The following is a 144,179-nucleotide window of genomic DNA, read 5'->3' on the forward strand; positions in this document are numbered from 1 at the left end:
GTGTATGCGGGAACATCACATTCTGCCGGGGTCTCAGCGGGAAGGTCACATTCTGCCAAAGTCTCAGCGGGAAGGTCACATTCTGGAGGAGACTCATTGTGAACATCACATTCTGGAGGAATACCATTGTGAACGTCACATTCTGGAGATGTCTCAGTGTAAATGTCACATTGTTTTGGAGTCTCAATGTGATCATCCCATTCTTCCGGAGTGTCAGCGGGAACATCACTTTCTTCCGAAGTGTATGCAGGAACATCACATTTTGCCGGAGTCTCAGCGGGAATATCAAATTCTGCCCAAGTCTCAGCGGGAACATCACATTCTGGAGGAGACTCATTGTGATGGTGAAATTCTGGAGAAGTCTCAATCTGAACGTCACATTCTTGAGAAGTCTCATTCTCAACATCACATTCTGGAGGAGTACCATTGTGAATGTCCCATTCTGGAGCTGTCTCAATGTCAATGTCATATTGTGATGAAGTTTCAACATGAACGTCTCTTTCTTCTGGAGTCTCGGGAACGTCACATTCTGTTGAAGTCACAACAGGTATGTCACATTCTGCCTGAGTCTCAGTGGGAATGCCACATTCTGCTGAAGTCTCAACAGGAACGTCACATTCTTCTGGCGTCTCAATGTGTACATCACATTTTGCTTGGCCGTCAATGTGGATGTCACGGTGTTGCTCACTGGGGCAGGCCTGTTGCATGGGCTCTGTCTGCAATAAATTTCCGCCTTCATCTGCAATAGAAAAGAAAAATCAGATTTAGCACCGTCGTCTACATTTCATATATATTTTCTCCTACAACATCAAATTATACAGAGAAAAATTCAGTGCCAGGAACAATAAATAAACCCAAAATGACAGGGACACAGGAATGACTATTGTTGGCCTTCGTATAAAAATGCTGGTTGCCTGGCAGTTATGCCAACTTTCTAAATTACAGTGACTCGGGAAGCTGGTAACAAGTATTTTTAGTGGTGTGATAATGCACTTTCATGTTTAAATGAGTCGGTGGGTAACAAAAGAAGTTGCAACAGGAGGTATTGGTGTCACTTGCTTGGCTTTGCATTGTGGCAGGGGTTTGTGAATCATAAGACCAGCTAAGCAGAGGCTTTGTTAACTGTCAGTTTTGCCCAGAAAGCTTATCATTTATCAGCCCTGAGATCAGACAGGAGACGGGTCACTCGCTAAGGGGGTCATACACCAGCCTGACATCAGCTGATATGTTTGCATTGGCCGGGAGAGAAAACAAGTGACTAATGTAGTAGGAATATTAATGTATGGTTTTCCTATATTCTTATCATTGTTTTATAGATTTTCATACTGTACCTTCAATTGCTATATGTTTGTTATGCTTAACCCCCCCCCCCCCCTTTGACAGAGTCTTACCCTGGTAGGGGGAAGGCAGGGGGGGACCAGCCAATCACAGGACTGATTCTGTCATATGAGGGGCGGTTTATGAAATCAGTGGGCCTGTGTGCAAAATCATAGGTTGGGCCGGCTGCTTAATTAAAAAAAAAAAAAAAAAAAGTGGTGTCGTTAGTGTGGCACAGTGAAGAGTTTAAGCATGGTGTTCATTGTGCAGGGGTGTTGCTAGGATTGTAAGGGACCTGGGGCACCTTTGGGCACACCAAGTAGAAGAATAATGCGGTTCACGTAGCATGCCATGGTGAACAGTGGGTGTGGACAATTATGTTAATGGTGGGAGGGACTTAAAGGGGTGGTTAAACAAAACAGAACATGCAGCATGAACATGTGAGTCCCACAGACATACAGTATCTCACAAAAGTGAGTACACCCCTCACATTTTCGTAAATATTTTATTATATCTTTTCATGTGACAACACTGAAGAAATTACACTTTGCTACAATATAAAGTAGTGAGTGTACAGCTTGTTTAACAGTGTAAATATGCGGTCCCCTGAAAATAACTCAACACACAGCCTCTAATGTCTAAACTGCTGGCAACAAAAGTGAGTATACCTCTAAGTGAACATGCCCAATTGGGCCCAAAGTGTCAATATTTTGTGTGGCCACCATTGTTTTCCAGTACTACCTTAACCCTCTTGTTGCCACTGGAGTCCTTCCACTCCTCCATGACAACATCGCAGAGCTGGTGGATTTTAGAGACCTTGCGCTCCTCCACTTTCCGCTGGAGAATGCCCCACAGATGCTTAATAGGGTTTAGGTCTGGAGACATGCTTAGCCAGTCCATCACCTTTACCCTCAGCTTCTTTAGAAAGGCAGTGGTCGTCTTGGAGGTGTGTTTGAGGTCAATATCATGTTGGAATACTGCCCTGCGGCCCAGTCCCAGAAGGGAGGGGGATCATGCTCTGCTTCAGTATGTCACAGGCAAATTTTATGCTATGGGTCACGCTGATGGGCATAATTAATGCTAAGGGTCATGCTGATGCGCATATTTTATGCTAAGGGTCACGCTGATGGGCATATTTTACGCTAAGGGTCACTCTGATGGGCATATTCTATGTTAAGCGTCACGCTGATGGGCACATTTTATGTTAAGGGGCACTCTAATGGGAATATTTTATGTTAAGAGCAACGCTGATGGACACATTTTGTTTTGCCCATCTTTCTGAGTCATAGCACAGACTTGAGATTCGGACCTCGGCCCAAAGAAAATTTTAGCGAATGGACCTAATATGAACGGGCATCACTAAATGGCGGCCCACGGTGCGCGTCCGGCCCAAGCTACTGTTCTATCTGGAGCGCTGTGACCGCGTCATTTAGCTAATGCTTTTGTTTCCCACCCTCCACCGCTGTCGTTACAGAGCAGAGGGGGACGGTGGGAGGAGGGACAATTCTGAACCGGGGGCGGGACCAGCACTGCCTGGAGAGAGCCAGCTGCCTGAATTAACTTTTCACATTAACCAGGAGATGATTGGCTGCTGTAGGGGGAATGTAAAGGGGGCGGGGGATGTGAAGAGGGCAGTGCTGTCGGGCAAATGTGAAGGGGCAGTGCTGTGTGGGGATATGAAGAGGGTTTTCCTTTGGGGGGGATGTGAAGGGGGCAGTGCTGTGGGGGCGAGGGGGTGAAGGGGGCAGTGCTGTGGGGGGATATGAAGAGGGTTTTAACTGAGTATCAGTAACGAGTCACATGACACCAGGGAGGGAAAATGGCTAATTGGGCCCAATTTAGACATTTTCACCTAGGGGGTGTACTCACTTTTGTTGCCAGCGGTTTAGACATTAATGGCTATGAGTTATTATAAGGGGACAGCAAATTTACACTGTTATACAAGCTGTACACTCACTACTTTACATTGTAGCAAGGTGTCATTTCTTCAGATTGTTTTCATCACATGAAATGATAGAATTACTGGTTTTACAAAAATGTGAGGGGTGTACTTACTTTTGTGAGATACTGTATAAAACTCATCACAATTATTTAAAATAAAAATGATAATTATTTAAAAAAAATAAATAAAACTCTTCCATTGTGTCTGATTTTGTGTACATTGAAAATAAATAGAGAGCTAACACTTAATCTGAGCCGGCCATAAAGGATTCCTTCACCTTTTAGCTAAGAATAATAAATGGCAATTTTTAGCAGTTAAAAAAATGTACATTTACTTTTTTTTTTGTTTCAGGAGCCTGTAAAGCATTGCACCTGAGATTAGCAGATCCCTGGTACCATGCAGGTCTCCTTCACACTGACAGTTTAAAAAAAAAAATCAGTTGGCAGCTAACAGGTGTAGAGAGAGAGTTGGGGGGGGGGGGGGGAGTGAAAGCTCCAAGATTTACAGTTTGTTTCTCTTGATTAATAAATCTGCAGATTGCTGTTTACAAGACAAAAGCCAGCAATGTTCATGGCAATCCCTATACAGGTGTACATATGGGGGAGGGGGGTGACCTGTCATCAATATTCATGGTAATCCCTATACAGGTGTACATATGGGGGAGGGGGGTGACCTGTCATCAATATCCATGGCAATCCCTATACAGGTGTACATATGGGGGCGGGGGGTGACCTGTCATCAATATCCATGGCAATCCCTATACAGGTGTACATATGGGGGGAGGGGGGTGACCTGTCATCAATAGGAAAGAAGGATCCAATAAAAGGGTGTCAGTTATCTTGTATCTATCAATATCCACAATACTTACCAATCCCAGTGTCTGTATTTCGGTGAGGTCCATCGGCTTTACGGCCGGAACCAATAGATCTAACAACGGCTCTGAAGCAGCCGCGCACAAAAGCCCGAGCCTTCTTCATTTTGGTGGGCTTCTTGGTTGGAGTATCTGCAGGCTGGTCACTGATAGCTCCTTCCATAGCTGCTCTTCCTATGGTGGGTTTCTCTTTGGTGTTTTTCAGAGAAACAATCTGTTTACATTTAAATTGGTTCATTATTAAGAATAATGAAACACGCTTTAAACGTACAACAATGAAATCACAATGAAATTGAATTCAAATGAAATCAAATCCAATGAAATCGCAAGAAATATCTCAGCTGAATCAGCAGAGATATAGACAGGTCTTCACTGGTCAGCAAACACTTGTCTACAGAACATTCTCTCCTGCAGCAGCTCCTTATATAGGCTGAGCTCTGAGGTCTGGTCATGTGACCTTTTTTTTTTTTTGATGACCCAGCAAAAAAATAACTGCCGATTTTTCTTAAAGGAGCCTCGTCCTTGTTTGTGAGCTGTGTGAATTCAGCCTGTAGGCTCAGTATACAGATCTAATAGGGATACGGCTCCTGTAATAACATGTTTTTCTGGAAGTGACAGTTATTTTGATTGAGATTTAACCCTTACAGTCCCATGGCTGAAATAAAGGTCTGTATTCCTATAACACAGTGAATAGAGCCTTATAAATCCTCCCTAGAATCAAAATCAAATATTCTCATTTCTTTCCCGCTTCTCTTTTATTTGATCATTCTTACAAACCAATTATTTTCCATTTTAACCCTTTACATGCCAATCCATTTTTTCCCCTTTCAGCTTTTAACCCTTTCACTACCAAACTATATATTTCATTTATTTTTTAAACCTTTAACTGTAAAACCAATGCCTTCCCCCTTTTTCGTTTATTAACCCTTTCACTGCCAAATCTTTTTTTTTTTTTTTTCCATTTCTTGCCCATATGTTAAAATATAAATAAAGGAAAATGTTTTTATTTTTAGTTTTGCATGGAGTGGAGAGGGATTAGAACACCTGTTAGGTTTTTATCGCTGTGTGTGCCCCCTTTAGGGATATTCACCCTATTTGTGTTTCATGTTTACCCTTATCACCCAAAGTGAAAGAAAATTCAAAATTCTAATATATTTGGGTTGTCACTAGAAGCAGAATTAGCTGGGAAATCTTCCAATGGGGACACTAGTTCTGGTGACACCCTGGGATTATGTAATTTTGGGGGATTTCTTATGTTTTTGGCTATGGGACAGGAAGTGAAGGGAAATCTCCCCAATGGGGACACAGATGGCAAAGTAACCCTGACAGAGGTTTTATCCCTCCCTTACACTATTTTAAATGGGAAAAAAATTGTCTTTAGTTCTATTTCAACTTTTAACTTGTATGTGGGGGATGATGAGGAGTCTGGAAGAGGGGGCTTACACATGGGGCTCAGTGGGGGTGTAGTGTCTGTAGACACGAGCATCTGCTACTTTCAGAGAGGGGGAGGGGTGAGTGCTCAGATAGTCATTTTAAGGGTCATTTTAACCCCTTCACTGTTTATGTATTTTCATTTTTTCACGTGTGTTAACTGCTCATTTCTGACTTCAAAGCATTCCATAGTTTGTGAAATGATGAAGGCCCCAGTCACACCTCTGACATACACCTGTATGGGAAACACCCATTTTTTCAAGCGTTTTTTTTTTTTTTTTTTTACCCAACAAGCATAGAGCAATCTACCGATTTCAAAGTGGCTGCCCTATGTGCGACAAACATGGCAAAGTAGCGCATGGCATGTTCCGGGTCACTTTTTTTTATTGTTCTCGATGTATTGTTCTCAGCGATACCTCACATGTGTGGTTTGAATTCTCTTCTGTGCGTGAGTACTGAGGGATCCAGGCACTAAAGGATTTTTTTCCCTTATCTATTTTATTCTTTATTTTACACTGTCCCTTTCATTTTTGTCACTTTTATTCCTATTACAAGGAATGTAGATATCGCTTGTAATAGAATACAAGGATAAATAAGGATGACAGGTCCTCTTTTTGGGGAGCTCTAGGGTCAAAAAGACCCCAAATCTCTTCTTTACCTTTAACCACTTCCCCCAAATGTACGTACCCGTACGTCCTCGGGTTTATACTGGGATGGTGGGTGCACCTACAGGCATCATCTCTGTATCATTGTTTTCAGCCAGCAAATTCTCTACAAGGTAGAAGTGATCTGAGGGGCCAATTAGCTACTTGAACCTCGATCACTTATAGGGGTGGTGGAAGGGGGTCCCACTCCTCTACCCCGCCCCCGTCTCTCCAGTCCCATTGCAGAGGCTAGGAGCGATGCGGTCGGCGGCGATGGCTGTCCTGTACAGAGAGAGAGAAACTGACGTCATGTAACCCTGGAAACCGGGAGCCACAAGTATTCATCACTTCCTGGTTCCGCCCCCTTTGTTTACCTGTCTACCAATGGCCGGAGAAGCAGCTGATCGGACCGATCTCAGTCTGATTGGCTGCATTGGGGGCCAGAGGGGAGATTTGGGGTCTAATAGATACCAAATCTCTCCATAAAGAGGACCTGTCACAGCCCATGCTGTCACAGGAGATGTTGTTCATCCCTTGTGATAGCAATGAAGTTATTACAAAAAACAAATAAATAAATAAAAAAGTGTAAAAAATATATATATTTTTAAAAATAAAATAAATAATAAAAAAATGAATAAAGCTCCAACGTCCCACCGTGCTTACACAGAAATGCGAAGTAATACGTTACTCCTGCACACATATGTAAATGGTGATTTTCGACTCCCTTGCTCCACCTCCTGCACAGGCTCATAGGTTCATAAAGCCTTCACTAACATGGTGGACCACCACAGGTCCTGGTCCTGTGAGCAGCAGTCATTGGTTGCTAGGGATGCCGGCATCCCTAGCAACCAATGACTTCACATGCATGCTGTGTGCACGTTTCTCCTGCTAGTTCCTACCTCCTTCCTGTCAGGCTATAGGGATTTCTCCTACAGTTACACTAAGCACTGTGATGGGGCAACTGATCTATGGGGGTACTTGGATGGGGGAAACTAATTCATCGGGACACAGTGATGGGGGGGCAACTCATCTATGGGGGTACTCTGATGGGCGGCAACTGATCTACAGGGACACTATGATGAAGCAACTAATCAATGGGGACACTGTGATGGGGGGCAACTAATCTATGGGGGAAACTTTGATAGGGCAACTGATCTATGGGGACATTATGATGAGGGCAACTACTCTATGGGGGCAATGTGATTGGGGCAAGTAATCTATGGGGAGACTGTGATGGGGCAACTAATGTATATATGTACTCTGATGGGGCAACAAATTGATGGGGGTACTGTGATGGGGCAACTGATTTGTCAGTACAACTTATCTTATTGGGGCACTGTGATGAGGGCAACTAATCTATATATACTATATTGTCAAACGTTTTGGGACACATGACTTTACACACATATGAATTTTAATTTCATCCCAGTCTTTGGATGACCGAGTTTGGGGTGGAGGAATTTGACTGGTCTGCAGAGTCCTGACCTCAACCCGATAGAACACCTTTTGGATGAATTGAAGCGGAAACTGGGAGCCAGGCCTTTTCATTCAACATCAGTGCCTGACCTCACAAATGCTCTTGTGGAAGAATGGTCAAACATTCCCATAGACACACTCCTAAACCCTGTGGACAGCCTTCCCAGAAGAGTTGAAGCTGTAATAGCTGCAAAGGGTGGGCCAACTCGATATTGAACCCTATGGACTAAGACTGGGATGCCATTAAATTTCATGTGCGTGTTAAGGCAGGTGTCCCAATACTTTTGACAATATAGTGTATGTACTCTGATGGATAATCTAAGGCTGCAACTAATCTAAGGGGACATTCTGATGGGATAACTGATCTATGGGAGCACTGTGATGGAGCAAGTGATTTGTGAAGGCACTCTGATGAGGGAAACTGATCTATGGGAGTATTTTGATGGGGCAACTGATCTATGGGGGTACTCTGATTGGGGTTCCTGATATAAGGGGGCACTGTGAAGAAGAACACCTGATGTAAGGGGGCACAGTGATGGGGGTAACTGATCTATGGGGATGCTCTGTTTGGGATAAACAATGTATGAAGGTATTCTGATGAGGCCCCTGCTTTACGGGTGTACATAAGATGGGAACACCTTATGTAATGAGGCAGCTAGTCTATGGGGAGGCTGTATTACGGGGGTACCTCTATGGGGTATTGATATATGGGGGCACATTGAAGGGGGCAATTGAAACATGAAGATATTTTCTGATTGGGGTATGGATTTCTAGGGGTAATTTGATGGGGACATCTGATGTAAGAGGGCACTGTTATGGGAACACTTGATGTAAGGGGGCACTGGTATGGGGACACCTGATGTGTGGGGGCACTGGTATGGGGACAACTGATGTAAGGGGGCACCAGATGTAAGTTGGCACTGTTATGGGAACACCTAATGTAAGGGGGCACTGTTATGAGGAGTCTGGAAGAGGGGGCTTACACATGGGGCTCAGTGGGGGTGTAGTGTCTGTAGACACGAGCATCTGCTACTTTCAGAGAGGGGGAGGGGTGAGTGCTCAGATAGTCATTTTAAGGGTCATTTTAACCCCTTCACTGTTTATGTATTTTCATTTTTTCACGTGTGTTAACTGCTCATTTCTGACTTCAAAGCATTCCATAGTTTGTGAAATGATGAAGGCCCCAGTCACACCTCTGACATACACCTGTATGGGAAACACCCATTTTTTCAAGCGTTTTTTTTTTTTTTTTTTTTACCCAACAAGCATAGAGCAATCTACCGATTTCAAAGTGGCTGCCCTATGTGCGACAAACATGGCAAAGTAGCGCATGGCATGTTCCGGGTCACTTTTTTTTATTGTTCTCGATGTATTGTTCTCAGCGATACCTCACATGTGTGGTTTGAATTCTCTTCTGTGCGTGAGTACTGAGGGATCCAGGCACTAAAGGATTTTTTTCCCTTATCTATTTTATTCTTTATTTTACACTGTCCCTTTCATTTTTGTCACTTTTATTCCTATTACAAGGAATGTAGATATCGCTTGTAATAGAATACAAGGATAAATAAGGATGACAGGTCCTCTTTTTGGGGAGCTCTAGGGTCAAAAAGACCCCAAATCTCTTCTTTACCTTTAACCACTTCCCCCAAATGTACGTACCCGTACGTCCTCGGGTTTATACTGGGATGGTGGGTGCACCTACAGGCATCATCTCTGTATCATTGTTTTCAGCCAGCAAATTCTCTACAAGGTAGAAGTGATCTGAGGGGCCAATTAGCTACTTGAACCTCGATCACTTATAGGGGTGGTGGAAGGGGGTCCCACTCCTCTACCCCGCCCCCGTCTCTCCAGTCCCATCGCAGAGGCTAGGAGCGATGCTGTCGGCGGCGATGGCTGTCCTGTACAGAGAGAGAGAAACTGACGTCATGTAACCCTGGAAACCGGGAGCCACAAGTATTCATCACTTCCTGGTTCCGCCCCCTTTGTTTACCTGTCTACCAATGGCCGGAGAAGCAGCTGATCGGACCGATCTCAGTCTGATTGGCTGCATTGGGGGCCAGAGGAGAGATTTGGGGTCTAATAGATACCAAATCTCTCCATAAAGAGGACCTGTCACAGCCCATGCTGTCACAGGAGATGTTGTTCATCCCTTGTGATAGCAATGAAGTTATTACAAAAAACAAATAAATAAATAAAAAAGTGTAAAAAATATATATATTTTTAAAAATAAAATAAATAATAAAAAAATGAATAAAGCTCCAACGTCCCACCGTGCTTACACAGAAATGCGAAGTAATACGTTACTCCTGCACACATATGTAAATGGTGATTTTCGACTCCCTTGCTCCACCTCCTGCACAGGCTCATAGGTTCATAAAGCCTTCACTAACATGGTGGACCACCACAGGTCCTGGTCCTGTGAGCAGCAGTCATTGGTTGCTAGGGATGCCGGCATCCCTAGCAACCAATGACTTCACATGCATGCTGTGTGCACGTTTCTCCTGCTAGTTCCTACCTCCTTCCTGTCAGGCTATAGGGATTTCTCCTACAGTTACACTAAGCACTGTGATGGGGCAACTGATCTATGGGGGTACTTGGATGGGGGAAACTAATTCATCGGGACACAGTGATGGGGGGGCAACTCATCTATGGGGGTACTCTGATGGGCGGCAACTGATCTACAGGGACACTATGATGAAGCAACTAATCAATGGGGACACTGTGATGGGGGGCAACTAATCTATGGGGGAAACTTTGATAGGGCAACTGATCTATGGGGACATTATGATGAGGGCAACTACTCTATGGGGGCAATGTGATTGGGGCAAGTAATCTATGGGGAGACTGTGATGGGGCAACTAATGTATATATGTACTCTGATGGGGCAACAAATTGATGGGGGTACTGTGATGGGGCAACTGATTTGTCAGTACAACTTATCTTATTGGGGCACTGTGATGAGGGCAACTAATCTATATATACTATATTGTCAAACGTTTTGGGACACATGACTTTACACACATATGAATTTTAATTTCATCCCAGTCTTTGGATGACCGAGTTTGGGGTGGAGGAATTTGACTGGTCTGCAGAGTCCTGACCTCAACCCGATAGAACACCTTTTGGATGAATTGAAGCGGAAACTGGGAGCCAGGCCTTTTCATTCAACATCAGTGCCTGACCTCACAAATGCTCTTGTGGAAGAATGGTCAAACATTCCCATAGACACACTCCTAAACCCTGTGGACAGCCTTCCCAGAAGAGTTGAAGCTGTAATAGCTGCAAAGGGTGGGCCAACTCGATATTGAACCCTATGGACTAAGACTGGGATGCCATTAAATTTCATGTGCGTGTTAAGGCAGGTGTCCCAATACTTTTGACAATATAGTGTATGTACTCTGATGGATAATCTAAGGCTGCAACTAATCTAAGGGGACATTCTGATGGGATAACTGATCTATGGGAGCACTGTGATGGAGCAAGTGATTTGTGAAGGCACTCTGATGAGGGAAACTGATCTATGGGAGTATTTTGATGGGGCAACTGATCTATGGGGGTACTCTGATTGGGGTTCCTGATATAAGGGGGCACTGTGAAGAAGAACACCTGATGTAAGGGGGCACAGTGATGGGGGTAACTGATCTATGGGGATGCTCTGTTTGGGATAAACAATGTATGAAGGTATTCTGATGAGGCCCCTGCTTTACGGGTGTACATAAGATGGGAACACCTTATGTAATGAGGCAGCTAGTCTATGGGGAGGCTGTATTACGGGGGTACCTCTATGGGGTATTGATATATGGGGGCACATTGAAGGGGGCAATTGAAACATGAAGATATTTTCTGATTGGGGTATGGATTTCTAGGGGTAATTTGATGGGGACATCTGATGTAAGAGGGCACTGTTATGGGAACACTTGATGTAAGGGGGCACTGGTATGGGGACACCTGATGTGTGGGGGCACTGGTATGGGGACAACTGATGTAAGGGGGCACCAGATGTAAGTTGGCACTGTTATGGGAACACCTAATGTAAGGGGGCACTGTTATGGGAACACCTCATGTAAGGGGGCACTGTTATGGGGACACCTGATGTAAGAGGGAACTGTTATGGGGACACCTGATGTAAGAGGGCACTGTTATGGGGACACCTGACTTAAGAGGGCACTGTTATGGGGACCCCTGATGTAAGGGGGCACTGTTATGGGGACACCTGATGTAAGATGGCACTGTTATGGGAACACCTGATGTAAGAGGGCACTGGTATGGGGACACCTGATGTAAAGGAAAAGGGGCACTGTTATGGGGACACCTGATGTAAGAGGGCACTGTTATGGGGACACCTGATGTAAGGGGGCACTGTTATGGGGACACCTGATGTAAAAGAAAAGAGGCACTGTTATGGAGACACCTGATGTAAGAGGGCACTGTTATGGGGACACCTCATATAAGGTAGCACTGTTATGGGGACGCTGGATGTAAGGGGACAGTCTTAAGGGGACACCTGTAATAAAGGGGTACCTTGATTGGGGTAACTGATCTAAGGTAATATTCTGATGGGGGCATCTAATATGTGGTGGCAACTGATATGTGAAGGTACTCTGATTGGGGTTCCCAATTTATGGGGAACACAAATGGAGGCACCTGATGTGAAGTGGTTCTATTTTCTTTAACTTGAAAAATGGATATGATTGGCCTACTTTTATGTTTTATAACAGAGTTATTTCTTTGTCTTACATCTTGTTTCTGGTAAGGATAGTTGTTTGTGGAAGGCCAGGATAAAAGGGCACAGCCAGTGAAGGTGCAAGAATAGGAATGATCACAGGAAGGAGAAGCGGAGTGCCCAAAAGGCAGAATCCGGGGCTCAGAAAAGACTGGTCACCATGAACAGATCCAAGGCCAAGGCACCACTGGAAGCTCTGAGGATCAATACTAATCAGCTGCACTGGTCGGAGGTAAAGTCTTATCTATTAACAATGTCTTTGCTACAAGTCAACCCCAGTTATCTGCTGATACTCCAGACCACCCCTCAATTTCGTCCATTTACACTTCAGTTCATTTTCCAGTATATATGGACAATATCACAGGTCATCCTCCATTCTACCAATACTCCAGGCCACCCTCGGGCCCAGTCTGCAAATACTACAGATCACCTGTTGTCAGGACCATCAATAGGGGGTACACGCAGTACTTCCCATTTGGTCAGCAGTGGGCGCCAACAGAGTCTGCCTGTGGATACGTGGGGCTGTCTGGTCAGCTCTCCAGTGCCCCATCATTTCTAATGGCAGCCCAGCCTAGCCCTGTCATCTGTAGTCAGCCATTTTCTCCCTTTCACATCATTGGCTCAACACAGACACCAGCCAGCTGTGCAGAGACAGCGACCTGACAACTCTGGTTGTGATAAGGATATGAGAATATCTGAATCTTTCATAGGGTGGTCCATTCCTCCTCCAAGTGGGGGGTCTGCACACCTGGAGGACTGTAGGTTACACTCATTAGTTCTGATAAGCCTACATTTCTGGATTGTGGACAGGTGGAGATTGTATTGATACAAGGGAAACATCGGACACACTTCTATAGAGATGTAGAGATGAGACCTGAATGTATCCGAACACTCGCCATTATTCCAAATCATTTGGTGGAGAGGGGATTATGCTGTGTTTTTTTTTCTCTGGGGTTGGGCTTGGCCCCTTAGTTACAGTGAAGGGAACTCTTAAAGCTTTAGCATACCTAGACATTTCAGACACTTTTTTATGCTCCCAACTTTGTGGGAACAGTTTGGGGATGGCCCCTTCCTGTTCCAACATGACTGCACACCAGTGCACACAGCAAGGTCCATAAAGACATGGATGAGCCAGTTTAGGGGGAAGGAACTTGACTGGCCTGCACAGAGTCCTGACCTCAACCTGATAGAACACCTTTAAGATGAATTAAAGCGCAGACTGCGAGCCAGGCCTTCTCTCCAACATCAGTGCCTGACCTCACAAATGCTCTTGTGGAAGAATGGTGAAACATTCCCATAGATACACTCCTAATCCTTGTGGACAGCTTTCCCAGAAATGTTGCAGCTGTTATAGCTGCAAAGGGGGGCCAACTCAATATTAAACCCTACGGACTAAGACTGGGATACCATTAAAGTTCATGTGCGTGTAAAGGCAGGCGTCCCAATGCTTTTGGCAGGATAGTGTGTGTGTGTATAGATATATACACACACACTCTCTATACCTTCCTGTACATCCATATACATCTCTTATATACCATCCTATTCATCCATATACCTCTCTTATATATCATCCTGTATATCCATATACCATCCATATAACATGTCATAAATAATTTTTCTTCTTCTCTGACGTGTGCTGATGAGGCTGCACTGATATGCTGTACTGATGGGCACTGATGAGGCTGTACTGATGGGCACTGATGAGGCTGCACGAGGGGCGCTGATGAGGCTGTACTGAGGGACGCTGATGAGGCTGCACTGAGGGGCGCTGATGGGGCTGCATAGATAATCATGGCACTGACCTTGATTCTCAGTGTAAACAATGTACTTACAGCCTTGCTGGTTATCAGGTCTCCTTTTCTAACACAGACACAGCGCGTGAGCAAAGGAGAGCTGATTACCGGTAAATCTGTTTATGTGTAATCAGCTGTGATTGGACATAACAGATCCCATGGTCCTTTACTCTGATCTGGGATGAGCTGTGTCCAAAGGACACAGCGGTCGCAGAGCGTGCCTGATGTATGCCCCAGAGGGCAGGGTTCTGGGATGACATCCATGGACCCCCTCAAAGAACCGGACATCTGCGCTATAGCCGTGTTTTGGCTGTAGCGCGGTCGGGAAGTGCTTAAACTAGATGATGATATGGTAATCCCGCGCAATTAGGAAAAATGCTAAAAGAAAGATATAATCCTGAAGTTTGCAGCCTCCTAGAATACTTCTCACCCAAGTGAGAAGTATAAAATTGAAATATTGATAGTAAAGGGTATGGGCGCTACTTCTAATATATGTTGGTATATTTAACACTGGTATGTGATGATGTATCTGTTATAGTGTTATTGGTGTGACATATGGTAAACATATAACAACACACTTATACATACACGGCATACAATATGATATAGCTGTAAAGCAGTGCCACAAAATTATGATTTGTAAATAAATTATGTGATAATAAATCCTGTGAAAAGGTGAAATCCTTCTGTGGTATAAGAATATAATGAATAAATAAATAAATAAATAAATAAATAAATAAAGTGCTGCAGTGTCAAACCTGTAAAAAGGTGAATACTTACTGTATAGGTACAAAGTATGATAAATAAATATAGTGCTACAGTATTAGCTGTGCAGAGCTTGCTACCCCTTTACAGGGTAAAGCATTGCTGTGAGTGCAATTCTTACAGGGGCACTGCATCACCGCACAGAGCACAGCCAAGTAAGAGATAAGCACAGTACCACCGTCTCACCTATTCTTTTGGCTTCTCATATACTTGGGATATCACAAACACCTAAAAAGGATCACATACTGTTAATACTTAGATTTATTCTTTGGATTGGTTTGGCACTACAGCACCTTCAAAGAGTAATGTGGCTGACAGCTCATCTCAGCACATAATATTGGGACTTTGGACATATTTGATCTGGAGATATTTATATATATGTGTATTTATTTATATATATATTTTTTACCTATAATACTGTAGCACTATATTTATTTATCATACTTTGTACCTATACAGTAGGTATTCACCTTTTTCACAGGTTTGACACTGCAGCACTTTATTTATTTATTTATTTATATATTTATTATATTCTTATACCACAGAAGAATTTCACCATTTCACAGGATTTGTTATCACATAATTTATTTACATATCATAATTTTGTGGCACTGAGCACGAGAGCACTTTATAGCTATATCATATTGTATGCCATGTATGTATAAGTGTGTTGTTATATATTTACCATATGTCACACCAATAACACTATAACAGATACATCATCACATACCAGTGTTAAATATACCAACATTTAGTGCCAGTTCACATTTGTGCGGCTTGCGAGATCGCATGCAATTCGGAGAGCACTGCTCCTTCATTACATGCGATCTCGTGCGGATGCGAGTTCAGCCATACACTTTGTATGGCTGAATTCGCACTGTATCCGCACCAAATACGCACATGAGGAATTTTTTCAGCCGCATCAGAATCGGAGTGCAGTGGTTCACACCTGTGCGATCCGATTCTGTGCAAACTGTCAGATCGCACTGCGATATGCGATCAAACTGGGGGTGTCGTTAACATTTAATTGACACCCCCTGCGTATCGCATATGGCAGTGGGAACTGCCAGATGTGCGGAAGCAATGCGGGATCACGCTGCATATTCGCAGCGTTCCCGCATCGCACAAGTGTGAACCGGCACATATTAGAAGTAGCGCCCATACCCTTTACTATCAATATTTCTTAAACTAGATGGGCCTGTTTCTCTTTCCAAACTATGTAACAAAGTTTTTGTTTTTCCCTGTTCTCCGTTTGCACTGTTGTCACCCTGTGGACAGGGTAGTCTTAGATGAACATTTAATTTTAAATGGATGGTTAGTGAGAGATAAAAGATGAAAGCCCATCTCCAGCTAAAACTTGTAGCCCTCATTTTTTTTATTTTAATGTAAGAGAAATTGATTTAGGAAATACAAACTATAGTCTTCCCTAGTCACCTTGGTAAATGTCTTAAAAACATATATAATTGCCCAAAAAAATAGACATCCAATAAATGTTAAAATGTTAACCAATAAAATTTATAATAACAGTGATGATAATAACAATCAATAAAAATTGAATAAATGTTAATCAATACCATTACTAAAGAAATAGAATTGAAAGATCGTATTGAAAACAAAGTTGCAAATAAACATCCCTCCTATTTATGTTGTGTTTTTTTGAAAGGTTCCTCAACCGCCAACCATAATCCACCAGCTTTCAAAACACTTTATCTCCCACCAGCAGGGGGGGCGCTCTGCATGCCCCTAAACTGGAGCAGGCAGAATGGTGTATATGTACTTGATTTTGCCTGCACGTGCTGCCCAGCCGCAGCACATGTACTGTGGTTGGTCAGCAAGTGGTTAAAACAGTCAATGTTGATTGAGAGAGTGCAGTTCCACTTTAATGTTTTTCTGTTGCCGGAGTTGCACCCCCTCTGATCAATTTATTACTAGCTACAAGACTGAATTCACAGCTGTTTATTCTGGAGCATTGTGTTCAATTGAACAGACTGCCAACACACACACCTAAAGAGACAAAAAATCAGAGTCGCCATTATTTCCGAGTGCAACACGCTGCTCTGCAATGCATGTGTGTCAGAGGTGCGTTGGGTTAATGTGTTGGGTTACGATAGACCAGTGGTTCTTAAGCTGGGTTTGATCGAACCCCAGGGGTCCGGTCAGTCAGTCTCTGGGGTTCGGCGGGGGGGGGACAAAGGGGCAATTGCTGCCCCCGAGAAAATATTACTGATTGTGAGGCCGAGCGCACCCCAGGAAATCAGAGCTGCGGTCGGGACAACTCACAGCCATTACACATAGACACTTGACACTCCGCCCCCTGTACCTCCCCCAGCAGGTTTCCAGCCTATCTCCTGCAGGCTGCTTGCTGCGTGAGTGGGCGGGATGGGGATGTACCTGACCACGGAGATCGCGCCCGCCTGGAAGAAGGAAGTGTGAGCAGCTGAGCAGAGGGAGCTGAGTGAATGTTCCTGGAGGTAGGCTCAGCTAGCTGTACATGGTGGATTAGTTTACAAGCACCTCTATGCTACGTCTGCTGAGTTACTGCAGCTTAGCATAGAGGTGCTGTTAGCTGACAAATGGAAATGCATGTCCTTTTCATTTAGCTCAATAAAGCATTGTGAATACCCCCTGGTGTGTGCCCTCCTGATACCCCATGGAATGCTCTCCCAACACCTCCCCCCAATGTGTGCCCTCCTAACACCCCATGGTATGCCCTCCAAACACCTCCCCAAAGTGTGTTCCCTCTTGACACCCCATGCTATGTCCTCCCAACCCCCCCAGTGTGTGCCCTCCTGATACCCCATGGTATGCCCTCCCAAACCCCCCCCCCCAGTGTATGTCCTCCTGATACCCCATAGTATGCCCTCCCAACACCTCCCCCCTCAGTGTGTTCTCTCCTGACACCCCATGGTGTGCCCTCCTGACACCCCATGTTTTAATGGTTTTGTTCTTTGTTCTTAATGGTTTTGTTTTTTGAGATACAGTCGCCAACACTTGCAGGGAGGCCCCAGCGAGATTTGAACTCGCGACCCCTGGTTTACAAGACCAGTGCTCTAACCCCTGAGCTATGGAGCCTTTTTTTTTTATGGTTTTGTTTTTTAATGGTTTTGTTCATTTTGTGCACCTATGTATAAATATATATCTAAATATATACCTATGTTTTGAATTTGAAAAAATCATATTTTATTTTTTCAATTAAGAAGGGTTCGGTGAATGCGCATATGAAACTGGTGGGGTTCAGTACCTCCAACAAGGTTAAGAACCACTGGATTACTGTATTAATGTCACTGGTCCCCAAAAAGTGTCAAAAATGTCAGTAAGGGGCCCGATCTGTCCGCTGCAATGTCGCAGTCCCGCTAAAAAACGCTGATTGCCTCCATTACTAAGAAAATCAAAAAAATAAATAAAAATTCCAAAAATCTATCCAGTAGTTTGTAAACGCTATAACTAACAAACCAATTAAAATAGACTTTTTGGGATTTGTTTTGTACCAAAAATATTTAGCAGAATACAAATTGGCCTAAACTGATAAAAATAATTAGATTTTTTAATTTTTTTTTATTGGGAATGTTTTATAGCAGAAAGTAATATGTTGTTTGTTTTCAAAATTGTTGCTTTTTTCTATTTTATAGCGCAAAATCTTAAAACCGTAGAGGTGATCAAATACCACCAAAAGAAAGCTCTATTTGTGGGGAAAAAAGGACATAATTTGTATTTGGGTACAGCGCCGCACAACCACGCAATTTTTCATCAAAGTAACGCAGTGCTGAATCGCAAAATATGGCCTGGTCATTAAGGGGGTTAAAACCTTCCAGGGCTGAAGTGGTTAAAGTAAGGTGCGCATGGGCAGCCAGCCAGCAAAATAAGAAAAACTCTAAAATGTTTCAGCAATTTGTATTGGATTTATGTTGGATACATTTGCAAATATATGTGAAGCCGCACTGCCACGTCAAGGCCCCTCTGAAAAGTGCGGTCCCTAACTCTACTCTATTGTCATTTCCAAATTGTGACATACAGAGTAACAAAAAACATTCAGAGTCTAAACTAGTTCAATCATTAAATTTAAAACAGAGGTTTTGGTTACATAGATTTGCAATCATATGTAAAATTACCTTCCATTACAGGCTGTACCAAACCCGTCTGAGAAAAATACCAGCCTCCAACCTCCCCTTATAGCTGGTCCAACACACACCTGAAAAAATACCAGCCTCCAACCTCCCCTCATAGCCGGTCCAACACACACCTGAAAAAATACCAGCCTCCAATCTCCCCTTATAGCTGGTCCAACACACACCTGAAAAAATACCAGCCTCCAACCTCCCCTTATAGCTGGTCCAACACACACCTGAAAAAAAAGTACCGACCTCCAACCTCCCCTCATAGCCGGTCCAACACACACCTGAAAAAATACCAGCCTCCAACCTCCCCTTATAGCTGGTCCAACACACACCTGAAAAAATACCAGCCTCCAACCTCCCCTTATAGCTGGTCCAACACACACCTGAAAAAATACCGGCCTCCAACCTCCCCTCATAGCCAGTCCAACACACACCTGAAAAAATACCAGCCTCCAACCTCCCCTTATAGCTGGTCCAACACACACCTGAAAAAATACCAGCCTCCAACCTCCCCTTATAGCTGGTCCAACACACACCTGAAAAAAAGTTCCGGCCTCCAACCTCCCCTTATAGCCGGTCCAACACACACCTGAAAAACCAAGGGCTTCCAACCTCCCCTCATAGCTGGTCCAACACACATTTGCAATAATAAATTATACCACACAACACACCACAAAACACACAGCACACCACTAAACTAACCACACAGCACACCACTAAACTAATCACACAGCACACCACTAAACTAATTACACAGCACACCACTAAACTAATCACACAGCACACCACTAAACTAATCACACAGCACACCACTAAACTTACCACACACACACATACATTTGCAATAGCGGTCTCCATTTTTTGAGCCAGATTATTCTGACACAATCACAGGTCAGGCTCTGAGACCAGTAGCTATAGCAGTAGTTGGACTCCCACCATACAGCAGGATAGGTATAGAAGCAGGTCACCCTGGCAGATGACATGGGTTCACCTGAGGTACGAAGTCTAAGTACTAACTGGTGTTCACCAGAGCTCCTGATGGTGGAGATGGAGTTTGCTGCATTTTAGTACCAGGTCGCTGTCCTCAGGATTGCCCCACCAGGAGGTGAGCAAGCCAGGGTCCAGTAGCATATATAGGATATATAGAAGGTAATGATCAAACAGAGCTGTAGTTGGTAAACAAGCTCAGCGAAAATAGTCGTTTTCCAGATACAACAAAGGTCCCAGGTTCAAGTTCAGGCCCTGACACCTAGTTTAAAATTTCTTCCAACGTTTTGGCCATCTTCACTCCCAAAAAAGCTGCACCCCTCACATTTAAGTGCATTCCATCGATGCCATAGAGATGGTAATTGACTGAAAAGTCAGCCCAGTTCTCCATGAAGCCAAACCCCTCCTCCCTGCACCAGTTCCTCAGCCACGTATTAAGCTCCCGAAGCTCCTGCTGCCTCTCTGGTGTGGTTCGAGGTACAGGCAGTATTTCTGAAAATACTGCCTTGGAGATCCTTTTCTTCAATATAGCTCCTAAGTCTCTGAAATCACTTGTTAGGGCGTTCCATCTTCCTCTAACTTTGTCATTAGTACCAATATGTACCATGACAGCTGGGTCCTCCCCAGCCCCATCCAACAATCTGTCCATGCAGTCTACAATGTCCCGAACTCGAGAGCCTGGTAAACAACATACTGTTCGGCGAGAACGGTCATTGTGACAGATTGCCCTCTCAGTTCCTCTAATAATTGAATCCCCTACCACCAAAATCTGCCTATTCTTTCCTGTATCCTTGCCCCCATCTTTACTGGAGGAGTTGTTCCCATGGTTCCTCTGGTATTTTGGTGGAGTCTCAACTTGAAGTTCTTCCAGCTTTTTGGTCATCTTCTCTCCCAATAGAGCAGCACCTTCCTCATTTAAGTGCAGTCCATCCCTGGTATAGAGCCAGTAACGGTATGAAAAGTCAGCCCAGTTTTCCAGAAACCCAAATCCTTCTTTCCTGCACCAGTTCCTCAGCCACTTGTTAAGTGCCCCAAGCTCTTGCTGCCTCTCTGGTGTGGCTCCAGGTACAGGCAGCATTTCTGAAAATACTGCCTTGGAGGTCCTTTTTTTCAATATAGTCCCTAAGTCTCTGAAATCATTTTGTAGGGCGTTCCATCTTCCTCTAACATTGTCGTTAGTACCAATATGTACCATGACAGCTGGGTCCTCCCCAGCCCCATCCAACAATCTGTCCATGCAATCTACAATGTCCCGAACCCTAGCGCCCGGTAAACAACATACTGTTCGGCGATAGCGGTCTTTGTGACAGATTGCCCTTTCTATCCTTCTAATGATTGAGTCCCCTACCACAAGTATCTGCCGATCCTTTATTGTAACTGTGGCCCCAACTTCACTTGAGGAGATGTTCCCCTGGCATTTTGGTGAAGTCTCAACATGAACATCACATTCTGGTGGAGTCGCAATGTGAATGTCGCATGCAGGTGGAGTCACAATGTGAACATCGGATTGTGGTAGAGTCTCATTGAGAAAGTTGCATTCTTTTGGAGTCTCAACGGGAACTTCACATTCTGTCTGCGTCTCAACAGGAACATCACAATTTGTCGTAGTCTCAGTGGGAACGTCACAATCTACCGGATTCACAGTGGGAATGTCACAATCTGATGGAGTCTTAGTGGGAACTTCACATTCTTCCGAAGTCTCAATGGGAACTTCACATTCTGACGGTGTCTGATTAGGAATGTCGCATTCTTCTGGAGTCTCAGCGGGAATGTCGCATTCTACCGGAGTCTCAGCGGTAATGTCACATACTGTTGAGGTCTCAATGGGAATGTCACATTCTGCTGGAGTCTCAACGAGATCCTCACATACTGCTGCAGTCCTAGTGGGAATGTCACAATCTGCTGGAGTGTCAGCAGGAATGTCACATTCTGCCAGAGCCTCCACGGGACTGTTATATTCTGGAAAAGTATCAACGTGAATAACACATTTTGGTGAATTCAACATTTTTTCCAACTTTTTGGCCATTTTCTTTCCTAACAGAGCTGCACCCTGTTCATTTAAGTGAAATCCGTCCCTGCTGTAGAGCAGGTAATAATTAATTGAAAAGTCAGTCCAGTTCTCCATGAAGCCAAAACCCTCCTTCTTGCACCAGTTCTTCAGCCACCTGTTAAGCTCCTTGAGCTCCTGCTGCCTCCTTGTTGTGGCTCGAGGTACAGGCAGTATTTCTGAAAATACTGCCTTGGTGGTCCTTCTCTTCAATATAGCCCCTAAGGCCCTAAAATCATTTTGTAGGACGCTCCATCTTCTAATGTTGTCGTTGGTGCCAATATGTACCATGACAGCTGGGTCCTCCCCAGCCCCATCCAACAATTTGTCCATCTGTTCTGCAATGTCCCGAACCCGTGCACCTGGGAAATAACATACTGTTCGTTGATCACGGTCTTTCTGGCAGATTGCCCTCTCTGTCCCTTTAATAACTGAATCCCCTACCACCAGTATCTGCGTATCCTTTTCTTTAAGCTTGCCCCCATCTTCACTAGGGGAGGTGATCCCATGGCTCCCCTGGTATTTTGGAGGTTTCTCAACATGAACGTCACATTGTGCTACAGCCTCAATGTGAACATGACATTCTGGTGGATTATTTTCGTGAACATCACATTCTTCCCGAGTGTCAGCGGGAACATCACATTCTTCCGCAGTGTATGCGGGAACATCACATTCTGCCGGGGTCTCAGCGGGAAGGTCACATTCTGCCAAAGTCTCAGCGGGAAGGTCACATTCTGGAGGAGACTCATTGTGAACATCACATTCTGGAGGAATACCATTGTGAACGTCACATTCTGGAGATGTCTCAGTGTAAATGTCACATTGTTTTGGAGTCTCAATGTGATCATCCCATTCTTCCGGAGTGTCAGCGGGAACATCACTTTCTTCCGAAGTGTATGCAGGAACATCACATTTTGCCGGAGTCTCAGCGGGAATATCAAATTCTGCCCAAGTCTCAGCGGGAACATCACATTCTGGAGGAGACTCATTGTGATGGTGAAATTCTGGAGAAGTCTCAATCTGAACGTCACATTCTTGAGAAGTCTCATTCTCAACATCACATTCTGGAGGAGTACCATTGTGAATGTCCCATTCTGGAGCTGTCTCAATGTCAATGTCATATTGTGATGAAGTTTCAACATGAACGTCTCTTTCTTCTGGAGTCTCGGGAACGTCACATTCTGTTGAAGTCACAACAGGTATGTCACATTCTGCCTGAGTCTCAGTGGGAATGCCACATTCTGCTGAAGTCTCAACAGGAACGTCACATTCTTCTGGCGTCTCAATGTGTACATCACATTTTGCTTGGCCGTCAATGTGGATGTCACGGTGTTGCTCACTGGGGCAGGCCTGTTGCATGGGCTCTGTCTGCAATAAATTTCCGCCTTCATCTGCAATAGAAAAGAAAAATCAGATTTAGCACCGTCGTCTACATTTCATATATATTTTCTCCTACAACATCAAATTATACAGAGAAAAATTCAGTGCCAGGAACAATAAATAAACCCAAAATGACAGGGACACAGGAATGACTATTGTTGGCCTTCGTATAAAAATGCTGGTTGCCTGGCAGTTATGCCAACTTTCTAAATTACAGTGACTCGGGAAGCTGGTAACAAGTATTTTTAGTGGTGTGATAATGCACTTTCATGTTTAAATGAGTCGGTGGGTAACAAAAGAAGTTGCAACAGGAGGTATTGGTGTCACTTGCTTGGCTTTGCATTGTGGCAGGGGTTTGTGAATCATAAGACCAGCTAAGCAGAGGCTTTGTTAACTGTCAGTTTTGCCCAGAAAGCTTATCATTTATCAGCCCTGAGATCAGACAGGAGACGGGTCACTCGCTAAGGGGGTCATACACCAGCCTGACATCAGCTGATATGTTTGCATTGGCCGGGAGAGAAAACAAGTGACTAATGTAGTAGGAATATTAATGTATGGTTTTCCTATATTCTTATCATTGTTTTATAGATTTTCATACTGTACCTTCAATTGCTATATGTTTGTTATGCTTAACCCCCCCCCCCCCCCTTTGACAGAGTCTTACCCTGGTAGGGGGAAGGCAGGGGGGGACCAGCCAATCACAGGACTGATTCTGTCATATGAGGGGCGGTTTATGAAATCAGTGGGCCTGTGTGCAAAATCATAGGTTGGGCCGGCTGCTTAATTAAAAAAAAAAAAAAAAAAAGTGGTGTCGTTAGTGTGGCACAGTGAAGAGTTTAAGCATGGTGTTCATTGTGCAGGGGTGTTGCTAGGATTGTAAGGGACCTGGGGCACCTTTGGGCACACCAAGTAGAAGAATAATGCGGTTCACGTAGCATGCCATGGTGAACAGTGGGTGTGGACAATTATGTTAATGGTGGGAGGGACTTAAAGGGGTGGTTAAACAAAACAGAACATGCAGCATGAACATGTGAGTCCCACAGACATACAGTATCTCACAAAAGTGAGTACACCCCTCACATTTTCGTAAATATTTTATTATATCTTTTCATGTGACAACACTGAAGAAATTACACTTTGCTACAATATAAAGTAGTGAGTGTACAGCTTGTTTAACAGTGTAAATATGCGGTCCCCTGAAAATAACTCAACACACAGCCTCTAATGTCTAAACTGCTGGCAACAAAAGTGAGTATACCTCTAAGTGAACATGCCCAATTGGGCCCAAAGTGTCAATATTTTGTGTGGCCACCATTGTTTTCCAGTACTACCTTAACCCTCTTGTTGCCACTGGAGTCCTTCCACTCCTCCATGACAACATCGCAGAGCTGGTGGATTTTAGAGACCTTGCGCTCCTCCACTTTCCGCTGGAGAATGCCCCACAGATGCTTAATAGGGTTTAGGTCTGGAGACATGCTTAGCCAGTCCATCACCTTTACCCTCAGCTTCTTTAGAAAGGCAGTGGTCGTCTTGGAGGTGTGTTTGAGGTCAATATCATGTTGGAATACTGCCCTGCGGCCCAGTCCCAGAAGGGAGGGGGATCATGCTCTGCTTCAGTATGTCACAGGCAAATTTTATGCTATGGGTCACGCTGATGGGCATAATTAATGCTAAGGGTCATGCTGATGCGCATATTTTATGCTAAGGGTCACGCTGATGGGCATATTTTACGCTAAGGGTCACTCTGATGGGCATATTCTATGTTAAGCGTCACGCTGATGGGCACATTTTATGTTAAGGGGCACTCTAATGGGAATATTTTATGTTAAGAGCAACGCTGATGGACACATTTTGTTTTGCCCATCTTTCTGAGTCATAGCACAGACTTGAGATTCGGACCTCGGCCCAAAGAAAATTTTAGCGAATGGACCTAATATGAACGGGCATCACTAAATGGCGGCCCACGGTGCGCGTCCGGCCCAAGCTACTGTTCTATCTGGAGCGCTGTGACCGCGTCATTTAGCTAATGCTTTTGTTTCCCACCCTCCACCGCTGTCGTTACAGAGCAGAGGGGGACGGTGGGAGGAGGGACAATTCTGAACCGGGGGCGGGACCAGCACTGCCTGGAGAGAGCCAGCTGCCTGAATTAACTTTTCACATTAACCAGGAGATGATTGGCTGCTGTAGGGGGAATGTAAAGGGGGCGGGGGATGTGAAGAGGGCAGTGCTGTCGGGCAAATGTGAAGGGGCAGTGCTGTGTGGGGATATGAAGAGGGTTTTCCTTTGGGGGGGATGTGAAGGGGGCAGTGCTGTGGGGGCGAGGGGGTGAAGGGGGCAGTGCTGTGGGGGGATATGAAGAGGGTTTTAACTGAGTATCAGTAACGAGTCACATGACACCAGGGAGGGAAAATGGCTAATTGGGCCCAATTTAGACATTTTCACCTAGGGGGTGTACTCACTTTTGTTGCCAGCGGTTTAGACATTAATGGCTATGAGTTATTATAAGGGGACAGCAAATTTACACTGTTATACAAGCTGTACACTCACTACTTTACATTGTAGCAAGGTGTCATTTCTTCAGATTGTTTTCATCACATGAAATGATAGAATTACAGGTTTTACAAAAATGTGAGGGGTGTACTTACTTTTGTGAGATACTGTATAAAACTCATCACAATTATTTAAAATAAAAATGATAATTATTTAAAAAAAATAAATAAAACTCTTCCATTGTGTCTGATTTTGTGTACATTGAAAATAAATAGAGAGCTAACACTTAATCTGAGCCGGCCATAAAGGATTCCTTCACCTTTTAGCTAAGAATAATAAATGGCAATTTTTAGCAGTTAAAAAAATGTACATTTACTTTTTTTTTTGTTTCAGGAGCCTGTAAAGCATTGCACCTGAGATTAGCAGATCCCTGGTACCATGCAGGTCTCCTTCACACTGACAGTTTAAAAAAAAAAATCAGTTGGCAGCTAACAGGTGTAGAGAGAGAGTTGGGGGGGGGGGGGAGTGAAAGCTCCAAGATTTACAGTTTGTTTCTCTTGATTAATAAATCTGCAGATTGCTGTTTACAAGACAAAAGCCAGCAATGTTCATGGCAATCCCTATACAGGTGTACATATGGGGGAGGGGGGTGACCTGTCATCAATGTTCATGGTAATCCCTATACAGGTGTACATATGGGGGAGGGGGGTGACCTGTCATCAATATTCATGGTAATCCCTATACAGGTGTACATATGGGGGAGGGGGGTGACCTGTCATCAATATCCATGGCAATCCCTATACAGGTGTACATATGGGGGCGGGGGGTGACCTGTCATCAATATCCATGGCAATCCCTATACAGGTGTACATATGGGGGGAGGGGGGTGACCTGTCATCAATAGGAAAGAAGGATCCAATAAAAGGGTGTCAGTTATCTTGTATCTATCAATATCCACAATACTTACCAATCCCAGTGTCTGTATTTCGGTGAGGTCCATCGGCTTTACGGCCGGAACCAATAGATCTAACAACGGCTCTGAAGCAGCCGCGCACAAAAGCCCGAGCCTTCTTCATTTTGGTGGGCTTCTTGGTTGGAGTATCTGCAGGCTGGTCACTGATAGCTCCTTCCATAGCTGCTCTTCCTATGGTGGGTTTCTCTTTGGTGTTTTTCAGAGAAACAATCTGTTTACATTTAAATTGGTTCATTATTAAGAATAATGAAACACGCTTTAAACGTACAACAATGAAATCACAATGAAATTGAATTCAAATGAAATCAAATCCAATGAAATCGCAAGAAATATCTCAGCTGAATCAGCAGAGATATAGACAGGTCTTCACTGGTCAGCAAACACTTGTCTACAGAACATTCTCTCCTGCAGCAGCTCCTTATATAGGCTGAGCTCTGAGGTCTGGTCATGTGACCTTTTTTTTTTTTTGATGACCCAGCAAAAAAATAACTGCCGATTTTTCTTAAAGGAGCCTCGTCCTTGTTTGTGAGCTGTGTGAATTCAGCCTGTAGGCTCAGTATACAGATCTAATAGGGATACGGCTCCTGTAATAACATGTTTTTCTGGAAGTGACAGTTATTTTGATTGAGATTTAACCCTTACAGTCCCATGGCTGAAATAAAGGTCTGTATTCCTATAACACAGTGAATAGAGCCTTATAAATCCTCCCTAGAATCAAAATCAAATATTCTCATTTCTTTCCCGCTTCTCTTTTATTTGATCATTCTTACAAACCAATTATTTTCCATTTTAACCCTTTACATGCCAATCCATTTTTTCCCCTTTCAGCTTTTAACCCTTTCACTACCAAACTATATATTTCATTTATTTTTTAAACCTTTAACTGTAAAACCAATGCCTTCCCCCTTTTTCGTTTATTAACCCTTTCACTGCCAAATCTTTTTTTTTTTTTTTCCATTTCTTGCCCATATGTTAAAATATAAATAAAGGAAAATGTTTTTATTTTTAGTTTTGCATGGAGTGGAGAGGGATTAGAACACCTGTTAGGTTTTTATCGCTGTGTGTGCCCCCTTTAGGGATATTCACCCTATTTGTGTTTCATGTTTACCCTTATCACCCAAAGTGAAAGAAAATTCAAAATTCTAATATATTTGGGTTGTCACTAGAAGCAGAATTAGCTGGGAAATCTTCCAATGGGGACACTAGTTCTGGTGACACCCTGGGATTATGTAATTTTGGGGGATTTCTTATGTTTTTGGCTATGGGACAGGAAGTGAAGGGAAATCTCCCCAATGGGGACACAGATGGCAAAGTAACCCTGACAGAGGTTTTATCCCTCCCTTACACTATTTTAAATGGGAAAAAAATTGTCTTTAGTTCTATTTCAACTTTTAACTTGTATGTGGGGGATGATGAGGAGTCTGGAAGAGGGGGCTTACACATGGGGCTCAGTGGGGGTGTAGTGTCTGTAGACACGAGCATCTGCTACTTTCAGAGAGGGGGAGGGGTGAGTGCTCAGATAGTCATTTTAAGGGTCATTTTAACCCCTTCACTGTTTATGTATTTTCATTTTTTCACGTGTGTTAACTGCTCATTTCTGACTTCAAAGCATTCCATAGTTTGTGAAATGATGAAGGCCCCAGTCACACCTCTGACATACACCTGTATGGGAAACACCCATTTTTTCAAGCGTTTTTTTTTTTTTTTTTTTACCCAACAAGCATAGAGCAATCTACCGATTTCAAAGTGGCTGCCCTATGTGCGACAAACATGGCAAAGTAGCGCATGGCATGTTCCGGGTCACTTTTTTTTATTGTTCTCGATGTATTGTTCTCAGCGATACCTCACATGTGTGGTTTGAATTCTCTTCTGTGCGTGAGTACTGAGGGATCCAGGCACTAAAGGATTTTTTTCCCTTATCTATTTTATTCTTTATTTTACACTGTCCCTTTCATTTTTGTCACTTTTATTCCTATTACAAGGAATGTAGATATCGCTTGTAATAGAATACAAGGATAAATAAGGATGACAGGTCCTCTTTTTGGGGAGCTCTAGGGTCAAAAAGACCCCAAATCTCTTCTTTACCTTTAACCACTTCCCCCAAATGTACGTACCCGTACGTCCTCGGGTTTATACTGGGATGGTGGGTGCACCTACAGGCATCATCTCTGTATCATTGTTTTCAGCCAGCAAATTCTCTACAAGGTAGAAGTGATCTGAGGGGCCAATTAGCTACTTGAACCTCGATCACTTATAGGGGTGGTGGAAGGGGGTCCCACTCCTCTACCCCGCCCCCGTCTCTCCAGTCCCATTGCAGAGGCTAGGAGCGATGCGGTCGGCGGCGATGGCTGTCCTGTACAGAGAGAGAGAAACTGACGTCATGTAACCCTGGAAACCGGGAGCCACAAGTATTCATCACTTCCTGGTTCCGCCCCCTTTGTTTACCTGTCTACCAATGGCCGGAGAAGCAGCTGATCGGACCGATCTCAGTCTGATTGGCTGCATTGGGGGCCAGAGGGGAGATTTGGGGTCTAATAGATACCAAATCTCTCCATAAAGAGGACCTGTCACAGCCCATGCTGTCACAGGAGATGTTGTTCATCCCTTGTGATAGCAATGAAGTTATTACAAAAAACAAATAAATAAATAAAAAAGTGTAAAAAATATATATATTTTTAAAAATAAAATAAATAATAAAAAAATGAATAAAGCTCCAACGTCCCACCGTGCTTACACAGAAATGCGAAGTAATACGTTACTCCTGCACACATATGTAAATGGTGATTTTCGACTCCCTTGCTCCACCTCCTGCACAGGCTCATAGGTTCATAAAGCCTTCACTAACATGGTGGACCACCACAGGTCCTGGTCCTGTGAGCAGCAGTCATTGGTTGCTAGGGATGCCGGCATCCCTAGCAACCAATGACTTCACATGCATGCTGTGTGCACGTTTCTCCTGCTAGTTCCTACCTCCTTCCTGTCAGGCTATAGGGATTTCTCCTACAGTTACACTAAGCACTGTGATGGGGCAACTGATCTATGGGGGTACTTGGATGGGGGAAACTAATTCATCGGGACACAGTGATGGGGGGGCAACTCATCTATGGGGGTACTCTGATGGGCGGCAACTGATCTACAGGGACACTATGATGAAGCAACTAATCAATGGGGACACTGTGATGGGGGGCAACTAATCTATGGGGGAAACTTTGATAGGGCAACTGATCTATGGGGACATTATGATGAGGGCAACTACTCTATGGGGGCAATGTGATTGGGGCAAGTAATCTATGGGGAGACTGTGATGGGGCAACTAATGTATATATGTACTCTGATGGGGCAACAAATTGATGGGGGTACTGTGATGGGGCAACTGATTTGTCAGTACAACTTATCTTATTGGGGCACTGTGATGAGGGCAACTAATCTATATATACTATATTGTCAAACGTTTTGGGACACATGACTTTACACACATATGAATTTTAATTTCATCCCAGTCTTTGGATGACCGAGTTTGGGGTGGAGGAATTTGACTGGTCTGCAGAGTCCTGACCTCAACCCGATAGAACACCTTTTGGATGAATTGAAGCGGAAACTGGGAGCCAGGCCTTTTCATTCAACATCAGTGCCTGACCTCACAAATGCTCTTGTGGAAGAATGGTCAAACATTCCCATAGACACACTCCTAAACCCTGTGGACAGCCTTCCCAGAAGAGTTGAAGCTGTAATAGCTGCAAAGGGTGGGCCAACTCGATATTGAACCCTATGGACTAAGACTGGGATGCCATTAAATTTCATGTGCGTGTTAAGGCAGGTGTCCCAATACTTTTGACAATATAGTGTATGTACTCTGATGGATAATCTAAGGCTGCAACTAATCTAAGGGGACATTCTGATGGGATAACTGATCTATGGGAGCACTGTGATGGAGCAAGTGATTTGTGAAGGCACTCTGATGAGGGAAACTGATCTATGGGAGTATTTTGATGGGGCAACTGATCTATGGGGGTACTCTGATTGGGGTTCCTGATATAAGGGGGCACTGTGAAGAAGAACACCTGATGTAAGGGGGCACAGTGATGGGGGTAACTGATCTATGGGGATGCTCTGTTTGGGATAAACAATGTATGAAGGTATTCTGATGAGGCCCCTGCTTTACGGGTGTACATAAGATGGGAACACCTTATGTAATGAGGCAGCTAGTCTATGGGGAGGCTGTATTACGGGGGTACCTCTATGGGGTATTGATATATGGGGGCACATTGAAGGGGGCAATTGAAACATGAAGATATTTTCTGATTGGGGTATGGATTTCTAGGGGTAATTTGATGGGGACATCTGATGTAAGAGGGCACTGTTATGGGAACACTTGATGTAAGGGGGCACTGGTATGGGGACACCTGATGTGTGGGGGCACTGGTATGGGGACAACTGATGTAAGGGGGCACCAGATGTAAGTTGGCACTGTTATGGGAACACCTAATGTAAGGGGGCACTGTTATGAGGAGTCTGGAAGAGGGGGCTTACACATGGGGCTCAGTGGGGGTGTAGTGTCTGTAGACACGAGCATCTGCTACTTTCAGAGAGGGGGAGGGGTGAGTGCTCAGATAGTCATTTTAAGGGTCATTTTAACCCCTTCACTGTTTATGTATTTTCATTTTTTCACGTGTGTTAACTGCTCATTTCTGACTTCAAAGCATTCCATAGTTTGTGAAATGATGAAGGCCCCAGTCACACCTCTGACATACACCTGTATGGGAAACACCCATTTTTTCAAGCGTTTTTTTTTTTTTTTTTTTTACCCAACAAGCATAGAGCAATCTACCGATTTCAAAGTGGCTGCCCTATGTGCGACAAACATGGCAAAGTAGCGCATGGCATGTTCCGGGTCACTTTTTTTTATTGTTCTCGATGTATTGTTCTCAGCGATACCTCACATGTGTGGTTTGAATTCTCTTCTGTGCGTGAGTACTGAGGGATCCAGGCACTAAAGGATTTTTTTCCCTTATCTATTTTATTCTTTATTTTACACTGTCCCTTTCATTTTTGTCACTTTTATTCCTATTACAAGGAATGTAGATATCGCTTGTAATAGAATACAAGGATAAATAAGGATGACAGGTCCTCTTTTTGGGGAGCTCTAGGGTCAAAAAGACCCCAAATCTCTTCTTTACCTTTAACCACTTCCCCCAAATGTACGTACCCGTACGTCCTCGGGTTTATACTGGGATGGTGGGTGCACCTACAGGCATCATCTCTGTATCATTGTTTTCAGCCAGCAAATTCTCTACAAGGTAGAAGTGATCTGAGGGGCCAATTAGCTACTTGAACCTCGATCACTTATAGGGGTGGTGGAAGGGGGTCCCACTCCTCTACCCCGCCCCCGTCTCTCCAGTCCCATCGCAGAGGCTAGGAGCGATGCTGTCGGCGGCGATGGCTGTCCTGTACAGAGAGAGAGAAACTGACGTCATGTAACCCTGGAAACCGGGAGCCACAAGTATTCATCACTTCCTGGTTCCGCCCCCTTTGTTTACCTGTCTACCAATGGCCGGAGAAGCAGCTGATCGGACCGATCTCAGTCTGATTGGCTGCATTGGGGGCCAGAGGAGAGATTTGGGGTCTAATAGATACCAAATCTCTCCATAAAGAGGACCTGTCACAGCCCATGCTGTCACAGGAGATGTTGTTCATCCCTTGTGATAGCAATGAAGTTATTACAAAAAACAAATAAATAAATAAAAAAGTGTAAAAAATATATATATTTTTAAAAATAAAATAAATAATAAAAAAATGAATAAAGCTCCAACGTCCCACCGTGCTTACACAGAAATGCGAAGTAATACGTTACTCCTGCACACATATGTAAATGGTGATTTTCGACTCCCTTGCTCCACCTCCTGCACAGGCTCATAGGTTCATAAAGCCTTCACTAACATGGTGGACCACCACAGGTCCTGGTCCTGTGAGCAGCAGTCATTGGTTGCTAGGGATGCCGGCATCCCTAGCAACCAATGACTTCACATGCATGCTGTGTGCACGTTTCTCCTGCTAGTTCCTACCTCCTTCCTGTCAGGCTATAGGGATTTCTCCTACAGTTACACTAAGCACTGTGATGGGGCAACTGATCTATGGGGGTACTTGGATGGGGGAAACTAATTCATCGGGACACAGTGATGGGGGGGCAACTCATCTATGGGGGTACTCTGATGGGCGGCAACTGATCTACAGGGACACTATGATGAAGCAACTAATCAATGGGGACACTGTGATGGGGGGCAACTAATCTATGGGGGAAACTTTGATAGGGCAACTGATCTATGGGGACATTATGATGAGGGCAACTACTCTATGGGGGCAATGTGATTGGGGCAAGTAATCTATGGGGAGACTGTGATGGGGCAACTAATGTATATATGTACTCTGATGGGGCAACAAATTGATGGGGGTACTGTGATGGGGCAACTGATTTGTCAGTACAACTTATCTTATTGGGGCACTGTGATGAGGGCAACTAATCTATATATACTATATTGTCAAACGTTTTGGGACACATGACTTTACACACATATGAATTTTAATTTCATCCCAGTCTTTGGATGACCGAGTTTGGGGTGGAGGAATTTGACTGGTCTGCAGAGTCCTGACCTCAACCCGATAGAACACCTTTTGGATGAATTGAAGCGGAAACTGGGAGCCAGGCCTTTTCATTCAACATCAGTGCCTGACCTCACAAATGCTCTTGTGGAAGAATGGTCAAACATTCCCATAGACACACTCCTAAACCCTGTGGACAGCCTTCCCAGAAGAGTTGAAGCTGTAATAGCTGCAAAGGGTGGGCCAACTCGATATTGAACCCTATGGACTAAGACTGGGATGCCATTAAATTTCATGTGCGTGTTAAGGCAGGTGTCCCAATACTTTTGACAATATAGTGTATGTACTCTGATGGATAATCTAAGGCTGCAACTAATCTAAGGGGACATTCTGATGGGATAACTGATCTATGGGAGCACTGTGATGGAGCAAGTGATTTGTGAAGGCACTCTGATGAGGGAAACTGATCTATGGGAGTATTTTGATGGGGCAACTGATCTATGGGGGTACTCTGATTGGGGTTCCTGATATAAGGGGGCACTGTGAAGAAGAACACCTGATGTAAGGGGGCACAGTGATGGGGGTAACTGATCTATGGGGATGCTCTGTTTGGGATAAACAATGTATGAAGGTATTCTGATGAGGCCCCTGCTTTACGGGTGTACATAAGATGGGAACACCTTATGTAATGAGGCAGCTAGTCTATGGGGAGGCTGTATTACGGGGGTACCTCTATGGGGTATTGATATATGGGGGCACATTGAAGGGGGCAATTGAAACATGAAGATATTTTCTGATTGGGGTATGGATTTCTAGGGGTAATTTGATGGGGACATCTGATGTAAGAGGGCACTGTTATGGGAACACTTGATGTAAGGGGGCACTGGTATGGGGACACCTGATGTGTGGGGGCACTGGTATGGGGACAACTGATGTAAGGGGGCACCAGATGTAAGTTGGCACTGTTATGGGAACACCTAATGTAAGGGGGCACTGTTATGGGAACACCTCATGTAAGGGGGCACTGTTATGGGGACACCTGATGTAAGAGGGAACTGTTATGGGGACACCTGATGTAAGAGGGCACTGTTATGGGGACACCTGACTTAAGAGGGCACTGTTATGGGGACCCCTGATGTAAGGGGGCACTGTTATGGGGACACCTGATGTAAGATGGCACTGTTATGGGAACACCTGATGTAAGAGGGCACTGGTATGGGGACACCTGATGTAAAGGAAAAGGGGCACTGTTATGGGGACACCTGATGTAAGAGGGCACTGTTATGGGGACACCTGATGTAAGGGGGCACTGTTATGGGGACACCTGATGTAAAAGAAAAGAGGCACTGTTATGGAGACACCTGATGTAAGAGGGCACTGTTATGGGGACACCTCATATAAGGTAGCACTGTTATGGGGACGCTGGATGTAAGGGGACAGTCTTAAGGGGACACCTGTAATAAAGGGGTACCTTGATTGGGGTAACTGATCTAAGGTAATATTCTGATGGGGGCATCTAATATGTGGTGGCAACTGATATGTGAAGGTACTCTGATTGGGGTTCCCAATTTATGGGGAACACAAATGGAGGCACCTGATGTGAAGTGGTTCTATTTTCTTTAACTTGAAAAATGGATATGATTGGCCTACTTTTATGTTTTATAACAGAGTTATTTCTTTGTCTTACATCTTGTTTCTGGTAAGGATAGTTGTTTGTGGAAGGCCAGGATAAAAGGGCACAGCCAGTGAAGGTGCAAGAATAGGAATGATCACAGGAAGGAGAAGCGGAGTGCCCAAAAGGCAGAATCCGGGGCTCAGAAAAGACTGGTCACCATGAACAGATCCAAGGCCAAGGCACCACTGGAAGCTCTGAGGATCAATACTAATCAGCTGCACTGGTCGGAGGTAAAGTCTTATCTATTAACAATGTCTTTGCTACAAGTCAACCCCAGTTATCTGCTGATACTCCAGACCACCCCTCAATTTCGTCCATTTACACTTCAGTTCATTTTCCAGTATATATGGACAATATCACAGGTCATCCTCCATTCTACCAATACTCCAGGCCACCCTCGGGCCCAGTCTGCAAATACTACAGATCACCTGTTGTCAGGACCATCAATAGGGGGTACACGCAGTACTTCCCATTTGGTCAGCAGTGGGCGCCAACAGAGTCTGCCTGTGGATACGTGGGGCTGTCTGGTCAGCTCTCCAGTGCCCCATCATTTCTAATGGCAGCCCAGCCTAGCCCTGTCATCTGTAGTCAGCCATTTTCTCCCTTTCACATCATTGGCTCAACACAGACACCAGCCAGCTGTGCAGAGACAGCGACCTGACAACTCTGGTTGTGATAAGGATATGAGAATATCTGAATCTTTCATAGGGTGGTCCATTCCTCCTCCAAGTGGGGGGTCTGCACACCTGGAGGACTGTAGGTTACACTCATTAGTTCTGATAAGCCTACATTTCTGGATTGTGGACAGGTGGAGATTGTATTGATACAAGGGAAACATCGGACACACTTCTATAGAGATGTAGAGATGAGACCTGAATGTATCCGAACACTCGCCATTATTCCAAATCATTTGGTGGAGAGGGGATTATGCTGTGTTTTTTTTTCTCTGGGGTTGGGCTTGGCCCCTTAGTTACAGTGAAGGGAACTCTTAAAGCTTTAGCATACCTAGACATTTCAGACACTTTTTTATGCTCCCAACTTTGTGGGAACAGTTTGGGGATGGCCCCTTCCTGTTCCAACATGACTGCACACCAGTGCACACAGCAAGGTCCATAAAGACATGGATGAGCCAGTTTAGGGGGAAGGAACTTGACTGGCCTGCACAGAGTCCTGACCTCAACCTGATAGAACACCTTTAAGATGAATTAAAGCGCAGACTGCGAGCCAGGCCTTCTCTCCAACATCAGTGCCTGACCTCACAAATGCTCTTGTGGAAGAATGGTGAAACATTCCCATAGATACACTCCTAATCCTTGTGGACAGCTTTCCCAGAAATGTTGCAGCTGTTATAGCTGCAAAGGGGGGCCAACTCAATATTAAACCCTACGGACTAAGACTGGGATACCATTAAAGTTCATGTGCGTGTAAAGGCAGGCGTCCCAATGCTTTTGGCAGGATAGTGTGTGTGTGTATAGATATATACACACACACTCTCTATACCTTCCTGTACATCCATATACATCTCTTATATACCATCCTATTCATCCATATACCTCTCTTATATATCATCCTGTATATCCATATACCATCCATATAACATGTCATAAATAATTTTTCTTCTTCTCTGACGTGTGCTGATGAGGCTGCACTGATATGCTGTACTGATGGGCACTGATGAGGCTGTACTGATGGGCACTGATGAGGCTGCACGAGGGGCGCTGATGAGGCTGTACTGAGGGACGCTGATGAGGCTGCACTGAGGGGCGCTGATGGGGCTGCATAGATAATCATGGCACTGACCTTGATTCTCAGTGTAAACAATGTACTTACAGCCTTGCTGGTTATCAGGTCTCCTTTTCTAACACAGACACAGCGCGTGAGCAAAGGAGAGCTGATTACCGGTAAATCTGTTTATGTGTAATCAGCTGTGATTGGACATAACAGATCCCATGGTCCTTTACTCTGATCTGGGATGAGCTGTGTCCAAAGGACACAGCGGTCGCAGAGCGTGCCTGATGTATGCCCCAGAGGGCAGGGTTCTGGGATGACATCCATGGACCCCCTCAAAGAACCGGACATCTGCGCTATAGCCGTGTTTTGGCTGTAGCGCGGTCGGGAAGTGCTTAAACTAGATGATGATATGGTAATCCCGCGCAATTAGGAAAAATGCTAAAAGAAAGATATAATCCTGAAGTTTGCAGCCTCCTAGAATACTTCTCACCCAAGTGAGAAGTATAAAATTGAAATATTGATAGTAAAGGGTATGGGCGCTACTTCTAATATATGTTGGTATATTTAACACTGGTATGTGATGATGTATCTGTTATAGTGTTATTGGTGTGACATATGGTAAACATATAACAACACACTTATACATACACGGCATACAATATGATATAGCTGTAAAGCAGTGCCACAAAATTATGATTTGTAAATAAATTATGTGATAATAAATCCTGTGAAAAGGTGAAATCCTTCTGTGGTATAAGAATATAATGAATAAATAAATAAATAAATAAATAAATAAATAAAGTGCTGCAGTGTCAAACCTGTAAAAAGGTGAATACTTACTGTATAGGTACAAAGTATGATAAATAAATATAGTGCTACAGTATTAGCTGTGCAGAGCTTGCTACCCCTTTACAGGGTAAAGCATTGCTGTGAGTGCAATTCTTACAGGGGCACTGCATCACCGCACAGAGCACAGCCAAGTAAGAGATAAGCACAGTACCACCGTCTCACCTATTCTTTTGGCTTCTCATATACTTGGGATATCACAAACACCTAAAAAGGATCACATACTGTTAATACTTAGATTTATTCTTTGGATTGGTTTGGCACTACAGCACCTTCAAAGAGTAATGTGGCTGACAGCTCATCTCAGCACATAATATTGGGACTTTGGACATATTTGATCTGGAGATATTTATATATATGTGTATTTATTTATATATATATTTTTTACCTATAATACTGTAGCACTATATTTATTTATCATACTTTGTACCTATACAGTAGGTATTCACCTTTTTCACAGGTTTGACACTGCAGCACTTTATTTATTTATTTATTTATATATTTATTATATTCTTATACCACAGAAGAATTTCACCATTTCACAGGATTTGTTATCACATAATTTATTTACATATCATAATTTTGTGGCACTGAGCACGAGAGCACTTTATAGCTATATCATATTGTATGCCATGTATGTATAAGTGTGTTGTTATATATTTACCATATGTCACACCAATAACACTATAACAGATACATCATCACATACCAGTGTTAAATATACCAACATTTAGTGCCAGTTCACATTTGTGCGGCTTGCGAGATCGCATGCAATTCGGAGAGCACTGCTCCTTCATTACATGCGATCTCGTGCGGATGCGAGTTCAGCCATACACTTTGTATGGCTGAATTCGCACTGTATCCGCACCAAATACGCACATGAGGAATTTTTTCAGCCGCATCAGAATCGGAGTGCAGTGGTTCACACCTGTGCGATCCGATTCTGTGCAAACTGTCAGATCGCACTGCGATATGCGATCAAACTGGGGGTGTCGTTAACATTTAATTGACACCCCCTGCGTATCGCATATGGCAGTGGGAACTGCCAGATGTGCGGAAGCAATGCGGGATCACGCTGCATATTCGCAGCGTTCCCGCATCGCACAAGTGTGAACCGGCACATATTAGAAGTAGCGCCCATACCCTTTACTATCAATATTTCTTAAACTAGATGGGCCTGTTTCTCTTTCCAAACTATGTAACAAAGTTTTTGTTTTTCCCTGTTCTCCGTTTGCACTGTTGTCACCCTGTGGACAGGGTAGTCTTAGATGAACATTTAATTTTAAATGGATGGTTAGTGAGAGATAAAAGATGAAAGCCCATCTCCAGCTAAAACTTGTAGCCCTCATTTTTTTTATTTTAATGTAAGAGAAATTGATTTAGGAAATACAAACTATAGTCTTCCCTAGTCACCTTGGTAAATGTCTTAAAAACATATATAATTGCCCAAAAAAATAGACATCCAATAAATGTTAAAATGTTAACCAATAAAATTTATAATAACAGTGATGATAATAACAATCAATAAAAATTGAATAAATGTTAATCAATACCATTACTAAAGAAATAGAATTGAAAGATCGTATTGAAAACAAAGTTGCAAATAAACATCCCTCCTATTTATGTTGTGTTTTTTTGAAAGGTTCCTCAACCGCCAACCATAATCCACCAGCTTTCAAAACACTTTATCTCCCACCAGCAGGGGGGGCGCTCTGCATGCCCCTAAACTGGAGCAGGCAGAATGGTGTATATGTACTTGATTTTGCCTGCACGTGCTGCCCAGCCGCAGCACATGTACTGTGGTTGGTCAGCAAGTGGTTAAAACAGTCAATGTTGATTGAGAGAGTGCAGTTCCACTTTAATGTTTTTCTGTTGCCGGAGTTGCACCCCCTCTGATCAATTTATTACTAGCTACAAGACTGAATTCACAGCTGTTTATTCTGGAGCATTGTGTTCAATTGAACAGACTGCCAACACACACACCTAAAGAGACAAAAAATCAGAGTCGCCATTATTTCCGAGTGCAACACGCTGCTCTGCAATGCATGTGTGTCAGAGGTGCGTTGGGTTAATGTGTTGGGTTACGATAGACCAGTGGTTCTTAAGCTGGGTTTGATCGAACCCCAGGGGTCCGGTCAGTCAGTCTCTGGGGTTCGGCGGGGGGGGGACAAAGGGGCAATTGCTGCCCCCGAGAAAATATTACTGATTGTGAGGCCGAGCGCACCCCAGGAAATCAGAGCTGCGGTCGGGACAACTCACAGCCATTACACATAGACACTTGACACTCCGCCCCCTGTACCTCCCCCAGCAGGTTTCCAGCCTATCTCCTGCAGGCTGCTTGCTGCGTGAGTGGGCGGGATGGGGATGTACCTGACCACGGAGATCGCGCCCGCCTGGAAGAAGGAAGTGTGAGCAGCTGAGCAGAGGGAGCTGAGTGAATGTTCCTGGAGGTAGGCTCAGCTAGCTGTACATGGTGGATTAGTTTACAAGCACCTCTATGCTACGTCTGCTGAGTTACTGCAGCTTAGCATAGAGGTGCTGTTAGCTGACAAATGGAAATGCATGTCCTTTTCATTTAGCTCAATAAAGCATTGTGAATACCCCCTGGTGTGTGCCCTCCTGATACCCCATGGAATGCTCTCCCAACACCTCCCCCCAATGTGTGCCCTCCTAACACCCCATGGTATGCCCTCCAAACACCTCCCCAAAGTGTGTTCCCTCTTGACACCCCATGCTATGTCCTCCCAACCCCCCCAGTGTGTGCCCTCCTGATACCCCATGGTATGCCCTCCCAAACCCCCCCCCCCAGTGTATGTCCTCCTGATACCCCATAGTATGCCCTCCCAACACCTCCCCCCTCAGTGTGTTCTCTCCTGACACCCCATGGTGTGCCCTCCTGACACCCCATGTTTTAATGGTTTTGTTCTTTGTTCTTAATGGTTTTGTTTTTTGAGATACAGTCGCCAACACTTGCAGGGAGGCCCCAGCGAGATTTGAACTCGCGACCCCTGGTTTACAAGACCAGTGCTCTAACCCCTGAGCTATGGAGCCTTTTTTTTTTATGGTTTTGTTTTTTAATGGTTTTGTTCATTTTGTGCACCTATGTATAAATATATATCTAAATATATACCTATGTTTTGAATTTGAAAAAATCATATTTTATTTTTTCAATTAAGAAGGGTTCGGTGAATGCGCATATGAAACTGGTGGGGTTCAGTACCTCCAACAAGGTTAAGAACCACTGGATTACTGTATTAATGTCACTGGTCCCCAAAAAGTGTCAAAAATGTCAGTAAGGGGCCCGATCTGTCCGCTGCAATGTCGCAGTCCCGCTAAAAAACGCTGATTGCCTCCATTACTAAGAAAATCAAAAAAATAAATAAAAATTCCAAAAATCTATCCAGTAGTTTGTAAACGCTATAACTAACAAACCAATTAAAATAGACTTTTTGGGATTTGTTTTGTACCAAAAATATTTAGCAGAATACAAATTGGCCTAAACTGATAAAAATAATTAGATTTTTTAATTTTTTTTTATTGGGAATGTTTTATAGCAGAAAGTAATATGTTGTTTGTTTTCAAAATTGTTGCTTTTTTCTATTTTATAGCGCAAAATCTTAAAACCGTAGAGGTGATCAAATACCACCAAAAGAAAGCTCTATTTGTGGGGAAAAAAGGACATAATTTGTATTTGGGTACAGCGCCGCACAACCACGCAATTTTTCATCAAAGTAACGCAGTGCTGAATCGCAAAATATGGCCTGGTCATTAAGGGGGTTAAAACCTTCCAGGGCTGAAGTGGTTAAAGTAAGGTGCGCATGGGCAGCCAGCCAGCAAAATAAGAAAAACTCTAAAATGTTTCAGCAATTTGTATTGGATTTATGTTGGATACATTTGCAAATATATGTGAAGCCGCACTGCCACGTCAAGGCCCCTCTGAAAAGTGCGGTCCCTAACTCTACTCTATTGTCATTTCCAAATTGTGACATACAGAGTAACAAAAAACATTCAGAGTCTAAACTAGTTCAATCATTAAATTTAAAACAGAGGTTTTGGTTACATAGATTTGCAATCATATGTAAAATTACCTTCCATTACAGGCTGTACCAAACCCGTCTGAGAAAAATACCAGCCTCCAACCTCCCCTTATAGCTGGTCCAACACACACCTGAAAAAATACCAGCCTCCAACCTCCCCTCATAGCCGGTCCAACACACACCTGAAAAAATACCAGCCTCCAATCTCCCCTTATAGCTGGTCCAACACACACCTGAAAAAATACCAGCCTCCAACCTCCCCTTATAGCTGGTCCAACACACACCTGAAAAAAAAGTACCGACCTCCAACCTCCCCTCATAGCCGGTCCAACACACACCTGAAAAAATACCAGCCTCCAACCTCCCCTTATAGCTGGTCCAACACACACCTGAAAAAATACCAGCCTCCAACCTCCCCTTATAGCTGGTCCAACACACACCTGAAAAAATACCGGCCTCCAACCTCCCCTCATAGCCAGTCCAACACACACCTGAAAAAATACCAGCCTCCAACCTCCCCTTATAGCTGGTCCAACACACACCTGAAAAAATACCAGCCTCCAACCTCCCCTTATAGCTGGTCCAACACACACCTGAAAAAAAGTTCCGGCCTCCAACCTCCCCTTATAGCCGGTCCAACACACACCTGAAAAACCAAGGGCTTCCAACCTCCCCTCATAGCTGGTCCAACACACATTTGCAATAATAAATTATACCACACAACACACCACAAAACACACAGCACACCACTAAACTAACCACACAGCACACCACTAAACTAATCACACAGCACACCACTAAACTAATTACACAGCACACCACTAAACTAATCACACAGCACACCACTAAACTAATCACACAGCACACCACTAAACTTACCACACACACACATACATTTGCAATAGCGGTCTCCATTTTTTGAGCCAGATTATTCTGACACAATCACAGGTCAGGCTCTGAGACCAGTAGCTATAGCAGTAGTTGGACTCCCACCATACAGCAGGATAGGTATAGAAGCAGGTCACCCTGGCAGATGACATGGGTTCACCTGAGGTACGAAGTCTAAGTACTAACTGGTGTTCACCAGAGCTCCTGATGGTGGAGATGGAGTTTGCTGCATTTTAGTACCAGGTCGCTGTCCTCAGGATTGCCCCACCAGGAGGTGAGCAAGCCAGGGTCCAGTAGCATATATAGGATATATAGAAGGTAATGATCAAACAGAGCTGTAGTTGGTAAACAAGCTCAGCGAAAATAGTCGTTTTCCAGATACAACAAAGGTCCCAGGTTCAAGTTCAGGCCCTGACACCTAGTTTAAAATTTCTTCCAACGTTTTGGCCATCTTCACTCCCAAAAAAGCTGCACCCCTCACATTTAAGTGCATTCCATCGATGCCATAGAGATGGTAATTGACTGAAAAGTCAGCCCAGTTCTCCATGAAGCCAAACCCCTCCTCCCTGCACCAGTTCCTCAGCCACGTATTAAGCTCCCGAAGCTCCTGCTGCCTCTCTGGTGTGGTTCGAGGTACAGGCAGTATTTCTGAAAATACTGCCTTGGAGATCCTTTTCTTCAATATAGCTCCTAAGTCTCTGAAATCACTTGTTAGGGCGTTCCATCTTCCTCTAACTTTGTCATTAGTACCAATATGTACCATGACAGCTGGGTCCTCCCCAGCCCCATCCAACAATCTGTCCATGCAGTCTACAATGTCCCGAACTCGAGAGCCTGGTAAACAACATACTGTTCGGCGAGAACGGTCATTGTGACAGATTGCCCTCTCAGTTCCTCTAATAATTGAATCCCCTACCACCAAAATCTGCCTATTCTTTCCTGTATCCTTGCCCCCATCTTTACTGGAGGAGTTGTTCCCATGGTTCCTCTGGTATTTTGGTGGAGTCTCAACTTGAAGTTCTTCCAGCTTTTTGGTCATCTTCTCTCCCAATAGAGCAGCACCTTCCTCATTTAAGTGCAGTCCATCCCTGGTATAGAGCCAGTAACGGTATGAAAAGTCAGCCCAGTTTTCCAGAAACCCAAATCCTTCTTTCCTGCACCAGTTCCTCAGCCACTTGTTAAGTGCCCCAAGCTCTTGCTGCCTCTCTGGTGTGGCTCCAGGTACAGGCAGCATTTCTGAAAATACTGCCTTGGAGGTCCTTTTTTTCAATATAGTCCCTAAGTCTCTGAAATCATTTTGTAGGGCGTTCCATCTTCCTCTAACATTGTCGTTAGTACCAATATGTACCATGACAGCTGGGTCCTCCCCAGCCCCATCCAACAATCTGTCCATGCAATCTACAATGTCCCGAACCCTAGCGCCCGGTAAACAACATACTGTTCGGCGATAGCGGTCTTTGTGACAGATTGCCCTTTCTATCCTTCTAATGATTGAGTCCCCTACCACAAGTATCTGCCGATCCTTTATTGTAACTGTGGCCCCAACTTCACTTGAGGAGATGTTCCCCTGGCATTTTGGTGAAGTCTCAACATGAACATCACATTCTGGTGGAGTCGCAATGTGAATGTCGCATGCAGGTGGAGTCACAATGTGAACATCGGATTGTGGTAGAGTCTCATTGAGAAAGTTGCATTCTTTTGGAGTCTCAACGGGAACTTCACATTCTGTCTGCGTCTCAACAGGAACATCACAATTTGTCGTAGTCTCAGTGGGAACGTCACAATCTACCGGATTCACAGTGGGAATGTCACAATCTGATGGAGTCTTAGTGGGAACTTCACATTCTTCCGAAGTCTCAATGGGAACTTCACATTCTGACGGTGTCTGATTAGGAATGTCGCATTCTTCTGGAGTCTCAGCGGGAATGTCGCATTCTACCGGAGTCTCAGCGGTAATGTCACATACTGTTGAGGTCTCAATGGGAATGTCACATTCTGCTGGAGTCTCAACGAGATCCTCACATACTGCTGCAGTCCTAGTGGGAATGTCACAATCTGCTGGAGTGTCAGCAGGAATGTCACATTCTGCCAGAGCCTCCACGGGACTGTTATATTCTGGAAAAGTATCAACGTGAATAACACATTTTGGTGAATTCAACATTTTTTCCAACTTTTTGGCCATTTTCTTTCCTAACAGAGCTGCACCCTGTTCATTTAAGTGAAATCCGTCCCTGCTGTAGAGCAGGTAATAATTAATTGAAAAGTCAGTCCAGTTCTCCATGAAGCCAAAACCCTCCTTCTTGCACCAGTTCTTCAGCCACCTGTTAAGCTCCTTGAGCTCCTGCTGCCTCCTTGTTGTGGCTCGAGGTACAGGCAGTATTTCTGAAAATACTGCCTTGGTGGTCCTTCTCTTCAATATAGCCCCTAAGGCCCTAAAATCATTTTGTAGGACGCTCCATCTTCTAATGTTGTCGTTGGTGCCAATATGTACCATGACAGCTGGGTCCTCCCCAGCCCCATCCAACAATTTGTCCATCTGTTCTGCAATGTCCCGAACCCGTGCACCTGGGAAATAACATACTGTTCGTTGATCACGGTCTTTCTGGCAGATTGCCCTCTCTGTCCCTTTAATAACTGAATCCCCTACCACCAGTATCTGCGTATCCTTTTCTTTAAGCTTGCCCCCATCTTCACTAGGGGAGGTGATCCCATGGCTCCCCTGGTATTTTGGAGGTTTCTCAACATGAACGTCACATTGTGCTACAGCCTCAATGTGAACATGACATTCTGGTGGATTATTTTCGTGAACATCACATTCTTCCCGAGTGTCAGCGGGAACATCACATTCTTCCGCAGTGTATGCGGGAACATCACATTCTGCCGGGGTCTCAGCGGGAAGGTCACATTCTGCCAAAGTCTCAGCGGGAAGGTCACATTCTGGAGGAGACTCATTGTGAACATCACATTCTGGAGGAATACCATTGTGAACGTCACATTCTGGAGATGTCTCAGTGTAAATGTCACATTGTTTTGGAGTCTCAATGTGATCATCCCATTCTTCCGGAGTGTCAGCGGGAACATCACTTTCTTCCGAAGTGTATGCAGGAACATCACATTTTGCCGGAGTCTCAGCGGGAATATCAAATTCTGCCCAAGTCTCAGCGGGAACATCACATTCTGGAGGAGACTCATTGTGATGGTGAAATTCTGGAGAAGTCTCAATCTGAACGTCACATTCTTGAGAAGTCTCATTCTCAACATCACATTCTGGAGGAGTACCATTGTGAATGTCCCATTCTGGAGCTGTCTCAATGTCAATGTCATATTGTGATGAAGTTTCAACATGAACGTCTCTTTCTTCTGGAGTCTCGGGAACGTCACATTCTGTTGAAGTCACAACAGGTATGTCACATTCTGCCTGAGTCTCAGTGGGAATGCCACATTCTGCTGAAGTCTCAACAGGAACGTCACATTCTTCTGGCGTCTCAATGTGTACATCACATTTTGCTTGGCCGTCAATGTGGATGTCACGGTGTTGCTCACTGGGGCAGGCCTGTTGCATGGGCTCTGTCTGCAATAAATTTCCGCCTTCATCTGCAATAGAAAAGAAAAATCAGATTTAGCACCGTCGTCTACATTTCATATATATTTTCTCCTACAACATCAAATTATACAGAGAAAAATTCAGTGCCAGGAACAATAAATAAACCCAAAATGACAGGGACACAGGAATGACTATTGTTGGCCTTCGTATAAAAATGCTGGTTGCCTGGCAGTTATGCCAACTTTCTAAATTACAGTGACTCGGGAAGCTGGTAACAAGTATTTTTAGTGGTGTGATAATGCACTTTCATGTTTAAATGAGTCGGTGGGTAACAAAAGAAGTTGCAACAGGAGGTATTGGTGTCACTTGCTTGGCTTTGCATTGTGGCAGGGGTTTGTGAATCATAAGACCAGCTAAGCAGAGGCTTTGTTAACTGTCAGTTTTGCCCAGAAAGCTTATCATTTATCAGCCCTGAGATCAGACAGGAGACGGGTCACTCGCTAAGGGGGTCATACACCAGCCTGACATCAGCTGATATGTTTGCATTGGCCGGGAGAGAAAACAAGTGACTAATGTAGTAGGAATATTAATGTATGGTTTTCCTATATTCTTATCATTGTTTTATAGATTTTCATACTGTACCTTCAATTGCTATATGTTTGTTATGCTTAACCCCCCCCCCCCCCCTTTGACAGAGTCTTACCCTGGTAGGGGGAAGGCAGGGGGGGACCAGCCAATCACAGGACTGATTCTGTCATATGAGGGGCGGTTTATGAAATCAGTGGGCCTGTGTGCAAAATCATAGGTTGGGCCGGCTGCTTAATTAAAAAAAAAAAAAAAAAAAGTGGTGTCGTTAGTGTGGCACAGTGAAGAGTTTAAGCATGGTGTTCATTGTGCAGGGGTGTTGCTAGGATTGTAAGGGACCTGGGGCACCTTTGGGCACACCAAGTAGAAGAATAATGCGGTTCACGTAGCATGCCATGGTGAACAGTGGGTGTGGACAATTATGTTAATGGTGGGAGGGACTTAAAGGGGTGGTTAAACAAAACAGAACATGCAGCATGAACATGTGAGTCCCACAGACATACAGTATCTCACAAAAGTGAGTACACCCCTCACATTTTCGTAAATATTTTATTATATCTTTTCATGTGACAACACTGAAGAAATTACACTTTGCTACAATATAAAGTAGTGAGTGTACAGCTTGTTTAACAGTGTAAATATGCGGTCCCCTGAAAATAACTCAACACACAGCCTCTAATGTCTAAACTGCTGGCAACAAAAGTGAGTATACCTCTAAGTGAACATGCCCAATTGGGCCCAAAGTGTCAATATTTTGTGTGGCCACCATTGTTTTCCAGTACTACCTTAACCCTCTTGTTGCCACTGGAGTCCTTCCACTCCTCCATGACAACATCGCAGAGCTGGTGGATTTTAGAGACCTTGCGCTCCTCCACTTTCCGCTGGAGAATGCCCCACAGATGCTTAATAGGGTTTAGGTCTGGAGACATGCTTAGCCAGTCCATCACCTTTACCCTCAGCTTCTTTAGAAAGGCAGTGGTCGTCTTGGAGGTGTGTTTGAGGTCAATATCATGTTGGAATACTGCCCTGCGGCCCAGTCCCAGAAGGGAGGGGGATCATGCTCTGCTTCAGTATGTCACAGGCAAATTTTATGCTATGGGTCACGCTGATGGGCATAATTAATGCTAAGGGTCATGCTGATGCGCATATTTTATGCTAAGGGTCACGCTGATGGGCATATTTTACGCTAAGGGTCACTCTGATGGGCATATTCTATGTTAAGCGTCACGCTGATGGGCACATTTTATGTTAAGGGGCACTCTAATGGGAATATTTTATGTTAAGAGCAACGCTGATGGACACATTTTGTTTTGCCCATCTTTCTGAGTCATAGCACAGACTTGAGATTCGGACCTCGGCCCAAAGAAAATTTTAGCGAATGGACCTAATATGAACGGGCATCACTAAATGGCGGCCCACGGTGCGCGTCCGGCCCAAGCTACTGTTCTATCTGGAGCGCTGTGACCGCGTCATTTAGCTAATGCTTTTGTTTCCCACCCTCCACCGCTGTCGTTACAGAGCAGAGGGGGACGGTGGGAGGAGGGACAATTCTGAACCGGGGGCGGGACCAGCACTGCCTGGAGAGAGCCAGCTGCCTGAATTAACTTTTCACATTAACCAGGAGATGATTGGCTGCTGTAGGGGGAATGTAAAGGGGGCGGGGGATGTGAAGAGGGCAGTGCTGTCGGGCAAATGTGAAGGGGCAGTGCTGTGTGGGGATATGAAGAGGGTTTTCCTTTGGGGGGGATGTGAAGGGGGCAGTGCTGTGGGGGCGAGGGGGTGAAGGGGGCAGTGCTGTGGGGGGATATGAAGAGGGTTTTAACTGAGTATCAGTAACGAGTCACATGACACCAGGGAGGGAAAATGGCTAATTGGGCCCAATTTAGACATTTTCACCTAGGGGGTGTACTCACTTTTGTTGCCAGCGGTTTAGACATTAATGGCTATGAGTTATTATAAGGGGACAGCAAATTTACACTGTTATACAAGCTGTACACTCACTACTTTACATTGTAGCAAGGTGTCATTTCTTCAGATTGTTTTCATCACATGAAATGATAGAATTACAGGTTTTACAAAAATGTGAGGGGTGTACTTACTTTTGTGAGATACTGTATAAAACTCATCACAATTATTTAAAATAAAAATGATAATTATTTAAAAAAAATAAATAAAACTCTTCCATTGTGTCTGATTTTGTGTACATTGAAAATAAATAGAGAGCTAACACTTAATCTGAGCCGGCCATAAAGGATTCCTTCACCTTTTAGCTAAGAATAATAAATGGCAATTTTTAGCAGTTAAAAAAATGTACATTTACTTTTTTTTTTGTTTCAGGAGCCTGTAAAGCATTGCACCTGAGATTAGCAGATCCCTGGTACCATGCAGGTCTCCTTCACACTGACAGTTTAAAAAAAAAAATCAGTTGGCAGCTAACAGGTGTAGAGAGAGAGTTGGGGGGGGGGGGGAGTGAAAGCTCCAAGATTTACAGTTTGTTTCTCTTGATTAATAAATCTGCAGATTGCTGTTTACAAGACAAAAGCCAGCAATGTTCATGGCAATCCCTATACAGGTGTACATATGGGGGAGGGGGGTGACCTGTCATCAATGTTCATGGTAATCCCTATACAGGTGTACATATGGGGGAGGGGGGTGACCTGTCATCAATATTCATGGTAATCCCTATACAGGTGTACATATGGGGGAGGGGGGTGACCTGTCATCAATATCCATGGCAATCCCTATACAGGTGTACATATGGGGGAGGGGGGTGACCCGTCATCAATATTCATGGTAATCCCTATACAGGTGTACATATGGGGGAGGGGGATGACCTGTCATCAATATCCATGGCAATCCCTATACAGGTGTACATATGGGGGGAGGGGGGTGACCTGTCATCAATAGGAAAGAAGGATCCAATAAAAGGGTGTCAGTTATCTTGTATCTATCAATATCCACAATACTTACCAATCCCAGTGTCTGTATTTCGGTGAGGTCCATCGGCTTTACGGCCGGAACCAATAGATCTAACAACGGCTCTGAAGCAGCCGCGCACAAAAGCCCGAGCCTTCTTCATTTTGGTGGGCTTCTTGGTTGGAGTATCTGCAGGCTGGTCACTGATAGCTCCTTCCATAGCTGCTCTTCCTATGGTGGGTTTCTCTTTGGTGTTTTTCAGAGAAACAATCTGTTTACATTTAAATTGGTTCATTATTAAGAATAATGAAACACGCTTTAAACGTACAACAATGAAATCACAATGAAATTGAATTCAAATGAAATCAAATCCAATGAAATCGCAAGAAATATCTCAGCTGAATCAGCAGAGATATAGACAGGTCTTCACTGGTCAGCAAACACTTGTCTACAGAACATTCTCTCCTGCAGCAGCTCCTTATATAGGCTGAGCTCTGAGGTCTGGTCATGTGACCTTTTTTTTTTTTTTTGATGACTCAGCAAAAAAATAACTGCCGATTTTTCTTAAAGGAGCCTCGTCCTTGTTTGTGAGCTGTGTGAATTCAGCCTGTAGGCTCAGTATACAGATCTAATAGGGATACGGCTCCTGTAATAACATGTTTTTCTGGAAGTGACAGTTATTTTGATTGAGATTTAACCCTTACAGTCCCATGGCTGAAATAAAGGTCTGTATTCCTATAACACAGTGAATAGAGCCTTATAAATCCTCCCTAGAATCAAAATCAAATATTCTCATTTCTTTCCCGCTTCTCTTTTATTTGATCATTCTTACAAACCAATTATTTTCCATTTTAACCCTTTACATGCCAATCCATTTTTTCCCCTTTCAGCTTTTAACCCTTTCACTACCAAACTATATATTTCATTCATTTTTTAAACCTTTAACTGTAAAACCAATGCCTTCCCCCTTTTTCGTTTATTAACCCTTTCACTGCCAAATCTTTTTTTTTTTTTTTTTTCATTTCTTGCCCATATGTTAAAATATAAATAAAGGAAAATGTTTTTATTTTTAGTTTTGCATGGAGTGGAGAGGGATTAGAACACCTGTTAGGTTTTTATCGCTGTGTGTGCCCCCTTTAGGGATATTCACCCTATTTGTGTTTCATGTTTACCCTTATCACCCAAAGTGAAAGAAAATTCTAATATATTTGGGTTGTCACTAGAAGCAGAATTAGCTGGGAAATCTTCCAATGGGGACATTAGTTCTGGTGACACCCTGGGATTATGTCATTTTGGGGGATTTCTCTAACTTATGTTTTTGGCTATGGGACAGGAAGTGAAGGGAAATCTCCCCAATGGGGACACAGATGGCAAAGTAACCCTGACAGAGGTTTTATCCCTCCCTTACACTATTTTAAATGGGAAAAAAATTGTCTTTAGTTCTATTTCAACTTTTAACTTGTATGTGGGGGATGATGAGGAGTCTGAAAGAGGGGGCTTACACATGGGGCTCAGTGGGGGTGTAGTGTCTGTAGACACGAGCATCTGCTACTTTCAGAGAGGGGGAGGGGTGAGTGCTCAGATAGTCATTTTAAGGGTCATTTTAACCCCTTCACTGTTTATGTATTTTCATTTTTTCACGTGTGCTAACTGCTCATTTCTGACTTCAAAGCATTCCATAGTTTGTGAAATGATGAAGGCCCCAGTCACACCTCTGACATACACCTGTATGGGAAACACCCATTTTTTCAAGCGTTTTTTTTTTTTTTTTACCCAACAAGCATAGAGCAGTCTAATGATTTCAAAGTGGCTGCCCTATGTGCGACAAACATGGCAAAGTAGCGCATGGCATGTTCCGGGTCACTTTTTTTTATTGTTCTCGATGTATTGTTCTCAGCGATACCTCACATGTGTGGTTTGAATTCTCTTCTGCGCGTGAGTACTGAGGGATCCAGGCACTAAAGGATTTTTTTCCCTTATCTATTTTATTCTTTATTTTACACTGTCCCTTTCATTTTTGTCACTTTTATTCCTATTACAAGGAATGTAGATATCGCTTGTAATAGAATACAAGGATAAATAAGGATGACAGGTCCTCTTTTTGGGGAGCTCTAGGGTCAAAAAGACCCCAAATCTCTTCTTTACCTTTAACCACTTCCCCCAAATGTACGTACCCGTACGTCCTCGGGTTTATACTGGGATGGTGGGTGCACCTACAGGCATCATCTCTGTATCATTGTTTTCAGCCAGCAAATTCTCTACAAGGTAGAAGTGATCTGAGGGGCCAATTAGCTACTTGAACCTCGATCACTTATAGGGGTGGTGGAAGGGGGTCCCACTCCTCTCCCCCGCCCCCGTCTCTCCAGTCCCATCGCAGAGGCTAGGAGCGATGCGGTCGGCGGCGATGGCTGTCCTGTACAGAGAGAGAGAAACTGACGTCATTCCCCTCTCTCTGTAACCCTGGAAACCGGGAGCCACAAGTATTCATCACTTCCTGGTTCCGCCCCCTTTGTTTACCTGTCTACCAATGGCCGGAGAAGCAGCTGATCGGACCGATCTCAGTCTGATTGGCTGCATTGGGGGCCAGAGAAGAGATTTGGGGTCTAATAGATCCCAAATCTCTCCATAAAGAGGACCTGTCACAGCCCATGCTGTCACAGGAGATGTTGTTCATCCCTTGTGATAGCAATGAAGTTATTACAAAAAACAAATAAATAAATAAATAAATAAAAAAGTGTAAAAAATATATATATTTTTAAAAATAAAATAAATAATAAAAAAATGAATAAAGCTCCCCCGTCCCACCGTGCTTACACAGAAATGCGAAGTAATACGTTACTCCTGCACACATATGTAAATGGTGATTTTCGACTCCCTTGCTCCACCTCCTGCACAGGCTCATAGGTTCATAAAGCCTTCACTAACATGGTGGACCACCACAGGTCCTGGTCCTGTGAGCAGCAGTCATTGGTTGCTAGGGATGCCGGCATCCCTAGCAACCAATGACTTCACATGCATGCTGTGTGCACGTTTCTCCTGCTAGTTCCTACCTCCTTCCTGTCAGGCTATAGGGATTTCTCCTACAGTTACACTAAGCACTGTGATGGGGCAACTGATCTATGGGGGTACTTGGATGGGGGAAACTAATTCATCGGGACACAGTGATGGGGGGGGGGCAACTCATCTATGGGGGTACTCTGATGGGCGGCAACTGATCTACAGGGACACTATGATGAAGCAACTAATCAATGGGGACACTGTTATGGGGGGCAACTAATCTATGGGGGAAACTTTGATAGGGCAACTGATCTATGGGGACATTGTGATGAGGGCAACTACTCTATGGGGGCAATGTGATTGGGGCAAGTAATCTATGGGGAGACTGTGATGGGGCAACTAATGTATATATGTACTCTGATGGGGCAACAAATTGATGGGGGTACTGTGATGGGGCAACTGATTTGTCAGTACAACTTATCTTATTGGGGCACTGTGATGAGGGCAACTAATCTATATATACTATATTGTCAAACGTTTTGGGACACATGACTTTACACACATATGAATTTTAATTTCATCCCAGTCTTTGGATGACCGAGTTTGGGGTGGAGGAATTTGACTGGTCTGCAGAGTCCTGACCTCAACCCGATAGAACACCTTTTGGATGAATTGAAGCGGAAAATGGGAGCCAGGCCTTTTCATTCAACATCAGTGCCTGACCTCACAAATGCTCTTGTGGAAAAATGGTCAAACATTCCCATAGACACACTCCTAAACACTGTGGACAGCCTTCCCAGAAGAGTTGAAGCTGTAATAGCTGCAAAGGGTGGGCCAACTCGATATTGAACCCTATGGACTAAGACTGGGATGCCATTAAATTTCATGTGCGTGTTAAGGCAGGTGTCCCAATACTTTTGACAATATAGTGTATGTACTCTGATGGATAATCTAAGGCTGCAACTAATCTAAGGGGACATTCTGATGGGATAACTGATCTATGGGAGCACTGTGATGGAGCAAGTGATTTGTGAAGGCACTCTGATGAGGGAAACTGATCTATGGGAGTATTTTGATGGGGCAACTGATCTATGGGGGTACTCTGATTGGGGTTCCTGATATAAGGGGGCACTGTGAAGAAGAACACCTGATGTAAGGGGGCACAGTGATGGGGGTAACTGATCTATGGGGATGCTCTGTTTGGGATAAACAATCTATGAAGGTATTCTGATGAGGCCCCTGCTTTACGGGTGTACATAAGATGGGAACACCTTATGTAATGAGGCAGCTAGTCTATGGGGAGGCTGTATTACGGGGGTACCTCTATGGGGTATTGATATATGGGGGCACATTGAAGGGGGCAATTGATACATGAAGATATTTTCTGATTGGGGTATGGATTTCTAGGTGTAATTTGATGGGGACATCTGATGTAAGAGGGCACTGTTATGGGAACACTTGATGTAAGGGGGCACTGGTATGGGGACACCTGATGTGTGGGGGCACTGGTATGGGGACAACTGATGTAAGGGGGCACCAGATGTAAGTTGGCACTGTTATGGGAACACCTAATGTAAGGGGGCACTGTTATGGGAACACCTCATGTAAGGGGACACTGTTATGGGGACACCTGATGTAAGAGGGAACTGTTATGGGGACACCTGATGTAAGAGGGCACTGTTATGGGGACACCTGACTTAAGAGGGCACTGTTATGGGGACCCCTGATGTAAGGGGGCACTGTTATGGGGACACCTGATGTAAGATGGCACTGTTATGGGAACACCTGATGTAAGAGGGCACTGTTATGGGGACACCTGATGTAAAGGAAAAGGGGCACTGTTATGGGGACACCTGATGTAAGAGGGCACTGTTATGGGGACACCTGATGTAAGGGGGCACTGTTATGGGGACACCTGATGTAAAAGAAAAGAGGCACTGTTATGGAGACACCTGATGTAAGAGGGCACTGTTATGGGGACACCTCATATAAGGTAGCACTGTTATGGGGACGCTGGATGTAAGGGGACAGTCTTAAGGGGACACCTGTAATAAAGGGGTACCTTGATTGGGGTAACTGATCTAAGGTAATATTCTGATGGGGGCATCTAATATGTGGTGGCAACTGATATTTGAAGGTACTCTGATTGGGGTTCCCAATTTATGGGGAACACAAATGGAGGCACCTGATGTGAAGTGGTTCTATTTTCTTTAACTTGAAAAATGGATATGATTGGCCTACTTTTATGTTTTATAACAGAGTTATTTCTTTGTCTTACATCTTGTTTCTGGTAAGGATAGTTGTTTGTGGAAGGCCAGGATAAAAGGGCACAGCCAGTAAAGGTGCAAGAATAGGAATGATCACAGGAAGGAGAAGCGGAGTGCCCAAAAGGCAGAATCCGGGGCTCAGAAAAGACTGGTCACCATGAACAGATCCAAGGCCAAGGCACCACTGGAAGCTCTGAGGATCAATACTAATCAGCTGCAATGGTCGGAGGTAAAGTCTTATCTATTAACAATGTCTTTGCTACAAGTCAACCCCAGTTATCTGCTGATACTCCAGACCACCCCTCAATTTCGTCCATTTACACTTCAGTTCATTTTCCAGTATATATGGACAATATCACAGGTCATCCTCCATTCTACCAATACTCCAGGCCACCCTCGGGCCCAGTCTGCAAATACTACAGATCACCTGTTGTCAGGACCATCAATAGGGGGTACACGCAGTACTTCCCATTTGGTCAGCAGTGGGCGCCAACAGAGTCTGCCTGTGGATACGTGGGGCTGTCTGGTCAGCTCTCCAGTGCCCCATCATTTCTAATGGCAGCCCAGCCTAGCCCTGTCATCTGTAGTCAGCCATTTTCTCCCTTTCACATCATTGGCTCAACACAGACACCAGCCAGCTGTGCAGAGACAGTGACCTGACAACTCTGGTTGTGATAAGGATATGAGAATATCTGAATCTTTCATAGGGTGGTCCATTCCTCCTCCAAGTGGGGGGTCTGCACACCTGGAGGACTGTAGGTTACACTCATTAGTTCTGATAAGCCTACATTTCTGAAATGTGGACAGGTGGAGATTGTATTGATACAAGGGAAACATCGGACACACTTCTATAGAGATGTAGAGATGAGACCTGAATGTATCCGAACACTCGCCATTATTCCAAATCATTTGGTGGAGAGGGGATTATGCTGTGTTTTTTTTTTCTCTGGGGTTGGGCTTGGCCCCTTAGTTACAGTGAAGGGAACTCTTAAAGCTTTAGCATACCTAGACATTTCAGACACTTTTTTATGCTTCCAACTTTGTGGGAACAGTTTGGGGATGGCCCCTTCCTGTTCCAACATGACTGCACACCAGTGCACACAGCAAGGTCCATAGAGACATGGATGAGCCAGTTTAGGGGGAAGGAACTTGACTGGCCTGCACAGAGTCCTGACCTCAACCTGATAGAACACCTTTAAGATGAATTAAAGCGCAGATTGCGAGCCAGGCCTTCTCTCCAACATCAGTGCCTGACCTCACAAATGCTCTTGTGGAAGAATGGTGAAACATTCCCATAGATACACTCCTAAACCTTGTGGACAGCTTTCCCAGAAATGTTGCAGCTGTTATAGCTGCAAAGGGGGGCCAACTCAATATTAAACCCTACGGACTAAGACTGGGATACCATTAAAGTTCATGTGCGTGTAAAGGCAGGCGTCCCAATGCTTTTGGCAGGATAGTGTGTGTGTGTATAGATATATACACACACACTCTCTATACCTTCCTGTACATCCATATACATCTCTTATATACCATCCTATTCATCCATATACCTCTCTTATATATCATCCTGTATATCCATATACCATCCATATACCATGTCATAAATAATTTTTCTTCTTCTCTGACGTGTGCTGATGAGGCTGCACTGATATGCTGTACTGATGGGCACTGATGAGGCTGTACTGATGGGCACTGATGAGGCTGTACTGATGGGCACTGATGAGGCTGCACCGAGGGGCGCTGATGAGGCTGTACTGAGGGACGCTGATGAGGCTGCACTGAGGGGCGCTGATGGGGCTGCATAGATAATCATGGCACTGACCTTGATTCTCAGTGTAAACAATGTACTTACAGCCTTGCTGGTTATCAGGTCTCCTTTTCTAACACAGACACAGCGCGTGAGCAAAGGAGAGCTGATTACCGGTAAATCTGTTTATGTGTAATCAGCTGTGATTGGACATAACAGATCCCATGGTCCTTTACTCTGATCTGGGATGAGCTGTGTCCAAAGGACACAGCGGTCGCAGAGCGTGCCTGATGTATGCCCCAGAGGGCAGGGTTCTGGGATGACATCCATGGACCCCCTCAAAGAACCGGACATCTGCGCTATAGCCGTGTTTTGGCTGTAGCGCGGTCGGGAAGTGCTTAAACTAGATGATGATATGGTAATCTCGCGCAATTAGGAAAAATGCTAAAAGAAAGATATAATCCTGAAGTTTGCAGCCTCCTAGAATACTTCTCACCCAAGTGAGAAATATAAAATTGAAATATTGATACTAAAGGGTATGGGCGCTACTTCTAATATATGTTGGTATATTTAACACTGGTATGTGATGATGTATCTGTTATAGTGTTATTGGTGTGACATATGGTAAACATATAACAACACACTTATACATACACGGCATACAATATGATATAGCTGTAAAGCAGTGTCACAAAATTATGATTTGTAAATAAATTATGTGATAATAAATCCTGTGAAAAGGTGAAATCCTTCTGTGGTATAAGAATATAATGAATAAATAAATAAATAAATAAATAAAGTGCTGCAGTGTCAAACCTGTAAAAAGGTGAATACCTACTGTATAGGTACAAAGTATGATAAATAAATATAGTGCTACAGTATTAGCTGTGCAGAGCTTGCTACCCCTTTACAGGGTAAAGCATTGCTATGAGTGCAATTCTTACAGGGGCACTGCATCACCGCACAGAGCACAGCCAAGTAAGAGATAAGCACAGTACCACCGTCTCACCTATTCTTTTGGCTTCTCATATACTTGGGATATCACAAACACCTAAAAAGGATCACATACTGTTAATACTTAGATTTATTCTTTGGATTGGTTTGGCACTACAGCACCTTCAAAGAGTAATGTGGCTGACAGCTCATCTCAGCACATAATATTGGGACTTTGGACATATTTGATCTGGAGATATTTATATATATGTGTATTTATTTATATATATATTTTTTACCTATAATACTGTAGCACTATATTTATTTATCATACTTTGTACCTATACAGTAGGTATTCACCTTTTTCACAGGTTTGACACTGCAGCACTTTATTTATTTATTTATTTATATATTTATTATATTCTTATACCACAGAAGAATTTCACCATTTCACAGGATTTGTTATCACATAATTTATTTACATATCATAATTTTGTGGCACTGAGCACGTGAGCACTTTATAGCTATATCATATTGTATGCCATGTATGTATAAGTGTGTTGTTATATATTTACCATATGTCACACCAATAACACTATAACAGATACATCATCACATACCAGTGTTAAATATACCAACATTTAGTGCCAGTTCACATTTGTGCGGCTTGCGAGATCGCATGCAATTCGGAGAGCACTGCTCCTTCATTACATGCGATCTCGTGCGGATGCGAGTTCAGCCGTACACTTTGTATGGCTGAATTCGCACTGTATCCGCACCAAATACGCACATGAGGAATTTTTTCAGCCGCATCAGAATCGGAGCGCAGTGGTTCACACCTGTGCGATCCGATTCTGTGCGAACTGTCAGATCGCACTGCGATATGCGGTCAAACTGGGGGTGTCGTTAACATTTAATTGACACCCCCTGCGTATCGCATATGGCAGTGGGAACTGCCAGATGTGCGAATGCAATGCGGGATCACGCTGCATATTCGCAGCGTTCCCGCATCGCACAAGTGTGAACCGGCACATATTAGAAGTAGCGCCCATACCCTTTACTATCAATATTTCTTAAACTAGATGGGCCTGTTTCTCTTTCCAAACTATGTAACAAAGTTTTTGTTTTTCCCCGTTCTCCGTTTGCACTGTTGTCACCCTGTGGACAGGGTAGTCTTAGATGAACATTTAATTTTAAATGGATGGTTAGTGAGAGATAAAAGATGAAAGCCCATCTCCAGCTAAAACTTGTAGCCCTCATTTTTTTATTTTAATGTAAGAGAAATTGATTTAGGAAATACAAACTATAGTCTTCCCTAGTCACCTTGGTAAATGTCTTAAAAACATATATAATTGCCCAAAAAAATAGACATCCAATAAATGTTAAAATGTTAACCAATAAAATTTATAATAACAGTGATGATAATAACAATCAATAAAAATTGAATAAATGTTAATCAATACCATTACTAAAGAAATAGAATTGAAAGATCGTGTTGAAAACAAAGTTGCAAATAAACATCCCTCCTATTTATTTTGCAAAGGTGTATAATGAAAACCAAAAGAGGATCACATACACTAGCAGCGCTAAATAAAAGACCCTAGTAGAATATGCAGAAATAATGCATCCAATGTTAATCCTCAAGGATGCAAACAAATGTCCATTTTGAGTGAGTGATAACCACAAAAGCTGTATAATGTTGAAAAGTTCGTATGGTATATTTGATCCTGGAATGAGAACCTATAAACCACCAGTGATGTTCACTGCCGAGATGGACCACCGTCATCACACCTCCAAACGTGTCCCCCTAGGTAGTAAAAACTCACCAAAACCTGGGAAAGAGACCGCCTTGAGAAGGATTTGAATCCAAATATGGTATACGGATCACAGGTAAACAATCTCCGGTTTCACCAGTAGCTGATACTTGCATAAAAACTTCAACGTGACATAAACAGCAATATAATCCTCGGAACATGAGAGGAAAAGAAAGGGGGAGGACCAATAGTGTAATTCCGTAAAATACACTTTATTTAAAATTCCCAATCCCCCATATAAATACACTCACAAAAATGCGACTTGATAGTAGCATGTAAAATATATAGGTTGTCTGTCGTGTGCCGGTCACTCACCGCTACCTCTAATAGCCAAGGGAACCCGAGCTCCGGAACACCGACTCTGTGTGACAGCTAATGGATGCGTGCTCGCGCCCTTACATGTTTCGTCACACGGACTTCTACGGAGGGCGCGAGCACGCACCATCAAGCCTCTCTGATATACCTTAATGGGCCGGAAGGAGAGCGGGACATTGTCCAATCAACGGCCCGCGTCAGTGACCGCCCATTCCGGACCCGCGGACCAATCCTAGGCTTTACGCCAAGGCTCGGACCAACCCAGCTCACCTCCGACCCGGAAAGTAAACAAGCTTAACTCTTTGCATAGGATATGGCTCATACGCAAATTATGTGTCCTCTCCTCACTGGTGTAAACAATCCTCGGGAATGTATAAACCCCTCCCGCAATAATGCAGAAGCCAGATCAAAGGAGATTCATTCACATACATCAAATTTGTCCAAAAAATTATTATTTATTCCCACGGGACACCTTATCCAGGTTTTCCCGCTGGTATACATTCCTTTTGACAGAGAACTATATGGACATTAAGATCCATGCTGATACATTATTTCACATGCTACTTTACATTTTACAAATACAATTTAAGATACATATAAAATAATGATAAAAATCTGGAAAAGATAAGACTATGTAATCCTCTTATATAGGGGACACACATATCACAAAATTATTAAATATCAATTACAACGTCATAAAAAGAAGGCAAAAAGAAAAATTACAAATGCAGGTAAATGAACGTAAAGAAAGGGGATTATAAAACACCACCTAAGGATGGCCCTCATCATCACAGTCCATTAAAGCCAGTTTGAAAAAACGCCCTAACAAAGGACAGTTTGCATTTACAAATACCTAAATGTAGACAATGGTGTAAAACACAAAGGCTCGCAGAAGTTAAATATTACCATTTATAAACTACTTTAGTAATTGCTAATGAAGCAGTTTATGTCTAACTCCACGTTTAACCCATTAGGGTGCAAAGCGTTCGTGAGGTAGATCCAGTGAGTCTCTCTCTTCGAGAGTTCTCGCACTCGATTAGAGCCCCTCCAAACTGGATCCACTCTCTCGATACCCCAAAATTTGAGATTTGTTGGGTCTTTGTTGTGGTGGCGTTTGAAGTGTAATGGAACACTGTGGTGTTTATACCCCTTTCTAATGTTAGTGAGGTGTTCAGCTATACGGACACACAATTTTCTCTTGGTGCGGCCTATGTAAATATAGCCGCATGGACACTCCATACCATAAACTACGTGTGTGGTATGGCACGTGATGAGATCTTTGATCTCAAAACTTTGGTTGTTGGCAGAAGAGAAGAAGGAGGTGAAATTACGTAGGTGTGTCCGTACTTGTCTGCAGGCCCTACAATGTCGGCATGCATAAAAGCCACTTCTTTCCTCCCAAAACATTCTTGGTTTAACTGGGGGATCCAACACCTTTTGGACTACCTGGTCCCCAAAGGTTGGACCCCTTCTGTAGATGAAAGAAGGGGATGCTGGTAAAACTTTACCCAAGATACGGTCCATACACAGCACATTCCAATGTGTTCTGATTACGTCTTCTATTTGTTTGTGTTGTGTATTAAACTGTGTAATGAAGCTCCACTCATGGTTAACAGTGGAACTCCTATTACTCGGCGCAAGGCATGCATCCTGGGACAGTTCAGCCACTTCCTTGATATCCCTGTCCAAATGTACAGGATTGTATCCCTTGTCTACAAACCTCTGTTTGATGACTGTCGCTTGGGCCAAGAAATCACTGTCCAAAGAACAGTTTCTCCTGACTCTCAGTAGTTGGCCTTTAGGGATATTTTTCAGCCAACTACTGTGATGGCCACTTTGAATGGGCAGATAGCCGTTTCTATCTGTAGGTTTAAAATAAACCTTCGTGTGTAAGATGTTATTATTCAGCATGACTTCCACATCCAGATAGTGAATGGATAACCTACTCCAACTGAACTCCAAGCGAATGTTGTTATGATTGGAGTTCAATTCTGATGAAAACCTTTCTAAAGAGCTTTCAGGTCCCGACCATATAAAAAATAGGTCATCTATGTATCTGCGGTACATGATTAGCTCCGACCTTTGTGCTCCATATATAAAGTGATCCTCCCACTCCCCCATGAAGAGGTTCGCAAGACTCGGCGCGAATTTCGCGCCCATCGCAACTCCTCTTTTTTGATTGTAAAACATCCCGTTATACCAAAAATAATTGTGCGATAGGCAAAACTCCAGCGCGTGTTGCAAGAACCTCTTCTGGGGGTCAGGAATATCGGATCTCTTACTAAAAAAGGCCCATTAAGGTATATCAGAGAGGCTTGATGGTGCGTGCTCGCGCCCTCCGTAGAAGTCCGTGTGACGAAACATGTAAGGGCGCGAGCACGCATCCATTAGCTGTCACACAGAGTCGGTGTTCCGGAGCTCGGGTTCCCTTGGCTATTAGAGGTAGCGGTGAGTGACCGGCACACGACAGACAACCTATATATTTTACATGCTACTATCAAGTCGCATTTTTGTGAGTGTATTTATATGGGGGATTGGGAATTTTAAATAAAGTGTATTTTACGGAATTACACTATTGGTCCTCCCCCTTTCTTTTCCTCTCATGTTCCGAGGATTATATTGCTGTTTATGTCACGTTGAAGTTTTTATGCAAGTATCAGCTACTGGTGAAACCGGAGATTGTTTACCTGTGATCCGTATACCATATTTGGATTCAAATCCTTCTCAAGGCGGTCTCTTTCCCAGGTTTTGGTGAGTTTTTACTACCTAGGGGGACACGTTTGGAGGTGTGGTGACGGTGGTCCATCTCGGCAGTGAACATCACTGGTGGTTTATAGGTTCTCATTCCAGGATCAAATATACCATACGAACTTTTCAACATTATACAGCTTTTGTGGTTATCACTCACTCAAAATGGACATTTGTTTGCATCCTTGAGGATTAACATTGGATGCATTATTTCTGCATATTCTACTAGGGTCTTTTATTTAGCGCTGCTAGTGTATGTGATCCTCTTTTGGTTTTCATTATACACCTTTGCAAGTTATTAGATCTTTATAGCGGCTGCTTTTTATGTATATGTTTTCTTGTTTTTTAGCGCTGGGTTGAGTGGGTGTTTCATTGCTTACTCCTATTATCTACGTTTATTTTGTTTTAAACCTAGCAGCTATGGATGTTATATCCTTCTTAAAAAATAGGCAACTCAACATGGAGAGCATCTTCACGGATACCATCAGTGACGATGCATCACATGACCTACAATCTGACCTTTCCACCTTGGGCAACCTTTTAGAAAAACAGGTTCGCACCTGGTGGGATATCTGCACTTTTGAGCAGTATATCAAGGAGCGAATCATAATGAGGAGCTTACGATGGGATGTCACCCCCCAAGATGCCCTCGACGATGAGGCATCTAAGTCAGAGTGGTTTGAGTTTTTTAATGGGGTTGGAATCAAACTCCAAGAATTAGTTTTAAAAAGAAAAAAACAAAAAATGTTGATTTTAGAGAAGAAAATCGCAGACTTGCAACTTAGTCTGGAACCAGATAAGGATTCACAACTAGTTGTCAAGTTTAACACTGATGTGAAGAAAAAATTGGAAAAGATAGACAAGGATGTTCACAGAAAGAAGGTAAAAAAGTACAAAAGAGACTCAGAAGATTTCAAACAGAATCATGTGTATACGTGGCAGACACCTGTAGAAGGGGTTCAGCAGGTTTCAGCCCCTCTAATGAGACCACTCGGTGCTAACCTGCAGGGTACCCCCAGGTCTACACCTGTAAGACCAAAGGGTCCGTCAAAAAAGACTAAAACATACCCGGGTGGAGTGTTAAACAATAATAACCCACCTAATCAACCCTCTGTGGTAAATAATCAAACATCACAATGGCAACAAATTCCCAATAATAACAGAGGTGGTTATGCCAACCAAGGGAATAAACAGGGGAATCAATACCCGATGCCATTCCCAACACAAAATAGATACGAAAGTTTGGCCTATCAGGATGAACCATGGTCCCCAGCTCCACCCCCCCCCCTCCACGTCCTTTTTTATGGAGGGGTGGCAGAGGCAGGGGTGGGAGGAGAGGGGGGAGACCATGGAGGGGACGCCCCGCCAGTTGGGGTCCTCCACAGAACAACAGGGGTCCTCAGTCGGATCAGTGGAGACCTACTCCACAGATGAGGACAGACCCCCAGCCAGTTCCCGAATCAGAGGTTGTCGAGCAGGAAGACGACAACAACAGAAAAAGAAGGAGGGTAATAGACTAAAAGGTATATATAACTTAGCACAAATTCCTCTTAACAACAAGGAGATTAACATTCTAAACGCAGGTCTAAAATGTGCGAAACATAAACCAGTTAATAATTTCAATGTGTTTGTGGATGTACATAAATACATCAGAAAAATTAATCTCAAGAGGTATTTTCTGAGTTCTAACCGTACAGTCAATACGGTCCCGAGTAACACAAACTTACAGAGAAGGTCGGTGGACAGTGGATTAAAGAACAAGTCCCTGTTTAATCCTCCACAGCCCTCTAATCAATACGTTGAAGTATTTAAGAATTTACTGATTAGAGATCTAAATAAAATCAAACCGGAAAAGGGAGTGAATCCACGGTATATACAGGAAGGCCTTGAGTCCTTGGAGAAAAGGAAGGACGTAGTCATCCGACCTGCTGACAAGGGCGGAGGGGTGGTGATTCTGACAAAAGAATTTTACCACAAACAACTTTTAGAACTGTTATCAGATGCCCAGACATATGAAATACTAAGGGGAGATCCGACCTCTCAGTACAGACGAGAGTTGAATCTCTTGGTAGAATTCGGGTTTGATAAAAATATACTATCTAAGAAAGAAAAGAGATACCTGATGCCCAGCTTCAGCAGGGTACCAACAATATATACCCTTCCGAAAGTCCATAAAGATCAACTTAATCCCCCAGCCCGGCCAATTGTTAATGGCATTAATTCTGTGTCTTCGAGGCTGGGAGAATATTTGGACTTTTTCCTTCAGACTAGTGTTACACAACTGAGGTCATATCTTAAGGACACAAAGGATTTCCTGCTCTCCTTAAAAGAAGTATCCTTGCCGTCCAACTCGGACATATTTCTTGTAACTGCGGATGTAGCATCCCTTTACACAATAATACAACATCAGGATGCTCTCTTAGCCCTTAATTGGGCTTTTAGTAAGAGATCCGATATTCCTGACCCCCAGAAGAGGTTCTTGCAACACGCGCTGGAGTTTTGCCTATCGCACAATTATTTTTGGTATAACGGGATGTTTTACAATAAAAAAAGAGGAGTTGCGATGGGCGCGAAATTCGCGCCGAGTCTTGCGAACCTCTTCATGGGGGAGTGGGAGGATCACTTTATATATGGAGCACAAAGGTCGGAGCTAATCATGTACCGCAGATACATAGATGACCTATTTTTTATATGGTCGGGACCTGAAAGCTCTTTAGAAAGGTTTTCATCAGAATTGAACTCCAATCATAACAACATTCGCTTGGAGTTCAGTTGGAGTAGGTTATCCATTCACTATCTGGATGTGGAAGTCATGCTGAATAATAACATCTTACACACGAAGGTTTATTTTAAACCTACAGATAGAAACGGCTATCTGCCCATTCAAAGTGGCCATCACAGTAGTTGGCTGAAAAATATCCCTAAAGGCCAACTACTGAGAGTCAGGAGAAACTGTTCTTTGGACAGTGATTTCTTGGCCCAAGCGACAGTCATCAAACAGAGGTTTGTAGACAAGGGATACAATCCTGTACATTTGGACAGGGATATCAAGGAAGTGGCTGAACTGTCCCAGGATGCATGCCTTGCGCCGAGTAATAGGAGTTCCACTGTTAACCATGAGTGGAGCTTCATTACACAGTTTAATACACAACACAAACAAATAGAAGACGTAATCAGAACACATTGGAATGTGCTGTGTATGGACCGTATCTTGGGTAAAGTTTTACCAGCATCCCCTTCTTTCATCTACAGAAGGGGTCCAACCTTTGGGGACCAGGTAGTCCAAAAGGTGTTGGATCCCCCAGTTAAACCAAGAATGTTTTGGGAGGAAAGAAGTGGCTTTTATGCATGCCGACATTGTAGGGCCTGCAGACAAGTACGGACACACCTACGTAATTTCACCTCCTTCTTCTCTTCTGCCAACAACCAAAGTTTTGAGATCAAAGATCTCATCACGTGCCATACCACACACGTAGTTTATGGTATGGAGTGTCCATGCGGCTATATTTACATAGGCCGCACCAAGAGAAAATTGTGTGTCCGTATAGCTGAACACCTCACTAACATTAGAAAGGGGTATAAACACCACAGTGTTCCATTACACTTCAAACGCCACCACAACAAAGACCCAACAAATCTCAAATTTTGGGGTATCGAGAGAGTGGATCCAGTTTGGAGGGGCTCTAATCGAGTGCGAGAACTCTCGAAGAGAGAGACTCACTGGATCTACCTCACGAACGCTTTGCACCCTAATGGGTTAAACGTGGAGTTAGACATAAACTGCTTCATTAGCAATTACTAAAGTAGTTTATAAATGGTAATATTTAACTTCTGCGAGCCTTTGTGTTTTACACCATTGTCTACATTTAGGTATTTGTAAATGCAAACTGTCCTTTGTTAGGGCGTTTTTTCAAACTGGCTTTAATGGACTGTGATGATGAGGGCCATCCTTAGGTGGTGTTTTATAATCCCCTTTCTTTACGTTCATTTACCTGCATTTGTAATTTTTCTTTTTGCCTTCTTTTTATGACGTTGTAATTGATATTTAATAATTTTGTGATATGTGTGTCCCCTATATAAGAGGATTACATAGTCTTATCTTTTCCAGATTTTTATCATTATTTTATATGTATCTTAAATTGTATTTGTAAAATGTAAAGTAGCATGTGAAATAATGTATCAGCATGGATCTTAATGTCCATATAGTTCTCTGTCAAAAGGAATGTATACCAGCGGGAAAACCTGGATAAGGTGTCCCGTGGGAATAAATAATAATTTTTTGGACAAATTTGATGTATGTGAATGAATCTCCTTTGATCTGGCTTCTGCATTATTGCGGGAGGGGTTTATACATTCCCGAGGATTGTTTACACCAGTGAGGAGAGGACACATAATTTGCGTATGAGCCATATCCTATGCAAAGAGTTAAGCTTGTTTACTTTCCGGGTCGGAGGTGAGCTGGGTTGGTCCGAGCCTTGGCGTAAAGCCTAGGATTGGTCCGCGGGTCCGGAATGGGCGGTCACTGACGCGGGCCGTTGATTGGACAATGTCCCGCTCTCCTTCCGGCCCATTAAGGTATATCAGAGAGGCTTGATGGTGCGTGCTCGCGCCCTCCGTAGAAGTCCGTGTGACGAAACATGTAAGGGCGCGAGCACGCATCCATTAGCTGTCACACAGAGTCGGTGTTCCGGAGCTCGGGTTCCCTTGGCTATTAGAGGTAGCGGTGAGTGACCGGCACACGACAGACAACCTATATATTTTACATGCTACTATCAAGTCGCATTTTTGTGAGTGTATTTATATGGGGGATTGGGAATTTTAAATAAAGTGTATTTTACGGAATTACACTATTGGTCCTCCCCCTTTCTTTTCCTCTCATGTTCCGAGGATTATATTGCTGTTTATGTCACGTTGAAGTTTTTATGCAAGTATCAGCTACTGGTGAAACCGGAGATTATTTACCTGTGATCCGTATACCATATTTGGATTCAAATCCTTCTCAAGGCGGTCTCTTTCCCAGGTTTTGGTGAGTTTTTACTACCTAGGGGGACACGTTTGGAGGTGTGGTGACGGTGGTCCATCTCGGCAGTGAACATCACTGGTGGTTTATAGGTTCTCATTCCAGGATCAAATATACCATACGAACTTTTCAACATTATACAGCTTTTGTGGTTATCACTCACTCAAAATGGACATTTGTTTGCATCCTTGAGGATTAACATTGGATGCATTATTTCTGCATATTCTACTAGGGTCTTTTATTTAGCGCTGCTAGTGTATGTGATCCTCTTTTGGTTTTCATTATACACCTTTGCAAGTTATTAGATCTTTATAGCGGCTGCTTTTTATGTATATGTTTTCTTGTTTTTTAGCGCTGGGTTGAGTGGGTGTTTCATTGCTTACTCCTATTATCTATCCCTCCTATTTATGTTGTGTTTTTTTGAAAGGTTCCTCAACCGCCAACCATAATCCACCAGCTTTCAAAACACTTTATCTCCCACCAGCAGGGGGGGGCGCTCTGCATGCCCCTAAACTGGAGCAGGCAGAATGGTGTATATGTACTTGATTTTGCCTGCACGTGCTGCCCAGCCGCAGCACATGTACTGTGGTTGGTCAGCAAGTGGTTAAAACAGTCAATGTTGATTGAGAGAGTGCAGTTCCACTTTAATGTTTTTCTGTTGCCGGAGTTGCACCCCCTCTGATCAATTTATTACTAGCTACAAGACTGAATTCACAGCTGTTTATTCTGGAGCATTGTGTTCAATTGAACAGACTGCCAACACACACACCTAAAGAGACAAAAAATCAGAGTCGCCATTATTTCCGAGTGCAACACGCTGCTCTGCAATGCATGTGTGTCAGAGGTGCGTTGGGTTAATGTGTTGGGTTACCATAGACCAGTGGTTCTTAACCTGGGTTCGTTTGAACCCCAGGGGTTCGGTGAGTCAGTCTCCGGGGTTCGGCGGGGGGGGTGGGGACAAAGGGGCAATTGCTCCCCCCGAGAAAATATTACTGATTGTGAGGCCGAGCGCACCCCGGGAAATCAGAGCTGCGGTCGGGACAACTCACAGCCATTACACATAGACACTTGACACTCCGCCCCCTGTACCTCCCCCAGCAGGTTTCCAGCCTATCTCCTGCAGGCTGCTTGCTGCGTAAGTGGGCGGGATGGGGATGTACCTGACCACGGAGATCGCACCCGCCTGGAAGAGGGAAGTGTGAGCAGCTGAGCAGAGGGAGCCGAGTGAATGTTCCTGGAGGTAGGCTCAGCTAGCTGTACATGGTGGATTAGTTTACAAGCACTTCTATGCTACGTCTGCTGAGTTACTGCAGCTTAGCATAGAGGTGCTGTTAGCTGACAGATAGAAATGCATGTCCTTTTCATTTAGCTCAATAAAGCATTGTGAATACCCCCTGGTGTGTGCCCTCCTGATACCCCATGGAATGCTCTCCCAACACCTCCCCCCAATGTGTGCCCTCCTAACACCCCATGGTATGCCCTCCAAACACCTCCCCAAAGTGTGTTCCCTCTTGACACCCCATGCTATGTCCTCCCAACCCCCCCAGTGTGTGCCCTCCTGATACCCCATGGTATGCCCTCCCAACACCTCCCCCCAGTGTGTTCCCTCCTGACACCCCATGGTATGTCCTCCCAGCCCCCCCCCCCCAGTGTGTGCCCTCCTGACACCCCATGGTATGCCCTCCCAACCCCCCCACCCCAGTGTGTGCCCTCCTGACACCCCATGTTTTAATGGTTTTGTTCTTTGTTCTTAATGGTTTTGTTTTTTGAGATACAGTCGCCAACACTTGCAGGGAGGCCCCAGCGAGATTTGAACTCGCGACCCCTTGTTTACAAGACCAGTGCTCTAACCCCTGAGCTATGGAGCCTTTTTTTTTTTTTTTTTTTTTTTTTATGGTTTCGTTTTTTAATGGTTTTGTTCATTTTGTGCACCTATGTATAAATATATATCTAAATATATACCTATGTTTTGAATTTGAAAAAATCATATTTTATTTTTTCAATTAAGAAGGGTTCGGTGAATGCGCATATGAAACTGGTGGGGTTCAGTACCTCCAACAAGGTTAAGAACCACTGTAATAGTTATACATGCACAGCAACAAAATAGTTTATCATACATGCACTGCAACATAATAGTTTATCATACATGCAATGCAACATAATAGTTTATTATACATGCAATGTGCCAAAGTAAGATGAACCAACAATTCACATTTCTTACCTATTCTCACCTATTCTTCATAATTATCAAAGCATAAAATATATATTTTTACATAAACTATAACTCTAGGCTTTCTTAAGAGTCTACAGCTGCCTAACCGCTATAACATTAGCTTAATGTTTGGTTATTGACAGGAATCCAAATTTTTTGTCCTATTAATTGAGCACCTGAGGCAAACTTTTTACAATTACTACCTTTTATAACTTAGCTAGTCTTCATAGCCAAATAATGATGTATTTTATAGGTTTTCATTCTACACACCCTGCATGCCAGGAATTTCCATTCTTTTCCTGTCTAGCTCTCAAAGGTGAGGCAGTTTGCCATCGGTTTTTAAAGTGATGAACTCAACCAGCTCAACTTGGTCTGGCCCTGCTTGCAAGAATACAATTCCTCCATTATGGCCTATGGCAAAAAGGACAGGCATGCACAGAATGCCACAGCCCTCGGTTACTGCAAAAGACTGAAGAGCAATCCAATCTGGGACAGGCCACCATCAATGGAAGAGGCTGACAGCTGTTCTGAGATATGTACTGGGCTATATGTAAGGGGTGGAGAGGGAGGCCAGATTTTTTTAGTGCTTGTTTTGTTCTGAAATTTCCACTGCATTTCCTTACCTTTGGAGCCTATTCACACTTGTCTAATTTATTGATGTAAAGCTCATGCATTTTTCTGCATGAAAATCCATTCAAGTGACAATTTTTTCCGTATGCGGCTGGTTTACATTTATGTGCTGCAGTTTAGAGTAAAAAAGAAACAATATAGGCACATTCGTAACTATGGGTGTGCATTACCACTCATGCTGCAACACACTTGAAACAATGTGAATCCAGGAAAAATGACTCGTGTTTTGTCACTGCTGTAAGGTAACCCATTAATTTTTATGTGCACAGATGGCTCACATCTGTGTGTGGTTATACAGTGAAACACAGGTGCCTTGCGGTGCGCTGGTTGGGGGTGTTTAATTTGAATGGCAATACATCTCAGTCAATGCTGTGCATTAGCTGTATTGTGGTGCTTATCATAAAGAAATTTATGCATTCAGTCCATTAACCTAGAAGTATCACCAAGACACAATAAAATGTTCAAAAAATGCATATATAAAGTCCTTCAGCTTTAGAAAACCTGGTAACTAGATAGGAGAATAAAATCCAGGCAGGAGACCGTTACCTTCAACACCACCACACACAGCCTCTTACCGAGAGAAGTTGACCCCTTCTTACAGGGGGTCAAACATGCACCCACTAGATCCTAGGCAACCTCCAAAGGGATTCCCCTCATCTTATGTCTCCTACACAGCTTTCCAAATCCCAGTGTCACGATCTCCCATATGCATACAGGTCCTTATCATGTGTCTCTCAATGAAGCAGATAAAGCCTCCTGATAGCATATTATGTTTAAACACCAATTTAATGAAAGGTAGGTTTCATCAAGTGGAGAAAATATGGCACAACAGTGACATTACCAAGAACTGAACGTCCGTCCAAAATTGGTCAAGGAGGCTGCCAAGAGGCCTACAGCAACATTAAAGGAACTGCAGGAATATCTGGCAAGCACTGGCTGTGTGGTACACGTGTCTTCATTTTTCTGGGCTATGAGGTAGAGTGGTTTGGCTAGATTTTGCAAAAACACATCTGAAGTTTCCCAAAAAAGCATGTGGGAAAATGTGTTATGGTCTGATGAAACAAAAATTGAACTTTTTGGCCATAATTCCAAAAGATTTGTTTGGCGTAAAAACAACACTGCACATCACCAAAATAACACCATACCCACAGTGTAGCTGGAACAGGGAACTTAGTCAAGGTAGAGGGAATCATAAACAGTTCCAAATACCAGTCAATATTGGCACATAACCTTCAGGCTTCTGCTAGAATGCTGAACATGCAGAGGAACTTCATCTTTTAGCATCACAACGACCCAAAGCATACATCCAAATCAACAAAGGAATGGCTTCACCAAAAGAAGATTAAAGTTTTGGAATGGCCCAGCCAGAGCCCAGACCTGAATCCAATTGAAAATCTGTGGGATGATCTGAAGAGGGCTGTGCACAGGAGATGCCTTGTGCAATCTAACAGATTTTGCAAAGAAGAGTAGGCAAATATTTCCAAGTCAAGATGTGCCATGCTGATAGACTCATACCCAAAAAGACTGAGTGCTGTATTAAAATCAAAAGGTGCTTCAACAAAGTATTAGTTTAAGGGTGTGCACACTTATGCAACCATATTATTTTTTGTTTGTATTTTTACTTCCCTCCACCTAAAATATTTCAGTTTGTTGTTCTACTGAGTTGTACACCTTATAGGTCACATCAAAGGTGGAAAAAGTTCTAAAATTATTTATCTTTGTCTCATTTTTTTACATTACAGAATCTTGACATTTTAACAGGGGTGTGTAGACTTTTTTATCCACTGTAAGGTGATGTACCATCATTCCTATATATACATTGAAAGACCAGAAAAAGGTTCATCACATTAGACATAACATTTTTACTCATTAAAAACTTTCCATTTTTTATTTATACAAAACCTGATAGCAAGCTTCATGGCTGATGTATAGTCACAATATATTACACATAGGGGTTGATTTACTAAAACTGGAGAGTGCAAAATCTGGTGCAGCTCTGCATAGAAATAAATCAGCTTCCAGGTTTTTTTTTTGTCAAAGCTTAATTGAAAAAGCTGAAGTTAGAAGCTGATTGGCTTCTATGCACAGCTGCACCAGATTTTGTCCTCTCCAGTTTTAGTAAATCAACCCCATAGTTACATAGTACATGTAGATGTAGCAACCTCCTAGGTAGGTGCTAGGTAAAAGCATCTTATGTTCCTTATGCCTATCAGGGGAGCCTGATCTATTAGGTTGCCTGTTGCATGATCCCAGGTGAGATTCACTGGGTCTAAGGGAGTGTCCCCACTGCATCCAATAGGGGAGCCTTTTGGACAGTGGAGGAAACCTAGCCAGTGACACATTGGCTTTTGTGAGAGTCCCACTGGGAGGGCACTCATGCAGTGCATCCTGGGATTGCTCATAAAAGCCGGGGGACATGTGACAGGGCGTCTTTGGCGGGGAGCAGAGTCCCAGGAGGAGGCTGGCGGCTTGTCTCTCCTCCTGCTGTATGAGGAAAGTGATCTTAGGCAGTTGGCCTAGTGAACCAGGTGTGGAGCTGAGCTGCAGAAGATACAGTGGAGCTGCTGGCAGAGTCTTCTGGGAAAAACAGTGTCCGTGACAGTGGCGGCTGGTGCTTAAAATTTTTGGGGGGGCACAAAAAATGCGGTAAAAAATTGCGTGACTTTGACGCCACACAAGTGTTAAAGGGGCCTTCAGTAATCACAGGCCTACAGTGTGCCTTCTTGGCGCCCATTCCCCCTTATCAGCGCCTAATTAGTTAATGCCTGCCCGGTCCCCGTCTATTCCGGTGTCGGCTCTCTGCAGTACACCCCCCACACCTTTCCCGCCAGCCCACCGACTCCTCATCCAGCCCCAGACTGGTGCCCCCTGCTGTCTATGTACCGGTACTGCAGCAGAACCATGCGCGACATGCTGTGTTTCCCCTCGGACTGTTTATAGTGCAGCACGCCGTGTGTTGTGTATGAAGAAGGGGGAAAAAAGTACAGCGGTGGACATGGTGTCTAATCATGTGAGTACATGTCTGTATCTGTAGGGAGTGTAATACGGTCTGGGGCTCTACACTGGAGGGGTTACAAGTCCCAGCATTCCCTGCCAGGCAGTGTACATAGCTGAGGAATGGCCACCAGGAAGACTACAAGTCCCAGCATTCCCTGCTAGGCAGTGTACATAGATGAGGAATGGCCACCAGGAAGACTACAAGTCCCAGCATTCCCTGCCAGACAGTGTACATAGCTGAGGAATGGCACCAGGGAGACTACAAGTCCCAGCATTCCCTGACAGGCAGTGTACATAGTTTAGGAATGGCACCAGGGAGACTACAAATCCTAGCATTCCCTGCCAGGCAGTGTACATAATTTAGGAATGGCACCAGGGAGACTACAAGTCCCAGCATTCCCTGCCAGGCAGTGTACATAGATGAGGAATGGCCACCAGGAAGACTACAAGTCCCAGCATTCCTTGCCAGACAGTGTAAATAGCTGAGGAATGGCACCAGGAAGTCTGGATGCAGAGACTGAGAGGCTGAGCAGCGGACTGACTCTGGAGTGACTCACCTCACCACCGTCCAAGAAGATCTCGAGCAGGAGAAGGCGATCCGATGCGGCTGGGCTCTCTACTCGCAGTCGCGACTCGCTTTCTTTCTCCCTCCGTCTCCGATCCTCCGACTTCTCCTGCTGGGCCTGGCTGCGACACTCCTCCTCGGGGCTCGGGCGGGAACTGACGGAAGCCGGAAGCGGTGATCGACGTCAGCGGGGTCAGCATGGGGCCATGGGATGTCTTGGATGATGATTGGTCCAGGCTGTAGACTGGACCAATCACAGCCAGGATATCAGGAAAGTGGGGGTGTCCTAGCGCAATGACTTGCGCCCAGGTTACGCCCCAGAAGGCAGCCAATCGGCGCCTCTTCTGGGTCGTAAACCCCACCCCCCCATAGCTACCACATAGGCCGGCGAACACAATTTTTTTTTTTCAAAACTTTATTTGTTCTTTATGTAATTTTGTTTTTCTTTTTTTTTAGGCGGTAGGGGGGGCGGCACCCTAGCACCCCCTATGCACGGGCCGCCACTGGTCCGTGAGTACCAGGGGACTTGCCAAAGGGTCTGTCAAGGAAGGGAGACCACTCCAGTGAAGTCAGAGGATCAAGGGGCTAGCTCACACAGAGTGTCAGAGTAAAGGGGGTGCCGTGTAGAACCCTGGAGAACAGGGACAAAGGGGGTGCCAAGTAGGGCCCTGAAGAGTGATTCACAAAACAGTGCAGTTCATTTAGTTCTTCTTCACTATAGTGGCAAGGTGGAGTAGCGGCCTTGCCGCATTCAGCTAATCAGAAAGTTCCAGCTATTGTGCATAGTTATTCAGTTGGAGTATCCCACTCATCCCTTGTCCTATCCCAGTTCTCAAATAAATCAACAAAAACCCAAAACCCATGGACTGTTTTCTGACTGAGCCAAGCACTTGGCTCAGTCAGAAATCCGTAACCAGCAGCTCCCAAGGGAGTAGTGCTACATAGATACAGATATTTCTTGCAATTCATAGTACAAAATGTGTTTGATATGATTTACATCCACCGGATTAGCTGTAAAGAACCTTACTTCACTTCTCTGGTTATGAAAGTTATTTCTCAACACCAGGGGCGTAACTACAGGGGTTTCAGGGGTTGCAATCGCAACCGAGCCCCATGCTCCAGGGGGCCCATGCAGCTCCCCTGTACACCTGGATAGGAGGGGCGGCAGGGGCAGCATGTAGAGGAATCACTGTCCTCCTTTTTCCTCCTGTAGCTGCAGGAGGAAAATGGAGGAGATTGGTTACTCTGTATGCTGCCCCCACCACTCCTCCTATCCACTACACTTGTGTTCTGCTGTCTTTGGGCCCCTGTGTGCTTCCCTGGTCCCCCGCCCCTACTGTGCTGCCCCCCCCCCACTGTGCTCCCTCCCCTCTCCTGCTGGCTGCTGAAGGGGATGGTTCACAATAGATAACCAGGAAGGGGTCGGTAAATATGTAATCTACCAGCTCCTTCCTTTTCTGAATGGACAGAGTCATAGTCAGTGACATTGTAAAAAAATAAAAAAAAAATGATAAAAAATAATACAATTAAAATACCAAAAAATAAAAACTACTGACACCAGTGGGTGAACTTCCAGGATCGCAAAGGTCAAATCTGCAACCGGGGCCCTGGCATTCCACCACCATTGGGAGGCCCCAAGATGGCAGGAAGGGGGCCCAGTGCAGAACTTGTGAAAGGGCCCCGAAATGAGAGTAAAGGGCCCCAGGATCAGTGGGAAGAGCCCCAGGCTTGAAGGGAAGGGCCCCGGCCAGGGGTCCGGGGGGCCCTTCATGGTTTCTTGCACAAGGGCCCTGAAGGTTCTAGTTACGCCTCTGCTCAACACGTTTCGTGATATAATATGCACTTATTCAGGAAATGCTTATTGTCATTATATCTAGAACAAAGATTACACAATGTAAATTAAACCAATATATAGGCCTAAATATTAATGGCAACATGAATTAAATCAAAAATATCAACATAATGGTATCTCTTACAATTAGCTAATTTAAAAGCAAAAGTCTGCAAAGGGGAGAAGTTAAAAAAAGTTAAAACCTGGGAATCGCAAGGGACCAGAGACCTCCACACACCAAGGAAATGGCACAGGGGGGAAGAGAAAGGGATAAAGCACAGTGTGTCACTCTCAAAGAGGACAGAGTCCAGTGCATAAAACGAAATACTGCAATATAAAAGAAATATATACGAAAAGCAAAGATTCTGTGCACAACTGTGCAGGAAACCCCTCACAGACTTTAATAGACAGACAAAAATCGTAAAATAATATTTTTACTGTGTTTATTTTTACTGTGTTTACATTGTTAAAAAGAACATTGCAGTGGTATACAAAAATAGATACAAATAAAACAACTGAGTACCCGTTACAGAACAGGGACATTGCAAACAAAAGGCCATCCATATTAAAATGTCGGGCTAGCTGCCATGAACTTTTGCGTGGACACCTAACATGTTTCGGACTATATAGTGGAGTCCTTCTTCAGGTGTAACGATAGGTACTATTATTTTCAAAAATATAAATGTATTATATTAGTAATATAGTCATATCAATCACAAATAAGTAATCTGTATAGAACAAAAAGTATATCCAAGGATGCAGTAATCTGTATAGAACAAAAAGTATATCCAAGGATGCAGTAATATCACAGTCAAAACATTACATAGGCTACAATTATATTTACAAAGTTCAACAACATACACATCACACACATAATACACATAATAAAGGAGAACCTCAGCTCCGGCTCGGCATTTCAAGGTCTAATGAGAAATGCTGCTATTCAAATGCTGCTATTCAAAAAATAAATTATAATTCATCATAAATCACAGTGCAAAACAGTGAAAATAATACTAAAAATAAATAACAAAAGTGAAAAGTGAAACGTCATACAAATTGCTAATATAAGCAAGTGCTAAGTGAAAGTCCATAAAAGTTCCAATATTGGTCCAAAAAAGTGCTGAAGTGCATCACAACTTCAAACTTCATGTAGTGAACAGTGCTCCTCACCCTCTTGTGCTTACACTTACCAGATGATGTGGACCCCTTAGCAATATTGCTTGTGGGTTTATAAGGCTGTATATGGTAAGTGGGAAGATGTCACATCTCATGTGTCTTGTGATGGCTTGGAACTCGTAAATAGAGAAGAGAGAATCCCAATAGTGTAATACAATCTAGTTTATTCTTAAAAATTCTTAAAATCACACTTACAGTGTTCCAGATTAAATATTGCATTGGGTAAAGCAAAAATGCAGGGCAGTCATTCCATCATTCCAAGTTCCTGAAGTGAGATAGACATGGAACGCAAACCTCCGCGTGCATTCCACCGCTAGCTGGACGTGACGTCACTGAGGAACCGGAATCTACGTTGATGCGTTTCGCCACTCCCACAGGGCGTTTTCAAATACCGTGGACTGCCAGCCATTCTCCCCACAACTTCTCAAATGTTCCTGGATATACTCTGTATTGAAATATATTTTTTTCTAGTTGGAGAGTGTCACACATATGAGTAACCCATTCCTTGAATGTCAGGGGTTGATCACATTTCCAATATTGTAGGATAAGTCTCTGGGCCTGGAAAAATGCTCTATTAATAGCAACCTTTTGAAATTCAGTTAGATCAAGGTCATCCAGTTTACCCAGAATAAAGTAGTTGGGCTTTGCAGGGATGGAAATGTGTAGGACCTTGTCAAGGGTTTCTATTATCTTTACCTAATACTGGTGAAGCTTAGAGCACCACCATTATACATGTATGAGATCCCCCTGCACTGTTGTGCATTTTGCACATAGAGGGGACTGCAGGGCTGCCGTATAGTATGGATTGATAGGTATAAAATGGACATGTAGAATAATATAGAGCTGTGACAACCTCTGGGTTGAATTTAAAGAGCAGGTCAACTCAGACTCCAAAGCGTTATCCCATTGATTGTCATCCAGATTGTCTATATCTTGTTTCCATTTCTCCTAAGCTTTGGAGAGATACCTCTTTAAACCACATAATTTTATTGACCGATTGGACATCAAATGAGTGTTGGGGAAAGACTTCAGTCAGTCACAGCTCTCTAAGAATGAGCAGCATGTTGAAGTTGAAGGTAATATAATTGCATGGAGGGCGGGAGGCGGTACAGAGACCACAGTTCAGCAAAAGATAGAAGAGTATCATTGCGGAAAATATGGCGAAGGTGGGTGATGGCACAGCATCTCCATATACCCACGTAGGACAGTTTTGCCAATTCGGGGTAGGTGGACTTATCCCAAATAGGGCTATAGGTAGTAAACTCGGTAACACCCTGAAGGGATTTTACTTTCAGCCATACCTTTGAATTAGAGAGTATTTGGGATACATTCTATTAGAGGAGCTAAAGACGAAATTAATATAGGCTGCCAGGCAAATCCTGCGTATTAAGGTGGTGGTGCATAATAATTTGTAAAATCAAGGGTGAGAGAGATGAGTTATCCTCCAATACCACAAAGGTTCCAAATGGATGTTGCATCTGCGCTGAAAGATAATACAGACATGGATTAGGGAGGGCTACTCCTCCCCTGTCCTTGGGGCGCTCAAGTTTCTCAAGCCTGATCCTGGGGGTCTTATCTTTCCAGGGAAGGTCTTGGAAAGTAGTGTTAACTATCCGAAAAATATGCAATGGCACTACAAAAGGTGTATTGTGGAGAAAGTAAAGTAATTGCGGCATTAATATTATCTTTATGGGGTTAGCTCTACCTAATAAAGAGAGCCACAGCTTATTCCAGATTAAAACGTTTGCCTTAAAACTGGGAAGAAGTGGCATAATATTAAGAGTGCAGTATTGCGTAATGGTGGAGGAAATATAGACACCCAAGTTCTTGAACATCTCAACAAATGGGGCAGGCCAAAACCTTGAGGGGCATAGAGAGTTAGCTTCTCGTGAATCTCACCGTACCTAAAACCTATCATCAGCTCTTTAAAGCAGTTCATTGGCACCAGTGGCTCAATGGCAAGATTAAAGAGAAGGGGAGAAAGGGAAATTGTATACCCTTTAAAGAATATAAAAGTTTATTCCATAATAAAGATCAGTAAAAGGCAGAAAGAAAATACAGTGAATAAGTAGATCAGCTTTGGAGGACGTTTCAATGGATAAAAAAGTCCACAGATGAATTTTCAAATCAGGTACAGTCGATAACTATTGTCTTCTGAACTGATGTATTAAACCTGGGCTAGACTGAATGTGGCACCTAAAATAGCAATACATCCATAGGACATGCTGAGATGATCTAAATAACAGGTCAGGAGGTTCAGTAAAAGAAAATGTGCTACTGTAAGCTGATTTATTTTGTATAACAAATCTTGCACAGCTGAAAACTGTTCAGTTATTAACTATATTTTCACACAATTCTACATATTTATATAAAGTGTGTTCCATCAGAAGTGATTTTACGCCTACTCTACATCTAACATATGATCTGTGACATGATAATGAACCTATGATACACCATTGTGCTTTTATCATTGCCTGCAGAGCATATTCAACATAAATAGCATATCTCATAGAGAAGAAAATGTGAACTAATTTATAAAGTATTCTAAATTGCTTCAAATGCCTGGTGCTCATTCATCCTCCCTATGAATTGTGAAATAGGTCTTTTATTAAGAAAAAAAGTGGAGGTTTCAAGATATCTTTATGCAGCATATTCTATATTCAATGTAGCACTACCCCCGTAGGAGCCGCTGGTGAATATGGGTATCTCCCACCCTGCACAGCCAAGCACATTCATTTTTCATTCACTCTGTATACAAGAAACAGTCTTTGCAACTTTGTTTTTTTTTTATTTAGGGGGGTTAAACGATGATGGGGTAAGGTTCTTTTGGGATCAGTCAGAAACTCTTCAGGGACACAAACTTTATACATACGGTATATCTATTCTTCTTCTCTTCTACTTCCAGCACATACTTGCTTGTAGAATTACAACTCTCAGGACCAGCTAGCACTGATTTTTTGATCCAACACAATCTCAGTTAGATCCTTGGGAATGCTCTTTGTAGTCAGGGACCGCGGGCCCCCTTAGTAGTGCAGCAGAAATAGAGGTCTTTGATGCTAGCTGTGATATTACTGTGGCTACTGCTCCCAGTACCACCTCTTCAGGCACTACCAGCCCACCTGGCTGCAGCTGCCCCTTTCACTAGCCCTTCTGGCTACTTCTCCACAATCCTCCCAAACTGACTCTTGCACCCAGTCCCTTCAGGCTGCCACTCACCAGCCCTCCTGACTGTCTTTCAACCTAGAGATTTGCCTGGCAGTGTCCTCCTGCTGTCCTCTCCTTGCTCCCGTGCCTCCTGGTCAGGATCTCTCCATGTGTCATGAGAAGGAGTACCTTCCATACCCGAGCCCAGGCCTGAGTTCACCCCCCCAGACTAGGGGGCTACTCTCAAAGGGCTCCGACAACCTAACACTCCATCTCCATCTTCCACCCAAACTCACACTAACCCATCTGGGCTGACCCTGAGTATTTGAGAGGGCCTGCTCCTGCCAACCCATCTGTTGGGGATTGGTCTGGGCCCTCAGGACACTCCATCTAGCTCCTCCTAGACCCCTCCCAACTGCTTCTAGAATCTTCTCCAAATTTCCAGCTAGCAGGGGGAGTCACCAGAGAAGCTGCTTTTGAGTCATCCACCCAACCCAGAAAACCACACAAGCCTGACAATTTACCTACACTAACACATAACATCCTTCTCTAGCACCCTAGCAATGCTAGGGAATGCTACATCAATATTTCCCAAGCATGGTCAGTTGTGCACCAGCGAAACATGTAGTTGTGGCAACGGGAGGCTCCAGAGAAGCGAGCGCATCATTTCCTCCGCTCCATCCGGCTTCTTGTTGGTCTCCGCGGCTGACTTCCGGTTGACTTCCGGCCCCCCCTGTGACGTCATCTGAGTGCGGCTTCCTGTGTTCATGGCGGACACAGCGAGAGCATAGCACATCGACTCCGATCCCAGGAAGCGGCCGCAAACTGGACCGTTCGAGCCTTCACAATCGCGGTGTATTTCTTCCTTCATCTGAGAGTGCCCTCTTCCCCTTCACCGGGATCAAAGGTACCAGGTTCCCATGACTTCCATCAGGGATCCCTCACATTACAGCTAGGAGATAAAGAGGCTTCAAGGTGCGGTAGGAATATATGCCATTTGTTTTAACTTACCCTGGATATACTCAATAAATTTTCACAGACTACACATGTGAGCTTCATTTGGGATGATTTTACTTTATTTATGCATGCTAGAGCGCCATCCTTTTTTCTCGTTCTCACCTGTGCCTTCTGCCTGCATCTAAATGCTGCAGTCTTGTGCACCAAGGCTGAATACCCAGAGTACATGGGGCCATACACAGAAAAATTGTGTACTTTGCAACTTTGTATATTATTTGTAGCACATATTTTAACTTTATCACTGGTTGTGTATGTGGAATTTATTTATTAAATCACAGCTGCTTTTCACAGCATAAAATTTGTTAATTTGTAGGATAGCGCAGTTGTAAGGGATATATTAATGGGAGAAACCAGATGTGACAATCTGACAGAGGATTCAGGAAAATATTCGGGCAGACTAATATCAATTCACCACATACGTCGCTAGCTACCCTATTTAATAACCCTTCTATTAGTCCTGGCTATAAGGAACCAAGGACATTTCAGTGGGACAACGCTGGAATTTGCCAGATTTTCGATATGCTGACTCTAAAAGATATGATAAGTATTATTACATTACAAACCTTCTCATAACATCCCCTCCGTGAGATATTTCGATACCTTCAAATTCAGTTATGTAAAATCAGCATTGAAACATATAGACTTCAAAAGCTTTTCAGTTTAATTGGGTAGCTCTAGACCAGTGTTTCTCAACCTTTTTTCAGTCAAGGCACCCTTTAAAATGATGCAGAATCTCAAGGAACCCTTTAAAATTATGGACAATCTCGAGGCACCCCATTCTACAATTTAAAAAACATTTCTAATAGTTTTACATAATGCAGCAACATCCACACATGTAGGACACCCAACGTTAGTGGTTTTCGTCCAAAGAAAATACACTTTTGTACACTGGTACTGACTAGTATTCCAATTTTTCTCTTCTCCCTCAATTTCTCTCCACAAGTCAGCTAATGTGACCCCAGCGCTGATGGAGAGAGGCAGAGGAGGATCAAACAAGGATGCTGCGGAGGCAACAGACATCCTCCTTATCAACTGATGACATCATTGGTTATTAGGATGCCAGTGTCTAGAACAGTGGTTCTCAACTCCAGTCCTCAGGACCCACTAACATGCCAGATTTTAAGTATTACCTTGGGGAGATGCAGACTAGAGTACTGCAATCACTAAGCAGCAAATTATATCACCTGTGATGTATTTCAGTTATCTTGCAAACCTGGCCTGTTAGTGGGTCCTGAGGACTGGAGTTGAGAACCATTGGTCTAAAAAGTTGTAATGGTGCACAATGAAAACCTGTGGCTTTGTGTAACTTAAAAGCAGGCTTCATCCACCTGCTGGTTTGTATACATTTTTTGATCGATTTTTAGGCATTTTGCCAAGAAGAAATCTCAAAGCACCCTAGAGTGCTTGGGCACCCTGGTTGAAAGCTGCTCTAGACCACGTGAACAAATCTATCTTGTTTTCCCCTATGGTCCCTGGACTAATAGTTCCAAACTTACTATATTATTACCTGGCTGCTAATATAACTCCTATCAAACACCTCCATGCCACTAGTGACCTTCACTTATGGGCCTATATAGATATTTCTGACTCCTGCCTTATCTATCCATCTAGTCCTCCCTGGCTTCCTCTACACCTTCGCCCTTGTCCCCTCAATCCAGTCCTATCCTTCATGCGTAAGATCTAAAGATGCGCATGACGAAAAAATTATTTTCGTTTCAGATTCATTTAAGTTAATAGTTTTGTTTCATCACATTTGTTATAATGATTGATTTTGGGAATTAATTTAGTATAATCAGATTCATTTTGTATATTCGTTATTTTTAAATCAATTTGAAATTTGAATTTGAAGTTCGAATATTGAAATTTGAATTTCAGAAGACAGCTATATTTGTTCTGTTCTTATCTATTCTATTATTTTCTATTCTATTCTATTCTATTTTGTTCTACTCTATTATTTTCTGTTCTTTTATTTTTTATTTTATTCTATTTTATTAAATTCTGTTTTATTCCTTTATATTCTATTCTATTTTATTCTATTCTATTCTGTTTTATTATCTTATATTCTGTTTTATTCTTGTCCAATTTTTTTTTTTTCTATTCTAAAAACCAGGCTAATTAGAAAACATCATCTTATTTCACTTTTATACCCTACTGTTTTATAGCAATACGTTTCTATTTCAAATTCAAATACATTTTTGAATTGGAATTTCTTTTCGAAATTGTTATAATTAAATTTGTGTTCATTGAAATTCGTTACTATTTTGATTCGGAAATTCGAATATATTCATATCTCTGAATAATGAACATTTTGTCTGAATTTCGATTTGTAACCAAATGAATTGCACATGTCTATTAAGGTCTCTATGAAATACTCCTGTGGCTTTGCCTCCCTATTTATTCCTCTTCTGTCATTTTTTTAATTGTACATTTTTGCCCACAGGCCTGGACAATCCTGTGCTATTTTGCTGGTAGTCTGAACATGGCTTTCAGGACATCTTTTCACTTCTTAACAAAAAAAAATGCATTAGGTCCTTTTTAACAACTACTCACCAGCCATGATATATTCTTGTGTGAACACTTCTGATTTAAACATCTGTTGCCTTTTATCCATTCAAATTTGCAACACCACTCCTCCCTTTTCTTACTAAAAGCATTTAAACTGAGATGTTGCTTGAATCCTTTCTCCGAAGGTTTGAGAATTCTAATTTACTCCTCCATTGCCTTTACTAAATGAACATCCATTAGGTGGTATCAGACCCAATGGGAGACTGAATTAAATAAACCAATGGACCCTGAGGATTGGCAAAGGATATGGGTGCCAAGGTGAGCAATGGTGGAAGAGGAGTTTAAATGAATGCCCCACCCCCTAATTAAAGTAAATTCTCTGCCTACAATGGCTTGCTGGACTCACAGCAAAAAAGTGTCCCTGGAAAATTTCTGAAAGGTTTGCAACTATACAATTGGTATTTTTAATTGCAAGAAGTGAAAGCACCTGCATTTGCCTAAGTATCAACATCCTTTCCCCTTACACCATAGCTCAGACTGAAAGATGGAAAAGCAGCACAAGATGCCAGTCAGTTGCACGCAGTGCACATGATGATAAGAGGGGAGAGCAAAATGAAAGAGAGCTCATCAATCTTGCTGCTTCTGTTTAAGTGCCGGTTCACATTAGTGTGATGCAGAAACCCTGCGAATCCACTGCGGGTTCCCACATCGCACCCAATTCGCAGGCAGTTCACACTGCCATATGCAAATTGCAGGGAGTGTCAATACAATTTAAAAACAGAATTGTAAAAAAGTGGTTGAGACCGATATTGGACTGCAAACACTCGCCCAGCGCTTCTAATAAGGGGATAAAACCACACACTAGAATAAATATAATAAAACGTATTAAGACACTTAAAAGTTTGTTGATCGCAGCCGCTGTCAATAAAAACACTCTATAAAATTGATGTAATAAAATACTGTAACAAATACTTCAATGAGTATAAACCAGCACTAAATTGCATCCAGCAGCGCTCTATATATCAAATATATATCATAGATCATATAGTCCTCAAATGCAAATGACTGCCTGTGGGTTTCAGTAAAATATTCATAAAGTCATCCGACAGTTCATATAATAATTATATTCCCCGGTGTACAGTTGTCCATAGTCAGGTTACAGCCTTCACCACACCAGACGTGACCCCCCTAGTAGAGGGCACTCACCGGAAATATCATGAAAAATGCGCCTGTAAGCATTGGTTGCTTGGACCCTTTACTTCCTTGAATCACACCGTCAATCCCGGATAACCTCCAGATACGTACTCCAATCACGGATTAGGATGTGTCATGGAAATAAAGATGGGGGCGCAATAGTGTAATATTGTTTCAACGTTTATTGTACAACCCTCCAAGTTACAAAACCCCAAATCCAATATGCTTACATGTGAACAGATTTTGTCAAGCAAAATAGCAGTAACCCATTGGTTTATGGCCAGCTCACCACTTTTGATTGAAGGTATCCAAGCCTCCTTTAAGGTGGGATCCGGATGCCAGCCAAGAACTCTAATGGTTACCAGGGAGACAGCATGCCTGTGTGTACTGACGCATTTCGTCCGTATAGACTTCAACAGAGGACCAGGCATGCTGCAAAATTGCTCCCATATTTATAATAGGATGACTAGGACTGATTTCCATGTGTAATAAGAAGCCCCTCCCCTTAGGAGGGGTTTCGTGCGCTTCATTTGCCGCCAAATAGCTCTACTTCCGGTATACACGATACCGAAAGTGATGTCAGAGGTAAACAATGCTTAGTCCCGACGTCGCTACGTCATATCCGGCGGAACCGCTTCCGCTGTGGACGATCTGAACTACATCCGTGTGCTCGCCCCGGATGTTGTTGGTGACCGGGCGGATGCGTTCAGATGATGGTTGCCCTGGAGATGCCACGCCACTCCTACTGATCACCGATTGGTTTACTACTAGCCCGTGATAGCTGCAATGTTTAATCTCGCCGGGGGACAGTCCCAGTAATCCTATTGATGTAAAAATATATAAACTACATTAAAACAAGATGTACATCGCACGTTATGCTGGTATATTCCCTGCTTTACTCAGAGGGTACTTTAAATATGCAATTTTGTCCCGCATGTATGTTAATGCACAGGGACAGACCTGATGGTCATATTAACCTGTAAATACATAAATGACATTGTGGTGTGCATCTCTTATTATACCAGTATACTCCCTGATGTTAGTCAGAGAATATTTACGATGTACAACCTTATTTTGCTTAGTTCGCACCCTCAATTGCTAATTTATTCATGTGAGAGTGGGAAGACCCCAGAATCCACGCTGCACGCAAAAAGGAATTATTGCTATATAGAAGATACATTGATGACTTGTTTTTTATTTGGGCGGGTGATGAAACATCTCTGCAAGCCTTTATGAAGGAGTTGAACGAAAATACACAAAATATTAAACTGGAGTTTACTTGGAGTAGAGACACAATTAATTACCTGGATGTCAGCGTGTCTTTGGTGGATGGCAAGATTATCACAAAAGCTTATTTCAAACCAACGGACCGTAATGGATATCTACCAATACAAAGTGGACACCATCCCATGTGGCTGAAGAATATACCAAAGGGCCAGATACTGAGGATCCGTCGCAATTGTACATCAGACGAGGATTTTTTAGCTCAATCCTCCCTAATTAAGGACAGATTTCTTGAAAAAGGCTATGAGGCACAGCACTTAGATAAAACCATCCAGGAGGTATTGAGTATCCCCCAAAGGGACTGCCTGACCACTAAAGAAAGGGCCAATAATAACAGGCACCAATGGGGTTTCATTACTGATTTTAATGTCCAATACCGGGAGTTTGAAGAAGTTTTTAAGACACACTGGAATGTTTTAAAAATGGATAAGATTTTAGGACCTGTTTTACCCTCCAGCCCAGTCTTTATTTATCGAAAAGCACCCAGCATAGGTGATCGCATTGTGAAGAAAGTTTTAGACATATCAAAGGCCCCCCAAATGTTTTGGAATACTCCAGGTTTCTATGCCTGCAGACGGTGCAAAGCATGCAGACAAGTAAATACGCACTTCAGGGGTTTATCCTCATTTACATCCAATGCCAACAACAGGACCTTTGAAATCAAAGAAACCATAACCTGTATGTCCACACATGTTGTGTACGGCATGGAGTGCCCTTGCGGCATGATCTATGTTGGCCGCACAAAAAGGAGACTGGGTGTGAGAATTGCGGAACACATTTATAATATATCTATAGGGTTCAGAGAGCACAGCGTCCCTTTACATTTCAGGGAAAAACATGGGAGGGACCCCTCTGGTCTAAAGTTTTGGGGTATCGAAAAAATGCCCCACTCCTGGCGTGGTGCCAACAGGGTGAGGGAATTATCCAAGAAGGAGACGGAATGGATATACCGGACAAATGCTTTGGCACCGAGTGGTTTGAATGTAGATCTAGACCTGAATTGCTTTTTAAGCAACTTTTGAATATCCGAGACCCCTTCCCTCATAGCCACGCAATTTTATACTTCCCACCCAGTTATTATCTTGTCAGCATAATTTTTACTCTAGCTTCACAATATTTATTGAGTCTTTTAGTATGGGTCATCTTAGAAGTATTAGTTTATGTATCTCTGGTTTTATATATATCTCTGGTTTTATATATATAACTTAGTTGGGAATTTTATATATTGTGACAGGAAGTCAGGTAAATCTGGGAATGTAGTCACTGAGAGGAGACACATTCCCACCTGCTTTGAAAAGTTCACTGATACTATAGGGTGTTGGCTGCAAAAAGAGCCAGCAGGAAGTTGAAAACCATTCAGCTGTTCAGAATGAGGAGATCAAGGCCTCTATAATTTGTCCAGAGAAAATCTATTGAGTGCTGCCTCCTGTCGCCGTGTAGGCTGGGAGAGGAGGACAGACATACGTGTACCTCCCGACGCCGTGTGGGCATGGGAGAAGGACTGCTGCCGCCTGTCGCCGTGTGGGCTGGGAGAGGGGGACAGTCGGATGTGTGCCTCCCGACAAGCTGGTGAGCATGGGAGAAGACCCCCTACAGCGATGTGAAGCTAAGGAGGGTAACCACGAGTGAAGACGTCTCAAAGGTGAGAAGACAAAGTGTTCCATGTGAAGAGTGTGAAGAGTAAAGGGACCTGTTAAATGAACTGTGTTCAATGTGAAGAATCTGAAGAGTAAAGGATCCTGTTATAAATGAACATGTGTTGATGTGAAAGAAACAAAGGGACATGTTCAATGGACAATGTTTGTGCTGTGTGAAAAGCAAACAAATGGACATTTGAGTGTCTGCTGTAGGATCAGCAGTGTCGGCCCAACAGTAGGTTGGAAAGACTTCTTAGGTAGGTTCCAGCGTGAGAAGGTAGCCGCCCACAGAGGCAAGGATTTATTTTGTCTTTTATTTTATTTTGGCTGTTTTGACGCTTGCAATTGTGTGAAGTAAATTGCATGAATAAATCAGTCTAATTTTCAACCTCTGCTCGGCTATCTCTCTGTGAAAACGCACCCCCAAAGGGGTCATCCACACCCGCCACCGAGCTAATCCCTTTCATATGGTGGAGGATGCGGGCATAAGCAGAGATCCCTGCAAGGAAGTGCAAATGTTTGATGAACTTTATCTGGTGCATGAGATTGCACAATCTATGTGTGCAGGAGAGAAGATCCTGACAGAAAAAAAAAAAAAAGTGTTTTAAAGAGACAGCGGTCTCAAAATTATTTGATGAACTTTGTTGTGTCTGGTGCAAGTGACTGCACAAACTGTGTGTGCAGGAAAAGAGATCTTGCAAGAGAGAGAAAAACTACATGTGTTAAAGAGACAGTGGTCTGAAAATTTTTTGCTGGACTGTGAAAAATTTGTGGAGTTATTGAAGATGGGGCGATCCAAACGCCTGAAAAATGCAAAGATAGATGAAATGAGAGACCGGATTCTATGGATGGAGGGGATGTTACCGTCTGAACCAGCCCCATCCATGCCTAAAGAGAGTCTACTAAAGAGGAAGGTTGTTGTCCCTAGCAACACTGATGAAACTGCTATGGAGACGCAGTGTGCTCAGATGAAAAGTAAACCCAAAATGGGGGAGATGCTGAAACAACGGAGCTTTGCAGCTCAACAAAAGGCTCATCAAGAGAGCATGGCAGGCTGGAAACAGAGACGCCAGCAGCCAATGGAGGCCATCGGTTTGGAGGAAACAGAGTATGTGTGCAGGGCTGAGTTGGATGCCTTGCAACGGAAAATGGAAGAAAAGGAACAAGCCTTGGAATTGCTTAAAATGGAGCATAGAAACTTGCAGGAAATGAATGAACTACTCAAGTCTCATGTGTTACAGTGGGAAGAATCCACTGCTCTTCTTTTGGTCGAGTTGCAAAAATGTCAAGACACTATAAAGGAGAAAGATACCATCCTCATGGAAAAGGAAATTGAAATTCAGACTTTGCAGAAGCAAAGTATGTGTGAAATGTTGGAGTTGCGTAATCAGCTGGAAAAAAGTCTTCAGTGTTTGGAAGTTACAAAAATAGACCTGCAGGAGTCGCAGGAACAGAATGTTGCTCTGAAAGCGACATTGTCTCTCAGCGACAACGAGAAAAGTGAAAGAGAGGCTAAATTACTGAGTACTGTGTATGAGCTCACCACTTTGAGCAATGTGGTAGATGAATTACGTGCAGACTGTGAAAGTTGGAAAGGTGAAGCCCAACGTTTCCAGCAGCAGTTAAAGGAGAAAGAAGCCTGTGTGGCAGAATTACAGTCTCATTCCCAGAAACTAGCCAATGAGGTGAAGGCTCTTATGCAGGGAAAAGGAGATTGTGAACATAAGAGGGAAAAAGTAGAGGCACAGCTTCTGGAATCGCAAGTCAAGGTGTCAGAAGGTGACCGATTGTGTGCTAAGCTGTCAGAGAAGGCAAACCGACTGCAGGTTGAGTTGGACAATGTTACAAATCAGCTTTCTCAAGCAGACAGAAAATCTAGAGAAATTGCGGAAGATTTTTCTATCTTGGAATCGCAGCTGCAAGACACGCAGGAACTCTTACAGGAAGAGAGGTGTCAAAGGCTGAGTTTTAGCACAAAGCTCAAACAAATGGAAGATGAGAAAAATGGCTTCCTGGAACAATTAAAAGAGGAGGCGGAAGCAAAGAAAAACCTATCAGAGCAAGTCGCAACATTGCAAGCTCAGATAGCGGATATGAAAAAACGCATGGAAGAAAGCGTTGGTTCATTACAGTGTGTTGAAGATGTGAAAAAGAAGTTTGATCAGATGCTTGGTGAAGAGAAGACTGTGTCTGCAAAATATGCAGAAGAACGCGCACGTGCAGAAACGGAGGTGCGTGATAACGAGAGCAAAGCCCTGTTCTTGGCTCGCTCTTTGGAGGAAGCTCTAGAGTGTAAGGCTGAACTAGAAAGTGTTAACAAACAGCTGCGTACAGAAATGGAAGAATTGGTCAGCTCCAAGGATGATGTTGTGAAAAGCGTTCAGGAGCTAGAAAAGTCTAAGCGAGCCTTAGAACAGCAAGTAGAAGAGATGAATATTCCGTTGCAGGAACTGGAAGAGGAATTCCAGGCAACAGAGGATCTGTCCCAAAGAGGGGATAGTGTGCCTGATGCAGTTTTTAAAAGGATCAGTGTTTTGGGGTCTGTCCTGAGTGAGCCTCAGAAATGTGATGACACGTGGCTTGAATCACCCCTTTGGAATAAACCGTTCCTTCAAAAACTTCAAGCATTGGAAAATGTATCATTAGAGCTTCAGCAAACAAAAGAGTTGTGTAAGAAATGTGATGATTTCTCAGTTCAGGCTGAAAACCTAGTGGAGAAAACTAAAGCGGAGAAAACTAAAGCAAGTGATATAAATCTGGGAGAAAAAAGCAAACGCCACCTAGTGGAGAAAACTAAGGCTGTTGGTGAAAACGTGAAGCAAATGAATAAGTGCCTTTCAGGGAGTGTTTCCAAAATGGAACTGGTGAAAGACGGGTGGCAGAAGTTTGATCGTGATCTTGAGATACATTCCATGTGGAATTCAGATAGAGAAAAGGAACTAGGTGACCTTGAGCGGTCAAATAGTTCAGCAGAAAGTGCATTGAAGAAACCTGTAAAAGAATGTGTTGCAGTTCCATGCTTCTTCACTGATGCAGAGAGGAGGTCTATAATGGATACCACCCAGATCGCTGGGTTCAACTGTGTTGTTGCCTTTAACCCCTATGTTGGTGGAAGGAAAGTTGATGATGTTCTGGTTGGCTACTTCTGTGAAGAGTTTGGCAAGAAATATAAACTGAATATCAAATCAAATAGTAGGCCTTTACTGCGACTCGCTCAGGAGGGCGAAAAGTTTAAGAAGTTGATGAGTGCAAATGCTTCAGATCTGCCTATGAATATGAAATGTTTGAATGATATTGATATCTCTGGGAAAAGGAACAGGGGTCACTTTGAAGAAATGTGTGACAGCCTGTTGTCTCAATTGGAAAATCCTCTGCACAGCATCTTAGAGCAAGCAAAGCTCAAGAAGGAAGATCATTCCCTTTTACAACAAAAAGTCAATGATTGTGTACAGCTGTATGGAGAGGCAACTCAAGTCACAGAGGGATGTCAAGAGTCCCTACTTGGAACAAAGCTTAGTGAAGCAAAGGTTCTCAAAGTTTTGTGGAAAACATTTATGGATTGCAGAGAGAGGCGTCTTAAGAATGTTGAAGACCTTAAGACTAGCCCAATTGAGTTGCCTATGGATCACGGTCCTCCATGGTGGATTGGACAGACGGTTATGAGGGACAAGCTGTCTGACATTTATGAGAAAGCTGTCAATGAAGATGACAGAAACGAGAAGGAGCAAAATTATGCCAAAAATGCAGTTGAAGAATGTGTATATGAGATGAGAGACAAACTGTGTGGCATTTATGAGAAATCTGTCAGTGAAGATGACAGAAACAGTTTCATCCGGAAGCTTGAGGATAATAGGAGGCTTATCAGTGAGTCAGCAGTGCCTGACACATGCGTGCCTGGAAATATGTGTCCCAACCCTAGGGTTGAAACAAGAGGGGGGGGTATGTGACAGGAAGTCAGGTAAATCTGGGAATGTAGTCACTGAGAGGAGACACATTCCCACCTGCTTTGAAAAGTTCACTGATACTATAGGGTGTTGGCTGCAAAAAGAGCCAGCAGGAAGTTGAAAACCATTCAGCTGTTCAGAATGAGGAGATCAAGGCCTCTATAATTTGTCCAGAGAAAATCTATTGAGTGCTGCCTCCTGTCGCCGTGTAGGCTGGGAGAGGAGGACAGACATACGTGTACCTCCCGACGCCGTGTGGGCATGGGAGAAGGACTGCTGCCGCCTGTCGCCGTGTGGGCTGGGAGAGGGGGACAGTCGGATGTGTGCCTCCCGACAAGCTGGTGAGCATGGGAGAAGACCCCCTACAGCGATGTGAAGCTAAGGAGGGTAACCACGAGTGAAGACGTCTCAAAGGTGAGAAGACAAAGTGTTCCATGTGAAGAGTGTGAAGAGTAAAGGGACCTGTTAAATGAACTGTGTTCAATGTGAAGAATCTGAAGAGTAAAGGATCCTGTTATAAATGAACATGTGTTGATGTGAAAGAAACAAAGGGACATGTTCAATGGACAATGTTTGTGCTGTGTGAAAAGCAAACAAATGGACATTTGAGTGTCTGCTGTAGGATCAGCAGTGTCGGCCCAACAGTAGGTTGGAAAGACTTCTTAGGTAGGTTCCAGCGTGAGAAGGTAGCCGCCCACAGAGGCAAGGATTTATTTTGTCTTTTATTTTATTTTGGCTGTTTTGACGCTTGCAATTGTGTGAAGTAAATTGCATGAATAAATCAGTCTAATTTTCAACCTCTGCTCGGCTATCTCTCTGTGAAAACGCACCCCCAAAGGGGTCATCCACACCCGCCACCGAGCTAATCCCTTACAATATATATCAGTTTTTTATACACATTCCTCTATATATATTATGTTTTAGAAATATATGTGATTTTAATTGCATTTTATACATATATGGTTTTAGGCAATCTGATGCCGTTTTTGCACATGTTATTTGACATCGCTTTTTAATATATGTAGATTTATATTTTTAGGATATATATACCTCATGAATATGTATTAAACATACATGCAAAATAAGATTGTACATCGTAAATATTCTCTGACTAACATCAGGGAGTATACTGGTATAATAAGAGATGCACACCACAATGTCATTTATGTATTTACAGGTTAATAGGACCATCGGGTCTGTCCCTGTGCATTAACATACATGCGGGACAAAATTGCATATTTAAAGTACCCTCTGAGTAAAGCAGGGAATATACCAGCATAACGTGCAATGTACATCTTGTTTTAATGTAGTTTATATATTTTTACATCAATAGGATTACTGGGACTGTCCCCCGGCGAGATTAAACATTGCAGCTATCACGGGCTAGTAGTAAACCAATCGGTGATCAGTAGGAGTGGCGTGGCATCTCCAGGGCAACCATCATCTGAACGCATCCGCCCGGTCACCAACAACATCCGGGGCGAGCGCTCCGGATGTAGTTCAGATCGTCCACAGCGGAAGCGGTTCCGCCGGATATGACGTAGCGACGTCGGGACTAAGCATGGTTTACCTCTGACATCACTTCCGGTATCGTGTATACCGGAAGTAGAGCTATTTGGCGGCAAATGAAGCGCACGAAACCCCTCCTAAGGAGAGGGGCTTCTTATTACACATGGAAATCAGTCCTAGTCATCCTATTATAAATATGGGAGCAATTTTGCAGCATGCCTGGTCTTCTGTTGAAGTCTATACGGATGAAACGCATCAGGACACAGGCATGCTGTCTCCCTGGTAACCATTAGAGTTCTTGGCTGGCATCCGGATCCCACCTTAAAGGAGGCTTGCATACCTTCAATCAAAAGTGGTGAGCTGGCCATAAACCAATTGGTTACTGCTATTTTGCTTGACAAAATCTGTTCACATGTAAGCATATTGGATTTGGGGTTTTGTAACTTGGAGGGTTGTACAATAAACGTTGAAACAATATTACACTATTGCGCCCCCATCTTTATTTCCATGACACATCCTAATCCGTGATTGGAGTACGTATCTGGAGGTTATCCGGGATTGACGGTGTGATTCAAGGAAGTAAAGGGTCCAAGCAACCAATGCTTACAGGCGCATTTTTCATGATATTTCCGGTGAGTGCCCACTACTAGGGGGGTCACGTCTGGTGTGGTGAAGGCTGTAACCTGACTATGGACAACTGTACACCGGGGAATATAATTATCATATGAACTGTCGGATGACTTTATGAATATTTTACTGAAACCCACAGGCAGTCATTTGCATTTGAGGACTATATGATCTATGATATATATTTGATATATAGAGCGCTGCTGGATGCAATTTAGTGCTGGTTTATACTCATTGAAGTATTTTTTACAGTATTTTATTACATCAATTTTATACAATTTAAAAACACCCCAGATTAGTTCACATATCACAGTGCGAACTCTCAGTTCGGACAGGAATCGGATCGCAAATCTGTGAACACCCATGCAATCCGATTCTGGTGCAGACCAAAAAAGGGTCCTGCGCAATTTTGGTCCAAATGCGATGAATTCAACCATGCAATCTGGATGGCTGAATTCACATTGCACAGATATCGCATGTGATTTGCACAGCAGTGCGGTGCGAATCACATGCAATGTCTTACATCGCATATGTGTGAACCGGCACTTACTGTCCAGTCACAGGCTGGGGGTGGGAAGAAGACCTGTTGGTGCAGTAGAGAAAAATCTAGGCTAAATCTCAGAACTGAATGGAGAGAAAAACAGATCCTTTGGCAGGTAAAAGAGCTCCCTAATACACAGTATATGTCATTTGTGTATTTAGCTGTATGTCAGGAGTTCAGCTCCCTAACATGACACATTATACAGTGCCACCTAGTGTTCACCACAGAATATTAAATCCGTGTGCTCTGAAGAATTTCTAACTAATAAAGGCAGTTATAGTATATCTGTAATAAATATTGCTGCGCCAAGTGAGAGAATAAAATAATAAATATGCTTAAATAACTTATAATCAGAAAGCAACTCAATGTTTATAAAAATCAAATAACAGTGATAAGCAGTGAAAATAGCAGAAGTTATAGTATAATTTAGTAACCACAATTTGGATCATATTTATAAATCCAGATGTTGTGGTAGCTTCTTTACAATTTGTAACATATACCATTTTTTTGCACAGGTTTTGTTCTCCCCGAACAACTTGTGACACCCTGAAATATTTTGTTGAAATGTTTCTGTGCTGGAACCCTGGACATTGTCAATTTAATATATACAGTCAGGTCCATAAATATTGGGACATCAACGCAATTCTAATATTTTTGGCTCTATACACCACCACAATGGATTTAAAATTAAACAAACAATATGTGCTTTAACTGCAGACTTTCAGCTTTAATTTAAGGGTATTTACATCCAAATCAGGTGAAAGGTGTAGGAATTACAACAGTTTGTATATGTACCTCTCGCTTTTTAAGGGACCAAAAGTAATGGGACAATTGGCTGCTTAGCTGTTCCATGGCCATGTGTGTGTTATTCCCTCATTATCCCATTTACAAGAAGCAGATAAAAGGTCCAGAGATATCCAGATAGCAGTCAGGTCCAGAGAGGCCACAAAATCAGGTAGGTATAGCGGCTGTAACTGATGGGAGGAAAGTTTGCCCTGATCCCTAGATCCGTCTTCTAGGGTATCCATCACCGAATTGAAGTCCCCCCCCCCCCCAACCAAAAGAGGGAGGTGGGCCATGGGGGCTAGGGAAGAGGTAAGAGATTGAAAGTATGATTTGGAGGGGGAATTGGGGCATATACATTTGCCAAAGCCAGAGTGGAGTCCCTGATCTTAAGGATCAAAGTAAGCTTCGTTATCAGCATGTTCTGCAACAATTTCACAAGGTAGGGCTTTATGAATCAGTGTAATAACTCCCTCCTTATGGTTTACTGCCGCTGATCCGCGTATCTGTTCTACCCAAGTTTTGTGCATATGATGGAAAGAGTGGGGACACTCTAATACAGAAGGTGTGTTACTGGCCAGATCACTAGGTGAAAACAAAGGGAAAAAAGGCCCCAAAAAAGAAAACAAATGCAGGTACTATATCTAATGATTAGTAAGCTGCAATATATTACATTTTTAGTTTTGAGTTTAATATCTCTTTAATATAAAAAGTAAAATCAAACTCACATTCTTTTAGTGCACGATAGCACTATAACAACACGCATATTGGTGAATATCAGGTCTACTTCCTTTTTAATGATCTGCAGTTGGTGGCGTTTCTTTTCTAACACACTCACCCTGCATCAGAGATCTTAATTCAGTTCACTGCATAAACCATCTGCACCACCAATTAGGCATCTCACCATCCTTCTCCCCAATGCGTTTCGTCAGAATGACTTTATCAAGGCTATCCAGCTTTGATCAATATAAATATGTACTGTATGTGTCATACCTGTGAGATCCCCCGGAAGCTGGAAATCACTGTAGTAGGTAATGCTATTCCAGTGATCTGCAGTAGTTTCCGGGTCACATTCCGAGTGGCTGCTCTGCTACCTACTAAACAGCACAGGCGCCAACCATTGAACACTTTGCAATTTCTCAATGAATGCAAAGTATAATCTAAATTGACAAGGTGTGTGATGTAACTTCCCTGCCTTTCCACCTTGTCCAATCAGAGAACACTTTACATTCATTAAAGAAAATGCAAAGTGTTCTCTGAATGGCACCCATGCCATGTTAGCGTCCTCCTATCTTCAATAAGCAGCAGGGCAGCCACTTGGCATGGAACTCTGAAGATACCGGTAATCGCTGTTGCAGCTTCTACAGTGATCCCACATGTATGGCACATACATACTGTACTTACAATGGTCCAAGCTGTAACATTGTAAAAATTACCTAAACTTCAGCTTGAAACCTCCATTCTCACTTGTACAAAAGTCGCACACCTTTGGAATGCAACTTTGGTGCAACTTTGATGCAACTTTGAATAGGTGCCGCTTGGAAGCAACTTTGGCTTTCACCAATGATAATGGACAACTGTTGCACAACTGTCACATGTATAACATTAGGGGCAACTTTCATTTGACTTTTGAGCGTTTACATTGCAGTCTATGGCATTCAAGTCGTATGAAAGTTGGACCAAAGTAGTGCAGGAACCTTTTTAAAGTCACTGCGACTGTCACACATATTTGAACAGTTGTCATTGAAAAATTGTGTGACTTGCTTTATCAGTTGTCTGCAATAAAGGTCAGTCTCAGAAACAGCAAATGGTTGGGGTCATGAGCTAACAAACTCTACGATGGCTAACTTTAGAGTACAAATTGACCATAAAAAGGGAGGATATGCACCAATGCCCGTTTGGTTGCACCCTTTAGGTGAACAGTACACATGAGCGTATAACGAGAATGTTGGCGTATATTCTTTTTTTATTGTTGGAGGTACTTGTTAACATTTTTTATGGCCAACAAGAAAAAAAGACGTTGGTATGGAAACAGTCACCCACATTTTTAGTATCACTGCTCCTTTACATCTACCCTAATGGTATTGTACAAAGGGAATGTTTTCCCTGTTCTGAACAAAAAGTGCTTATAAATAACCTCCCAGTTTTGCAGTATGTACTTTTTTGTGGTGTGGATGACCTTTTAAAGCCGGAGCTAATATTTATCTCACTTTTCCAGAAACTGGACGCAGACAGAACCCTGCTGAGACACAGACACACAAAAGACCGACTAAGGATCTCACATTGTTTAAATCCAGCACTTGCTGATCAGCAAATAACTGTTTACTTCACTCCTTGAATCATTTTCTATTATGTGCACCCCCAACATTATGCATAGCAAGGACTGTGTGGGAGAAAGTGTGCTATTTATTATTGGCATCTACCAGTGTTACTCACTAGAAGTGTACATTCAATAGCCCAGCTCTGTGCCATATAATGAAAAGGTGTGTTCTGGGCCTGGAAAATGTGATACACTGTGTATCAATATAACAGCTACCATAATGACTTAGTGGGTTGTATTTATTTTAAAACCTTTAAAAGTATAGCTAAAACTTCTTTTTTTTTAGCTTATATATATATTTTTTTTAGTTTAAAATAAAATAGAGACGGGTTAGATCACCTGCCAAGTTTTTCTGCAGTCTGTACCTCTGCTGGTGAGATTCATCCCTCTTTTTTGTCCAGGCAACCACTGTCAGAAAGACAGGAAGCAGAACTGGCAGAGGCGTAACTAGAAACTTCAGGCCCGGTGCAAGAAACCATGAAGGGCCCCCCAGACTCCTTGCTGGGGCCCTTCCCTTCAAGCCTGGGGCTCTTCCCACTGATCCTGGGGCTCTTTACTCTCGTTGCAGGGCCCTTTATGAAGGTCCCGCAGCGAGACCCTTTCACAAGTTCTGCAGTGGCCCCCTTCCTGCCATCTTGGGGCCTCCCCATGGTGGTGGGATGCCAGGGCCCGGTCTCAAGTGTGACCTTTGCAATCCTGGAAGTTCACCCACTGGTGTCAGTAGTTTTTATTTTTTGGTACTTTAATTGTATTATTTTTTATCAATTTATTTTATTTTATTTTTTTACAATGTCACTGACTATGACTCCGTCCATTCGGAAAAGGAAGGAGCTGGTAAATTACATATCTACCGACATCTCCTTCAGCAGCCGGCAAGAGAGGGAAGAGAGCACAGTGGGTGGGGGGGGGGGGAGCACACAGGGGCCCAGGGACAGCAGAACACAAGTGAACTGGATAGGAGGAATGGCGGGGCAGCATATAGAGGAACCAATCTCCTCCATTTTCCTCTTGCAGCTACAGGAGGAAAAAGGAGGACAGTGATTTCTCTACATGCTGCCCCCGCCACCCCTCCTATCCAGGTGTACAGGGGAGCCGCACAGGCCCCCTGGAGCATGGGGCCCGGTTGCAATTGCAACTCCTGCAACCCCTGTAGTTACGCCCCTAAAAACTGGATTTAGACTTCGGGGGGCCCGCAATACTTCAGATGGGCCCTCATATACAAGCATTAAAATATAGGAAGGACGGAGTCCTGATATAGGAGAGGGTAAAGTGCTGTTCGCCAGTAGGTGGAGATGCGTGATTGCTGGTGGAAAGATATAAGACTTCACTTAGACCTGGCCAGAAAGAGAGGAAGGCTGACCCCTATCATCCCACTTATCTGCTAGGACAGCAGGTCTTTGTGTTGGGTACAGTTTGTGAAGTCTATTAAGGGAAACCAGGTTTCTCTTGTGTTGTGAATAGTGGCAGTCAGAATTTCCATTAGCACTATCTCATTAACTCAGAAGGAGAACAGAGCAGTATATAGATCTGGGAGATAAAATGTGTGGATAAAGTTTTGCCTAGACAGAGGTTTTTGGAAGGAGTAATACAAGCTGATCACTTTATTCTGCTACACAACAAGGGACTTTGAGTTCCTGCCTGCAAAGGGCCATTGCTAATAATATGACCAGGGCCCTCTCTAATATTGATTGGACCCTGGGCAAATATTTTCTTGGGCCCTCCCAAAACCACTTATTAACTATTTGCAGGCAGTGTGGGCTTACGGGGCAGCTGCTTTGGGCCCCACAATAATGACTGGACCCAGGGCAGCTGCCCCTTTTGCCCTGTGTTAAAGATGGCTCTGAATATGACTGTGCCTGTCAGATCCACAAACGGTGATTCAGCTGGAATTGCAAGCAAGTGAAGTGCTGGAGGAGTGTCATGGAGGCTGTACAGTATATAGACTGTATATAGACTGTGTATAGGAAGATATCCCTGAAGATGTAGCCAAGTTTATTGATGAAATTAAGTGGGCATCCCATAATTTCCCATCCCCATCCAAATTCTTAACCCTCAATAAACCACAAAAACAAAGTCACGGATTGTACTCTGTCTCTGGATTGCCTGTAAAAATTCAGTGTGCCTGGCTGTGCAGGATGTGGGATCCGAGTTTACTTATGGCTCCTTAGGGGATGCACTACATCTTAAAAAGGGAATAGCATTAAAAATGTTCCACTTCCCTATATCAGAAAATTAGAAGCTATCTCTCAAAGAAACTTTGGCTTCATTATGTCCCAAGTCTTCTAAAAATAAACAGGAAAAAAGTGCCTGTGCTGTTTATAACAACCAATAAGATGCTTCCATTAATTTTCCAACCTATAAATAGCATATATATAGCACTATCGCACTATAAATAACCATGCTTTGTTCCCACGGTGCATTTTTTTCCCTATAACATTTAATAACATGACAGCGAACTACTTGTAGATAACAGGCTTTATGTCACCTTTGTGACACTATCTCTGTATAATTTAGGAACTAATCTCTCACATAAAGCTAATATAAATCCTCATAATTTATTGTCAGGGTCATAAGGCGGCTGTGTTAGGGGAAATAGCATAAATCCACACTGATTTGTGGCTGTGGGTCCTAGCGAAGGGAAATAAGATCAGGATCACCATGGGCTGCTTGACTACATAACTCTATGAGACTGAAGCTGGCTCCTTTTAAGGCCTGATAAGCTGGCAGCTAAACATGAAGCAAGGATTTGCTGTTTATCAGAGATTACTGTAGTATCTCTTACGTCAAACGCGTGAGTCACAGGCTGCCGCACAATAGTGTGCAAGCATTCTGGCAATGCCAATACATTTTCTGCATCCCAATGAGTTCAACAGCTTTCTTCTGTTGTAAAAGATTGTCAGGTAATTGCTTGAAAACATTGGAAATGGCCAAGGAAGAGACAAGTGGCATTAACAAAAGATGGAATGTGGAGGCGTTCAGTGACAATCCGATGACAAGCAATGCAACCTTCAGCGGGTTCCGCTGTACTCACTGACTTCCTATTCGTTTTGTATTGCTGACCTGGGGAGATCCGGGGGATCTCTGTTAAATAATGCTTTGCCCTCATATGGAAGCAAGGCAAAGCTTGTTTGGTCTAGAATAATCTGTACTGGTTCAGTATTTTCAGTATGACGGTAACATGCTTGCTAGACAATTTTTTCCATTACTTTACAAAAACAATGTTCCTGTGCAAATCTCAAAGAATGTAGCTATAAAACAATTTTTGAAGTATTTAACCACTTCAGCTCCGGAAAGGTTTTACCCCCCTTAATGAGCAGGCCATTTTTTGCGTTTTGGCACTGCATTACTTTAACTAACAATTGCGCGGTCGACCATCGTTGTACCCGAATACAATTGATGTTCTTTTTCTCCCACAAATAGATCTTTCTTTTGGTGGTATTTGATCACCTCTGCGGTTTTTAGATTTTGCGCTATAAACAAAAAAAAGAGTGACAATTTTGAAAAAGACACAATATTTTTTATTTTCTGCTATAAAACAATCCCAATAAAAAAATTGAAAAATTTGAATTTTTTTATTAGTTTTAGGCCAATTTGTATTCTGCTACATATTTTTGGTAAAAAAAAATCCCAAAAAGCGTATTTTAATTGGTTAGTGCAAAATTTATAGCGCTTAAAAACTATGGGATAGATGTTTGGACCTTTTTATTTATTTTTATTAGTAATGGTGGCGATCAATGATTTATAGCGGGACTGCGACATTGCAGAGGACAGATCGGACCCCTAACTGAAATTTTTGACACTTTTTGGGGACTAGTGACATTAATACAGTAATCAGTGCTAAATAATATGCACTGTTACTGTATAAATGACACTGTCAGGGAAGGGGTTAATACTGGGGGTAATCAAGGGGTTAAATGTAAGCCTAAATGTGTTTGCTAACTGTGAGGGGGGGGGGAGGCTCTGTGACAGGCACACGGAGATCGGTGTTTCAGCTAAGCTGAAACACACAATCTCTGTGTGCCTGTCTGACAGAAGAGCCGCCTGCTTTGTTTACATAGGCGGGCAGCTCTTCTGTCAGTCTCTCTGAAGATCATGGGCAATCGAGTCTGCTCCCTCCATGGTCTGCCTCCCGCGTACATACATGTACGTGATTATGTGCAGCCGAGCTGCCCTGCCGCAGTAAATCTGCATGGAGCGGTAGGCAAGTGGTAAAGTGTATGTGAAGTTTTTACCTTGTAAAGCAGCGTATTCAGTTTAAAATAGAATTGGTAGGCAAAATGTTTGTGTATAGATATAAAAACATTATAAATACTTTTTTTTTTTATAAATGATCATAGAATCTCTGCGTAAAGGGCTTAGAGAGCTCGGGTGGAGAATCAGCAATACACTGATCTTTCCAGTAAAGGGCTATGCAGGAGGGCATGTCAGCACAAGTCTTGGCCATTGGAGGACAAGCAGGCTTGCAGAAACTTGATCCCTTTGGGATGGTAGAGCCTAGCATGGTCAGTTTGAAATAGGAAAGCAGGGGGGCCGGTTGGATCATCCAGTATTTCACACAAAGGAAGCAAAGAAATAAGAACAGGATACTTTTTCCCACAAGTAATGTTGGGGTAACATATTCTTTGACAGCATAAATATGTAGGGAAAGGTAAGGTATCAACTTTAGAACAGCTGGGGGTCCATTTGTTTTATTTATATACAGAGATGTATAGTAACTAAGTAGAACTACTTCACTGCTGTACTTAAGTACCGAAAGGCGGTATCTGTACTTTCCTAGAGTAGAATTTTTTTCTCCTACTTCCACTTTTACTTCACTACATTTTTTCAATGATTTCAATACTTCTACTCCGATATTTTTTTTTTGTGCTGCATAGTTACTCATTACTATTATAAAAATTACCACTGCCAGAACAGTAGATGGCAGGTTTCATGAAGCTCAAAACATGTGTATTATCACATACGAGTATACGAAAATAAAAGCTACTGTATGTATAAATAAAAGCTGCATTTGAAATAATAAAAAACAAACTTTTGACTTCTTTCTTTAATTACTACATAACACAGTACTTGTACTTTTACTTTCAGTACTCGAGTAGCAATTTTTTTTTCAAAACTACTGGTACTTTTACTTTCAGTACTTGAGTAGCAAAATTTTTAAAAAAACTACTTGCAATACTTAAGTACAAAAAATGTTGAATACTTTAGTACTTCTACTCAAGTCACTTTTTGATCGAGCACTTGTACTTTTACTCAAGTATGGGTTTCGAGTACTTTATACAACTCTGTTTATATGTAGCACTGTCCCTGTAGGGCTTGCTGTGTGAGGACTTCTTGGGCCTTCTCTGATTACCTGCAGACAGCTACTTAGGGACAGTTCACACATCCATCCTTACTCCTGTTTGCTTGTTACAGTCCAGGGGTGTTGGTTTTATATTTATTGTGGAACTTGGATGGGAGAAGGGAATAGTGGGATACTTCAACTTGAACTATTCACAAAAGAGAAGGACAACTCTCATTTGGCCTCACGAGGTTATCTGCGGAAGCAGTCACACTGCTTTAACTATACTGCCACTTGTATGGAAGAATTAGGTCATCTTGCTCCCTCTAGCAGCAGACTTGTTGCAACTACTTTATCTTCAGGACACTCTCTAGCATCCCCTTGTCTGACACCCGTCCACTAACTCTTCCTCAGAAGGGATGGGCCTCTCCGAACAGACCCCATGACACAGATCTGTACTCACTGTAGGCAGAATCAGATCCTCTCCAGTGTCTCCCTTCCAGTCAGCTCTGCAGGACATCTGGGTTCAGTTCCTCTCTGACACCCCGGCCCTCAGGTCGATCACCTGAGGCTGCATGGCAGCTTCTACAGAGGAGGGGCAGCTGCCCCCTCCCTCCAGGACCCCACTCTCCAGCTGAAAACCACAGAGCACATGTGCCCTCTGCATTTATACAGTACCCCAGCATGCATTGATGCACCTTTCTCTGCCAATTACCAGGGCTGTACTAAATACCTGTGCCCTCATTTGTCAGGTTTCCTCCCACTGTCCAATATGCCTCCCTATTGGACCAGTGTGAAACACTTCAGACAAACTGAGTTGCAACTAAGCACCATGAACAGACCTCACTAGCAGATCCTGCTGTCTGGTAGACAGAGAGCAATATAAATTTACCTGGCAATCTCTCTGGTAAGCAATAAGACCCAAAAACTATACTCTCTCTTCTAGCACCTACCTAGGAGGGTGCTGCATATGCTTAAAGTTGAACTTAACTGTATCTGAGCAGCACAAAGTGAAAATGCTATTTATTATTTAAAGCAAACTTTCTCATCCATCCATATCTCCATGCTTTATTTTGTTGAGAAAAACATCCCCTAGCATTTCTAGCTGTGGCCACTTTGAGTAAGAGCAAAGGATTAAGGTAGCATTTACCTCCTGGAATTCATCCTCCCTTCGCTCAGGCATGCAGGGCAGGCAGGAGGGTGTGCTTAGCTGAGAAAGCCCCTCCTCCCCTCCTGCAGATGAAAGGAAAAAAAAAAAGCTCATGATGATTCCGGGAATTTGACACAATTGCCAGAAACTAGGAAGCAGTTAGAAGATAAGTAAAAATGTTTAGAACAAGAAAATATAACACTGTACACCTTCCTATCTATTTACCAATGCTATTGGCATAAGGATTAAAAACAGTAAATGTTTATTGAGAGAGTTTAGTACTGCTTTAAATGCACTGAGAACCATAGAGAAGGAGTGCAAGAGTCGCATGCAGCCCATTAATAAAATCGACATGCCTGCTGTAGGGTAATTTCTGCCATTTAAAGGACTAGTTAAGGAACTAATAAATGGGAAAAGGCATTTCATGGCAAAATAAATTAAACATATGTAGCACCCTCTTAGGTACGTGCTAGGAAAACCATAAGGGAGGCCCTGTCTGCTTATCAGGGGGGACTGATTGTTCAGTTAGGCTGTCATGTGTTCTCCAGGTGTGCCTGTTGGGTTTGGGGAATCTCCCCACTGTGTCAAATGAGGGCTTTTATTGGGCAGTGAAGGAAACCTGACCAATAGCACACCAGGGCTTGTATCTATCCCAGAGGGCAGATTCTGCGGAAATGCAACCTGGGAAGGGGTATAGGTCTGAGGGGAGCACATGACAGAGTGTCTTTGGCGGGAAGCAGAGTCCCAGGAGGGGGGTTACAGCTGTCACTCCTCCTGTCAGTGTGAGGAAAGTGTCCTGGGCAGTCGGCCTAGAGGACGGAAGGTTGAGCTGAGCTGCAGAGAGGGATCCAGTGTGCTGTGGACTGAGTGGAGTTGCTGGGCAGAGATTTCCAAGAAAGCAGTGTTGTGAGTACTGTAAACTGCCCAGGGGTCTGCCTAGGACAGGGGACCAAGGTCAGAGGGATCCGGGAGCCAGCTAACCAATAGAGAAGGCTTAGAAAGGGGGTGCAAGAGTCTAAGCCCTAAAGATAAGTGGTGAGAGAGGGTGCCAGTGCGGGCCCTGAAGCGTACAAGTGTTCAGCAGTGCAGCAGTGATAAAGTAGCTACCTCAGCAAGGAGTGCCAAAGGGAGTTTCAAAAAGGACTTTGAGTCACAAGGAGGTGATCAGAAGTCAGTTCAGTGTTAACAGGCAGCAGGCCAGCGTTAAGCAGCGTTAACCGGTGTTGATGTGTGTTGTCGGCATCAAGCCAGCATCAAGTCAGCGCCAACAGGCATTTGACTTTGTTTTTATTTATTTTATTTTTTTAATGAGGATAAATAAACTTGGATAGGATGGGAGATTATGGGATGCCAACTTGACTTCAAACAAACCTCAGGGACAACTCCTAGTATATAGAGTATATACAGCTTCTTTTCCTCCTCCAGCACACACTTGCTTGCAGAACACTGCTATGTCACCCTGTAGTAGCTTTTGTAGCAAAGGCCCATTACAGGCAGGGATTCGCAGCCCCTATACTGATGGGGTTGACACAGCTCACACTTTCCCAGCACGTCTTCTCTTTGGTCACTGCTCCCAGCACCTCCTCTTCAGGCCCTGCCAGCCCTACTGGCTGCAGCAGCCCCTTTCACTAGCACTCCAGGCTAACCTCTCCCACAGTCCTCAAGACGGACACTCACCAGCCCACATGGCTGACCCTCAGGAGATCTCCCGGATGTGCTAACCTGCTCATGCTGTCTTCTCCATGCTCCCGTGCCTCCAGGAATCTTCCAGCACCTGAGCCCCAGGCCCGGAGTCACGTGCCCTCAAGGGCCACCGACAGCCTCCTCACCGCTCCGTCTCCATCTTCCACCCGACTGCCCCTGCTGGCATGACCCATGCCTATTTATAAGGAGGCTTGCCCCTTGCCAGCCCTTTTACCAGGAATTGTCTGAGATCCGCATAAATAATCCAAACAGCCTCTACTAGCTTCCACCTACTATGTCTAGAACATTCTCCAATGTTCCAGAGAACAGGGGGAGGCACCAATAGAGCTGTCAGGATAAGTTATCCAGCCGCTGATTCACTGATCCCTGACCCAGATTTACCACCCAGACCTGGCTCTCAGCCAAGCCAATTTGCCTACACTAACAACTAAATCTTTCTACACTAGCACATTAGCTAGAGGGTACTACACATATTTAGTACATCTCTTCAATACATGCCCATTTCCCAAGCAAGTGCACTGCAAGTATAGAAAAATATGTGTTGATCTGCCAGAATACTTGTAAAATCCTAATTTCCTGTGCTGCTCTGAAGCCAAAGCCATATTAGAAGCTGTGCCCAGTTCTCTTCTGTGGACTGCATAACGACTCCCCAATGTTATAGAGAAGAGTAGAGGGGTGTGCTCCATAATCCTAACACCCTCCTCTTCTTGGATGATGACACTGTTCATCCATAGAGATGGTACAGTAACAGTGTTGTCACCTCAGGACAGGAAGTATGTTAGTGACAAGATCACCAGGTAATAAAAAAAGGAAACTAATGCATCTAAGGACTCGTAAGCTTTAATATATTACATTTTTGTTCTTGGGTTTAGATACATTTTAATCTTCTGGAATGGTTTATTTTCTGTTATACAGCCAGCGCCAAGTTTCTGATTTGTCTGTGGTAGGCTTCTGTGTTCTGTTTATTCACACTGAATGCACATTACCCACAGATGTCCTTTTTTAATTCTTGCAGATTGCACAATCAGCTCCATGAAAGGTCACTCACATTCCTCAGTGAGATCGACCATATGGGATCAAGATGGAATCATACATTTCCGGTATTTTCCTTGGCTCTCACTGTGTTATTTATAGCCTTCTCATGTCAGAAAAAAAATACTTGACTGTCGGTTCTCAAGCAAGAAAGGATTTAAAAAAATATAGAAAATAAATGAAAGACAAAGAGGGAACTTTCTGTACAACAAATACACCGCTGTCCTTTGAACTACTGGGATTGTAGGTTTTCTAAGTGTGTGGGAAAATCAAAAATAGCCACACTACTTCTATTTCCAGTTTACAGAGTTATCAGGTCGGTCTACTGAAACCAGACATTTTAGTCTTTTGTAAATAATGATAAATTAAATCTCCATTTTTAAAAAAAAAAGCTGTATTTGCAATAATGGCCTTTGTCAATTTGGTGAAAATGGTCAATTTAATTTATTTTATACATGCATTATTACAATAATACTCCATAACTCTAAAGCCAGCCATAGATGGTTCACATCTCAGCCAGTTCAGCAGGGACCAGCCAAGATTTGATCCATGTATGGGTGGGCTGATTGTACCCAAGTCAATCCATCGATCGACTTGTCGGATTTCTAGCATAATAACTGTGCTCTCCTGGCAGGGATGGCTCACCCCCCCCCCCCCCCCCCCGGGAGAACACAATGTGGGAGGGATTCCCTATCAACTTTGACTGTGTTGATGGGGCAATCAAGCCATTTTCTTTCCTGAAAATCATCTATGGCTGCCTTAAGTTTGCAAAGCCTGCCGGGCTTTCTAAGAGGGAAGCTCAACACAACCTGCATACTTTTTTAAACTTTGCGTGTAACTGACTTATTTAACGTATCTAAACCCAAAAGCAAAAACATAATATATTGCATCTTACTAGCTCCTAAAAGTGGTGTCTGTAATAGTTTTCTTATTAAGGCCTTTTCCCTTGATTTTCACCTGGTGATCCAGCCAGTAAATCTGTTATTTTTCTAATTGCTGATGCCAGGCAGGGCTTTTTTTCAGCGGGAACGCGGGGGAACGCAGTCCCGGCACCTCCAGTCTGAATGTATGCAATGGCAAAGGGGTGCTGGGGTCAGCGGGGTGAGCTGAATGGCCTATTGATGCTGGCTGCTGGGGATCTATTGTTGTTGGCGTGAATCTATTGTTGCTGGAGGGAATTTTGTTGTGGGGGGGGGGCTATTGTTGCAGTAGAGGTTTTATTGTTGCTTGGGGGAACTATTGTTGCTGGGGGGCTATTGTCGTTGGGGAGGGTCTATTGTTGCAGGAGATGATTTATAAGGGGGGGGGGCGATTGTTGCAGAGGAAGATTTATTATTGCTGAGGGGATCTATTGTTGGGGGGGGGGTCTATTGTTGCTGATTCCAGGGGATCTATTGTACTGCTTATCTAGTTATCATTAACAAATTCCATAGAAATTACCTAGAACCACAACATGATACTTGGTTCTGTATTCTCTAAAAGGGGGGTACTGGTGGGTGGTAGAGGGTGGAACCAAAGGACAGCGCTCGGAGGTGGGTAGGGGGTGGAGACAAGGGGTGACTTAGAAGAGGGGAGTACCTGCACCTATTCTCTGAGAAAAAAAGCCCTGATGCCAGGGATTAGAATACCTGAACAGTGGCAGCATCTGATTGGATGTCTGCCTGACAATTTTCCGCCTGGCTCTTTTGGGTTTTCAAAATACTGTATGTCGGGCAGGAGGGTGCCAACAGGGCAAAACACAGCAAATTTTGCTCAATGTTTGACCAGCCTAATGCTACCCTCTCCACAGGTTGACTACGCTTCTGTAAAAGGGTGGTCTTGCTTCTCCATAGGGTAGAGTCACCCTAAGACAGGAACTTTGTTATTTGCAAAATCCCTATGTGAAAATAAATGGAAAAAAAGCCTAGAAAAAGAAAAATAATACAGCCACCATCATAGGTGTGTGCAGCCTATTGCATTAGGGTGTGCACACCAACGCTTAAACACACATGTACTGTATGTGATATATATATGTAGAGAGAGAGACCCACAGACGCACACACTGTTGTAAATAAAGCTATACACACATTTTAAAATGTTTTAAAATATGGACGTGTCAGTAAGAAAGTAGACGGTGTCAGCAGAGTAGTGGATGGTGTCAGTAGGGCAGTGGACGGTGTCAGTTATTATTTTATTTTTTATTATTTTTTTAGGAGCCCTGATGGGGATCTTTGTGAACTATCAGGGGTCTAAATAGACCCCGGATGTCTCACTTTTGAGAAAGAGAAAGGGACTCCACAGAGATTCCACAGTTCCTTTCTCTGCAGCCTCAGCTGAACTGGACAGTGAATGAAAAGGATGTGCTATGTGCTGAGTGACTACCCGTTCATTCACAAACTGAAGCATAGAAAACACAGTTTACTCTCAGTACCAATCACTGACTGTGTTCAATCAGAAAAAGAAAGGACCAGTAGTTGACATATTTACCAGCCCCTTACCCTGCTCTCCATCCTGAAACATCCCCCGCAGCAGGTGGAGTAAGGAGAGGAGGGAAGCCAACAGTACTGTGGGGTGGTAGGTGGGGGGAACCCAGGCAGCAGGGGGAATCTGTGCTGCATGGGGTGATTAGGGTGTGCTTAGACACATCTGGTACACCCCATGATGACACATATGGCCACCACATTTAAGGAGAGGTAAGTTGTAATATATTAAATTTGTGTTTTTGAGTTTAGATACACTGTGAAATGTTTCTAAGTTTTAATTATAGGGTATTCACCTTAAGGTGTCCTTTTATGAACGGGTGAATTTTTTTCTCCGTTGGCTTCTCTACAGTTCTCCGGGGAAAATGATCACATCTGGCACCCATTTTATGAATTGGAGAACTTCAGTTCGCCCAGGGTGATCAGAGGAGAACAGTTTTCTCGGAGATCTGTGTAGAAGTCAATGGGGCGTCTGTAATCTCGTGAGACAAAGCGAGATTACCGTAGTATGAAAATCCCTGGCACGCTTTAACAAGCAGAGATAAATTATCACTGCTGAGTACACGAGGTTAATAAATAATAGTCCCCTTACATAAATATATATATATATACACTGAATACACACACACATACATTGTATGTGTATATATATATATATATACACATTAAATAGATATCTACATGTATGTGTGTATATATATACATAAATATGGCAGGGGGACATAATTACTGTGTTGGGGGGAGGAAGAAGGAAGTCGATAATCTTCCTCCTTCCCCCTCAGTTCTCCCCCGATTCTGTCTTCACTCCCCGCTTCACAAGCTCCAGGCTGGTGAACCCGGGAGTGTGAATTCTGACACAGATCGCCAGTGAAGTGCGGGGATCGCAGCTTCATAGCCTGGCTGTTTCTGTGTCTGTCAATGACAGATTCCCGTGTGAAGAGATGATCAGCGGAGAACATGTTCTCCCCCGATCATTTCTGTTTCATAAACTGAGAATGATCGGAAATGAGCTGTGATCAGCAGGATCACTTATCATCTCCGTTTCATAAAAGGACACCAAAGTATTAAAACCATTCCATAAACATTGCTTCTTCTTATAGGCAATGTCCCCTGTAGGCATCTGGATTTTTTAAAATCTACATTGCATAATACTTACCGTATTTGTTTTAGAAGTCCATGGGCAAAATTCACTCAGCGATATTGTACTGCATCCGAGTATGCGGTAAAATAACGTACAGCGTTCACAAAGAAACTCTTCTTAAAATCTTGCATGCGTTATATTTACGAACTATGCTTTAAATACCACAAGAAAACATGTGGTAAGATATCACAAGCATCTCGCAAATAGAGATAGGCCTAACACCACCCCCCTATTTGGTTCACAGTCAAATCCCATTTAAAAAAAATTTAAAAAAACGGCCTAGGGTTCCCCCTCCCCCCAAAATCCATACCAGACTCTTATCTGAGCATGCAGCCTAGCAGGCCAGGAAAGGGGGGGGGACGAGCAAGCAGCCCCCCCTCCTGAACCAACCCGGGCCACATGCCCTGAGCATGGGGGGGGGGGTGCTTTGGGGTGGGGGGATCTGCCCTCTCATCCGAAAACACCTTGTCCCCATGTTGATGGGAACAATGGCCTCATCCCCACAACCCAGGCCGGTGGTTGTGGGAGTATGCGGGCAGGGGGCTTATAGGAATCTGGAAGCCCTCTTTAACAAGGGGGCCCCCAGATCCAACTCCCCCTTGTGAATGAGTATGAGGTACATAGTACCCCTACTCATTAACCAAAAAAGTGTAAAAGTGAATAAAGACAGGAGGCAGTTTTTGACAATTCCTTTATTAAAAATTCCTTTATTAAAAAACAAAAAATAAATGTCCCCCGATGTAGATCCATCATCAATCACGACTCTCGGATAAGAGTCTGGTATGGATTTTGGGGGAGGGGGACCCCACGTAGTTTTTTTTTTCTAAATTTTGGCATGGGGTTTCCCTTTTTCTTTTCGATAGCGGGATGCCGGCAATTGAAACCTCAAGTCATTTTGAATGGGATTTAACTCACTTGTTTTCTTTAGAAATGTCAGTTTTGCTGCAGCATGTTCTATGCATGCTACAGATGTGCCACTTTACAGGCAGACAAAGGGGACCCCCCGGGCACTATATTTAAAGGAATATTTCATTTTTATTGTTGCACTTTAACCACTTGCCGACCGCCTCCTGTATTTTTACTGCGGCACTCAGCCGCTTACAGGCAAAGCGACGTAGTACTACATCGCTCGCCCAAAAGCCTGTAGGGGGCGAGCTGAGCCAGCGCGTCTGACCGGCGGCTCTGATGGCATGGGATAACATCTCGAGGAGATCCGTTGAGCCCAGGGGGCTTACTAAGCCTGATTGGTTCTGGTGCCGTACGGCATTCAGTACCTACATCATCTGGTAAGTGACCCGACCATATTATCGATTTGGGACAAGGAACAGCTGAGATTTATTTATCAAGTTTGAACAGGAGCACTTTGTATGAACTTTGGACAATTTATATATATATATTTTTAAAAAGGACACTTAGTACTATTTATATCTATTATCACCAATCACTATTTATAATTTTTAACTACTATATTTTCAAGATTTATGCACGGTTTTACCCACAGGAATTGATTTTGATCCGAAATGTATACAATTTTTATATTTATTTATATTAATTATTATTACTTGTGGAATTGTATTTAACACTATTGCACTTTACTATCACTTGAGTGTTGGTTTAGATTTAACACCAAGCAAGCGCTGTATTTGGTCAGATAGACCAATCGCTCACAAATACCCTTTAGTGAATTGTGCCCCATATGCCCATCCACTGCTCTTCTCTAGTGTGCTTTCACTTTGTGTACATCTCCCTCAATGGTGTGGACATGCTTGGTGGCTTGTGCTCCCTGTGAACCGAAAGCTGTATGCGTTGGATGCGCTGTGTATCCGCATGTCAGCTTAGCGTCCACAGAAGTGTACATCATAGGGTGGCAACACTGCTCCTGCACCCAAAACTGCTCGAGGAGCTGGCAGGATCACCAGGTTAAAAAAAACAAAGATTGAAGAAACCAAAGAGGGAATTTAAAACATAGAATGGGTGGAGGTAACCTACTATTTTTTTACTTTTTATTTTTGGCTTTAATTACCTTTTAACTGCTGCTGCCCAGTCACTTTTGCTTAGCTTTCCTTTCACTCTTCAACTTCTTCCTTCTGCTGTAAAAAGCAAAGAAACATTTCCAGTACTTCCAGGAATAGAGAGCAGGTGATTTATTCCCCTTCCACTGCTTAGTGCTTCATTCAACAATCACCATGCTTTGTCACCCATGGGCAGGGCTGTCTTTATTATTGATTGGACCCTGGGCAAAAATTTTCTTGGGCCCTCCCAAATGTACTTATCAACTATTTGCAGGCAGTGCGGGCTCAAGAGGCAGCTGCTTTGGGCCCCACAACAATGACTGGGCCCGAGGCAGCTGCCCCTTTTGCCCTGTGTTAAAGACAGCCTGCCCACGGGGCAGGGGCACAAGCCCTGTGTTAGCTCCAACCAGATTAAAACAGTACATTCCCTTAAAAGTGTTAGTTCACCTTTGCACAAAAAAAATTTAAAGGTGAACTAAAACCTTGCACCCTCCCCCCAGTCCCCACTGTACTTACCTCTGGGGATGATGCGCTGGAAAGGCCCCTGCAGTCAGTGCAGTGGTCCAGGGATTTGAGATCCCCACTTTTCTTTCTTTTCTCTGTGCAGCACTTCCTGTACGGATCAGAAAGATTCTGATTGGTCAGTGCTGTCACAGAGCATTGCTCTGATCTGTGCCAGAAGCTCTGCACAGAGAAGGGGAGAAGAGCGGGGATTTCTAATCCCTGTGTGAGTACTGCCAATCATCATCCACAGAGGTAAGTACAGTAGGGACTGAAGGGGGAGGGGGGGGGGGGTTGTTCACCTTTACATTTTTTTCTGGAAAGGTGAATTAACACTTTAATGGTTACAGGGTCCCTGATAGAGAAATCACGGTGCCTCAAAGTTTTCAGATGGCAGGTTCCGTTGTATGAATGGGTGTCACTTGTCTTGCTACTTATTCCATTTATTTTGCACATGTAGAATGAAGCACACACAATAATGAGGAGATAGACTGTATTATGGGTGGAGCACCACCAGGGCTTTTTTTCAGCAGGAACGCGGGGGGGGGGGGGGCGTCTCTGCGCACTTCCAGCACTGACTGTATGTAATGGTAAGGGGTGCTGGAGTGTGCTGCAGGGTCTATTGATACTGGCTGTGTGGGGGGGGGTCAGTTCTAGCTGGAGGGGATCTATTTTCCAGGGGGTCTATTGTTGCTGGGGGTGGGTCTTATATTGCCGGGGGGTCAGTTATTGCTAGGTGAGATCTACTGTTGAGGGCGGGGTCTTGTGTTGTTGGCTGCTGGAGAGTCTATAGATGCTGGCTGTGGGGAGATCTGTTTTTGCTGCCGGGGCATATCGTTGCTGCTGGGGGGTAGATTTGGGTGGTCCATTATTGCTGGAGGGGGCTCTATTGTTACCGGCTACAGGGGATTTCTTTTACTGCTTTTATGTTACTATTAACAAATTCCATACAAATTAATATAATAATATAATTATTATTAATAATAATAATAATAATAATATAATTAATAACAAAATGATACTTTGTTCTGTATTTTCTAAAAGGGCAGTAATAGGAGGTGGATAAGGGATGGAGGTGGGTAAGGGCAGAGAAATGGGGGTGACTGGGAAAGGGGGGGATTCTGCACCTATTCTCTGAAAAAAAAAAAAGCCCTGAGCACCACCATTCTGACAAATGTAGTGAAGACATGGCAGTGACCTGTTTAGACCTGTAAGCTATATTTATATTCTTTATAGTTGCATTACTCTTATGGAGACTCCTTCTACCTTGAGCTGAAGTATAGTGTCCTTGTATGGTTCAGTGAACTCTGCTAGTGACATCATTTCAGCTGTGTTTGTATTGCAGCAGAGGAAGCTGAGAGAAAAGGGACACAGAGAGTTACATAACTACCAGTAGTCTTGTGTAAGGCAGGCTGGATTTAAAAGGACAATGCAGATAAAAAAAAAAAAAAAAACATTACATTTACCATTTACAAATATACAAATACAGTACTATAACTGCTGACTTTTACTATTGCACTTACCTGTCCAGGGATCCTACGGTGTCCTCACATTATCCGATTATTGAATCTGCTCTCGAGTGTTGACACTACCATTTTGGGTAAGGAAAATTGTCAGTGAAGCTTCCCAGCCAGTTTCTTACTGCGCATGTGAAAATCGCGCTGCACTTTCTCAATGGGCCGGCTGCAGCGAGGGCTGAACTTCCGGCTGAGTTTGCCGCGGTGAACTCAGCAGAAAGTGGAAGCGGGTACCTGTCAGAACCAGGTACCTGCTTCCCCCTCCCCCTGACAAGGTGATACATATGGCATGTGGAGGGAGGAGTGGGGGGGGGGGCAGACAAGTGGGCTTCCCCTTTTGGGTGGAGCTCCGCTTTAAGCCAGGTACACATGGGCTGAATATCAGCCAAAATCAGCTGGTTTAGCAGAAACAGGCTTACTTTCGGCTCTTGTGTACAGCTGGCTGTCCAACAGAAGCCGGTCTTGCAACCAGCATCTGTCGAATGGGCATACTGGAAATCTCTGAATATATTTATAAAAAAGAGACGCCTGCACTTTATGCTATAACAAAATAATTTTTTTTGTAAAGTATGATCATATCTCTAATATATGAGAGCTTTCAGCCTGGAGCATATATAGTAATGATAATGTGACTATACCTTTACAGTGGTTAGAAATATTAATTCTCCTTCATTGAGGATTGAGCCCTATGGACAGTATTAATTTTGAAGGAATAAAGTGTGTGTATAGATATATATATATATATATATATATATATATATATATATATATATAGTACAGACCAAAAGTTTGGACACACCTTCTCATTCAAAGAGTTTTCTTTATTTTCATGACTATGAAAATTGTAGAGTCACACTTCAAGAGGTAGTCACCTGAAATGGTTTTCACTTCACAGGTGTGCCCTGTCAGGTTTAATAAGTGTGATTTCTTGCCTTTAAATGGGGTTGGGATCATCAGTTGTGTTGTGCAGAAGTCAGGTGGATACACAGCTGATAGTCCTACTGAATAGACTGTTAGAATCATGGCTGTCTTTAACACAGGGCAAAAGGGGCAGCTGCCCCAGGTCTAGTCATTGTTGTGGGGCCCAAAGCAGCTGCCCCTTGAGCCCCCAAATAGTAGATAAGTGGATTTAAGTGGGCCCAAGAACATTTTTTGCCCAGGGTCCAATCAAGAATAAAGACGGCCCTGGTTAGAATTTGCATTATAGCAAGAAAAAAGCAGCTAAGTACAGGAAAACGAGTGGCAGAAGAGACTTGTTTGGGCTAAAGAACACAAGGAATGGACATTAGACCAGTGGAAATCTGTGCTTTGGTCTGATGAGTCCAAATTTGAGATCTTTGGTTCCAACCACCGTGTCTTTGTGTGACGCAGAAAAGGTGGACGGATGGACTCTACATGCCTGGTTCCCACCGTGAAGCATGGAGGAGGAGGTGTGATGGTGTGGGGGTGCTTTGCTGGTGACACTGTTTGGGATTTATTCAAAATTGAAGGCATACTGAACCAGCATGGCTACCACAGCATCTTGCAGCGGCATGCTATTCCATCTGGTTTGCGTTTAGTTGGACCATCATTTATTTTTCAACAGGACAATTACCCCAATCACACCTCCAGGCTGTGTAAGGGCTATTTGACCAAGAAGGAGAGTGATGGGGTGCTGCGCCAGATGACCTGGCCTCCACAGTGACCGGACCTGAACCCAATCGAGATGGTTTGGGGTGAGCTGGACCGCAGAGTAAAGGCAAAAGAGCCAACAAGTGCTAAGCATCTCTGGGAACTCCTTCAAGACTGTTGGAAGACTGTTGGTGACAACCTCTTGAAGCTCATCAATTGAATGCCAAGAGTGTGCAAAGCAGTAATCAAAGCAAAAGGTGGCTACTTTGAAGAACCTAGAATATGACATATTTTCAGTTGTTTCACACTTTTTTGTTTTGTATATAAATCCACATGTGTTAATTCATAGTTTTAATGCCTTCAGTGTGAATCTACAATTTTCATAGTCATGAAAATAAAGAAAACTCTTTGAATGCGAAGGTGTCCAAACTTTTGGTCTGTACTGGTATATACTGTAAATTCCAATTCGCGTTTAAGGAGATCTCTAAAGACTCCCCCAAAGCAACACACAGCCTACTCCCTTCGGGCCACACAGCACTGCTGAAGCTTCAGAAATTCCTCCTTCAGTTCGGACATTCCGTCAGACAGTTGAGCATAAGGTCCACCACAAAAGTGCTATGATGGATAGACCACCCAAATTCAATCTCACTAGGGCTGAACGTGATGCAATTAAATCTTTGACCTCAGATCAATGTCTTCAAGATCCGCCACACAGCCGGTTGCACGTCATTTCCTTGAAATGAATCATCAACTACCCACCCTCAAATGCATGGTGATTGACCACGTTTCCTCAATGACCAGAGGTGGAGAGCGCTCATCCATGTCTTTATGGACCTTGCTTTGTGGACTGGTGCACAGTCATGTTAAAACAGGAAGGGCAAACCCCAAACTGTTCCCACAAAGTTTGGGAATTTAAATTTTCCAAAATGTCTTGGTATGCTGACGTCTTAATAGTTCCTTTTCACTGGAACTAAGGGACCAAGCTCAACCCCTGAAAAACAAGCCCACACCATAATCCCCCATTCACCAAATGATTTGGACCAGTGCACAAAGCAAGGTCTATAAGGACATGGATGAGCGAGTTTAGTGTGGAGGAACTTGACTGGCCTGCACAGTCCTCAACTCAACCTGATAGAACACCTTTGGGATGATATAGAGCGGAGACTGCAAGCCAGGGCTTCTCTTCAACATCAATGCCTGACATCACAAATGCACGTCTGGATGAATAGTCAAACACTCCCATAGACACACTCCTAAACCTTGTGGACAGCCTTCCCAGAAGAGTTGAAGCAGTTATAGCTGCAGAGGGTGGGCCAACTCATTGAACCCTACGGACTAAGACTGGGATGCCATTAAAGTTCATGTGCGTGTAAAGGCCCAATACTTTTGACAATATAGTGTATATATTTATATTGACTGGAAAAGTCTTCTTGAATATATTCTAGTTGCAAAGCAATTACCATTGATCTGGGGTTTCTAATCCTTCACCTCCCTAGCTAAAACTGTATGGACAATTATTTATTTATTTATTTTTTACTAGAATCAAGAAGGGCAATAACCTGCCTTAGGTTTTTATAATTAACCTCTCTCAATCAACATTATCTAATTTAAATCCTTTTGCTGTAAGCCGTATTAAATACTGTAGATATGTAGAGTAAATATCACGTATTATAAGCTTATTGCCAATATGTTTTGTTTCAGATAGTACTCTCAATTGTTACTCCTGAAGAAGCAGAATTGTCCACAAAATACGTAGAGGATTAACTGTACATTAGGATAATTCGTACATCATACCCTCATTGTATCTCATTTCTGAGGGCGTCAAATTACCAGTGATATTTGTTTTTATACAAACCACATTTTGTGAATATGAGAACAATGTTTTTTATCTATTTATCTGGATAAATTAATTTTTATACTTTGTACTAATAAAATTTATTTTTTTATTATGAGGGGTTTTCTTTAGTTTCTCTTTATTAGCATTAGTAAATACTCTAGATATAAAGGTATATCATATTTTACATTTCTTCAGCTGCTTCCTGGCTTCTGGACTATGCCAAAATGATGTCATACATCCCAGGAGTCTTCATGGGCATTTTTTTATTTATTTCATCTGGAGGAGGGGTTTTCACACCTAATCACATCTTCCTGCCTGCATGCATAGGCATGCACACAGGGTGTGCCTGGTGTGCCTGGGTACACCCTAATCTCCCTGTGCGGGGCCGATTCCCCCTCGCTTTCTGGAGCCCCGTTTACCCCTGCAGTGCTGCCAGCTTCCCTCTTCTCTTCTCCCGCTGGCTGTTGCGGGGGATGTTTCAGGATGGAGAACGGGGGAAGGGCCCAGTAAATATTTAATTTCCTGGCCCCTTTCTTTTCTAAATGTACACGGTGAGTGATCTGTACCGATCACTCCTGTGTTCATTCTTAACTGAAGCTTGTGAATGAACAGGAAGCCTCTCAGCACAGGGCACTTCTCATTCATTCACTATCCAGTGCAGCTGAGACTACAGAGAAAGGGACTAGGGAATCTCTGTCCTCAGTCCCTGTTCTCGGTCTCAAAAGTGAGGAAGACTGCTTAGACCCCTAATATTTAATCAAAGTCCCCCCAACAGGGCTCCTAAAAAATTAGCAAAATAAGAAATAATATAAAATAATTATGTAAATAAAAACAAAAAACTACTGACACGGTCCACTGCCCTACTGACACCAATCTTTGCTCTATTGACACCGTCCACTGCTCTACTGACACCAATCTCTGCTCTACTGACACCATCCACTGCTCTACTGACACCAATCTTTGCTCTATTGACACCATCCACTGCCCTATTGACACCAATCTCTGCTCTATTGACACCAATCTCTGCTCTACTGACACCATCCACTGCCCTACTGACACCAATCTTTGCTCTATTGACACCATCCACTGCCCTATTGACACCAATCTCTGCTCTATTGACACCATCCACTGCCCTACTGACACCAATCTCTGCTCTATTGACACCATCCACTGCCCTACTGACACCAATCTCTGCTCTATTGACACCATCCACTGCCATACTGACACCAATCTCTGCTCTATTGACACTATCCACTGCCCTACTGACACCAATCTCTGCTCTACTGACACCATCCACTGCCCTACTGACACCAATCTCTGCTCTATTGACACCATCCACTGCCCTACTGACACCAATCTCTGCTCTATTGACACCATCCAATGCCCTACTGACACCAATCTCTGCTCTATTGACACCATCCAATGCCCTACTGACACCAATCTCTGCTCTATTGACACCGTCCACTGCCCTACTGACACCAATCTCTGCTCTATTGACACCAATCTCTGCCCTACTGACACCAATCTCTGCCCTACTGACACCAATCTCTGCTCTACTGACACCGTCCACTGCTTTGCTGATATACATGTATATGTGTTTGTGCTCTGGGGTGCACACCCTAATGCAATAGGCTGCACACACCAATGCCTGCATGTCTTTGCTAAGGGCAGATGGATTTTAGGAAGTAAATGCTACATGAATCCTCTGCTTTTACTCAGTATGGCCACAGGTAGAAGTGCCAATGTTTTTCAAAATGATTTCTCAACAAAATAAACCATGGAAACATGGATGGGTGGGTGAGTTTGCTTTGAATTAAAAAAAATAATAATTTTTAAAATTCAAAGCAAACTCACCCACCTATAAAGTAAAGATAAATCACTTTAAAAAACATCCCCTTAGAATTAAATAGCATTTACAGTTGGTGGTGCTCAGATAGAGTTTAGTTCCGCTTTAATTACTTGTGGCATTACAACAAGGCCCGCTCCCACTATACTGTAAGGTGAGACAATGGGAAATCGGTAAGAGAGACCCCGTTTTCCGGGATTTTTTAAAGAACGTGTTTATTGAGACCTTTTCAGAGGCTGCCAAGACACTTATACCAGCTCAGCTCCCTCCATCATGCCCCTGCCGCATCCAGGGCTGTCGTAATTGATACATTTAAAAAGATGGCAATGAAAAATGTGGAGTTGCTTTAAATTCCCATTGCAATCTCTGGGCGAAAAATGGGTCAGATTTATGGATAGGAATACAGACTGTTAAATAAATCTAGAATATATATTCAAATCTATACAGTGATATATAAAAATCCAGAAGTCCTCATATATTATTATATAGGATTTGTATAGCGCCGACAGTTTACGCAGCTCTTTACAACTTGAGGGTAGACAGTACAAATACAGTACACTTTAATACAGTAGGAATCAGAGGGCCCTGCTCCTTAGAGCTTACAATCTAAGAGAGGTAATAACTGGGGCATGGGCTGATGGAGAAAATAAAAGTTCAGTTGTTATAGTTTTTTTATTAGTTTTTTTATTTTAAGACATTATGATATCCTAACATTCCAACGTACAAGTTTAAATGACCACAAACACGCTTCATGCATGGACAAAAGATCTATTTGGCAGCCTTGCAGTAGCACATATTTTCCACGAAGTGCACATTAATCTCAGCAATAAAAAAAGGTAAAAATACATTTTATGTGACAGAAATCACAATGATGAACAGATAATATACAGACAATAAAAGATATTATACTAAGGAATTAAAACAAAAGGTTCTGCTGTTTGGCTCAATTTTGATCCTTAAAGGGACACAGCCATGTGAGATTTATGGATGCTACCATTGCTGAATTCCCCTTTGAAAATACCTGTTCCCTGGCTGCCATCTATTATTTTGGCATCAGTGCTGTCTGAATTGCGGACCTTGAACTGATATAGAGGTATAAAGCTTTGATATTTTTCTGACACTCATTTACAGTATGCTTGTTCCAGGGGTGTGACGGAAACATACCAACATCAGAATCAGCCAGGAATGATCATTTCTAGAATAAGGCCTGCAATTGGAGCCTCCGTATGCCTCTCAGGACAGAATAGAAGCATGGATGCTGTCATGGAGGATTGCTTTTGGTTAGGGATGAGGGGAATAATTTTGGCTAAATTGATTTTGCCATGAAATATTGCCAAAGTGCAGACTCTCATTTTCACTCATTGATTTGCTTAGGTGAAATCCCCTCTGGTGGGAAATAAAAACTTTTTTTCTTTCTTGACTGTTCTTTGTATTTTTTTTTTTGTATATTTGATTGTTATCTATGTACTGCCCCTTTATATTTTTATTTTCCTTTTTTCATTGTCTTTTTTTCCTCCCTTTGAAGAATTTTAAAATTATTTGGTTAATGAGGATCTGCTTTTTGGCCCAGGATAATTCAAGGAGCCTCTGTGACCCCATTTTACTCCATTTAAAACCCATTGCACCTATAAAAACCTTCCAATCCACCTTAATTTAACCTTTCCCAATGACTCTAATGCTTTTCACCAAAATGGCAAAAGTTCACTGAAATCTCCTTAAATATCCTTAGCCACTTAAGCCCCGGAAGATTTTACCCCCTTCCTGACCAGGGGGTATTTTGCGATTCAGCACTGCGTGACTTTAACGGACAATTGCGCGGTCGTACGACGCTGTACCTAAACAAATTTGACGTCCTTTTTTTCCCACAAACAGAGCTTTCTTTTGGTGGTATTTGATCACCTGTGCGATTTTTTGATCATGCGCTATAAACAAAAAAAAAGCGTCAATTTTACAAAAATAACAATATTTTTCACATTTTTTTATATGAAATTCCCCAAAAAAATGTAAAAATCAAAATTTTTTAACATTTTCGGCCAATTTGTTTTATGCTACATATGTTTGGTAAAAAAAAAAATCGCAAAAAGCGTATTTTGATTGGTTTGCGCAAAAGTTATCGCGTTTACTAACAAAGGGAAAGATTTTTGCAATTTTTGTTGCGATTTTTTTGCGGGACTGCGACATTGGGGCGGACAGATCAGACCCTTGACTGACATTTTTGACACTTTTGGGGTTACCAGTGAAATTACTGCAGTAATCAGTGCTATACATATGCACTGTTACTGTAAAATTACACTGGTAGTGAAGGGGTTAACTTTATTTGAGAGGGAGGGGCTGTGTGTGTCCATAGGGGCGTGATTCTAACTGTGATTGGCTGTGGCTTGAGGTGTAGGAACAGTGATCAACGGTCCTACATAGTAGAACCGTATGATCACTGTTTCTACACAGGGGAGAATGACAGGCGGCTTGTTTACACTAGCCGCCTGCCTTTCTCCCGCTGTCACGGACGATCGTGAGTGAGCGGCGGACGTCGGGTCCGCCGCTCACATGCTCGGCGGGTCCGTGACCGTGCGGGAGCGGGAGCGCGCCTCCGGGGGCGCGCGCTCGCTCCCCAGAGCCTCACAGGCTAGTGACGTACCGGTTTGTCACTTTGCCTGTGAGGGGCTGACCGCCGCAGTATATGTACTTGCGGCGGTCGGCAAGTGGTTAAATATCTTCGTAAAAATGCAATGCAAAGTGTCCCATCACTTCCTAATACTAGAGACAATGGTCACCAGGATCAATTGTAAAGGCGAATCACCCCAGCAGGAACACAGACAGCCAAAAAAAAAAAAAAAACAACAGGGGTTCCTCAATGCAGTCTGTAAATCTTTTAATTTGCAGTTTTTCTACTCCTATCAGATCTGGTGCAGCAGGTCAGTTTGGAACCACTGTTTGAAGAAGACTAGCAGAGCCTATTCTGAGGACCATACACACTTGTTAGATTCTAGCGCCATCTGCTGAGCAATAGGTGAAACATGTTAAAGAGATTGTCACTACTGGAGAGATTCATAATTGGCTCTCCTCATCTCTACATCAGTATGGGACAAGTTTTTTTTTTTTTCATCCTTCACTTTGCCTTCATTCTCTGATCCATAACTTAGCTTACTATTACAGCAGATTCGGTGAATGATTACTCCATGGTGCATGCCATGGGTATCTTGTTTACTAGAAAAGAAAGTGAACTTCCACAGTGGTACAGAAAGATACAAAGAGCCATATATTTTTGGGGTGTTGGAAAATACATGTCTTTTACTTGTATGTATCCCTAAGGAAATATTCTGCAACCACCCATTCACACTTCATTTTGTTGCAGATTCATTCTGTTGTGAATGAATGGCACCGCACCACAACACACACAGAGTGGGCACAGTAGCGTGTGTTGCCCCAATGCACAAGTGTGAATGGGCTCTGAAAATTGTAGGCTTAAAGGGTAACTCCACTTATGTGGGGGAACAAAATAGCAAATAAACAAAAAATAATATGTTTTACAATTGCGACACAAGTCATATTGTAATTGAATGTTATTAAAATGACTTTTCTTTTTTCAATCTGCAGCCGCTGTAATTTTCTGAAAATGCAATGCAATATGGCTACCTGGAGGTGTTCTGTACACAGAATGTATATAGAACGCCCCCCAGAAACATCATTTCCTGCTTGTGTGATTGGCTCACTGATTTTCCCAGAAGTCTGCACTAAGATACAAGTCAGATTTCTGGCATCTCCTGCAACACAAATGTTATTTTTGGTGAGATACTCCCAATAGGAAATCACGGCTAAAGGGATGCAGGCACAGCAGCTTTCCTCATTAGTGTTCTGCAGCTGCACAGCTGATAGATAATTATGAAACCACTCCCATTAGACCCACTCAGCACAGAGGCACAGAGGAACATACAGTGATTTCTTCAGAATAACAAAAGGTAGGAATCTGCAACAAAGGTTGTTATAATCCTTGCAATGTACAGAGATCACCCAGGGGGGAATATTTTTTTTTTCAACAAAAGTGGAGTTACACTTTAAAGTGTTACTAAACCTACAACAGTAAAATCATTCTGTATATGCAGTAAAGCATGCTTGCTATACTCACTGTGGAACTTAAGTGGTTAATAATGCGCATTGTGTAAAAAGGCTATTTGATCCTGTCTTCTCTGATCTCCCCTTCTTCCTCTGTCCCCAATCCTTCTCCTGATAGTACAGAGACTTGGGGGCACTCTGCACAAGCTCAGTTTGGTGTGTATTGCTATAGAGTTTTTTTTTTTTTTTGGGGGGGGGGGAGTGCATGTGATCAGCACAGGTCCAATCAGCACTTTCCAGACAGAGGGTCAGGAGTCATGCAGCCTCAAAGGACAGTCAGAGGAGAATGAAAACTCCTCCTACAAGCTTTAACCTAACCGGACACTGATAGAAGTCACAAGACTTCTATATACTGCTGATAAGAAAAGGTATTTAGCAGTTTATTTTTACTAAAATAATTGCATTTCCATGTTCTGTGTACTGTGGGAGACCAGATATAGTGAATACAGGGTCCTGGGTTTAATAACACTTTAAGGCAAGTTCTCTTTAAACCAAGAAAGTGCAGGGGGTAGGATATAAATTCGAAGCATATCCAGATTATGAATTTACAGTTATGCTGTGAACTCTAAAGAGGAATTTCTCCACAGTGTCTTCATCTACAGAGGTCAATGAGGATTTGTTTGTTAAAGTGACCTTGACAAAATATCGAAATAAAAATCCATCCAGACAAAACTCATAAAAATGGTGAACTTGTACCTCTTCAGCAAGATGTGAAAGAGGTAAGTGAGGAGAAGGGGGGGTGCAACATTGTTTTCTCCCCTTTTAGCAGCAACAAAATGACTGATATAACTTCTACCCATCCACCCTTTACTAGTGACCAAGCAGTAAGTTTGGGTAAATCTCCACAATGTGGTCACATAAGGCAAAATAAAAATTGATTCCATTCTAATGAAAACATAGAAGAAAGAACTTTTGACTATAATTGGACTTTAATGTAGCCTTGTAAAAAAAGATGAAAGGAAATAACTGGCTGACAAGTGCCCTGAGAGCTAACTGGCTCAGGTGCCCTGAGAGAGCCTTTGATATTAGCTATAAAAACATTTGAAGTATTATAAATAACAAGCTATCAACCATATTTGTAGTGTAAATGTACATAGGAAAATCAATACAATCATCATTCATAACTTCAAACAGGTTTAGGAAATCTGCAGATAAGGGACATCTGTACTTTGTGCAGTAAAAAAAAAAAAAAATTGCATAAGATAAATACCTGAAAATGAAATTTCCCACTGGGTGTTGGACATTTTCTAGTATTATGTTAATGAGTCAGTTCATCATAATATTCTCAAGGGCATCATTGACCAATGACAACTTCTAAATGAAAATGCTAGTTGCCTGGCAATTCAGTCTCTCTCTCCCCCCAGATCTAATGTTCCATGTGCGGTTATGACATCTATGGAAGCTTGGCAGTAACCTTGGGCTGGTGGGGAGGGAAAAGTTAGTTGTCCTTGTAGGTTAATAAGCAGAGATGTATAGTAACTAAGTAGAACTACTTCACTATTGTACTTAAGTACCAAAATGCGGTATCTGTACTTTCCTGGAGTAGAATTTTTTTTTCCTACTTTCACTTTTACTTCACTACATTTTTTCAATGATTTCAATACTTCTACCTTGATATTTATTTTTTTTGTGCAGCATAGTTACTCGTTACAATTATACAAATGACCACTGCCAGAACAGTAGATGGCAGGTTTCATGAAGCTCAAAACATGTGTAATATCAGCGCATAAGGAAATAAAAGCTACTGTATGTATAAATAAAAGCTGCATTTGAAATAATAAAAAACAATATGATGTTCAAACTTTTGACTTTAATAACTACATAACACAGTACTTGTACTTTTACTTTCAGTACTTGAATAGCAATTTTTTTTTTCAAAACTACTGGTACTTTTACTTTCAGTACTTGAGTAGCAAAATTAAAAAAAAAAAATACTTGCAATACTTAAGTACAAAAAATGTTGAATACTTTAGTACTTCTACTCAAGTCACTTTTTGATCGAGCACTTCCACTTCTACTCAAGTCACGTTTTGATCGAGCACTTGTACTTTTACTCAAGTATGGGTTTCGAGTACTTTATACAACTCTGTTAATAAGAGTAAATAAGGCCCTGAGATTAGCCCTATATTCTTCCTAATATAGCACCCTCCTAGGTAGGTGCTAGTGTAGGTGTACATAGTTTTTGGTTTTTCTGCTTAACAGGGAGACAGTCAGGTAAATCTAGGAGCTGTCTGCTTAACAGAGAACTATGATTGTTAGATAGGACCTGCCCAGTGTGCTCTCATGCTGCTCATCCTGGCTTGATGTTTCACACTGATCCAATAGTGATAGAGTGCATTTGACAGTGGGAGGAACCATGCAGATGAGAGCAGGGGATATCTGTACAGCCCTGGCCAATAGGCACAGGAGGTGCTCCTGTGCATGCTGGGTGACTGTACTTATATCTGAGGTGCACATGTGGCTCCTGGTTCTTCAGCTGTAGAGCAGGGTCCAGGCGGGGAGGGGGCTGCCGCCTCTCCATCAGCACAGGCTGCCATGCACCCTTAGGTGGTCAACCTGAGGGCTAGAAAGGAAGATGCTGAAACTCAGGGACTCTTTTGAGGGTTGACTCAGGGAGGATGTCCATGGATCTCAATTGGAAAATATAAAAACACACAGTGGCCTCAACCATCTCATAATGAAAAAAGATAAAAAGTCACCACTTTTTACCCAGTACCACAACTGGAACAAACACTGTAGGAAAGAAGGACCCCAAGAGAAACCCAGAGGGGGTACTCAAGGGAAGTAGTTGTAAAGGAGGACCAATAACGGTGTAAATTTCAAAAAACTATTCTTTATTGAAAAATGAGTTTACACATATGGTCTGGATTTGTCTTCCAGACATCTAATAAAAACCACACAGACAACATTGTACGGATAAGACATTCATACGGGCCCCATTCACTCCAACTAGCATAGCACCGATGCACTGCCTCCAAACCTGCTAATGTTGGTAAATAGGGTGTAATATATCTAACCATCACTGTATAGAGAAAGTCCACATAACTATGGGATAAATTCCTCACATGTTTCAGTCCAAAGGTGGACACATGTTTTTGGGTTCAAATAAAGTGGAGGCTAAGAAGATGGCCCTTGGCCAGTCCTGGTAATGAAAGACTGTGGCTACGAGATAATATCTGAATAGGTTTTACAACTTTATGCTTCACGTAGGTATTGAGAGCTAAGGCTACTGGTGATACGGAGTTCCAAATCACCGCCCATAGGTGACTCATCAGCCGGCTTAGACCCACAGGTCAATATGTACTGTAGCATCCCCATTCAAAGTCCCGCTACAACTGGCTTACGCTACACTCCTGACAACCACTGCAGTGACAGTCCATTCAAAGGTATAGCCAGGAAATTCAGATGAAGATTTGTGGAAGATACAGTAATCTAAGGGAGGCAAAGGGCTTCTCACCACTCTTCAAAGCCCAGAAGATATCCTCCATCCGCCTGGAGTTCCCAGTTACTTTTGGGTCGCTGCTTGTATATAGGTGCCAGATCGAGTGTGTTACTGATGAGATTGTGGTGACAGGAACATATGTCCACTATTGTCAGGGCTCCTGTGTAGTTCGTGGCCGGCGTCTGACGTAAACCGGAACTAGCTGGGGCAGCCGGTGGAACGCATGTTGGAGCGCAGGGTTTGGTGTGCTTCTGACGTCAAATGGACTGTCACTGCAGTGGTTGTCAGGAGTGTATCAATAAAAAATAGTGTTTTGTAATTTACACCGTTGTTGGTCCTCCTTTACAATTACTTCCCTTGAGTACCCCCTCTGGGTTTCTCTTGGGGTTCTTCTTTCCTACAATGTCCATGGATCTTTTCTGGTATCATGGAGGAAGTTGACCTGCGATCACGGCCTTGTAAGTACAGACTTCCCACAGGGATCCTAAAGACTGTTGCTGACTGCTAGAAAGTCAGCGGGCTGGGTGTAAGCTAAAGGGGATACTTGGTAGTTTCCTGTATATACAGAGTTCATTGAGTCTGCTGCTGCTAACACAGACAATGGACTTATTCTTCCATGTAAGTGCTGTATGGTTCAGCAGAAGATCTGCTATTCAGTTCCACTAAGTGAGGCCAAGTGAGAGTTGTCCTCACCTGTTGAATTTGGAGTGTCCCATTTGTCCCTTCTCCTACCCAAGTTCTCCTAATAAAACCCTGAAAACAAATCCCCTAGACTGGTCATTAGAGACAACGAACAAAAGAGTGTGTGAGCACCTGACAGTGTGTGAAAATACCCAGTATCTGGCAACAGGATAATCAGAGGGAGACCCAAGTTGGATCCATACCCAGCAGCCCCTACGGGGCAGTGCTACACTGGTAGGCTACTAAAACTTAGCATATAGCAATATACTGTACATATTCACCTTATTACGCTGTTATTTTAGCAGAGCTACCATAAAGTAGTAGTATTAGTTTCCATTAGGGCTACCACAGGCTGATATACACTTTACCTCCTATGAGTCAATTGCTTTTGCAAATAGAACTTTATTGTTAGACGTGTGACTGTATAATGATTACTGCTGCTAATTTGTGATGCATGTGCTGGTAAAATGCTGTCGAATGATTTACTGGTACTGATAGACTGAGAATTTCTGCAGAGCAAATAATAAATCTCCTGTAATAGATGGGAATGCTGCACATACTAGAAGACAAATTAGAGCTAATAAAATCATAAAGTTTTATATAATACACTTCAGCTACTTGGTTGTTTCATTTAAACAGCGTGGAGTAGTGAATGGAAGATGACAGTCTCTTAACACCCTGTTTATTGAAGCGTCTGGATTCCTCAAAGAGAAAATAAATGCACCAGCCAACTAGCAAGCACTTGTTGATCATACATATGTCAATTTTCTATCAGTATACAGTAAACCAGCATTAAAGTACATGTAAACCCTCACCTTGTAAAACAACACATTCAGATTAAAATAGAAATAAAAGGCAAAACATTTGTGTATAGATATAAAAATAATAAACATTATAAATACCCCCCCCCCTTTTTTTTATAAGTATCACATACCCTCTGTTCTCAGCTGCATAAGCAGCTCATAGAACGGGGGGAGGAGAAACAGCAGTACATTTGTCTTCCCAGTGAATCGCTGTGCGTGGAGTGGGAGGGGAGGTGGGGTTGTCATGACAAGTCTTATCATTGGAAGAGGGCAGGCTGAGTTCTCAGCACAGGTGGAGAACTGACCATGCAGTGCTTTCATACTTTGTGTGGTCAGTTTTTGATAGGAAAGCAGAAGGACTGGCAGGAACACTAGTGATTTCACACAAAGGCAGCAATACAAAGAGAACAGGATACGTTTTTATACAATTACATGGTACAGCAGGCACATATCAGAAATAAATGTTGGGTTTACATATGCTTTGAATTATAAAAGCAATTTAACAAATCAAGTCCACATGCCACCAACGTGGTATGACCAACAGACATGGCATTGTGCTTAGATCATGCAGTGCATTTCCTCCCATTAAATTGTATCTAAACTGAAAAACAAAATGTAAATATTATATTATTATATAGGATTTATATAGCGCAGACAGTTTACGCAGCGCTTTACAACTTGAGGGCAGACAGTACAAGTACAATACACTTCAATACAGTAGGAATCAGAGGACCCTGCTCGTTAGAGCTTACAATCTAAGATATTGCAGCTTACGTGTAATTGCTGCATATGTTTTCTCTTTATTTTCACATAGCAGTCCTGCAAAAAGCACACTTCCTGCTCCTTGGCATACTGCAGGCAGGGCTTTTTTTCAGCGGGAACGCAGGGGAACGCAGTTCCGGCACCTCCAGGGCTGAATGTATTTTTATTGTTGCTGAGGAGGTCTACTGTTGCTGTTGGGTGATCTGTTATTGCTCGGGGGGGGGGGGGAGGTTGTAGGTTGCTGCTGGGGAGTCAGTTATTGCTGGAAGAAATCTACTGTTAAGGAAGAAATCTATAGTTTCTGGGTTCTACAGGGCGTACTGATACTGGCTGCTGAAAGAACTATTGTTGCTGGGGGGGTCTATTGTTGCTGGGGGTATTTTGTTGTGGGAGATATAATGTTGCTAGGGGGTACATTTTGCTGTGGAGGATCAATTGTTGCTGGGGGATCGATTTATGTTGGGGGGGGGGGTCTTTTGTTGCTGGCTACAGGGATCTATTTCACAGATTTTCTTGTTATCATTACCAAACTCCATACATATTTCTTATCACCACAAAATGATACTTGGTTCTGTATTCTCTAACAAGGCAGTACTGGGAGTTGGATAGAGGATGAAACCAAGGGATGGTGCTTTGAGGTGAGTAGAGGATGAAACCAAGGGACAGTGCTTAGAGGTCGGTATTGGGTAGAACCAGGGGTTGGTGCTCGTAGGTGGGTAGAGGGTGGAGACAATGGGTGACTTGGAAGGGAGGAGTACCTACACCTATTCTCTGAGAAAAAAAGCCCTGACTGCAGGCATGTCCAAAGTCCGACCCGGGGGCAATTGCGGCCCGCAGGCTGCTTTAATGCAGCCCCACAGGTAATTTGGAATAATCTATTGTTGTAGCCCCTGTGAATCCCCGAGCGCTGCCCAGAACCCCTGGGATCTCTGGATCTTTCACCACCGTGGGACTGCACATATGCCATATTAGTTCTTTTACCATTATTTCATACATCCTCTTATATATGCTACTGTTTTGAATGACTTATACTCAAAATGATGGTCCAACCCAGCCTACTGCATCCAATTCGGGTTTTTCCTGTTACTTGTGAATACGCTATTGTAACACCCACTGACCACTCCCACCCGCTCAATATGGCCTCTGACTTAGTCTGATTAGGGAGCAACAAACGGTCAAGAGGGAAAAGAACCGCTCAAGTGAGGGGATAGTTCCAAACACATCCAACCCAGGTGCAGGCACGGATCCGCAGTCCTGATAGCAGCAAATGGAAGAGCACAAAAAGCCGCACAACTGGTTGAAGATGCAAAAAGTTAAAATCCAAATTTATTTTGCAGGCAAAAAGATAAAATCATCCAAGATGAAACCAAAACAGTCGGAGACATGGGGGGGAAAAGGGGAGCACGGCGGTTGACGCGTTTCACGGAGTCTTCCGCTTAGTCGTAACCATGCTGTACAATACAAGACACTGCTATATATAGAGGAAAAGGCATTTCAAATAACATGTACCTCCCAGAATGTGCTTGATTGAGCCCACACAGCTGCAGATACTAAATCCCAATTAAGGGCACACAAACAGCCCAGCAGGAATTGTATGTTTGCTTTTGCTTCACCTTTTGTCCAAAAACGCATAGCAAAAAAGTTCTATAAATGCATATGCGAAAAAGCTTTCAATAAAAATAAGGAAAAAACAGTAGTGATAATATAAAAAGACAGCTGGTAGAAGCCAAAAAACTAACAAAAACAAAGTAAAGGGAGAAAAGAAAAAAAAAAAAAAAAAAAAGACAAGAAAAAACGAAGAGAAAAAAACGAAGGGAAAAAAAAAAAAAAGGGGGAAAAAAAAAAAACAAGAAAAAGAAAAAAGACAAAGAAAAAGTAAACAGTAAAACGGAAGCATATAGATGTGTTCATACCCAGATGGAACTATGGTATAAAAAGAAATGGTGTATAATATAGTCATGAAGAGCATATATGTGTAAATATATAAGTGGTACACATAAAAATAATAAATGTGTAACCACATAATAAATGTGTAACCACAAACACATACATCACGTCCATATAGCATATGAAACAAATGGGGGGGGGGAATTGTACACATATGTAATAGGTATGAGCACAACCCCCAAAAAACGTATAACCCCATCCATTGAGTGGTATATCTGCAACTGTGTTCACATACATAGGGCAATCCACCCAATCGAAAGAATATAAAAATAACCAATGAGATATGTAAGAACACTAAACATTACCATAAAAATAATAATAAATACATAAATGCATAAACATAGAAGTCCTGTGTGTCTTTATCAGCATAATGGTATTATTATCCCCTATAAAGATATAAAAATAGGGACATTTAAATGGATATATACCCAAGACATTGGTAACATCTCAGGCATATCCCACATCGATCTAACAAAAAAAAAAAAATTTATATATATATATGCTTACGTGTACATGTCGACTTAGATCATACTGAACACAGAGTATAGCATGCACATGTGTGAACCACTGTGCATATAGCACAATCAATATCCATAAAGGAATCAGCCACACATTGCATAAATATATAGCCATGGAGGCAAGCCGAACGGAACAACATGCATATATATCGATGAACACATGCATTCCAAAAAAAAAAAGGATGCAGAGATCGAAATGGGACAAAAGGGAAGGAGAAATGAGAAAAAAAAAAAAAAAAAAGAGAAAAGAAGAAACAAAGAAACACTAAGACATAGAATGGCCAATCAAAGAAACATGTACCATGTATGCGTATGGGATACAGGTAGCCCTCTCTGTATGTATAGTTAAATGTATGTACCCACGAATAGATACATGAATCATTACTGGGAATAAAAGTGAGTAACATCCCATTCAAAGTTTAAACCGCCAGGTAAGCGGGTCTGGAGTTTATGAATCCAGAAAACCTCCCGCTTACATAGAAGGCGGAACACATCGCCCCCTCTTACAGGAGCAACCACACGTTCGATCACTTGGACCGATATCAAAGACAGATCACCGTCATGTTCTGAATTAAAATGTCGGGCCACATTAGTGGATTTCCTCAATCTGACATCACTAAGGTGTTCCCTAAATCTGTCTTTAAGTTTTCGTGTGGTGCGACCCACATATTGTACAAAACATTCTCTGCAAGTAATGAAATAAATAAGGTATGTAGTGTTACAATTAAAAAACCTGTTGATTTTGTATGTTTTGTTCTCAATAGAGGATTGAAAGTTAACACCCCCTAGAATATGGGGACATGTAATGCAGTCCTTAGCCCCACATCGGAAATTACCTTTCAGATGCAACCATGTTTCTGATGTATTTTTAATTGTAGTGCTAAACAGACTTGGGGATAACTGGTTTCCCAGTGTTTTGGCCCTCTTGGCGACAATATTCACTCCTCCCTCTAAGATCCTGGCACAGTCCTTATCACCATACAGAATGGGAATATGTTTATTGATAATTTGTTTGATCCTGTTAAATTCCAAACTGTATGGGATGGTGAGATTAATGGAGCCATTATTGCCAGAAGTCTTAGATTCATTGAAATGTCTCTTTGGTGTAAGGAGGCTTTTCCTGTCCCTATTAAGGGCAATAGAGTATGCCCTGTCAAGGGTCCATTTTGGATAACCCCTAGCCAAAAAGCGTCTATACAAAAGTGCTGACTCTTTATTGAAAACGTCCAAGTCACTGCATATCCTTCTGATACGAAGGAATTGACCTACCGGTATACCCTTTCGAGTATGAAATGGGTGACTGGAGTCAGCATGTAACAAATTGTTACCAGCTGAGGGTTTCCTATATAGGCTAGTGACCACCTGATTTTGTCGATGCTCAAGGGTAACATCTAGGAAATCAATCCTATCAACATTGAATTGGCCAGTAAATGCCAGATTGTAATCATTGCGATTAAGATATTCCAAAAATAGGTCAAAAGGAAGGCCTTGTCTAGTGATAAAGATCAAATCATCTATATAACGAAAGAATATGACAATTTGATTCCTGTAGGGGTTACTATCTCCAAAAATGTGGACCCTCTCCCACCACCCCATGTAAAGGTTGGCCAGGGAGGGTGAAAAAATAGCCCCCATGGCTGCCCCACACTTCTGGAGATAGTAAACCCCATCAAACATGAAATAATTGTGCCCAAGGAGGTATTCCAAGACCTCCAAAATGTATGTCTTGGCCACCTCAGCCAAGACATACATCTATATGCTTCCGTTTTACTGTTTACTTTTTCTTTGTCTTTTTTCTTTTTCTTGTTTTTTTTGGTTTTTTTTTTTTCCCCCTTTTTTTTTTTTTTTCCCTTCGTTTTTTTCTCTTCGTTTTTTCTTTTTTTTTTTTTTTTTTTTTTTTTTTTTTTTCTTTTCTCCCTTTACTTTGTTTTTGTTAGTTTTTTGGCTTCTACCAGCTGTCTTTTTATATTATCACTACTGTTTTTTCCTTATTTTTATTGAAAGCTTTTTCGCATATGCATTTATAGAACTTTTTTGCTATGCGTTTTTGGACAAAAGGTGAAGCAAAAGCAAACATACAATTCCTGCTGGGCTGTTTGTGTGCCCTTAATTGGGATTTAGTATCTGCAGCTGTGTGGGCTCAATCAAGCACATTCTGGGAGGTACATGTTATTTGAAATGCCTTTTCCTCTATATATAGCAGTGTCTTGTATTGTACAGCATGGTTACGACTAAGCGGAAGACTCCGTGAAACGCGTCAACCGCCGTGCTCCCCTTTTCCCCCCCATGTCTCCGACTGTTTTGGTTTCATCTTGGATGATTTTATCTTTTTGCCTGCAAAATAAATTTGGATTTTAACTTTTTGCATCTTCAACCAGTTGTGCGGCTTTTTGTGCTCTTCCATTTGCTGCTATCAGGACTGCGGATCCGTGCCTGCACCTGGGTTGGATGTGTTTGGAACTATCCCCTCACTTGAGCGGTTCTTTTCCCTCTTGACCGTTTGTTGCTGTTTCCGCTTTTGGATACCGGCTCGGTGAGTTCCCTTTTACATATGTGAGCTACTATAGACTTGACATTTTTGTATCATTATACCACTCAGCCGGAGACATGGATGAGACTGTGAATGGCCGATCACTTAGGAAACATGACGCTAACCCCCTCAGAACAGGAGCAACATCTCTCTTGAGAGAAGACTCAGATAATTCCTCGGCCCCTATGGACGCTTCTTTCAGAAAACTGGAAAAACTAATAATTAAAGAGATTAAAGCCTATTGGGAGAAAACTACGCTTGCGGAGTATGTAGAGGTTCAGCGTATCCCTCGTGGCTTGAGAATTAAGAAATTTCCAACGTTTGATCTTTTCAACCAGGATCTTAAAAAATTGTGGACAGATACTCTTTCTACTTGTTCTATTGAACTAATGAAAATAATCATAACATCTAGAACCCTGGAATTAAAAAAGCTACAAGAGGATATAACAATGTTACAACAGGAGCTATCCACTTTTAAAGATTTGCCTTCATTTTCGGAGTTTGATCAGAATCTCAGTGCTAGAACTGACAAATTTGAAAAGGAGATCATGAATGGCAAAAAAGAAAAGTTTCAGCGTGATAAAGTGGATTATGAAATGGACAATGTATATGTGTGGAAAAAATCGCAGCGATGGAATCGCCACCAGTTTAAGAAAAGAGTGAGCTTTTCCGATCCAGAAACAAGCGTCATAGAGAGTCCCTATGGTACACCTGGCTCGGATAGCTCTCCTGATCATGCTCAACTCCCTAGATCAGGAGGTACACCGTACAATACCCCTTTTTCAAAAAACGGTCAGAGAAGGGAGAAAAAGCCCCAGAAAAAGAAAGAAAAGCAAAGAAAACAAGGAGGGGAGGAAAGAAGCACCGGAGGCCAACGGGATCACCACTATTCATTGCGAGCTCAGAGGAAATAAAACATGAGGATGAGACAAGCAACAATGTGATTAATCTATCACAAAAGATCCTAACCGTGGGGGAATTGAGCCTTTTATCGAAAGGATTGAACTTTTGCCCTCATACACATTTCGATCCGTTTTCCACGATCTTGGATATTAATAAATTTGTCCGGAACTTGACCTTACGCAAGCATTTTCTGAAGGATGATACAGCTTTACAGGTTTCTCAGGATGTGGACAATGGTTTGGGTGTGGATCAACCTGTGACAATATTGGGGGATAATGGCCCAGAATCACCGAGATCTTTTAGAGAACATTGTGCGACCATCGATCTGGAGGACTTAATGATGGAAAATCGAGATGCTGTACAGGAGAAAGAGGATAATGTCAACAAAGTTTCATTCAAAGTACCCTCATATTTTTATCCTGTTCAGTCACGGGTACCCCAGATGGACACCTTTCAAAAACGAATCGAAGAGGACATTTTTGAACTGAAACAAACGGTTCCCAATAAGGTACAGGTGAGAAATGACAATCTGAATGTACAGGAAAGGAATGCTTTAATATCTTTGATGGAGGATGACTCTATTGTTATTAGGAATGCGGATAAAGGGGGATCGGTAGTCATATTAGACAAAGGTGAATACAAAATGGAAGCTCTCAGGCAATTGTCTGATACGGATACATATATAAGACTAAGTGGTGACCCCTTGAATAGGTTCAGAGCCATTTTGCGAGAGCTTACTGATAGAGGTGCCTCTATGGGTATCCTTACCCCTAAGGAGTCTGATAAACTCATACCGGAATATCCCATCACCCCAATTTTTCATCACCTCCCTAAGGTGCACAAGGGGGCACGCCCGGTTCGGGGGAGGCCCATTGTCGCTGGCATCGGGTCTCTCAATGAACGACTGGGAGAGTGGCTTGATGGCCAGCTTCAACCCATTGTGCACACTCTACCCAGCTACCTAAGAGATACTATGCACCTCTTAAATATCACCAGTGAGATTTGTTGGCAGCCAGATTACCAGTGGATGACTTGTGATGTAGTGAGTCTCTACTCTTCAATTCCCCACAATCTAGCTCTAGTAGCTGTACATTTTTCACTTACCCACTATACTGATCTGGCTGAGGTGGCCAAGACATACATTTTGGAGGTCTTGGAATACCTCCTTGGGCACAATTATTTCATGTTTGATGGGGTTTACTATCTCCAGAAGTGTGGGGCAGCCATGGGGGCTATTTTTTCACCCTCCCTGGCCAACCTTTACATGGGGTGGTGGGAGAGGGTCCACATTTTTGGAGATAGTAACCCCTACAGGAATCAAATTGTCATATTCTTTCGTTATATAGATGATTTGATCTTTATCACTAGACAAGGCCTTCCTTTTGACCTATTTTTGGAATATCTTAATCGCAATGATTACAATCTGGCATTTACTGGCCAATTCAATGTTGATAGGATTGATTTCCTAGATGTTACCCTTGAGCATCGACAAAATCAGGTGGTCACTAGCCTATATAGGAAACCCTCAGCTGGTAACAATTTGTTACATGCTGACTCCAGTCACCCATTTCATACTCGAAAGGGTATACCGGTAGGTCAATTCCTTCGTATCAGAAGGATATGCAGTGACTTGGACGTTTTCAATAAAGAGTCAGCACTTTTGTATAGATGCTTTTTGGCTAGGGGTTATCCAAAATGGACCCTTGACAGGGCATACTCTATTGCCCTTAATAGGGACAGGAAAAGCCTCCTTACACCAAAGAGACATTTCAATGAATCTAAGACTTCTGGCAATAATGGCTCCATTAATCTCACCATCCCATACAGTTTGGAATTTAACAGGATCAAACAAATTATCAATAAACATATTCCCATTCTGTATGGTGATAAGGACTGTGCCAGGATCTTAGAGGGAGGAGTGAATATTGTCGCCAAGAGGGCCAAAACACTGGGAAACCAGTTATCCCCAAGTCTGTTTAGCACTACAATTAAAAATACATCAGAAACATGGTTGCATCTGAAAGGTAATTTCCGATGTGGGGCTAAGGACTGCATTACATGTCCCCATATTCTAGGGGGTGTTAACTTTCAATCCTCTATTGAGAACAAAACATACAAAATCAACAGGTTTTTTAATTGTAACACTACATACCTTATTTATCTCATTACTTGCAGAGAATGTTTTGTACAATATGTGGGTCGCACCACACGAAAACTTAAAGACAGATTTAGGGAACACCTTAGTGATGTCAGATTGAGGAAATCCACTAATGTGGCCCGACATTTTAATTCAGAACATGACGGTGATCTGTCTTTGATATCGGTCCAAGTGATCGAACGTGTGGTTGCTCCTGTAAGAGGGGGCGATGTGTTCCGCCTTCTATGTAAGCGGGAGGTTTTCTGGATTCATAAACTCCAGACCCGCTTACCTGGCGGTTTAAACTTTGAATGGGATGTTACTCACTTTTATTCCCAGTAATGATTCATGTATCTATTCGTGGGTACATACATTTAACTATACATACAGAGAGGGCTACCTGTATCCCATACGCATACATGGTACATGTTTCTTTGATTGGCCATTCTATGTCTTAGTGTTTCTTTGTTTCTTCTTTTCTCTTTTTTTTTTTTCTCATTTCTCCTTCCCTTTTGTCCCATTTCGATCTCTGCATCCTTTTTTTTTTTGGAATGCATGTGTTCATCGATATATATGCATGTTGTTCCGTTCGGCTTGCCTCCATGGCTATATATTTATGCAATGTGTGGCTGATTCCTTTATGGATATTGATTGTGCTATATGCACAGTGGTTCACACATGTGCATGCTATACTCTGTGTTCAGTATGATCTAAGTCGACATGTACACGTAAGCATATATATATATAAATTTTTTTTTTTTTTGTTAGATCGATGTGGGATATGCCTGAGATGTTACCAATGTCTTGGGTATATATCCATTTAAATGTCCCTATTTTTATATCTTTATAGGGGATAATAATACCATTATGCTGATAAAGACACACAGGACTTCTATGTTTATGCATTTATGTATTTATTATTATTTTTATGGTAATGTTTAGTGTTCTTACATATCTCATTGGTTATTTTTATATTCTTTCGATTGGGTGGATTGCCCTATGTATGTGAACACAGTTGCAGATATACCACTCAATGGATGGGGTTATACGTTTTTGGGGGTTGTGCTCATACCTATTACATATGTGTACAATTCCCCCCCCCCATTTATCTATTTGTTTCATATGCTATATGGACGTGATGTATGTGTTTGTGGTTACACATATATTATTTTTATGTGTACCACTTATATATTTACACATATATGCTCTTCATGACTATATTATACACCATTTCTTTTTATACCATAGTTCCATCTGGGTATGAACACATCTATATGCTTCCGTTTTACTGTTTACTTTTTCTTTGTCTTTTTTCTTTTTCTTGTTTTTTTTTTTTTTTCCCTTCGTTTTTTTCTCTTCGTTTTTTCTTTTTTTTTTTTTTTTTTTTTTTTTTTTTTTCTTTTCTCCCTTTACTTTGTTTTTGTTAGTTTTTTGGCTTCTACCAGCTGTCTTTTTATATTATCACTACTGTTTTTTCCTTATTTTTATTGAAAGCTTTTTCGCATATGCATTTATAGAACTTTTTTGCTATGCGTTTTTGGACAAAAGGTGAAGCAAAAGCAAACATACAATTCCTGCTGGGCTGTTTGTGTGCCCTTAATTGGGATTTAGTATCTGCAGCTGTGTGGGCTCAATCAAGCACATTCTGGGAGGTACATGTTATTTGAAATGCCTTTTCCTCTATATATAGCAGTGTCTTGTATTGTACAGCATGGTTACGACTAAGCGGAAGACTCCGTGAAACGCGTCAACCGCCGTGCTCCCCTTTTCCCCCCCATGTCTCCGACTGTTTTGGTTTCATCTTGGATGATTTTATCTTTTTGCCTGCAAAATAAATTTGGATTTTAACTTTTTGCATCTTCAACCAGTTGTGCGGCTTTTTGTGCTCTTCCATTTGCTGATTAGGGAGCACACATGCTCCGAAATGAGATGAATACATTGTAAAATCTCAGTTAACCACTTAAGCCCCGGAGGATTTGGCTGCTCAAAGACCAGGGCCTATTTAGGGATTCGGCACTGCGTGACTTTAACGGACAATTGCGCGATCGTGCGACGCTGTACCCAAATGAAATTAATGTCTTTTTTTTCCCACAAACAGAGCTTTCTTTTGGTGGTATTTGATCACCTGTGCGATTTTTACTTTTTGCGCTATAAACAAAAAAAGAGCGACAATTTTGAAAAAATAACAATATTTTTCAAATTTTTTATATAAAATTCCCCCCCCAAAAAATTTAAAAATCTAAATTTTTTAACAATTTAGGGCAATTTGTTTTCTGCTACATATTTCTGGTGAAAAAATAATAAGTGTATTTTGATTGGTTTGCGCAAAAGTTTTTACGTTTACTAACTACAGTAAAGATTTGCGGGACTACGACTTTGCGGCAGACAGATCGGACCCTTGACTGACATTTTGACACTTTTGGGGGTACCAGTGACATTACTACAGTAATCAGTGCTATACATATGCACTGTTACTGTAAAAATGACACTGGCAGGGAAGGGGTTAACTTTATTAGAGATCCAGGGGTTAAGTGTGTCCCTAGGGGCGTGATTCTAACTGTAAAGGGGCGTGGCTTTTGATGTAACCACAGAGACATACGATCCTACATAGCAGGATCGTATGATCTCTGCTGTTACACCAGGGAGAATGACAGGCGGCTTTGTTTACATTAGCCGCCTGCCTTTCTCCCTCTCCAGTGGGAGATCGCGAGTGACCGGCGGACATCGGAGCCACCGGTCACTCGCGCGGGGATGGCAGTGAACGAGCGGGGGCGGGAGCGCGCCTCCGGCGGCATGCGCTCGTCCCCTTTTGGCTCCCGGGCGAGTGACGTACCGATACGTACCGATACTTGGCGGTACGATACTTGTACCGATGACGTACCGATACTTGGCGGTCGGCAAGTGGTTAATATCAGTTGGTCTAAATCGGTTACATATATATTTGGACACATGTATACTTGGTGTTATGTTCCTGTTCATATTTTTTTAACTTAAAAGTTGACAGACAACCTTTATTACCAATATTATGTAATATTCTGTAATATAATTACTTTGCAATGTTCCTGACATATATTTCAGCTGCCTGGGTTTTTTTTTTTTTTTTTCATTTGGTCTTCAGATACGAAAGGCAGAGTGATTTAACACCTGTTTAGATTTGTCATCTATGTGGTGAAATTAAAAGTATGTCGTTTGCAATAAACTTTGCATAAAATGTTAATTTGCATTTAATTTTAATGGTCCAAAGAATGTCAGGCAAAATGGTCGGCCTTCACGCATGTTCACTTCATCAAATCTGGCCCTCTTTGAAAAAAGTTTGGACATCCCTGGCATACTGCATCTTGGCAGGAATTTTCTGTACTTAATGAAAATGTTCTGATTCCGAAATAAGAAATCAAAGCTATTGCAGCTATTACATAAGGATTGATAAGCTGACATATAAAAAAATTGTCTTTGGGTTTAATTCTGTCTTAAAGGTGAACTCCCATCCAAGGCTACAAACTGATTGGGTGACTTTCTGTCATTGTCATGAATCTTGGTGGGAGACACATTTCAAGATTCTTCAAAGGGCATATGTGCCTTTCTTCATGTGCTCAGCCTCTGCACCTCCTGGACCACAGGTATCCACATGAACATAATGTAGTCACTCTGGGCCTACTTTGGATCATTACCCAGTCCATACCAGTATACACCCTAACACATTACCCAGTCCATACCAGTATAGATTCTAACACATTACCCAGTCCATACCAGTATAGATCCTAACACATTACCCAGTCCATACCAGTATAGATCCTAACACATTACCCAGTCCATACCAGTATAGATTCTAACACATTACCCAGTCCATACCAGTATAGATCCTAACACATTACCCAGTCCATACCAGTATAGATCCTAACACATTACCCAGTCCATACCAGTATAGATCCTAACACATTACCCAGTCCATACCAGTATACACCCTAACACATTACCCAGTCCATACCAGTATAGATTCTAACACATTACCCAGTCCATACCAGTATAGATTCTAACACATTACCCAGTCCATACCAGTATAGATCCTAACACATTACCCAGTCCATACCAGTATAGATTCTAACACATTACCCAGTCCATACCATCCTACACATTACCCAGTCCATACCAGTATAGATCCTAACACATTACCCAGTCCATACCAGTATAGATTCTAACACATTACCCAGTCCATACCAGTATAGATCCTAACACATTACCCAGTCCATACCAGTATAGATCCCAACACATTACCCAGTCCATACCAGTATAGATCCTAACACATTACCCAGTCCATACCAGTATAGATCCTAACACATTACCCAGTCCATACCAGTATAGATCCTAACACATTACCCAGTCCATACCGTCCTAACACATTACACAGTCCATACCAGTATAGATCCTAACACATTACCCAGTCCATACCAGTATAGATTCTAACACATTACCCAGTCCATACCAGTATAGATCCTAACACATTACCCAGTCCATACCATCCTACACATTACCCAGTCCATACCAGTATAGATCCTAACACATTACCCAGTCCATACCAGTATAGATCCTAACACATTACCCAGTCCATACCAGTATAGATCCTAACACATTACCCAGTCCATATCATCCTAACACATTACCGAGTCCATACCAGTATAGATATCCAGCATGAGATTTTTCCTATTGAGGTCCGTTTTCATTTTTTGAGCAATAAATATATATATATATATATATATATATATATATACATACACACATACACATACACATACACGGATATGTACACACATTTATCTAGAGCTAGAAAACTATATATATGTATCAATTAACAGGTGTAAAAATTATATCTATAAAAAAACATTATTAATAGTAGTAATTAATGGAGTGTGAGGCCTCCAGCTTGTCGGAAGGTGCTCTGCCTCCCCCTGCTGGTGGATTTTGGAAAGTGCACCATGCTGACACCCTGCCTCCGGTGACACGATAAATTTGCGACAGACGGGAAGAGTGAGCAGGCACAGAGAGAGAGACAATGATTTACATTGTCCCTGATTAACAGGGACAGTGTAAATTACCCGGGACAGGCTCCTATTTGCCGGGATTGTCCCGGGAAAAACGGGACAGTTGGCAGGTATGATGGTGCAATCAGTGTCCTCTTTCCAGTACATTGAGTAGTATGGTAAAGAACAACTGATGATTCCTCTGGGAGCCCTAAGAGTGAGCATATAAGTCCCCTTAGTTTCTCCTCTGGTGACCCCACAGTCCCCTCTACATTCAATCTTATTGCATGAGCTCTACACTTTGGTTGTTGTTATGTTGTTTGATTCTTTCTTTCTTTTTATGAATTACTAGTCTAACTAATCTAAATGGTTACCAATATTGGATCAAATACAACAATCTTCACACATCTCCAACAATGTCCATCTTTCCAATGGACCTTAAGTCTCTATCCTCGGATATTTGGGACCCATCTTGGATAAATAGTGTCCTCTTAAAGGATAAGTTCACCTTTTAACAAAAAATGATAAATGCACATTTTTTTCAGGTAACAAAGTGCATTTATTATTTTATGTTTCTGGAGCCTGTAAAGCATTGCACCAGCGATCAGCAGATCTCTGGTGCCATGAAGGTCTCCTGCAGATATATCATTGTATCTCTGTGCCTGTACATCGTATGGGCAAGCAGATACAATCAGACTCAATGAACTACCACGACACTCCACAGCACCCTTTCTCACGCAAAGGCTGTCAGGACTTGTAGTTTTCCATTCAAAGAATACTGGGCCGGTCCGTTCGTAACATGTTACATGGTACACCTTGAATATGGGTGTAACGTGAAACGAAAAGTGAACTTATCCTTTAACAATTAAAATATTCCCTAAACCCTAAACCCAAATTCTTCACCCTAACCCCAGTCGTCTCTTTCCCTAGAAGCAATCTGTTTAGAGAAAGCAAGCGGGTGTGTAAGCACTATGCATTAGAGCAGGGGTCTCCCAACTTTCTAAACTAATGGCCACTTTACTGTCCTTTAGAATTTTGGGGGGCCGGACTGTGGCCAGTGGGGGAAGAAAATACCCCAACGTCAGGGATCGTAAACAGTGTCTTATGGGCCATACACGCTATAAGATATTCTGAAGACTTTTTCCTTTAGATTTACCAAAACCATATAATAGGAGGTCAAACCTAAACACTTTAAATTTGTATGCAATCTGGCAGGCCCTTGCACTACATAGAAAAGGTAAATCTGAAGGAAATCTAACCACAAAAGTTGGATAGTGTGTATCCAGCTTTAGGCTTGGTGGTTAGTGGGGTAAAAAAAAAAAAAAATCACACTGCTCCTGTAGTCAGTAGGAAAATAATGCCCCATAGCTAGCATTAGTTGAAGGAATAGTGTTCCATGAATGGTATCAGTGTGAGGAATAGTTCCCCATTGTTGGTGTCAGTGAAAGAAATAGTGCCTAACTGTTGGTATTAGTGGAAAGAATAGTGCCCCATCTTTGTTGTCAGTGGAAGGATCAGTGTTTCATTGTTTTTATCAGCGGGAGGAATAGTATTCCATTGTTTATATCAGTGGGAGGAATAGTATTTCATTGTTTTTATCAGCGGGAGGAATAGTATTCCATTGTTTATATCAGTGGGAGGAATAGTATTCCATTGTTTATATCAGCGGGAGGAATAGTATTCCATTGTTTATATCAGTGGGAGGAATAG

The sequence above is a fragment of the Pelophylax lessonae genome (genome assembly GCF_965119305.1).
Source record: "Pelophylax lessonae genome assembly, chromosome: 2".
NCBI classification, from domain to species: Eukaryota; Metazoa; Chordata; class Amphibia; order Anura; family Ranidae; genus Pelophylax; species Pelophylax lessonae.